The 144,179-nt window shown below is 38.6% G+C and overlaps 3 protein-coding genes across 3 annotated transcripts; all 3 read left to right on the top strand.

The window, feature by feature from the left end:
* The first annotated feature begins 2,599 nt into the window (after positions 1-2,599).
* On the top strand, positions 2,600-18,501 carry LOC106081657 (uncharacterized). The gene is made up of 5 exons (XM_013243786.2): positions 2,600-2,868; positions 8,528-8,822; positions 13,146-13,219; positions 17,471-17,897; positions 17,971-18,501. Exons 1-5 carry the CDS (start codon positions 2,648-2,650, stop codon positions 18,298-18,300), a joined length of 1,347 nt encoding a protein of 448 aa, XP_013099240.2. The 5' UTR covers positions 2,600-2,647; the 3' UTR covers positions 18,301-18,501.
* An 8,577-nt stretch (positions 18,502-27,078) lies between these two features.
* Positions 27,079-32,557, top strand: LOC106081661 (uncharacterized). The gene is made up of 5 exons (XM_013243789.2): positions 27,079-27,309; positions 31,206-31,497; positions 31,556-31,638; positions 31,698-32,118; positions 32,288-32,557. The coding sequence occupies exons 1-5, from the start codon at positions 27,089-27,091 to the stop codon at positions 32,456-32,458; spliced, it is 1,188 nt and encodes a 395-aa protein (XP_013099243.2). The 5' UTR covers positions 27,079-27,088; the 3' UTR covers positions 32,459-32,557.
* Positions 32,558-35,933: 3,376 nt separating this feature from the next.
* LOC106081656 (uncharacterized) lies at positions 35,934-140,066 on the top strand. The gene is made up of 3 exons (XM_059364841.1): positions 35,934-36,221; positions 67,288-67,314; positions 138,763-140,066. The coding sequence occupies exon 3, from the start codon at positions 138,765-138,767 to the stop codon at positions 139,803-139,805; it is 1,041 nt and encodes a 346-aa protein (XP_059220824.1). The 5' UTR covers positions 35,934-36,221; positions 67,288-67,314; positions 138,763-138,764; the 3' UTR covers positions 139,806-140,066.
* The last annotated feature ends 4,113 nt before the right edge of the window (positions 140,067-144,179 follow it).

The raw sequence follows: 144,179 nt of genomic DNA, 5'->3' as shown, positions 1-144,179 counted from the left end.
CCCTGAAGAAATATTCCACTGTAGCATCGGAAGTTTAACATATATCAAACGGTTTATAAAACGTAGATGAATTTCCTAGGGTAGATGAATGATGAATTTAGATGAATTTCCTAGGATAGACCACTGACTCTACAGGAGCGTGATTAGACCAATACTTACTTACGCCTCAGTAGTTTGGTGGACTGCTATGGAGAAAAAGTGCAATATAAGGACCATACAATAGGTTTAGAGAACATGTTGTTATAGCATAGGCGGAGCGATGAGGATCACGCCCACTAGGGCACTGGAGACCATTCTAGATATCCGACCCATTGACATACAGATTAAGTGTGAGGCAGCCACTGTGGCTATGGGAGTTAAGGCGATGGGAGAATGGATTGAGGATGGCAGCAGCTCATACCATCGCGGTATAATCGAGGCGACGATGGGAATCCCGGATGGAAGGGAAGAGGTTTCCGATTGGATACCTGAGATGAACCTTGAAGTGGAGTGCGAAGCACTGCAGCCATCGGCATAGTATTAAATTGTTCCATCTGGAAGATCATGTTACACGAATGGATCAAAGCTAGAGGACAGAGTGGGCCTGGGGGTTCACATTGAGAACACAGGGACTGAGATCTGTTTTAGACTTCCATGACCATAATACGGTCCTGCAGGCGAAGATCCGGGCAATCACAGAATGCGTGAAGTGTTGTGGTTCTAATGCTAGAACGTCGAGTTTGAACATATTTACCGACAATAAATTGCCATAAGGACAATAACAATCAGGACGGTAAGGTCACGAACTGTCTTGCAGTGTAAGAAGGAGATTAACGCCCTCTCGGAGGATGGCAAAATCCGCATTGCTTGGGTGCCGGACCATAACGGAGTAAGGGGAAATGAAAGGGCAGACGATTTGGCGGTGATGGCCAGAGGACTGCCGTCAATAAACTTTGTTAACCCGAAGCCTTTCGGGACGATGCATTCCGAGTTAAGCGTGTGAGCGACAAATGGGCATGCAACATTGTGGAACAGCGAAACAGTCGGTAGGACGTAGAAAATCCTATGGGGGGATCCAGATCGTGAGAAGACGAGGCTATTACTGAAAGGAAGCAAGAAGAAGGTCAGTATAGCAATTGGTATCATAAAGGGCCACATAGGACTACGAGCTCACTTATGTAAAATCCGTGCGACAAGTGATAGCATGTGTAGGGCAAGCGGGGAAGATGATGAGAAGTTGAAGCATTTCCTTTGCCATTGCCCGGCTGTCGTGTCCAACAGTTACCGGCACTTAGGTGGGGACACAATATCAGACATGAACCAACTTAGGGGAGTGGTATTGAAAACAATTAAGGATTTCGTAAGTAGAACGGAATTCCTAACTTAAAGTTTTCTTTTTAGACGCACAACAAGCCGATTACTGGCTTAGGTGTATGTGCATAGTGGCATGGGCCGGATTAATATCTGCACCCTCTTTTCAACGTAACCTACCCAACCTAAGGGCTCAAGAAGTCAAATCGGGCGATCGGTTTAAGTGGGAGCTATATCAGGTTATAGATCTGTTTTAAATTTCAGCGATATTGGATAAAAAATAAAACTTTTATGGGTTTTAGGCCCTAAATCGGCAGATCGGTCTATATGGCAGCTATGTCTGAATAGGGTCCGATTTGGTCCGTTCAAGCAGCGTGCATCAAAAAGACGTATCTGTTCAAATTTCAGCCCAATATCTCAATTTTTGAAGGCTGTAGAATGATTACAACATACAAACGGACATCGTTAAATCGTCTTGGAATCTTACGACGATCCGAAATATTTGTAGGGTCGGAAATTGATATTTTGTTGTATAGCAACGGAATGACCATATAGCAACGGAAAGACCACCACCATAGGATTGGGGCTATGGTGGTGGGTAAAACAAAGGAAAATAATTGCTTTCTGTAAGTACTCGCAAAGTCAACGCTGCATATATCAGATTATGGACCGAATCGGACCTCACTTGGTTCGAACGTTGGCGACCATAGCAAAATCATCGTGTGAAACTTTAGTCAAATCGGATAAGAACTACGCCGTCTAGGGGCTCTAAAAGTAAATTCGCGATATCGGTTAATATGGGGGCAATATAAGGTAATACATGGGGCCTGCGTAGCTCGGAGGTTAACATGTCCGCAATTGACACTATTCGCTGGGGTTCAAATCCCGGCGAGTACATCAGAAAAAATTTTCAGCGATGGTTTTTCCCCCTTTAATACTGGCAAAGCGTGTCAGGTGTTTACCCTAGGTAATCAGCTGTGAGCTCTTAAGTGTATCGGACAACACTCATTGATGTGAAAGAAGTATCTATGCTGTTCCTTAACCGATTTAGACCATACTTAACATGGATTTGCCCAAAAATTGATGCGGATTGTTTTAGTAGCCATTTGAAATTCTCTGTCAAAGTCCATTTTAAATTGGCTTTGATTTAGTTGTAGGGCATTATGAAGTTGAAAAGATCAAATGATTTCTAGTATTGGTGTACACAGAATTTTTCAAGATAGTGTATCTGTTATCAGTGTCAGTGCTTTGTCAGCTATAATTTTTAATTCTGATGCTCCTATTTCTTATAAATATACGAATCGCATCTCATTCAGAATTCAGAAACGTTTCCCCACGCATCTTGCAACTTACCGGAATGGATTTGAAAATAATTTTGTTTATAAGTGCAGTGTATGGTTTTGCCATATCATCAACATCAGCAAAATGCGTAGTCAATTTTCCAATTGATCCAGCTGCAAGGCCGTTTGTGCTGAAAAACATTGGAAGTCACATGGTCAGGATAATGGATGGAACACAGAGTATCGTATTAAAAAATAACGATCAAATAACTGCATATTGTCAAAGAACATTTGAAAAGTGAGTTATAGTGAGCTATATGTGTGTATATAAAGAAAAAACATACGGATTGATGCTAATATTGTGTAAAACAACGCTTATAACTGAGATGATCGAAATGGAGATTGTGTAGTGCAAACATTTTACTAAAATATTCGTTAAGAACCCTGACTACAACCTAATCGAAAAGTGTTTGAAGCGAAAAACGGCAGTGATACAGAGGCACCCTCGTAGTTGCCAAAATCGCATTAAAAGAAATATTCCACTGTAGCATCGGAAGTCTAACATATATCATACGGTTTATAAAAATTAGGAGAAAACGTTTGATATAACCTGCAACATAGGATGAACGTATAGGAATTTCGGCATTTCGTTTGGTCAAAGACCCTATAAAGCATAAATGTATGTTGCAAATGCAAATTTTCCCATTAAGAAACAATCTTCTCTCAAGTTTAAACTCAATGATAAGGGACCTTCTTTTTATAGCCGAGCCCGAACGGCATGCCGCAGTGCGGCACCTCTTCGTGGAGAAATTTTTACATGGCAGCCATGCCAAATGGTACAGTACCTCCCAAATTTCGCCAGTACTAGACATGCTTATCTCTGCTGTCCGATTCAAGTTTAAGCTCTATGATAAATGGCCTCCTTTTTATAGGCGAGACCAAACGGCATGTCTCAGTGCGACACCTGTTTGTGGAAAAATTTTTACATGGCAGCCATGCCAAATGGTACAGTACCTCCCAAATTTCGCCAGTATTAGGATGTTCTCGCCTGGATTCGAACCTAGGCGTTCAGCGTTATAGGCGGACATGATTACCTCTGCACAATGTTGACCTCTAAATGTATATTTGGGTGGGTCAATCGACTTTAATCGATAAAGTGGTTATTAAAATCGGAATCTACGACCAATGCTAAGAAATGGTTGCCACAAAACAATGGTAAAAATTGAAATCGAGCTGACCATAACACGGTCCTGCAGGCGGAGTTTCGGGCGATCACGGAATACGTGAGGTGATGTGGTCTCAACGCGAGGACGTCGAGTGCGAACTTTTTTAGGTGGCGGTCTGCCATCAGACTTACTTTGACGTTATCGTCCATTGCGATACCACAGGAACAGAAGAAGGAAGATGCCTTCTTGTTCCTACCGTAGAACCATCCAGATCGATTTTAAAAGCCCAAATTCTTATGAATGTTCACATTCGTTAAATCATACAAGTTCTCAAAAAATTGAGATGTAACTGTTTTTGACTGTCAGTGAGGGACCCACAGCAGATGTTCTATAGTCTCTTCTTCCTCGGTGTCCTTACAGATTCGGCAAAAATCATTACTAACAACCTTTAGTCTGTCAGCATGTCTTCCGATCAGACAGTGGACTGACATGATGAACAGAAGACAGAGACGTCTGTTCTAGCCAGTGACAGCAAAGCGGTTCAAGTCTAGATTTGATCACATAATTTTGGAATATGCACAATCCCCCTTTGTGACTATCCATATTTCGTTGTCATTCGGGCCGGATCCTGTGCTATATCTAAATCTGAAGCGATTTTTCATAATATATTTCTCTTAGTACTATTTTACTATTGGATTTTGAGTGTTTTTCGTATTTCGAATAAAAAAAAAAAAACAAAAACGCCTTTAAGGAGACTCGTTAAATGTGTTGTGCATAAATGTTTTGACCAAGATACAATGACCGCGATTTCGGCCTCAACAGTGGCCTCATCAGATTGTCATGTAATGTTCGGTCTTGTTAGCCAATCTTATCTTATAGCGCAGTAATAGAAACTTTTAATCGAACAGCTAACATCTCCTCAAAAAGACATAATGAAGCACCATTCTATAGCACTGTGAAAAACTAGTTTAATTAATTCTATCGTGACTGAGTGTTTTTCGTATTTCGAATAAAAAAAAAACCAAAAACGACTTTAAGGAGTCTCGTTAAATGTGGTGTGCATAAATGTTTTGGCCGGGATACAATGACCGCGATTTCGGGCTCAACCGGGGCCTCATCAGATTGTCATGTAATGTTAGTCAATCTTATCTTATAGCGCAGTAATAGAAACTTTTAATCGAACATCTAACATCTCCTCAAAAAGACATAATGAAGCACCATCCTATAGCACTGTGAAAAACTAGTTTAATTAAATCTATCGTGACTGAGTGTTTTTCGCATTTCGAATAAAAAAAACCAAAAAACGACTTTAAGGAATCTCGTTAAATGTGGTGTGCATAAATGTTTTGACCGGTATACAATGTCCGCGATTTCGGGTTCAACAGTGGCCTCATCAGATTTTCATGTTGTGTTCGGTCTTCGATCTTTTCTTATAGCGTAGTAATAGAAACTTTTAATCGAACATCTAACATCTCCTCAAAAAGACATAATGAAGCACCATCCTATAGAACTGTGAAAACTAGTTTAATGAATTCTATTGTGACTAACGCTCGACCATAGACGACATTCTATGAATGTCGTCAAAAAATGGACGTTGTACTAGCATTAATGCCGTGCGGAAACTTGAAATGAAAGATCGTCATGTGACCGTGGATAAAGGCATCGTTTGGAATTTCTTCCACCAGCATGCACTCCATAGGACATGAACATCTGGCCGTAAAAAAGGTTTGTTCTTGTTGGATTCTGCACAATTTGACAATCGCTCAGAAACGCGATTGGTGCAAAGAAATGTTGGTTCTAGTAAAAGCGTGTTATGTTCGGCCGGGCCGAATCTTGGGAACCCAGCATTAAGGATTTTGCTAAAATATGGAAGCTATATCTGGTTATGAACCGACTTGGACCGTACTTGACACAGTTGTTGAGAGTCATAACAGAACAAGAATTCAATTAGGGAGATTGGTTTATGTGGGAGTGGCACAGTTATAAGGAGTCATAACAGAACACTATGTGCAAAATTTCAGCCAAATCGGACAAAAATGGCGACTTCCAGAAGCTGAAGAAGTCAAATCGGTAGATCGGTGTATATCCAAACCTGAACCGATATGGCCCATTTGCAATCCCCAACTACCTACATCAATATTAAGTATCTGTGCCAAATTACGCTTTCAACCGCTATCGTGATTTCGACAGACGGACGGACGGACGTACATGGCTAGTTCGATTCAGAAAGTCGAGACGATAAAGAATATATATATTTTATGGGGTCCTTGATCAATATTTCGAGGTTTTACAAACGAAATGACTTGATTAGTATACCCCCATGCTATGGTGCTGGGTTAAAAAATACTATTGCGTTGCTTCAAAATACGTTTATAAGCTACTCACAGGTGACGAATCATGACTATATATATGCGTATGAGCCCAAAACAACAATCGACGAGCCAAATCCAATGAAAGTTGTTTATGGAATAAGCACTTAGAAGCAAATATTCGTCTGTTCATCGGCAAAACTGGTCATAGGGCGACTATTCCGCTTGAGCAACGTACGACAGTCAATACTTTGATTACCTAAAGTCTTTGGAGAAATTCGATAAACAAACAAGAGAAGACGTATCATCATTCACACTTTTTGATCGGCCAAACCATCGAATCCATGGGTTATCCGCCATACAGCCGGGACTTGCCACCCAATGACTTCTTTTTATTTCTGCACATTAGGAAAACAAGCAAAAAGGCATTAAATTCGGCCGGGCCGAACTTTGGATACCCACCACCACTAAGATATATATGTTAACCCCCCTTCGTCACAATACGGTGAAAATTGTATAATTTATGCACCCAAATTCGGTACGAACATTGAGTGGTCTAATAAATATAAGTCACTGTTCCATTTTGTAGAATAAAACATTGGTCTTTTCGACAGCTATATCCAAATATAAACCGATCTGAACCATATAGGATACGGATGTCAAAAAGCCTTATATAAATCTCTGTGTCAAATTTCAACGAAATCGTATATTAAATGCGTTTTTTATAGGGCCAAGACTTTATATCGAGGGATCGTTCTGTAGGGTACCCTTAACCTTAACCCCCTTAGCATTGATGTAGGTCGTTGGTGATTGTAAATGGTCCATAACGGTTCAGTTTTGGATATAGCTTTCATATAAACCGATCTCCCGATTTGACTTCTTGACCTCTTAGAATCCGCTATTTTTGTCCGACACTTTTTCCACATAGTGTTCTCTAATGATTTCCAACAATTGTACCAAGTATGGTGTAAATCGGTCCTTAACCTGATATAGAACCTATATAAACCGATCTACCGGTTTGACTTCTTGAGCCCTTACCAACCGGAATTGTTGTCCCATTTGCCTGAAATTTAGTTATCTGTTATAACCTGATATATAGATCTTTGATATAGCTCCCATATAAACCGATCTCCCGATTTGAATTATTGAGCCCCTGAAAGTCGCACTTTTTGTCCGATTTGGCTGAAATTTAGTTATCTGTTTTGACTTCCAATAACTGTGCCAAGTACGGTTCAAATCGGTCTATAACCTGAAATAGCTCTCATACAAACCGATCTCCAGATTTGGCTTCTTAAGTCCTTACAAGCCACAATTTTAGTCCGATTTGGCATAAATTTGGCATGCGGTGTTCTATTACGTCTTCCAACAACTGTGCCGAATACTGTCCAAATCAATTTATAACCTGATATAGCTCCCATGTGAACAGGTCTCGCGATCGTCCTTGTTCGGTTTCTAGAAGCTTTAATTTTTGCTAGTTTGACAGAAGTTTGGTATGTAGAATAAAATGATTTTGTATAAATTTTTAGCAGAATCCATGGTGGTGGGTACCCAAGATTCGGCAAGGCCGAACTTAGCACGCTTTAAATAGTTTTAAAATAAATTTGCCTGAGCCCATTAACAAATCTCGTTGTCTCATTCTTGCTTTGGCTTCATATGACACTCATCTGAGTGGTGTTTACATGCAAACAGCAAAAATTTTCGCTCTTTTCTCACTCTTTTGTAAATGTGTGTGTGTTTCTAGCTAACTTTGTTTTTATGTGGCATGCGATACAGACAATTGCTTTGGCTGATATGGCTATTGAGTGCCAAATTTTGTGTCTCATGCAATTCTCTGATGAGTATATTACTTGTAAAGCTCCCATATATTGAAAAAATCATGCAAACAACTTATCACATTCTATCCATGGTGGAGGGTATATAAGATTCGGCATGGCCGAATATAGCACTTGCAAACATCACACGATATCCGTCGACCAAATTGACAATCACATCCACTGAACGGTTACTAAAACTTACGCTCATTTCTCACTCTATTGTGCATGTGCGTGTGTTTCTAGCTACTTTTGTTTTTATGTGGCATGCGATACAGACAATTGCTCTGGCTGAAATGGCTATTGAGTGCCAATTTTTGGGTCTCATGCAGTTCTCTGATGGGTATATAACTTGTTAAGCTCCCATATATTTGAAAAAGTTATGCAAAGAATTTATCACATACGGTCCATGGTGGAGGGTATATAAGATTTGGCATGGTCGAACATAGCACGCTTTTTCTTCTTTTTCTATCATTTGAAAATCGAAACACAAATGAATCATACTAAGCCCAAATTTCTTTCCGTTCCAAAAATTACTTTTTTTTGTTGCCTATACCATAGTAGGTTTGCCACTGCGCTGAATCGCTGAAAAGAAATAGGGTTTGGTGATCTATTCGTAAATTTATTTATGACTATTTATACTATTTAAAACCTTTGTTTTTGTTCTATAGACCTATCGAGGCAGTGGGACTCGGGAAATATACCTACAAATGTTCTGAAAACCAAAACTTTTACAACTACGGTTATCGTTATGAAGAAAAAAACGTGGCAATGGCGTGTGCAACTCCTAAATGGAACCTCTACGAGACAACAAAGCCATTCAAATGGTGTCTCGAACCACTGGTGTCATATGTTGTAGCCGCGCAATCTGGTGATGAGATCTTGGGCGGTATTTGCTATAACTTGGAAGAGATGGCTTTAAATTCTCTATATGTTGCGGCATCACCTAACTTCGTTGATTATTTGGTAAGTTTGACTTAATTTAATTTCAAAATGGGAAAGCCAACTTGACTTCTGTGTTAACAATTATAAGTTTGTTGTTTTAGCAAAACTATCCTTCTGCAATTCCAACAACTAGTTCTGCTGTTTTAACTAAAAAATCTGCTAAAATATTGGCAGCAAATTACTGCTCATACCAAACAAATTGAGCTGCGATTAGAGCTGCTTATAACCAATGACATTTAAATTTAACAAACTCAACGAAAAGTACACTACGCGTTAAGTTAGCTATAGTCTTTTACAAATATGGGCGTTCGAATAAAAAACATTTTCTGCAATTCGTGAGGTTTTGATCAGTATAATTAATTAAATTGTATATCTGCAACAAAGGCCTGCAGAAAACCATACGTTGGTGACCCACATGATGTTGTATTTCAAGGCTACTGAAGAGCGAGACACTGAAGATAGTGTGAAACGAGGAAGTTGTTGTTGAGCATATAAGCAAAAATGAAAGCTTCTAGGAACCGAACAAGGATGATCGAGCTTGGGAGCCATATGAGGCTATAGATTGATTTGGACAGTATTTGACACAGTTGTTGAAAGTCGTAATAGAACACCACTTCAAAATCTAAGCCAAATCGGACTAAAATTACGGTTTGTAAAGACTTAAGAAGTTAAATCGGGAGATCGATTTATATGGGAGCTATATCAAAGCGATTTGAACCGTACTTGGCACAGTTATTGGAAGTCAAAACAGATGACTATATGCAAAATTTCAGCCAAATCAGACAAAAAGTGCTGCCTTCTGGGGCTCAACAATTCAAATCGGGAGATCGGTTTATATGGGAGCTATATCAGATTATTGACTGATTTGGACCGTACTTGGCACATTTTTTGGAAGTAATAAAAGAACACCACATGAAAAACCTCAGCCAAATCAGATAAAAATTGTGGCTTCCAGGGGCTCAAGAATTCAAATCGGGGGATCGGTTTATACGGGAGCTATATCAGGTTATAGACCAATTTGGACCGTACTTAGCACAGTTGTTAGAAGTAATAACAATACACCACATGCTCAATTTCAGCCAAATCGGATAAAAATTACGACTTCCAGGGGCCCAAGAAGTCAATTTGAGAGATCGGTTTATATGGGAGCTATATCAGATTATTGACCGATTCGGACCGTGCTTGGCACATTTCAAGTCATATCAAAACACTATTTGCCCAATTTCAGCCAAATTGGGCAAAAATTGCGGGTTGTAAGGGCTCAAGAAGTCAAATCAGGAGATCGATTTATATGGCTGCTATATCAGCATCTGAACCGATATGGGACATTTGCAATCCCCAACGAGCTGCATCAGTATAAAGTGTCTGAGAAAAAATTTCAAGCGGCTAGCTTTACGCGTTCGACATCTATCGTGATTTCGACAGACGGACGTACGGACATGGCTAAATCGACTCAGGGTCTTAGACGAATATTTCGAGGTGTTACAAACGGAATGACTAGATTAGTATACCCTCATCCTATGGTGGTGGGTATAAAAACTTGTGTGTGTGTGTGTGTGTGTGTTTACTCATGCTTTTGCCAAATCAATCACATTGCTTTCGAACGAAAGCAGACGACAAGAAAAATAATTTATCTGAAGCAAAATGTACCCGAATGCATGCAAGGTACATCGTGCACTCACTGAAATCTAAATCAATCCTTCATTTTGCTGAAGGAAAGGGGCATATTTATTTTGTCATTACATTTGCAACACATCGACATTTCCATTTCCCTGCAAAGTATATATATTCCTGATCGTCGTACATAAGACTATCTAGCCATGTCTGTCTGTTCGTCTGTCTATTGAGATCATGCTACAGTCTTTAAAAATAGAGACATTGATCTGAAACTTTACACAGATTCTTTTTAAAGTTCGGAGATGCGCTATATCGGACTATATCTTGATATAGCTCCCATATAAACCGATTTCAAGTCATAGGCCCATAAAAGCTATATTTATTATCCGGTTTTGCTGAAATTTTAGACAGTGAGGTATGTTGAACCACTCGACATCCTTTTTCAGTTTGACCCAGATCTGTACAGATTTGGATATAGACATATGACATATAGACTGATCGCTCGATTGAAGTTTTTGGGCACATAGAAGGCGCATATATTGACTGATTTCGCTGAAATTTGGAACAGTGCGTTGTGTTAGGCTCTTCGAAGTAGTGAAGTAGTTCTCTTTAGCAGCAGATACTACATATCTACAGAGATACCTGTCTCTTTGGGAGGAGAGAGAGCGCCAAATACCTGGATGTTTTGCTGGACAGGAAATTGAACTTCAAATCCAACATTTTGGAAATGGCGAGGAAGGGAACTCTTGCCCTATACACCTGCAAGAGAGTCATTAGCAAAATTTGGGGGATAAAACCGCGCGTCATGTATTATGTATAGGCCTATAATGCTTTATGGTATTGTGGTCTGTGGGACTGCGCTTCAAAAGTCCACCTACTGTTTAATACTCAACCAGATCCAAGGAATGGCTTGTTTGAAAAAGTCTACCGCTCGTTGTCACCGGCAAGAACAGACGTCTTAGTTATTGTGTCCGTCATGACAGGTCACTGTCTAATCGGAAAACATACAGACAGACTGAAGGCTTTTGATGAAGCTGTGAGGACGTCGAAGAAGAACTCAACTATAGAACACCTTCTGTGTGCGTGTGCGTGGTCCCGCACTGGCAGTCAGAAGGAATTCCACTTAGGGTTCTCATTTCTTTGAGAACCTGTCCGATTTAGCGTATGTGAATATTCGCAAGTTGTTGGGCTTTTTAAAGCGAATCTTGATGGTTAAACGGGAGGAACTAGAAGGGATCTTACTTCTTCTGTTCCTGTGGTACCACAATGGACGAAAACATCTAAGTGAGTATGATGGTAGACTGTCATTTAAACCTTACCTAGGCCCATTGACATCTTTTTCAATTTGGCTCAGATCGGTCCAGATTTGGATATAGGTTCCATATAGTCCGATATCTCGATTTAAGGTCTTGGGACCGACATTCGTGTCCTATGTGCTTCAGATCGGTCTATTTTAATATAGCTGCCAAAAAGACTAATATTGAACCAAAAATTTAACCAAATTTTTTATTCCAAATAGCAAAAATGTTTGCAAAAACAACAGTTTTTGTCTGCTGAGAATGGGAAAGCAGACATTACTGCTATTTCAGCAAACATAAGGCTGCTGTATTAGGAAACATTTCGTAATGCTGTTTCAACAAACAAAATCTTTTTAAATACACAAGTCGGCAGGAAAGAAATTTGTATGCTCCCATTTTCGGTTGCCTGTTACATGTTTTGATTACTTTAGGCATTTTTTAGAATTTTTTTTTTGGAAATTTTGTTGTAAGAGATGATTTAATTTGTGGCATATTACTGTAAAGAAGCTATTTGATCCATCCATTGGTATACATTTCGAAATGTGGCTGTGCTAGCTCGCTTTTTTGTTACTACTCTACTAATGTGTACAAGACTGGCATGACCTTTTGTATGTAAATTTAAAGAAAAAAGGTTATGGAAAGTATACATTTAGTGGTGATTATAAACATCCACAGAGAAACACATTTCCATTTGTATTTTATTTTTCTTCTAACATCTCCTTCAGAATTAAGCAGCAGTCATTTTTGCAAACAACAGACTTGTCAGCAGTTGGCCTGCCGTGAATCGAAGAACTACTGCTGTAATAGCAGAACTACTGCTGTAATAGCAGAAATACTGTTGTAATAGCAGCAAAATTACATACTAATATTCAGCAGATAGTGTTTGCTTTTTTTTGCTAACTTTTTTCTGTGTGTATGGACCACCTTAAGTCCGTGACGAATTTGGTTCAAATCGGACCATATTTGGATATAACTGCTATGAGGAAAGGTGGTTTACATATATACCCAAGCCAAAGTTCGGCACGGTCAAACCTAATGCCATTTTACTTGTCTTGCATTCACTCATCGCATTGTTTTGATGTATTGTTATCTGTTTTACTCAGTTCTCAATTGCCTCATACAATGTTGTATTGCTAAACGAAGAGTTCAGTTCTTGACATACTCTATGATTGTTGAAAGCAGAAATGAATGGTCTTGTGCAGCCCATTGATATGGAATCGAAAATATTTTGCGAAAATTTTTTCATCTGCTTTGCATGAAATTTGCTACATGGTACACTAATAGAAAAAGGTCTGCTGATAATAGCAATTACTGTCTGCTAACAGTAATGTAGTAATTTTTGAACCGATCCTTATAAAATTTGTCATACACCACTATTTTATGTCTGTTGATATTTCTAGTGAATAAATATTTTTCTTATATATTTCAGCATCCATCAGGCTTATTCAACCACACCAAGTCTATCGAAATCGAAGAAATCCACACAAATTTCATCTCTTGGAAGTAAGTATTTCTTACCTATTATATGAGAATGAAATTATTGCGCCTTGTTTGATTATTTGTTAGCTTGTTTGTCTACTCTGTATATACTCAAAAACGGCTAAACTAGTTTTCATGAAATTTCCCCTAGGGTAGAGTTTGAGCCCCCGGTGAAAATAGGGTACTATTTCTTTGATATTCGAAGGAGGGGCGGACCCTCCCCCATAGCACAATTTTCAGAAACAACAGATCTCGGGGATGGGTGCACCAATTTAAGCGAAATTTTGCATGCCACATTTTATAAAATTTTGGTGTCAAATAAACTGGGGGGACGCCCCATCCCAAAACCCACCCACATGTTTATCGATTGCGACAATATGGGTATCAAATGAAAGGTAATTAAGAATATGGTACGAACTTGGTGTACAAATTTCACTCTAAGTGTTCGGGGGGAGGGGGTCCCCCACCCCCAAATGGACACTTTCACCGCTTTGGAGAAACTCATGGAGACACGGGAATCTTGGAATAATGATGTTTATCGAACGCTTATCATAACGGAATTTATGGGCACTTTCACCGCTTTGGAGAAACTCACGGAGACACCGAAATCTTGGAACAATGATGTTTATCGAAAGCTTATCATAAAGGAATTTATGGTTAAAAAAGCCTTGTGGAGCTTCAAACCATTTAAGTCACCCAGACCTGATGGAATATTTCCCGCGTTACTACAAAAGGAGGCAGACTACCTGTCGCCTCATCTTGCCAATATTTTTACTGCTTGCCTAGAACTAGCATATACTTCGAGATCCTGGCAGAAGGGAAGGGTGTTTGTTAATACCTAAGACCGGCAAGGCAAGTTATGCAACACCAAAGGCCTACAGACCCATAAACCTTTCGTCCCATCTACTCAAAATCATGATACAGAGGGTAGGTCATTCAGCGAACTGCTAAAATACAAACAGCATGCCCATGTCAAGAGAAGGTCGGTGGAGACTGTCATGCACGAGGTTGTGCATAAAATAGAAGAATCCTTCAATGCCAAAACGTACACATTGGCGCTCAATAGGTATGCTGACTGAGGAGGGATTTAAAACCGTCTCTTATGCAGACGATGTTATAATACTTTTAAGGGGTAAGGATTTGAACCCGCCATGAAGAAGGGACGAAAGGGTCTTGCATATGGCATTGTCTGGGCTAGACCCAAGGGTCTCAATGTTATCCCAGAGAAGACTGAAATATGCCTGTTCACGAGAACAAGACAAAGGTGGGCCAATTTGAAGCACCAAGTTTTCCCAATACAACGATTTCGATATCTGACAAGGTCAAATACTTAGGAGTGATCATGGATAGGAACCATAATAGGAAGTGTCATATTCAGAAGCGTACTGAGAAGGCTCACAGATGTTGCGCACTATGTAGATGCGTCGTAGGCTCGAAATGGGACCTGAATCCGAGGATAGTCCACTGGCTCTACAGGAGCGTGATTAGACCGATACTTACTTACGCCTCAGTAGTTTGGTGGACTGCTTTGGAGAAAAAATGCAACACAAGAACCATACAACGGGTTCAGAGAACATGTTGTCTTGGCATAGGCGGAGCGATGGGGACCACGCCCACTAAGACACTGGAGACTATTCTAGATATCCCAGACCCATTGACACAAATATTAAGTGTGAGGCAGCCATTGCCGCTATGAGACTTAAGTCGATGGGAGAATGGATTGAGGATGGAAGTAGCTCATACCATCGCGGTTTAATCTGGGCGAAGAAAGGAAACCTGGAAGGAAGGGCAAAGATTTTTGATCGGATACCTGAGACGACAATTGAGGTCGAGTGCGAGGCATTGCTGCCAGCGGCACAGTCTTGGATTGACGGAACCCTACTAGACCATGTTACACAGATGGATCAAAGCCAGGGCACAGAGTGGACCTGGGGGTCTACATTGAGAACCCAGGGACTGATATCTGTGTTAGACTGCCTGACCATAATACGATCCTGCAGGCGGAGATACGGGCGATCACGGTATGCGTGAGGTGGTGTGATACTAACGCGAGGATGTCGAGTGTGAATATCTTTACCGACAGTACCCTGGTTATATGGGCAATAACAACTAGAAAGGTAAGGTCTCGAACAGTCTTGAAGTATAAGAAGGAGATTAACGTCTTCTCTGAGGGAGGCACAATCCGCATCGTTTGGGCGCCTGGCCATAAAGTAGTAAGGGGGAATGAAAGCTCAGGCGATTTGGCAGTGAAGGCCAGAGAACTGGCGTCAATAAACTTGGTTAATCACAAGCCTTTCGGGTTGATGCAGTTCAACTAAAGGGCGTGGGCGACGAACGCTGTGTAACACTGTGGAACAGCGAAATAGTCAGTAGGACGGCCAAAATCCTAGGGGGTGATCCGGATCGTGAGAAGACGAGGCTATTACTGAAAGAAAGTAAGAAGGAGGTCAGTATAGTTTTTGGTGTCATAACGGGACACGTAGGACTACGAGCTCACTTATGCAAAATCGATGATAGCATATGCAGGGCATATGTCGCAGATGATGAGACGTTGGAGCATTTCCTATGTCATTGTCCAGCTTTCGCGGGTAACAGACTCCAAATGCTGCCAAATCTTGATTTATGGTCCGATTTTCATTTTTTATACCCTACACCACTACTGTGGTACAAGGTAAGAAGAGAGATGGGCCCATTGATAAGTATACCGATCGATTCTACTTTCTGAGCTAAATCAGATTGAACACTGATATGGATCGTAATTGCCACGGTTGTTAGAGGTCTAAATTAGTGCTGCAAGTGATAGGATGTGTAGGTCATATGGGGAAGATGATGAGACGTTGGATCATTTCCTATGTCATTGCCCGGCTTTCGCGTGTAACAGATACCGGCACATAGGTGGTGGCACGATACCAGACATCAACCAATATTGAGGAGTGATATGGAAAAAAATTAAGGATTTTGTAAGTAGCACGGAACTTATAAATTAAAATTTCTTTTTATACCCACCACCGAAGAATGGTGATATACTAATTTTGTCATACCGTTTGCAACACATTGAAATATCCATTTTCGACCCTATAAAGTATATATATTCTTGATCAGCGTAAAAATTTAAGACGATCTAGCAATGTCCGTACGTCTGTCGGTTGAAATCACGCTACAGTCTTTAAAAATAGAGATATTGAGCTGAAACTTTGCACAGATTCTTTCTTTGTCCATAAGCAGGTTAAGTTCAAGGATGGGCTATAGCCCCCATATAAACCGATCCTCCGATTTAGGGTCTTAGGCCCATAAAAGCCACATTTATTATCCGATTTTAATGAAATTTGGGACAGTGAGTTGTGTTAGGCCCTTCGATATCCTTCAAGAATTTGACCCAGATCTGTCCAGATTTGGAAATAGCTGCCATATAGACCAATCCTCCGAGTTAGGGTTTTAGACCCATAAAAGCCACATTTATTATCCGATTTGAATGAATTTTGGGACAGTGAGTTGTATTAGGCCCTTCGATATCCTTCAAAAATTTGACTCAGATCGATCCAGATTTGGATATAGCTGCCATATAGACCGATCCGCCGATTTAGGGTCTTAGGCCCATGAAAGCCACATTTATTATCCGATTTTGCTGAAATTTAGGACAGTGAGTTGTGTTAGGCCCTTCGACATCCTTCGTCAATTTGGCCCAGATCGGTCCAGATTTGGATATAACTGCCATATTAACCGATCCTCCGATTTAGGGTTTTAGGCCAATAAAAGCCACATTTATTATCCGATTTTGCTGAAATTTGGGACAGTGAATTGTCTTGGGCCTTTCGATATCTTTCTTTAATTTAGCCCTGATCGGTTCAGATTTGAATATAGCTGCCATATAGACCGATTTCTGGATTTAAGGTTTTGGTCCATAAAAGGCGCATTTATTGTCCGATGTCGCCGAAATTTGGGACAGTGAGTTATGTTAAGCCCCTTGACATACGTTTGCAATATGGCACAGATCGGTTCATATATGGTTCCGATCGGTTTATTTTAAGATTTAGCTACTGTACTTATTAGTATTTGGTCCAAATCAGAACATATTTCGATATAACTGCTATGGGATTTTGATGAAAGGTGGCTTACATATATGCCCGAGGTGGTGGGAATCCAAAGGTCGGCCCGGCCGAACTTAACGCCTCTTTACTTGTTTTAAACCTAAATTTGCCACCAATTTGTATGAGAACTAAACACGATATACAATCAATAAACCACCCATATATATTTAAACTCTTACAATTACAGCATCCAATTAAGTCAATTTGACAATCCACAATTTAAGGAGTGGTTGAAATTTGCCAGCTATGAACACCATTCATTAATACAAAATATTAAAATTGCTCATGAAGCTTTTGACAAATTCAGTCTATTACTAAATATTCCCTGGTGGACTGGATTACGTTTGGGCAATTGGCATCGCTATGAAATGGCCTTGGAAAAACACATTGAAGCTGGACCCCACACGTACGACATATTAACCGGCATTTCGAATACAATATCCATGCCCATTAGCAATTCTTGCAAAGTCGAACAGGAACTACAAATGGTCGAATTAAAAGATCAGAAAAATCACACTGTTCCACTGTATGTTTGGCAGTATTTAAAGTCCACCGGCAATGTTACCGATTTGGATGAGATATTGGTAATTGGAGTGAATACACCATTTCAAGATGTAAGTAAACAATTTGGGTATGGGAATGATTAAGATTTAAATAATATTTCTACTCTCAAATGCTTTCGTTTAGTTCTACGATGAAAAAGAACTTGTTTTCTGCGAGGATATCTGCCACAAAATTGGTTGGTTGCAAACGGCATACAAAACATTTCGCTACAAAACAATGGGAATTGTATTTTGTTGCAACTACGAGGAAGTCAAAAACTCCAAGCATTTAAAAGGATTTCAATCGACTATTACTAATGCAATTGATGTAGATATTCACTTATTGGATGTACAGGAGAGCAACAGTCACAATCGAATTGTTGAAGACGAAATAAAAAAAGAGGAAGCACAAAATTCTACCGAAGACGACGAAAATGTTGATGAAGAAATTATGGATGGGGATATATATGATTAATTTCGACTATGCTCGGAAACATTTTTATCACTCAGAACTCTTAATTAATGTTTCCGTGTATTTCGGTTAGAGATATAAATATTTTAGCAATTAATTTGGCTACGAATAAGCTATTTTTTATTTTTTTTTTTTTAGCTTTTTCCAAAAATTGAAAAATATACAATAAAATTTTTAATAAATATTCTATTTTATAATAAGTTACATCGATGTGGTGTAGTATGACGTATTTAAAAATCTCTGGCTTATATAGCACTAGCCGAACCGGGCCCTCACCGCTCTCTTTTTAGGCTGGGGACACCTTGCCCGGACTGTGGATGACGAATTCGTGCCACTGTAGCCCATGTCCACTAAACGCCTGCGTTCGGATTCTGGCAAGAACATCGGAGAACAATTTAAAGCGGTGGTTATGCCCTCTTAATGCTGGCGAATGGTGAGAGATACCAAGCCATGCATGGTGATGTAAATTCTCCCCAAAGAAGTGTCGCATTGCGACACGCCATTCGGGCTTGCCTATAAAAAAGGTCCCTTATCATTGAGTTTAAAATTGAATCGAAAAGCACTCATTGAGATGTGAAAAGTTTGGACCTGCTCGTTTCATGGGCAAAATTTTACACTACTCCCTAATGCCTTTCGTTTGAGTCCTATATAACCGCTTTGCTAAATATTTTCTGTTTACGGGGTATTACGGGGTGAGATGGCCTTCCAGACACTTGGCCCTTAAAGTAAATATAAACTTCGTACTCCATTTTCAAATACATTTTGTATGAGCCCCTTATTGGCTTGATCGGTATATAAGTTCTGTTTAAGGGTGGAGTGGGCCCCAGGGTCAAATTGCAAATTTTGCCCATAAACATTCCACTAAGGAACAGCGGCAAACTTCTCATCTATCAATGAGTGCAGTCCCATTAAAGTTTAAGCTCAATGATAAGGGGCCTCCTTTTTAATAGTCGAGTCCGAACGGCGTGCCGCAGTGCGACACCTCTTTGGAGAGAAGTTTTACATGGCATAGTACCTCACAAATGTTGCCAGCATTAGGAGGGGAAAACCACCGCTAAAAATTTTTTCTGACGTTCTCGCCAGGTTTCGAACCCAGGCGTTCAGCGTCATAGACGGACATGCTAACCTCTGCGCTGCGGTGGCCCCAGGGTCTTTGTCTTGAAAATTAGTATCGATTTCGTACTCTACTCCCAAAAAGCTTTTATATAAGCTATTTGAGAGCAAAACACATGGCTCTTCAATTGGATATCAAATTCGTTTATTTCTCTCAAGCACCTTTCGTTTGAGTTCTATATTGTCGTGATTGGTCTATATATCCATTTGCGAGGTTTTGGTGGTTTTGGGTGGGCCCCCGAACCCAGCAATTGAACCCATGTTTTGTTTTAGGTGACTGCAAAAGTGCAAAATAAGTAAAACCGTTCTTAGTTCGGAAGGGCCGAATCTTATATACCCTCCACCAGGGATCGAATTTGTCGAGTTTTTTCCCGGCATCTCTTTTTAGGCCAACAAAGGATAAAAGAAAATAATTGCCGTGCTATTGAAGCTATATCAATTAATGGTCCGATCCATATCGGATCGGTAAAAATTTTAGTCAACTCGAATAAGAATTGCGTCCTTTAGGGTCTCAAAAAGTAGGTTAGGGAGATCGGTTTATGTGTGACCTATAGATTGATTCACACCATATTTGATACGTATGTTGAAAGGAGAAGTCGGATGAGTATTGCGCCCTCTAGAGGCTCAAGAAGTCAAGACCCTAGATCGGTTTATATGGCAGCCTATATCAGGTTATGGACCGATGTAAACCCTACTTAGCACAGTTGTTAGAGGTCATAACAAGACACGTCATGGAAATTTTTAGCCAAATGGGATAATAATAGCGCCCTCTAGTGGCTCAAGAAATCAAGACCCCAGATCGGTTTGTATGACAGCTATATCAGGTTATGGACCGATTTAATCCATATTTAGCACAGTTGGGATAATAATTGCGCCCTCTAGTGGCTCAAGCAGTCAAGACCCCAGATCGATTTGTATGACAGCTATATCAGGTTATGAACCGATTTAATCCATATTTGGCACAGTTGTTGCAAGTCATAACGAAACATGTAAGGCAAAATTTTAGCCAAATGGGATAATAATTGCGCCCTCTATTGGCTCAAGAAGTCAAGATTCAAAATCGGTTTATATGACAGCTATATCAGGTTATGGACGGATTTGAACAACACTTAGCACAATAGTTGGAAGTCATAACGAAACACGCCGTGCAAAATGTCAGGAAAATCGGATAAAAATAACACCCCTTAGAGGCTCACGAAGTCAAGACCATAGATCGGTTTATAGGACAACTATATCAGGTTATGGACCCATGCCAGATTTCAGCCAAATCGAATACGAATTGTGCCCTCTAGTGGCTCAAGAAGTCAAGATCCATGATTGGTTTATATGGCAGCTATATCAAAATAGGAACCGATATGGCCTATTTACAATCCCAGCCGGCAAAATTTCAAGCGGCTAGCTTTACTCATTCGAAAGTCTGCGTGATTTCGACAGACAGACGGACGGACATGGTTAGACCGATGAATGTCAAAATGTCATGACAATCGAAAACAAAAACTTTATGGGACGAGTATTTCGAGGAGCTTCAAACAGAATGACGAAATTAGTATACCCCCATCCTATGGTGGAGGGTATATGTGATAGCATGTACAGGGCATGTGGAGAAGATAGTGAGACATTGCAGCATTTCCTGTGTCATTGCCCAGCTTTCGCGTCTAACAGATACCGGCACTTAGGTGGAGACACAATACCAGACAACAATTAAGGATTTTGTAAGTAGCACGGAATTTATACCTTAAAATTTTCTTTTTAGAGGTTACTTTTTAATTTTTAGAGCGCACAACAAGCCGATTACTCGCTAAGGTGTATGCCTGTAGTGGCATAGAGCGGATTAATATGTACACCATCTTTTCAGCCTAACCTTACATCACAAACCAATTTAGAGTGTATCGAAGCGCAACGGGCCAGCAATCTGGCGATTTGTAATAAAGGGGCTGAACCGACTTTTATTACCAGGAACAGGCAGGAAATGTTGGATGAGCACACCTTCTTTGATCATAGTTATACTAGTTTCAGCCTTGGAATAAATACTGCAGAAGTGGTAACTTGGTTAAACAGAAGAAAGGCGAATTGGGATAAATTTCGGAACATATTCTACACATCTATCCCTTCTAGGCCAGAAATGGAAGTGGCAATTGCGGAGGATATAGGTATAGTGGTCAAGCGGATCAGGAATGACTCGCATATCCTTGTGCCAAGCCAAGGGGCAAACAGCGACCGCCATGGTGGACACCAAAGCAGGTTGGTCTAGGGAAGAACTGCAGAAAACTCTTCAACAGAGCGAAAGCTGCAAGAGCACCACTCTGCAGCAGCAGCTCCGTAGGGGATACATCTGAGGCCTCTAGGCAAAAGAAGATTCTCGAGACCTATTACGGTGGGGTATCTAATTAATAAATTACTTACTAAAAGATGCATTACGGCAGGCTTGGCATCTGTGGATCTAAAAAGATGGGTCAGCAGAGGAACATCTCAAGGAGGTCTACTGTCTCCTCTATTTTGGAATATAGCCATTAACAATATATTATTGTCTCTGGAAGAAAAAGGTGTAAAAGTGGTCGCGTATGCTGATGACGTGGCAATTGCGGTTAGGGGAAGGTTTCCCAGCACTTTAAGAGATATTCTTCACGATGCTCTAAGTGCAACATCAAAGTGGGCTACCGAAATTGATCTAGGCATAAAGCCGTGCAAGACAGAATAAGTTCTTTTCAGCAGGATATAAAAGTTATATATAGTGGTGCCTATCTCCTTGGGAGGAGAGAATCTTCCATTTACAGAAGGCGTAAAAAACCTGGGTGTTTTGCTGTACAGGAAATTGAACTTCAAGTCGAACCTTTTGGAAAAGGCAAGAAAGGCAACTCTTGTCATATACATCTGAAAGAGCGGCATTTGCTAAAGTTGTGGTCTTAGACTGCGCGTTTTGTATTGGGTATATACTGCAGTTGTCAGACCTATAATGCTATATGGTATTGTGGTCTGGTGGACGGCGCATCAAAAATCCACCTACTGTTCAATACTCATTTGGACCCAAAGGATGGCTTCTTTGTGCATCACAGCCACGCTGAGGACGACACCATCTGATGCACTGAATTTAATGCTACATCTTATGCCTCTGAATATTGTGGCTAGACAAATTGCTTCGGTCACTGCCGTGAGGCGAAAGGAGCGTTCTCTTTGACCATGTGGCGGCTACGGACACTCTTTGATACAATGTCCTATGTTCCAAGCAGTGTGGATTACATCCTACCTCAGCCGCTTTTTGATAAAAAAATAATATTGCACCACTATTCCTGATAGAATCCATTGGAATTCCATAGACTTCTATACGGATGCTTCCATACTAGACGACCAGGTGGGTTTTGGGGTGTATTTTAAAGATCTAGATCTGATCATATCGAAAAGGTTACTCGACCACTCTAGTGTGCATCAAACGGAGATCCTTGCATTCAAGGAAGTGGTGGAATAGCTAAAATATAATGTCATAACGACGATTGGCATAAATATCTTCTCAGACAGCCAGGTAGCCATTAAATCCCTGGAAAACACAAAAACCGCCCTGGACTATCGCAGCTCTCTCAACGAGATGGCTGAACAGTCCCCACTTCTTCTGTTCTGGGTGCCAGCCCACAGAGATATCCCACGGAATTGTATAGCGGACGAGCTTGCGAGACTAGGGACTATCTTACACATTCCAGGGAAACTGGAATCTGTGGGTATGCTTTTTTTCAAGTTTTCAAGGCCAGGTTCTAAGGACAACGAATGATAGATGGTCATAAAGAGGGGCTATAAGCATTCCAAAACTATGTGACCTAATCTAGATTTGAAGAAGTCTACCGCTTTGCTGTCACTGGCTAGAACAGACGTCTCAGTCATTGTGTCCCTTATGACAGAACACTGTCTAATCGGAAAACATGCTGACAGACTGAAGGCTGCTAGTAACGACTTTTGCAGAAGCTGTAAGGACAACGAAGAAGAAGAGACTATAGAACACCTTCTGTGGGTGTGTTCCGCACTGGCAGCCGGAAAGAGATTCACTTCGGGCCCTCATTTCTTTGAGAACCTATCTAAATTAGCGGATGTGAACATTACAAAAGGTTGTTGGGCTTTTTAATGCAATCTGGATGGTTCAACGGTAGAAGCTAGAAGGCATCTCCCTCTCACAATGGGCAAACACATCTAAGTGAGTCTGATGGCAGACTGCCACTTAAACCTAACCCTAAGAGGTATTTATGCAAAATTTCTCACAACCATTTGCTCTTGCGAGTATTACGGCTTTTTCGATAGACAGACAAGTGAACATTTCTAATTCGTCTTTAAATTTACGACGATCTACGCATACTTTTAGGGTCGATGATGAATAGTTTCATGTGTTGCAAAACGAAAAACCAAACTTTATTCACCCTTTACCTAGGGTATAAAATTTCCTAACTCCATTCATAATTAGCTGTGATCAGTTTAATTTAACATTTGGTATTTTTTATTTGTTATACCCTTTACCATAGGAGGGTGTATACAAAATTCGTCATTATGTTTGTAACACCTCGAAATATGCGTCAAAGGCCCCATCCTATATATAAAAATCAATCAATTTGTTAGTGTGTTTCTTACAGACTGAGAAACGGCTGAACTGATTTTCTTGAAATTTTCACTGATGGTGCGAAATGATCCCGTGAAGAAAATAGCGTACCACATTTTTTTAAATCTGAAGGGGGAGCGGACCCTCCCTCTTTCCCTGATTTTCATACACGCCAGATCTCGGAGATGGTTGGTGCGATTTAAGCCAAATTTTGTGTGCTCACCCACAAAAATTTGGTATTCAAATTTCGGACGGGGATCCTAGGGGCTCCCCTCCCCAAAACCTACAAATATATATATCTAGACCAATCACGACAATATGGGACTCAAATGAAAGATATTTAAGATTACAAAACGCATCTGATATGCAATTGTCGGACCAAGTGTTTGGGGGATCACCCCAACCCCCACAACACCCCTAAATCGGACATATTTACCGACCATGGCTAAATGTGACTCAAATGAATGGTATTTGCGAGTAAATTACGAATCTTATATCCAAATTTGGGACAAAGTTTCTGGGGTCCTCCCCTTCCCCAAAACACCCCCTAAAGGAGACTTATTTACTGACCATGGCAATATGGGGCTTAAATAAAAAGTATTTGACTGTAGAAAACAAATCTGATATCCAGATGTGGGACCAAGTGTTTGAGGGACCGCCCATCCCCGAGAACATACCCCAAAGAAGACAAATTTACGACCATAGAAATATGGAAGGTCTTTGGAAGTAAATCACGAATCTGATATCAATGTTCGGGAAAAAGTGTCTATGGGGCCACCCCACCCTCATAACACCACCCAAATAGGAAGTATTTGCTGATATTGCAATATGAGGCTTAAATAAAAGGTATTCTAGAGTAGAAAACGAATCTGATATATATTTTCAAAGCCAAGTCACTGAGTGGCCGCCCCATCCCCCAAAACACCCGCAGACCTGACATGTTTGCTGACTATGGAAAAATGGAGCTCAAATGAAGGATAATTGGGAGTAGATCATGAATCTGACATCAACATTCGGGACCAACTGTCTGGGGGACGTCCCACTACCATAACAACCCCCAAGTAGGACGTATTTGCTCACCAAGACAATTGGGGTCTTTATGACAGAGGAGCTCGATGTTCACAGTTTTTAGGGACCATACCCCAAACTGGACATATTTGCAGGCCTTTCCAATAAGAGGTGAATGGTATTTGAGATTTGAAAACGGATTTGATATCCAATTTTGAGGCCAATGGCAATATGGGGTCCAAATATATGAGAATAGAGCACGTTGCTGATATCCCCAAAACCGAACATATTTACCGACCATGTCAATGTGGGACTTATATCAAAGGAATTGGTGGGTAGAGCAAAATTTGATACCCACTTCGAGACCAATTTTCCGATTGTTTACAACAACGTTAGTCGAAAACGATCATGGTCCAAGCATGGTGAACCAGCTCAAACCACTTCAAAGGCTGATATCCACCAAAAGAAGGTTATGCTGTCTGTTTTGTGGGATTGGAAGGGTGTGGTATATTTTGAGCTGCTTCTAAGGAACCAAACGATTAATTCGGATGTTTACTGTCAACAATTGGACAAATTGAATACAGCCATCAAGGAGAAGCGACCAGAATTGGTCAATCGTAAAGGTGTCATATTCCACCAGGACAACGCTAGACCGCACACATCTTTGGTCACTCGCCAAAAACTGTGTGAGCTTGGCTGGGAACTTTTGATGCATCCACCATATAGCCCTGACCTTGCACCATCAGACTACCATTTATTTCAATCTTTGAAGAACTCCTTAAATGGTAAAACTTTCGGTAATGATGAGGCTATAAAATCGCACTTGGTTCAGTTTTTTGCAGATAAAGGCCAGAAATTCTATGAGCTTGGAATACTAAATTTGCCAGGAAGATGGCAAAAGGTTATCGAACAAAATGGCAATTATATATTTGATTAGAGTTCATCCTAAGTTTTATTAAAAATGCATTTACTTTCTTTTAAAAAATCCGCAATTACTTTTTGGGCAACCCAATATTTTAAGAATGAAGTACACCCTACATCCGAACTTAAATTTGTAGACCAATAACGATCATATGGGATTCAGATAAAGGCACTTATATTGTTAAACTCTTAGTCAAGTTAGCATGGTATTTCACTAAAAGATCCTCGACAATAAGTATTCCAAGGAAAATTTTGTTCCGATTTGGCTGCAATTTTGCATGAGGCGTTTTGTTATGACTTCCAAAAACTGTGATAAGTATGGCGTAAATCGGTACATCACCTGATATAGCTGTCATATAAACCGAATTGGGATCTTGACTTCTTGTGCCTCTAGAGGGCGCAATTCTCTTCCGATTTGGGGGAAGTTTTTTTAACGGCTTCTCCCATGACCTTTAACATACGTGTCCAATATGGTCTGAATCGATCTATAGCTTGATAAAGCTCCTTCCATATAAACCTATCTCCCGATTATGCTTCTTTTGGGGTTCAAGAAGCATAATCGGGAGATAGGTTTATATGGGAGGAGCTTTATCAAGCTATAGATCGATTCAGACCATATTGGACACGTATGTTAAAGGTCATGGGAGAAGCCGTTAACAAAACTTCCCCCAAGGCGCAATTCTTATCCGAATGGACTGAAATACGATATTACACAATGACTTCTACAATGTTCAGCATTCAATTCACCAGTGGTCCGAATCGGACTATAACTTGATATCGCTCCAAAAGCATAACAGACCTTATTTTTTGTTTGCCTGAAAGGAGATGCCGCGCAAAGAACTCGACAAATGCAATCAATGGTGGAGGGTATATAAGATTCGGTCCAGCCGAACTTAGCATGCTCTTACTGGTTTTTTTCTATTTAATTTGTTTCTCTTTTTCCATTTTTATTTATCCTATGCTGTTAATATGATATACCAAATACTTCTTTAGTTTGTACCTTGAACCGTCGCTGATCACAAACAATTTTCTAGAATTTCAATCGATTGTGTAGAAGGCGATATGATTAGGATATGTGATACAAACTTAGTTTTCCTTTACAAAATTCAAAAGCATTATAAATACTGCTGAACTTATAGCCAGTGTCAACAGTACGAATATTTTTGCCCGTTTATAATGTTGTCAAAAGTGATTCTATTTGTGAGCACAGTTGTGGTTTCATTAACCCGGGAATCGATGAGTGAATGCGTTATTTCTTTCTCTGGTGATGCTATGTTAAGACCAACAGTTGTGAGAAATATTGGAAGTCGAAGTGTGAATATTTTGCCAAAAGAACCGTTTTTCAAATATCATGAAGGCGAAGAAATATCACTTCGTTGCGATAGAGGTTTTGCAGTGTGAGTGATACCATTTTATTTATTTAATTAATAATAATTAAAAATTGCATATACATTAAAAACTTTAAAACTAAAATTGGAAATATTAAAATAGCAATTGTAATGAAATATTCCTTCAACTATTAAATAAAGAGCAAGTGACAGAAGAACGGTTAAAACACTGGGCTACTCTGGGCATAGGTTAGCACGACGATATCGGTTAGTCAAGGTAAATGCAAATGCTAATTTGCCCATTAACGTTCCCTTCAGATGCAAGAGCAAACTTCTCACATATCAATGAGTGCCGTCCGATTCAAGTTTAAGGAACCAATGATAAGGGACCTCCATCTTATAGCGGAGTTCGAATGGCATGCCACAGTGCGACACCCCTTTGTGGAGAAGTTTTTACATGGCTGCTATACCAATTGGTACAATACCTGCCAAATGTCGCCAGCATTAAGAGGGCATAACCACCGTTGAAAATGTTCATGATGTTCTCGCCAGGATTCGATTTCAGGCCATGAGCTTCATAGCCGGTCATGCTACGGTGGCCTCCGGATAGTCAAGATATCTTTGGTATTTCTGAAACTGTGGCACTTTTTGTAAACCGATTGAAAATTTTACAAATGTAGTTGGAAAGGTTACAAAATTATGCGAGTATCTAAAAAAAGTGCAAAGTGTCCCCTGCTGTTCAAATTTATTCGCTTCAGAAGCTAAAATTTCCGAAAAAAATCCACATTTTGAAATTTTAGCAAAACATGTAACATCACTATTTCCTTCCAGTAGGCTAGGTGAGGTTAGGTTGAAAAGACGATGCTGATACTAATCTGCCCCAAGCCACGATAGCCAGTAATCTGCTTGTTATGCGCTCTAAAAACTAACAAGTAAGAGCGTGCTATGTTCGGCCGGGCCGAATCTTAGATACCCTCCACCATGGATCGCATTTGTCGAGTACTATGCGCGGTATCTCTTTTTAGGCAAACGAAGAATATTGAATGAGAACTGTTTTGCTATTGGAGCTTTATCAAGTTATTGTCCGATTCCGACCATAAATGAGTGCTGAACATTGTAAAGGGTAATTTTTTTGAGGTTAGGATTTTCATGCATTAGTATTTGACAAATCACGTGGGATTTCAGACATGGTGTCAAAGAGAAAGATGCTCAGTATGCTTTGACATTTCATCATGAATAGACTTACTAACGAGCAACGCTTGCAAATCATTGAATTTTATTACCAAAATCAGTGTTCGGTTCGAAATGTGTTCAAATTTTGACAAATTTTGTTCAGCGATGAGGCTCATTTCTGGTTGAATGGCTACGTAAATAAGCAAAATTGCCGCATTTGGAGTGAAGAGCAACCAGAAGCCGTTCAAGAACTGCCCATGCATCCCGAAAAATGCACTGTTTGGTGTGGTTTGTACGCTGGTGGAATCATTGGACCGTATTTTTTCAAAGATGCTGTTGGACGCAACGTTACGGTGAATGAACACATTTCGAACCGAACACTGATTTTGGTAATAAAATTCAATGATTTGCAAGCGTTGCTCGTTAGTAAGTCTATTCATGATGAAATGTCAAAGCATACTGAGCATCTTTCTCTTTGACACCATGTCTGAAATCCCACGTGATCTGTCAAATACTAATGCATGAAAATCCTAACCTCAAAAAAATCACCCTTTATAAGCCATTGTGTTATATTTTAGTTCATTCAGATAAGAATTGCGCCTTGTGGGGGCTCAAGAAGCAAAATCGGGAGATAGGTTTATATGGGAGCTGTATCAAGCTATTGATCGATTCAGACCATATTGAACACGTGTACTGAAGGTCATGAGAGAAGCCGTTGTACCAAATTCCTGCCAAATCGGATGAGAATTGCGCGCTCTATTGGCTCAAGAAGTCAAGATCCAAGATCAGTTTATATGTCAGCTATACCAGATTATGAACCGATTTGAATCATACTTTACACAGTTATTGGAAGTGATACCAAAACACTACCTGCAAAATTTCAGACAAATCGGTTGAGAATTGCACCCTCTAGAGGCTCAAGAAGTCAAGACCCCAGATCGGTTTATATGGCAGCTATATCAAAACATGGACCGATTTCAACCATACTTAGTAAGTTGTTGGAAGTGATACCAAAACACTACCTGCACTACCAGACAAATCGGACGAGAATTGCGCGCTCTGATGACTCAAGAATTCGAGACCCAAGATCAGTTTATATGGCAACTATATCAAAATATGGACCGATTTGGCCTATTTATAATCCCAACCGACCTACACTTATAAAAAGTATTTGTAAAAAATTTCAAGCGGCTGGCTTTACTCCTTCGAAAGTTAGCGTGCTTTCGACAGACAGACGGACGGACGGACGGCCAGATGGACGGACATGGCTAGATTGACTTAAAATTACATGACGATCAAGAATATATATACTTTATGGGGTCTCAGATGCTTATTTCGAGATGTTACAAACAGAATGACGAAATTAGTATACCCCCATCCTATGGTGGTGGGTATAAAAAGATACCTCGAAAAAGAAAATCTAAGTTAAAAATTCCGTGCTACTTACAAAATCCTTAATTTTTTCCATACCACTACCCTAAGTTGGTTCATATCTGGTATTGGGTCACCACCTAAGTGCCAGTATCTGTTAGACATGAAAGCCTGGCAATGATAAAGGAAATGCTCCAACGTCTCGTCATCTTCCCCCGCATGCCCTAAACATGCTTTCTCTTGCTGCACCGATTTTACATAAGTGAGCTTGTAGTCCTATGTGTCCCGTTATGATACGAATGGCTATACTGACCTCCTTGTTACTTTCTTTCAGTAATAGCTTCGTCTTCTCACGATCTAGAATGCCCCGCTAGTATTTTCGCCGTCCTACCGACCGTTTCGTTGCTCCACAGTATTGCATGCGCATTTATCGCCTACGCCTTTAACTCGGACTGCGTCGACCCGAAAGGCTTCGGATTAATCAAGTTTATTGACGCCAGTCCGGCCTGACCTTCACCGCCAAATCGCCTACCGTTTCATCCCCCCTTACTCCGTTATGGCCCGGCACCCAAACGATGCGGATTTCCAATCCTCAGAGAAGACGTTAATCTCCTTCTCACACTGCAAGACTGTTGGTGAGCTTACCATACTGGTTGTTATTGCCTTTATGGCCAGTTTACTGTCCGTTAAGATGTTGACACTCGCCGTCCTCGTGTTAGCACCACACCACCTCACGCATTATGTGATAGCCCGGATCTCCGCCCGTAGGACAGTATTATGGTCAGGCAGTCGAAAACAGATCTCAATCCCTGGGTTCTCAATATAGACCCCCAGGCCCACTCTGTCCTCTAGCTTTGATCCATCCGTCTAACATGATCTTCCAGATGGCAATACTAGAGTTTCGTCAATTGCCGCCTTGCACTCGACCTCAAGGTCCCTCTGAGTTATCCGATCGAAAACCATTTTACTTCCTTCCAGGTTTCCTATCATATCATATATGAATTAGATCAGCCTATACAGATATAGCTGTCATATAGACCGATCTTCTAATTTAGGGTCTTAATCTCATAAAAAGTGGTTTCTTGGCTGTTTACAATGAAACTGTTCCTTGTATATGAGTTCTTGGGACCTGAATAAAATATGATCGCGACTAGACCCTATTTAGATATAACTATGGATATAGTAGTGGAGTTATAATAAATTAAGATGATTATTATATCCTTGGTGGTGGCTATCCAAAGTTCGGCACGGCCTAACTTAACACGTTTTTATTTGTTTTTAATTCCATAATAAGTCGAAGGAAAGAATCCCATTTTATGTCGAAGAAAAAAGAGAAAAAATTTAATACTTTTCTATGAATATATTAAAAATTTTATGTTCTTCCTAAAAAAAATCGATTTTTTTTTTTATTTTTCATGTAGACCAAATTCGGTAACGGGCGAAATCATTTTGGAATTAAATTGTCTCAATGGACAAGTAAACGGCGATTACTACTCAAATAAAAATTATGAGTGCAACACAGTGACGTGGAATATTTATGAATCAATAATACCACTTACCTGGTGCAGTAAGCCCTTGCAGTCGTATATTGTAGCTCAGCCCATGTTCTTGCATTCAAAATTAAATATATTAGCAGAAATTTGTTATAGTTTTGAAGATAGATTAATTCAAACGATGCATTATGTGGTGGGAGCAAAATCTTCAAAGTATTTGGTAGGCTTAAAAAAATAGTGAACAGTGAGTGCGTTTAATAATTTTTGTTTTGTTTTAGATTTTTAAAAATCAATCCAGATTTGAAGACTACGAACCCACCACTAAGGTAGAATATTTTGCAGAAACTTTTGTACCAAAGACGTGAGTATAAATGCTATAGAAATGTAAAAATTAATCTTGGATTTTATATGTTTCATTAGCATATCCCTGGACTCCTACGAAAACTCACAAATCCAGCAATGGCTTAAATTTGCTAATTTTGAAATGGGAGCTATTATGCCAAATTTGATGTTTAACCATAATGAAGGCCATATTGAATTGGGTTCAATGATCGACATACCATGGTGGTCTGCTTTGCGCTTAGGCAACTGGCAGTTCTATACCGAAGCCCTTAAAGAACATGTGGAAAAAACATCAAACGAATATGAGATTTTGGCTGGCGTCTCGGGCACAATTTCAGTGCCAATTTACAAAGAGAGTTGTCACGAAAATCGCAACTGGGTGGAAATAGTGGATGATGAGGGTAATAAAATACCCCTGTACATATGGAACTATTTAAAGAATCCGAAAAATGATGTTGAGGATTATGTTATAATCGGTGTCAATTCTCCATTTTTTGAGGTGAGTTAATTCTTCAAATTGCTTGCCAATATATCACAAAAATTGTTTAACCCTACACCACTGGTGTGGTTTAGTTTTGTAATTTGAGACATTGAAAAACATAAATGTCCATTTATTTGTTTACTGGAAGTTTTTTTTTTTTTTTTTTTGTTCATTTGCCTCTTTTCAGTTTTACAATAGAATGGACATCATATTTTGTCGCAACATTTGCCACCAAATCGATTGGCTACAAAAGGCATACTCAACATTCACATACAAAGCCATGGGTGTCATATTTTGCTGTTCAGTTAATGAAGTAATTGAATCAAAACGTTTGACTGGATTAGGCATCGAGCTGTAACACTATAAATGTATTATTTGTATATTTCGATGAATCAGAAACTTTGAATAAAAAAAAATAAATAAAAGTTTATAAAGAGTTAATGTGACATTTTGAAAATCTAGTGTGTATTCTTTTATTGAAACTTCCATAATAAGATGGGGGTGCAATGAATTCAAGGAATTTCATACCCTTTGGTCTGGATTCTGCACCTATATACAATCTATCTATATTGGCTTAGAACATCATAGCGGCTTGTGACTCTGTAATTGCATTCTTTCTTCTGTCAGTTATCAGCTGTTACTTTTAGCTTGCTTTAGAAAAAAAGTGCGCGAAATTTTGTTTACATTTGTTTGTTTGGCGTCAATTTTAATATGGGTACCACATGTATTGAAAGAAATTCATTTAACAAACCGAATCAACGCTTGTGATACGCACCTTAAACACAATGAATTCGATCCGTTTTTAAAACGAATCATAACTGGAGATGAAAAATGGATTGTTTACAACAATGTTAGTCCAAAACGATCATGGTCCAAGCATGGTGAACCAGCTCAAACCACTTCAAAGGCTGATATCCACCAAAAGAAGGTTATGCTCTATGTTTGGTGGGATTGGAAGGGTGTGGTATATTTTGAGCTGCTTCCAAGGAACCAAACGATTAATTCGGATGTTTACTGTCAACAATTGGCCAAATTGAATACAGCCATCAAGGAGAAGCGACCAGAATTGGTCAATCGTAAAGGTGTCATATTCCACCAGAACAACGCTAGACCGCACACATCTTTGGTCACTCGCCAAAAACTGAGTGAGCTTGGCTGGGAACTTTTGATGCATCCACCATATAGCCCTAACCTTGCACCATTAGACTACCATTTATTTCGATCTTTGCAGAACTCCTTAAATGGTAAAACTTTCGGCAATGATGAGGCTATAAAATCGCACTTGGTTCAGTTTTTTGCAGATAAAGGCCAGAAGTTCTATGAGCGTGGAATACTAAATTTGACAGGAAGATGGCAAAAGGTTATCGAAAAAAATGGCAATTATATATTTGATTAAAGTTCATACAAGTTTTATTAAAAATGCATTTACTTTCTTTTAAAAAATCCGCATTTACTTTTTAGGCAACCCAATAAAACAACTGTCCCTCTCTAACGCTAACTGAGATTGGAAGATTTGAATAAAAAAAAGGTAAAATGCGTGTAAAATTTCTTTTTCGTAGAACAAATCTCCTAAACGTTTAGCAAATATTTAACTTGAAATAAAGGGTGATTTTTTTGAGGTTAGGATTTTCATGCATTAGTATTTGACAGATCACGTGGGATTTCAGACATGGTGTCAAAGAGAAAGATGCTCAGTATGCTTTGACATTTCATCATGAATAGACTTACTAACGAGCAACGCTTGCAAATCATTGAATTTTATTACCAAAATCAGTGTTCGGTTCGAAATGTGTTTCGCGCTTAACGTCCGATTAATGGTCTACATAATCGACCAAGTGAGCAAACAATTAATGCGATTGTGACCAAGTTTCGCACTCAGTTTACTTTATTGGACATTAAACCAACCACACGAATGCGTACAGTGCGTACAGAAGAGAATATTGCGTCTGTTTCTGAGAGTGTTGCTGAAGACCGTGAAATGTCGATTCGTCGCCGTTCGCAGCAATTGGGTTTGTGTTATTCGACCACATGGAAGATTTTACGCAAAGATCTTGGTGTAAAACCGTATAAAATACAGCTCGTGCAAGAACTGAAGCCGAACGATCTGCCACAACGTCGAATTTTCAGTGAATGGGCCCTAGAAAAGTTGGCAGAAAATCCGCTTTTTTATCGACAAATTTTGTTCAGCGATGAGGCTCATTTCTGGTTGAATGGCTACGTAAATAAGCAAAATTGCCGCATTTGGAGTGAAGAGCAACCAGAAGTCGTTCAAGAACTGCCCATGCATCCCGAAAAATGCACTGTTTGGTGTGGTTTGTACGCTGGTGGAATCATTGGACCGTATTTTTTCAAAGATGCTGTTGGACGCAACGTTACGGTGAATGGCGATCGCTATCGTTCGATGCTAACAAACTTTTTGTTGCCAAAAATTGAAGAACTGAACTTGGTTGACATGTGGTTTCAACAAGATGGCGCTACATGCCACACAGCTCGCGATTCTTTGGCCATTTTGAGGGAAAACTTCGGAGAACAATTCATCTCAAGAAATGGACCGGTAAGTTGGCCACCAAGATCATGCGATTTGACGCCTTTAGACTATTTTTTGTGGGGCTACGTCAAGTCTAAAGTCTACAGAAATAAGCCAGCAACTATTCCAGCTTTGGAAGACAACATTTCCGAAGAAATTCGGGCTATTCCGGCCGAAATGCTCGAAAAAGTTGCCCAAAATTGGACTTTCCGAATGGACCACCTAAGACGCAGCCGCGGTCAACATTTAAATGAAATTATCTTCAAAAAGTAAATGTCATGGACCAATCTAACGTTTCAAATAAAGAACCGATGAGATTTTGCAAATTTTGCGTTTTTTTAAAAAAAAAAAGTTATCAAGCTCTTAACAAATCACTCTCAGGAAGCTGTACGCAAGTCAAAGACTCGCTGAAATATCTTGGAGTTACTATCGAGTTAAAACTGCTATTTAAAAACATGTCCTATTGATTTGCGAAAAAGCGATAAACAGTGGCTGTAGCCTTTACCCGCTTCTAAATAGGATATCGAAACTTAGCCACCACATCAAATTTATGCTGTAGCAAATATTCATACGCTCAGTAATGACTTAGGATTGCCTTGTTTGGCCCAAAAACTGCAGCATGTCATGTGAAAAAATTTCAATTTTTTGAACAAGAATCTAAAATATTACGGTTTTAAGTGGAAACATCTCACACACCATTCACATGTCCACTTTGCACACATGACCATTCACATGGTTATGCTATTACTTACTCTATCATATGAAGAACCATGCAGACGGTCTAATTCTGATATTATAAGAAATTTAAAATTATGTATGACTTCTTTTAGCTTAAAAGTAGATTTTTAAATTTTTTTCCCTAAACTTCTTTAACACTTTTATGTCTCTCAAAGGTTCGTCGTACCTATTTTTTCCCCTTAATTGTGATGATGTTATCTAATGTTGTTATACATCTGTTGTATGTAAGAAATATGAATAAATGAAAACATTTGAATAATAAGTGAACTCATATGCGGTAACCCCTAGGAAATCTGCTGCAAAACTCAATGCAATGCTCTAGCCACAGCACAATTCACCACACCACCCCCACTTGCATGATCAGCTCAATGCTTAAAAGGTTTGTGGTGAAATTTTCAATGTGAGTCAACCAAGCATGAATGCATGCATACTAGTCCAAAATACACCATTCATTGTAGCACTCATATTTTGTTTGGGCTTATTCTCTTGCAGCTTCGGCCCAACGTTACGAACTTGTTCCGTTCCCAACCGCAACCATACCTCAACACTCATTAACGTTTCGCACTACATTTGCAAAGTAATGCAGCAAAACGGATTCAGTGCATTGCGATACGTCAACGGGTTACGAACGCGTTCTCTAATAGCGGCGGTATTGTGTGAATGGTGACGATTTAAGGCAAAAAAAATAATATTTGGTAGCAAATATACTAAAGAGCCAATCTTTGATATTTAAATGAAATACCAAGCTTAAGAAAAACAAAAATTTAACGAAAATATAAAGATTTTGACACAACACCCACATAAAAATCGAGCTGTTCCAATTGTTTAAAAATATTTAAGAAAAAACAAAATAACGGTAAGTTATGGAGAAAAACGTGAATTTGGATACGGTTATACCCCTCAGTGGCTAAATATACAATAAGCTTGAAAAAGTTAAAAACATATCAAATATTAAATGCATTCCTTGGCTATAAACAAGGGATTAAATTCAAAACAAGTTTCATTAAAAAATCCAAATATTCTAACGAAAAGGTATTAAGCCACCATTAAGCAAGCCGGCCTGTATTTTTGTGAACTGCTAGAAGTTAATACCACATACATGCATCAAAGGCAAGAAAGTTTTGCCATAAATATGAAACAGGATAGAAAAAATAGTTAACATCAAAACGGGGTAGGCAATAATGTTTGGAAAAGAAGAGTCCACGGATATGTTGAGAAGGATTGGTAAGATGAAGAAGGTGCATAATTACCCTATAAATAGTTTTGGTAAAAAAAAAAACAATTGAAATGCATCACATTTCTGTGCCGTCATCAGGACATCAGTGCCCTAAAAAAGAAAGAACGAAAGAGTGGTATCAGAGTTTTCAAGCATTGAAATCCATAAGAAAAAGTCAAAACCTTAATGGCGTTAAGTTAAACCGGATCGAATCTTACATATCGTCTACCGCTGATGGCATTTGACTTTAAACGGTCTTTTCAAATATATAGGTGCTATATCAAGTTATGGACCAATATGGATCGTCCTTGTGATGGCTTGAAAAAGTCTAAGAAGCCATAACAAACTCACTCGTTCAAAATTGCAGCCATATTGGATAATGATTGCGCCCTCTAGAGGCTAAAGTAAAAGTCGCTCAATTATTGTTAACAACTGATTATCCGTTTAATATATTTGCTAACTAATGTTATATCCCTTAAAAATACTTACAAAGTATACTCATCCTTTTCGAATTGTCCCAGAACCCATCCTACAGTGTTAGAATGGTGGCAATTTGTCACCTCGAGCGACAAACCCTTAGAAAAGTGATAGGTTTTTTTCCATGTAAGGGGACGAGAACGGGGACCGGTCCCTATCACCAGAGGACCTATCCCATGTCAGGTTTGGGACCTGTTCCATTTCCAGAAGGTTATGAACCGATCTTAGGTCTTGACATCTTGAGCATAATTCTTATCCGATTCGGTTGAAATTTTCCACGTGGTGTTTTGGTATCACTTCCAACAATTGTGATAAGTATGGTTCACGTCGGTTCATAACCTGATATAGCTGCCATAAAAACCGGTCTCCCGATTAGACTTCTTGAGATTCTAGAGGGCGCAATTCTTATCTAATTTTGCATATGTCGTTTTGGTATGACTTTCAACAACTGTGCCAAGTATGGTCCAAATCGGTTTATAATCTGATACAGCTGCTGATCTCTTCAGCTTTCAGAGGGTGCAATTCTTATCCAATTTGGTTGAAAATGTTCATATGTCGTACAACTTCCAACAACTATGCCATGGTTGATAAGCTAACATAGTTGCCATATAAATCGATCTTCCAATTTGTCAATATGAGCCACTGGAGGGCGCAATTTTTCCTGAAATTTTAGAGGTGGTATTCTTTTATGACTTCTAACAGCCATGGCAAGTACCGTCATATCAAATTTGTTTTCCAATCTCAAACACAATTCATTTAAATCCCTTATTGCAAAAGCCAGCAAATATGTCCGGTTTGGAGTATGGGCCCTAAAAACTATAAATATCGAGCTATACGGTCTTGAAGACCCACATTGTCTAGATGACCAAATGTACCCTATTTGGAAGTCGTCCCACCACAAGGTGGGATGTCCCCTGGACAGTTGTTCCCGAATTTTGATATCAGATTCATGGTCTACTCCAAAAACCGTTCATTTGAGCCCCATTGTCCCATAGTCGGCAAACCTGACCGGTTTGGGGGGTGTTTTGAGGGATGGGGCCACTCAGTGATTTGGCTTTGAAAATATATATCAGATTCATGTTCAACTCTAAAATACCTCTTATTTGAGCCTCATATTGCAATGGTCAGCAAATACTTCCTATTTGTGTGGTGCTATGAGGGTGGGTTGGCCCCAGATTTGTTCTTTACTTGCAAAGATGTACATTTGAGCCCCATATTGCAATGTTCGAAAATTTGTCCTCTTTGGGGGATGTTCTCGGGGATGGGCGGCCCCCAACACTGGATATCAGATTCGTACCTTTTATTTAAGCCCCATATTGTCATGGTCAGTAAATATGTCCTGTTTGGGGGGTGTTTTGAAGAAGGGATGGTTGCCCAGAGACTTTGCCCCACATTTGGATATCAGATTCGTATTTTACACGCAAATACCTTTCATTTGAGTCCCATATTGCCATAGTCGGTAAATATGTCCGATTTAGGCGTGTTTTGGGGGATGGGGTGGTCCCCCAAACATTTGGTTCGATACCAAATTTTTGTTTGTAGGTTACTATAAGAGAGCACACAAAATTTCGCTTAAATCGCACCTGGCGTTTCTGAAAATTTTGGTGAGGGGGAGCGTCCGCCCCCCCTTCAGATATCAAAAAATTTAGTACCCTATTTTGTTTGCCCATGGCATGATTATGCACCATCTGTCGAGTTATTTTCCCGGTATCTATTTTTAGGCAAGCATATGATAAAAGTAAAAATTGCTATGCTACTGAAGATATAATATCAAGTTATGGTCAGATTCGGGCCATAATTGAACTGAATGTTGGAGACCTAGTAGAAGTCGTTGTGTGAAATTTCAGCCCATTCGAATAAACATTGCGCCCTTTAGGGGTTCAAGAATTAAAATAGGGTGTTTATATGAGAGCTGTATCAGGCTATAGACCGATTCAGACCATAATTGACACATATTTTGAAGGTAATGAGCGAAATCGTTGTACAAAATTTCAGCCAAATCGGATAATAATTACGACCTCTAGAGGCTCAAGAAGTCAAGATCCAAGATCGGCTTATATAGCATCTATATCAGGTTATAGACCAATAAAAATCATAATTTGCACAATTGTTGGAAATCATAAGAAAGCACCTTTGCAAAATTTCAGCCAAATTGGATAAGAATTGCGCTCAAGAAGTCAAGATTCAAGACCGGTTTATATGGCAGCTATATAGGGTTACGGACCGATTTGAACCATACTTAGCATAGCTGTTGAAATTCATAACAAAACACCTCGTGCAAAATGTCAGTCTAATCGGATAGGAATTGCGCCCTATAGAGATTGAAGAAGCCAAAACCCCAGAACTCAAGATCCAAGATCGGTTTATATAGCAGCTATATTAAAACATAAACCGATATTGCCCATTTACAATCCCAATAGATCTACACTAATAAAACGTATTCGTGCAAATTTCACAATCAGAGAGTTTAAACCATTTTTTATTCTTATCCGATTGGAATGAAATTTTGCGCGACGTGTGGTATGGTTCAAATCGGTCTATAACCTGATATAAAGGGTGATTTTTTTGAGGTTAGGATTTTCATGCATTAGTATTTGACAGATCACGTGGGATTTCAGACATGGTGTCAAAGAGAAAGATGCTCAGTATGCTTTGACATTTCATCATGAATAGACTTACTAACGAGCAACGCTTGCAAATCATTGAATTTTATTACCAAAATCAGTGTTCGGTTCGAAATTTTTTATCGACAAATTTTGTTCAGCGATGAGGCTCATTTCTGGTTGAATGGCTACGTAAATAAGCAAAATTGCAGCATTTGGAGTAAAGAGCAACCAGAAGCCGTTCAAGAACTGCCCATGCATCCCGAAAAATGCACTGTTTGGTGTGGTTTGTACGCTGGTGGAATCATTGGACCGTATTTTTTCAAAGATGCTGTTGGACGCAACGTTACGGTGAATGGCGATCGCTATCGTTCGATGCTAACAAACTTTTTGTTGCCAAAAATGGAAGAACTGAACTTGGTTGACATGTGGTTTCAACAAGATGGCGCTACATGCCACACAGCTCGCGATTCTATGGCCATTTTTAGGGAAAACTTCGGAGAACAATTCATCTCAAGAAATGGACCGGTAAGTTGGCCACCAAGATCATGCGATTTGACGCCTTTAGACTATTTTTTGTGGGGCTACGTCAAGTCTAAAGTCTACAGAAATAAGCCAGCAACTATTCCAGCTTTGGAAGACAACATTTCCGAAGAAGTTCGGGCTATTCCGGCCGAAATGCTCGAAAAAGTTGCCCAAAATTGGACTATCCGAATGGGCCACCTAAGACGCAGCCGCGGTCAACATTTAAATGAAATTATCTTCAAAAAGTAAATGTCATGGACCAATCTAACGTTTCAAATAAAGAACCGATGAGATTTTGCAAATTTTATGCGTTTTTTTAAAAAAAAAAGTTATCAAGCTCTTAACAAATCACTCTTTAATTGAAATATAAGCCGATCTGTGGACTTGACTTCTTGAGCTTATAGAGGACGCAATTCCTATCCGATTTGGGTGAAATTTTGCACGACGTATTTTATTATGACTTTCAACAACTGTGCCAAATAGGGTTCAAATCGGTTCATAACCTGATATAGCTGCCATTCCAACCGATCTGGGATCTTGACTTCTTGAGCCTCTAAAGGGCGCAATTATTATCCGATTTGTCTGCAATTTCGTACGACGGATCCTCTCATGACCATCAACACACTTCATTATTAGGGTCTGAATCGATCTATAGCCTGATACAGCTCCCAAAAAAATCGATCTCTCTATTTTACTTCTTGAGCCCCCAAAGGGCGCAATTTTTATTCGAATTGGCTGACTTTTTACACAGGTCTCCAATATATATATATTAATTGTGGTCCGAACCGGTCCATATCTTGATATCGCTCTAATAGTAGAGCAAATCTTTTCTTTTATCCTTTTTTGCCTAAGAAGAGATGCCGCGAAAAGAACTCGACAATTGCGATTCATTGTGTAGGGTATATAAGATTCGGCCCGGCCGAACTTAGCACGCTTTTACTTGTTCAGTCTAGAAAGTTTGCTTGTATTGTATGGAGGACCAGATGTTTTGCATAAAGCAATTTTAGGAATTGATTACGAAATAAAGTCATATGTTTGAGAGAAAGATTCTTCGGAAAATATATGGACCAGTTTGCGTTAATGGAGAATATAGGCGATCTGTATGACTGTGATAGCATCAAAATACAAATGCTGCGTTGGCTAGATCATGTTGTTAGAATAAATGAAGAAGGTGCACGCAAATCGGGAAGACCAAGAGTCCGATGGAAAGATCAAGCGGTGTGGGAGACACCTCGAAACATGGTGTCAGAGATTTTAGAATGAACGCAGAAGATGGAGGCGTTTGGAACGCTAATCTACATTCGGCTGGTGGAACAAATGTTCTGTCATAGTGGCCAATTAAAGAAGAAGAAAGGATTACTATGAGAATTAGCATTATGTGGGAGGTGAACAAAATGAGGCCATAAAACTATGGATCAACTTAGCACGGGTGTTAGAAATAGTATCAAAACACTACATTCAGCGAAATAGGACACAACTGTGCCCTCTATAGGCTCATGAAGTTAAGTTTAAGCTTATTGGAACCTATATCAGGTTATTTACCAATTTGGACCATATTTGGCTCGATTGTCCATGGTCATAAGAAACACCACGTACCAAAGTAAGCTAATTCCGGTGGTAATTGCGCCTTCTAGTGGCACAAGAAATAATATCTGAAGAGCGCTTTATATGGCAGCTAAAGCATTAAGAAATAGACCGCTTTGGCCTATTTACACTTCTAACTCGTGTAAAAGTATTTTTAAAAACTTTCTGGAGCCTAGCATTACTTCTTTAAAAGTTAGCATGCTTTTGACAGACGGACAGACGTGGCTAAAATCGATTTTTTGGGGTATTACAAGCGGAAGAACCAAATTAGTATATCCCAATCATATGGAAAAGAGTATAAAATCAAACGTATATAAAATGAACCGTAATACATTGATGCTGGAAAAAAGCCGACCAATTACCTTGAAATCACTAAGAAATAGAATGCGATGTTGACACATGAAAAGATGTTGTACAAAGACTGAAGGGATTAGCTTGTGGTAGCAAAATTAAAGGCTCCATGTTCCAAATTGGGATGTATTGTATTGGGTTGCCCAAAAAGTAATTGCGGATTTTTCATATAGTCGGCGTTGACAAATTTTTTCACAGCTTATGACTCTGTAATTGCATTCTTTCTTCTGTCGGTTATCAGCTGTTACTTTTAGCTTGCTTTAGAAAAAAAGTGTAAAAAAGTGTATTTGATTAAAGTTCATTCTAAGTTTTATTAAAAATGCATTTACTTTCTTTTAAAAAATCCGCAATTACTTTTTGGGCAACCCAATAGATCTAATTTCAAGGCAACAAATTAACATGCTATGAACTGTAGGCCCGACAGACGGGAGGACAGAGAGCAGCACTATTGTACTGATGATTAAACTAGCCACCTAAGAAACCTTTACAATTGGCGTGCATGTGATCAAATCCCATCTGTTGTCTGTCATATTCCTTTCAATTATCAATAAAAATCCTTCTTTTCTTGTGATATTCATTCGCTTGGTCAAATTAGCTTGACTCTTTCCCCCTTAGGGAAAAAAATAATAACCTAAACAAGAAAAGTTTTAATTTGAGTTTTTTATGAGTTACTACTACAGCCGATACGTTTGGTATACCTAGCCAAACTAAATGCGGATTTTCTTGTACTTTTAATTTCATATCATTGTTAATTAAGATGTGCTTAAAATTTTCTATTGCCATATTTTTTGTTTATATACCAGAGCCGTTAAAAGTCATAGCGTGTCTTTCGAGAAAAAAAACATGCATCGACAAAAATTTAGCATTTTCCCACTGCATATTAATAGAGTCATAAAATATGTATTATATGGCAATTTTAGTTTCTGCCACTTATATGACGGAATTGATATTTTTATGTGGTATTGGTTCAATGTTCCAACTGCTCTATTTATAGCTGAACGGGGTTAAACAGAATAGAAAACAAAGCAAATGAAGTTGAATTATGGAAGCTGTATCGTAATTTTGGAATTAAGATTTGAATATCTGTTTGTTGAATATTGGAATAAAGACGGTGGTTGTTAGAGTGTCCGAAAAAAAGGTTTTTTTAAAGCATGACCTTAATTTTTATATGCATTTGATAGCAAAAAGCAAAATATGAAATCAAATGGTAATCGGTTAACGATAGAGGGCGTCCAATGACAATATGTTCGAAAAATCTAATCGATGAGGTTCAGGATTGGAAGGTCTCCATGGAGCACTCCTTCTCTGACCATCGCTACATTAGGTTTAGAACAGCACGGGCAGCGCCGAATCCGATAAGCTTTCGTAATAAATTGAAAACCATCTGGCCTAGAGGGCTGATGTCCTCTTCGAGAAAGGACATGAGCTCAAGAGAAACCCTGGACGCCCGTGGAGATTCGCAATATTGGGAAAGAGGTCCGCAGACTTTATAACCGAGCACGTCGTAAAAAATCGGAAATATACTGGAATGTGTATTACACAGGCTCAAGGCATACAATAAGACTATCAGAGCGACAAAACGTGCCTTCTGGAAGATTTTCTGCCAACAGGTCGATGTTGATCGAAGGCGTATCATTATAGAATTTATGGTAAAGGGAGCCTTGAAGAACTTCAATCCATTAAAGTCACCCGAAGCTGATGGAATATTTCCGGCGTTAAAGCAAAATGAGGCAGACTATCTGGCGCCTTTTCTGGCCACTATTTTCACAGCGTGCCTGGGACTTGCATATACTCGGAAAGCCTGGCAGGAGGAAAGTGTGGTATTTATACCCAAGCCCGGCAAGGCAAGTTATGCGACAACAAAGGCCTACAGACCTATAAGCCTTACGTCCATTCTACGTATTGTGGACACCATGATAAAGAGTAGGACATTGGCGGTATGACACCGAAATCGAGGGGGCTTTTAACAATTTGCGGACCGACACACTGATCCAATCCTTAGAGCAGTAATGGGTGGATCGGCTATTTAGAGACAGGATAAACCATTTGCAAAGAAACAAGTGGATAAATTTTGGGACCCATGAGCAGACGATGTTATAATACCTCTAAAGTGTAAGGATCCGAATAAACTTTGACGAAGGGCCGAAAGGTTCTTGCATATGGCATACGTCTGGGCTAGACCTAGAGGTCTTGATATTTACCCAGAAAAAAAAAAGAAATTTGCTTGTTCACGAAGAAGACAAAGGTGGGCCAATTTGACGCACCAAGTTCCCTCAATACGAACAATTTCGTTATCTGGCAAGGTCAAATGTTGGACGCTATGTTGAACATAGGCTCGAAATGGGGCCTTGTGTCTTCAAAGAAATTTCTTATAAAAATGGTTTTTAGGAAAAATTTCATTAAAATGTTGTTTTGGAAAAAAAAAATTGCTGAAATTTTGTCTTAAGAAAAAATTTCATGGAAACTTTGTCTTTAGAAAAATTTCATTGAAATTTTGTCTTTAGAAAAAATTTCATTGAAATTTTGTCTTTAAAAAAAATTTCATTGAAATTTTGTCTTCAGAAAAAATTTCCTTGAAATTTTGTCTTTAGAAAAAATTTCATTGAAATTTTGTCTTTAGAAAAAATTTCATTGAAATTTTGTCTTTAGAAAAAATTTCATTGAAATTTTGTCTTTAGAAAAAAATTTCATTGAAATTTTGTCTTTAGAAAAAATTTCATTGAAATTTTGTCATTGAAATTTTGTCTTTAGAAAAAATTTCATTGAAATTTTGTCTTTAGAAAAAATTTCATTGAAATTTTGTCTTTAGAAAAAATTTTGTCTTTAGAAAAAATGTCATTGAAATTTTGTCTTTAGAAAAAATTTTTTTGAAATTTTGTCTTTAGAAAAAATTTCATTGAAATTTTGTCTTTAGAAAATATTTCATTGAAATTTTGTCTTCAGAAAAAGTTTCATTGAAATTTTGCCTTTAGAAAAAAATTTCATTGAAATTTTGTCTTTAGAAAAAATTTCATTGAAATTTTGTCTTTGGAAAAAAATTCCTTACAATTTTCTCTTTAGAAAAAATTTCATTAAAATTTTGTCTTTAGATAAAATTTCATTGAAATTTAGTCTTTGAAATTTTGTCATTGAAATTTTGTCTTTAGAAAAAATTTCATTGAAATTTTGTCTTTAGAAAAAATTTCATTGAAATTTTGTCTTTAGAAAAAATTTCATTGAAATTTTGTCTTCAGAAAAAATTTCCTTGAAATTTTGTCTTTAGAAAAAATTTCATTGAAATTTTGTCTTTAGAAAAAATTTCATTGAAATTTTGTCTTTAGAAAAAATTTCATTGAAATTTTGTCTTTAGAAAAAAATTCATTGAAATTTTGTCTTTAGAAAAAATTTCATTGAAATTTTGTCTTTAGAGAAAATTTCATTGAAATTTTGTCTTTAGAAAAAAATTCATTGAAATTTTGTCTTTAGAAAAAATTTCATTGAAATTTTGTCTTTAGAGAAAATTTCATTGAAATTTTGGCTTTAGAAAAAATTTCATTGAAATTTTGTCTTTAGAAAAAATTTCATTGAAATTTTGTCTTTAGAAAAAATTTCATTGAAATTTTGTCTTTAGAAAAAATTTCATTGAAATTTTGTCTTTAGAAAAAATTTCATTGAAATTTTGTCTTTAGAAAAAATTTCATTGAAATTTTGTCTTTAGAAAAAATTTCATTGAAATTTTGTCTTTAGAAAAAATTTCATTAAAATTTTGTCTTTAGAAAAAATTTCATTCAAATTTTGTCTTTAGAAAAAATTTCATTCAAATTTTGTCTTTAGAAAAAATTTCATTCAAATTTTGTCTTTAGAAAAAATTTCATTGAAACTTTATCCTTAGAAAAAATTTTGTTTTTAGAAAAATTTCATTAAAATTTTTCTTTAGAAAAAATTTTGTCTTTAGAAAAAATTTCATTGATGGGTGGATCGGCTATTTAGAGACAGGATAAACCATTTGCAAAGAAACAAGTGGATAAATTTTGGGACCCATGAGCAGACGATGTTATAATACCTCTAAAGTGTAAGGATCCGAATAAACTTTGACGAAGGGCCGAAAGGTTCTTGCATATGGCATACGTCTGGGCTAGACCTAGAGGTCTTGATATTTACCCAGAAAAAAAAAAGAAATTTGCTTGTTCACGAAGAAGACAAAGGTGGGCCAATTTGACGCACCAAGTTCCCTCAATACGAACAATTTCGTTATCTGGCAAGGTCAAATGTTGGACGCTATGTTGAACATAGGCTCGAAATGGGGCCTTGTGTCTTCAAAGAAATTTCTTATAAAAATGGTTTTTAGGAAAAATTTCATTAAAATGTTGTTTTGGAAAAAAAAAATTGCTGAAATTTTGTCTTAAGAAAAAATTTCATGGAAACTTTGTCTTTAGAAAAATTTCATTGAAATTTTGTCTTTAGAAAAAATTTCATTGAAATTTTGTCTTTAAAAAAAATTTCATTGAAATTTTGTCTTCAGAAAAAATTTCCTTGAAATTTTGTCTTTAGAAAAAATTTCATTGAAATTTTGTCTTTAGAAAAAATTTCATTGAAATTTTGTCTTTAGAAAAAATTTCATTGAAATTTTGTCTTTAGAAAAAAATTTCATTGAAATTTTGTCTTTAGAAAAAATTTCATTGAAATTTTGTCATTGAAATTTTGTCTTTAGAAAAAATTTCATTGAAATTTTGTCTTTAGAAAAAATTTCATTGAAATTTTGTCTTTAGAAAAAATTTTGTCTTTAGAAAAAATGTCATTGAAATTTTGTCTTTAGAAAAAATTTTTTTGAAATTTTGTCTTTAGAAAAAATTTCATTGAAATTTTGTCTTTAGAAAATATTTCATTGAAATTTTGTCTTCAGAAAAAGTTTCATTGAAATTTTGCCTTTAGAAAAAAATTTCATTGAAATTTTGTCTTTAGAAAAAATTTCATTGAAATTTTGTCTTTGGAAAAAAATTCCTTACAATTTTCTCTTTAGAAAAAATTTCATTAAAATTTTGTCTTTAGATAAAATTTCATTGAAATTTAGTCTTTGAAATTTTGTCATTGAAATTTTGTCTTTAGAAAAAATTTCATTGAAATTTTGTCTTTAGAAAAAATTTCATTGAAATTTTGTCTTTAGAAAAAATTTCATTGAAATTTTGTCTTCAGAAAAAATTTCCTTGAAATTTTGTCTTTAGAAAAAATTTCATTGAAATTTTGTCTTTAGAAAAAATTTCATTGAAATTTTGTCTTTAGAAAAAATTTCATTGAAATTTTGTCTTTAGAAAAAAATTCATTGAAATTTTGTCTTTAGAAAAAATTTCATTGAAATTTTGTCTTTAGAGAAAATTTCATTGAAATTTTGTCTTTAGAAAAAAATTCATTGAAATTTTGTCTTTAGAAAAAATTTCATTGAAATTTTGTCTTTAGAGAAAATTTCATTGAAATTTTGGCTTTAGAAAAAATTTCATTGAAATTTTGTCTTTAGAAAAAATTTCATTGAAATTTTGTCTTTAGAAAAAATTTCATTGAAATTTTGTCTTTAGAAAAAATTTCATTGAAATTTTGTCTTTAGAAAAAATTTCATTGAAATTTTGTCTTTAGAAAAAATTTCATTGAAATTTTGTCTTTAGAAAAAATTTCATTGAAATTTTGTCTTTAGAAAAAATTTCATTGAAATTTTGTCTTTAGAAAAAATTTCATTTAAATTTTGTCTTTAGAAAAAATTTCATTTAAATTTTGTCTTTAGAAAAAATTTCATGAAATTTTGTCTTTAGAAAAAAATTCATTGAAATTTTGTCTTTAGAAAAAATTTCATTAAAATTTTGTCTTTAGAAAAAATTTCATTGAAATTTTGTCTTTAGAAAAAATTTCATTGAAATTTTGTCTTTAGAAAAAATTTCATTGAAATTTTGTCTTTAGAAAAAATTTCATTGAAATTTTGTCTTTAGAAAAAATTTCATTGAAATTTTGTCTTTAGAAAAAATTTCATTGAAATTTTGTCTTTAGAAAATATTCATTAAAATTTTGTCTTTAGAAAAAATTTCATAGAAATTTTGTCTTTAGAAAAAATTTTATTGAAATTTTGTCTTTAGAAAAAATTTCATTGAAATTTTGTCTTTAGAAAAAATTTCATTGAAATTTTGTCTTTAGAAAAAATTTCATTGAAATTTTGTCTTTAGAAAAAATTTCATTGAAATTTTGTCTTTAGAAAAAATTTCATTGAAATTTTGTCTTTAGAAAAAATTTCATTGAAATTTTGTCTTTAGAAAAAATTTCATTGAAATTTTGTCTTTAGAAAAAATTTCATTGAAATTTTGTCTTTAGAAAAAAATTCATTGAAATTTTGTCTTTAGAAAAAATTTCATTGAAATTTTGTCTTTAGAAAAAATTTCATTGAAATTTTGTCTTTAGAAAAAATTTCATTGAAGTTTTGTCTTTAGAAAAAATTTCATTGAAATTTTGTCTTTAGAAAAAATTTCATTGAAATTTTGTCTTTAGAAAAAATTTCATTGAAATTTTGTCTTTAGAAAAAATTTCATTGAAATTTTGTCTTTAGAAAAAATTTCATTAAAATTTTGTCTTTAGAAAAAATTTCATTCAAATTTTGTCTTTAGAAAAAATTTCATTCAAATTTTGTCTTTAGAAAAAATTTCATTCAAATTTTGTCTTTAGAAAAAATTTCATTGAAACTTTATCCTTAGAAAAAATTTTGTTTTTAGAAAAATTTCATTAAAATTTTTCTTTAGAAAAAATTTTGTCTTTAGAAAAAATTTCATTGAAATTTTGTCTTTAGAAAAAATTTCATTGAAATTTTGTCTTTAGAAAAAAATTCATTGAAATTTTGTCTTTAGAAAAAATTTCATTGAAATTTTGTCTTTAGACAAAAAATTCATTGAAATTTTGTCTTTAGAAAAAATTTCATTGAAATTTTGTCTTTAGAAAAAATTTCATTGAAATTTTGTCTTTAGAAAAAATTTCATTGAAATTTTGTCTTTAGAAAAAATTTCATTGAAATTTTGTCTTTAGAAAAAATTTCATTGAAATTTTGTCTTTAGAAAAAATTTCATTGAAATTTTGTCTTTAGAAAAAATTTCATTTAAATTTTGTCTTTAGAAAAAATTTCATGAAATTTTGTCTTTAGAAAAAAATTCATTGAAATTTTGTCTTTAGAAAAAATTTCATTAAAATTTTGTCTTTAGAAAAAATTTCATTGAAATTTTGTCTTTAGAAAAAATTTCATTGCAATTTTGTCTTTAGAAAAAATTTCATTAAAATTTTGTCTTTAGAAAAAATTTCATAGAAATTTTGTCTTTAGAAAAAATTTTATTGAAATTTTGTCTTTAGAAAAAATTTCATTGAAATTTTGTCTTTAGAAAAAATTTCATTGAAATTTTGTCTTTAGAAAAAATTTCATTGAAATTTTGTCTTTAGAAAAAATTTCATTGAAATTTTGTCTTTAGAAAAAATTTCATTGAAATTTTGTCTTTAGAAAAAATTTCATTGAAATTTTGTCTTTAGAAAAAATTTCATTTAAATTTTGTCTTTAGAAAAAATTTCATTTAAATTTTGTCTTTAGAAAAAATTTCATTGAAATTTTGTCTTTAGAAAAAATTTCATTAAAATTTTGTCTTTAGAAAAAATTTCATAGAAATTTTGTCTTCAGAAAAAATTTTATTGAAATTTTGTCTTTAGAAAAAATTTCATTGAAATTTTGTCTTTAGAAAAAATTTCATTGAAATTTTGTCTTTAGAAAAAATTTCATTGAAATTTTGTCTTTAGAAAAAATTTCATTGAAATTTTGTCTTTAGAAAAAATTTCATTGAAATTTTGTCTTTAGAAAAAATTTCATTTAAATTTTGTCTTTAGAAAAAATTTCATTTAAATTTTGTCTTTAGAAAAAATTTCATTTAAATTTTGTCTTTAGAAAAAATTTCATGAAATTTTGTCTTTAGAAAAAAATTCATTAAAATTTTGTCTTTAGAAAAAATTTCATTGAAATTTTGTCTTTAGAAAAAATTTCATTGAAATTTTGTCTTTAGAAAAAATTTCATTGAAATTTTGTCTTTAGAAAAAATTTCATTGAAATTTTGTCTTTAGAAAAAATTTCATTAAAATTTTGTCTTTAGAAAAAATTTCATTGAAATTTTGTCTTTAGAAAAAATTTCATAGAAATTTTGTCTTTAGAAAAAATTTTATTGAAATTTTGTCTTTAGAAAAAATTTCATTGAAATTTTGTCTTTAGAAAAAATTTCATTGAAATTTTGTCTTTAGAAAAAATTTCATTGAAATTTTGTCTTTAGAAAAAATTTCATTGAAATTTTGTCTTTAGAAAAAAATTCATTGAAATTTTGTCTTTAGAAAAAATTTCATTGAAATTTTGTCTTTAGAAAAAATTTCATTGAAATTTTGTCTTTAGAAAAAATTTCATTGAAATTTTGTCTTTAGAAAAAATTTCATTAAAATTTTGTCTTTAGAAAAAATTTCATTTAAATTTTGTCTTTAGAAAAAATTTCATTGAAATTTTGTCTTTAGAAAAAATTTCATTAAAATTTTGTCTTTAGAAAAAATTTCATAGAAATTTTGTCTTTAGAAAAAATTTTATTGAAATTTTGTCTTTAGAAAAAATTTTATTGAAATTTTGTCTTTAGAAAAAATTTCATTGAAATTTTGTCTTTAGAAAAAATTTCATTGAAATTTTGTCTTTAGAAAAAATTTCATTGAAATTTTGTCTTTAGAAAAAATTTCATTGAAATTTTGTCTTTAGAAAAAATTTCATTGAAATTTTGTCTTTAGAAAAAATTTCATTGAAATTTTGTCTTTAGAAAAAATTTCATTTAAATTTTGTCTTTAGAAAAAATTTCATTTAAATTTTGTCTTTAGAAAAAATTTCATTTAAATTTTGTCTTTAGAAAAAATTTCATGAAATTTTGTCTTTAGAAAAAAATTCATTAAAATTTTGTCTTTAGAAAAAATTTCATTGAAATTTTGTCTTTAGAAAAAATTTCATTGAAATTTTGTCTTTAGAAAAAATTTCATTGAAATTTTGTCTTTAGAAAAAATTTCATTGAAATTTTGTCTTTAGAAAAAATTTCATTAAAATTTTGTCTTTAGAAAAAATTTAATAGAAATTTTGTCTTTAGAAAAAATTTTATTGAAATTTTGTCTTTAGAAAAAATTTCATTGAAATTTTGTCTTTAGAAAAAATTTCATTGAAATTTTGTCTTTAGAAAAAATTTCATTGAAATTTTGTCTTTAGAAAAAATTTCATTGAAATTTTGTCTTTAGAAAAAAATTCATTGAAATTTTGTCTTTAGAAAAAATTTCATTGAAATTTTGTCTTTAGAAAAAATTTCATTGAAATTTTGTCTTTAGAAAAAATTTCATTGAAATTTTGTCTTTAGAAAAAATTTCATTGAAATTTTGTCTTTAGAAAAAATTTCATTGAAATTTTGTCTTTAGAAAAAATTTCATTGAAGTTTTGTCTTTAGAAAAAATTTCATTGAAATTTTGTCTTTAGAAAAAATTTCATTGAAATTTTGTCTTTAGAAAAAATTTCATTGAAATTTTGTCTTTAGAAAAAATTTCATTGAAATTTTGTCTTTAGAAAAAATTTCATTAAAATTTTGTCTTTAGAAAAAATTTCATTGAAATTTTGTCTTTAGAAAAAATTTCATTTAAATTTTGTCTTTAGAAAAAATTTCATTTAAATTTTGTCTTTAGAAAAAATTTCATTAAAATTTTGTCTTTAGAAAAAATTTCATTAAAATTTTGTCTTTAGAAAAAATTTCATTCAAATTTTGTCTTTAGAAAAAATTTCATTGAAATTTTGTCTTTAGAAAAAATTTCATTGAAACTTTATCCTTAGAAAAAATTTTGTTTTTAGAAAAATTTCATTAAAATTTTTCTTTAGAAAAAATTTTAATGAAATTCTGTCTTGAGAAAATGTTTACAATTACCCCAATTTCTGATATTAACAGAAGCCTTAACTTAATAAACGTACCTGTTTTATATCGAACATCAAAATTGTTGATTGATGGCTGTAGGAAGGATTTGTATTGTTTTATATTTCTAGATTTAAAACACTTTTTGCTAGTAAAGCAGAACATTTATTACCGCAAAACACTAAAAATACGTTCCCAATGAAAGGAGGTGTTTTGAGTGTTGTATAAAAGCGTCGAAAACGCCAAAAACTATGGCTGGTATAAGATCTGAGCGTGCCATTCATTCACTTCATATTTTGTGGATTTATTTTTGTGATTACTATTCTTCACTTCACTTCACTTTATATAAACAACAACAAAAAATACAAACAAATCTGAGTACAACAACTCATTTGTGCATTTATTTTTGTGATTGCTATTCTTCACTGCTTTATACAAACAACAACAAAACAAATCTAAGTACAACAACTCATCTACTCTCTCACTTTCTAAGCACAAAAACAATACAACACAGCAATTGGATACACACACGAAAATCGAAAAAAAAAAACAAACGCGAACAGCGCAGCCCGGCATTAAAGTTTTTTGTACATTCTTTTATTTTGGCAAATTGCAATGGATTTGAAAGAATTTTGTAATAAATTAATGAACACTTTGGTGGCACTTCACTTTTCTTTTGATTTTTCACTTTTTTGGATACTTTTCACTGGTTTTAAACACTTTTTAACTTAAACTTTTATCAGGGCTTATTTGTGCGTGCGACCGGTTGAAAAATTTCTGAGAAACTAAGAAGATCGAGCAACAAGTGGTAAATGAAGTGGGAGGGAGAGTGCCAAAGGCAAAACAAATATGTTGTCACCTTGTTGTCAATGCAATTAAGAGAACATTTCACTAATTGTTACGTATGGGCAGCATTTGAAACCAAGAAGAAGAAGAAGCAATTAAGAGATCTATGGTTGGGGGCATATTAAAGAAGTTGTTTTTAATTTATTTCATGCTGTAAAGGGCACACTAACACATTTGCAAATGCATTCCAAGGTTTTTTGTGTGTGCATTGGCCTCTCGCTGATTAAAAAAAGGAAAGACGGAAAAACTGTACTGAAGCACGGAGAGGCGAAGATGGTTAAACTAAATCAGGTAGTGCTGCAGGCTTAAGAATTTCATTCTTTGGAATCCCATAGAAGTACTGCATCCACATCAAGACATCGTGTTGACACGGATTATCAGTTAACGACGTCTTAAGATGCAAATAGGCCATGTCGGTTTACATTTGCCATGTTATGCGACACCAAAAGTCTACAGACCTAAAAGCCTGGAACGTATTGTGGACACCATGATAAAAAGTAGAACATCCACATACAAACAGCATGCCTATATCAAGGGACAGTCGGTGGCAACTGCCCTGCATGAGGTTGTGCATAAATAGAAGAATCATTCGATGACAAAACGTATACCCTGACGCTATGCATTGACATCGAGGGGGCTTTTAACAATGTGCGGCACCGACACACTGATCTAATCCTTAGACCTGTACAGGGAGGACCTGGTCCTTAGTGACTGGATAAACCATATGCTAAGGAACATGTGGATAAGTTGTGTGTCCCATGAGATAAATAAAAGGGAGAAAGTGAAGTAAAGTAAAATTGCTAATTTTGCCCATGAACATTCCACTAAGGAACAGGGGAAAACTTCTCACATATCATTGAGTGCAGTCCGATTCAAGTTTTAAGCTCAATGATAAGGGGCCTCCTTTTTAATAGCCAAGTCCGAACGGCGTGCCGCAGTACGACACCTCTTTAGAGAGAAGTATAACAAGGCATAGTGCCTCACAAATGCACTAGGAGGGGAAAACTACCGCTGAAAATTTTTCTGATGGTCTCGCCAGGATTCGAACCCATGCTTTCGGCGTCGTAGGCGGACATGCTAACCTCTGCGCCACGGTGGCCTCCCATACATGAAAAGGAGTTTAATGCGAATCCGGGAGATAGTGTGGTCAGAAGGCGCGTGATGTGAGGAATGCCCCAAGGAGGAGTGTTCTCGCCGATTCTATGGAGCCTCGTGACTAATGAAATCCTGATGGATCTCGGTGGGAACGGCACGAAGATTTTGCTTATGCGGACGACGTCCGAAGCAGGTTTGTGTCTACGATCAGTGAGATCATCGAAGTGTCACTGAGGACGTTCTCGTGATGGGCTACTAAAAATGGGTGGAGTACCAATCCCGTCACTGGACGGAGTCACCCTGCGGCTGTCGAGGGAGGCGAAGTACCTAGGCATAGTCCTCGGTTCGAAATTGTCCTGGAAGAGAAACACCGAGGAAAGAAGCCGTAAGGCACTGTGCGCTTTTTATTTCTACAGGAGGATGTTCGGTAGGTATACGGCCATCATGGGACCAGTACTGGCAAATGTAGCACTGGTATGGTGGTATGCCTTAGGGAAGAGCACGCGTGCGAGAGAGTTCGAGAAGGCCCAGAGATTGGGCCGGGGTCACGGGGGCACTGAGATCCGCACCGCAGTAAAGCCTGGGGGCGATGCTGGATATGCAGCCCATTGAGGCATATATTCGGAACTGCGACGCCAGGGTCGCGCTTAGGCTGAGGGAGCTCATCATCCTGAGCTCCGGCCAGGATGGCTCCGGCCGCAGTTTGATTTTGTGTGACATGGATGCGGAGGGTAGACTAAGAAGGATCTCCGATTACCTGGCACCAGTGCCGACTGGAGCGATGGCATTAGCAATTCGATATCCTGAGAGGGATGGAAGGCGAATGTTGTACTTGAGGAGGATGAGACCTCGTTCTACACCGATGGGTCCGAGATGGAGTCAGGAACTGGATTAGGGGTCTACTCTAATGCACTCAATATCAGTATGTCTCTGAGACTGCCGGACGCGTGTATGATCTTTCAGGCAGAGGTCTGTGACATTGCAGTGGCCGCAAGAGAAATTCTGGTAAGGAATTTAACGTCCTCGAAACTCAGAATTTACGGAAGAGTGCGCCAGGAAGAGTTTGACTGGGCCGGGCAGACCAGTCATCGCCCTTGCCTACGTACCATTTTTCGCGCTACTGAACACAGTAGAAGGAATGGTCAGAGCGGCGCCGGTGGCAAGGTGGGACTCGTTGGATTGTTGCCGGACTGCAAAGGCGCTATGGCTGGTCATCGACCGAAGGAAGACGGTAAGAGTTGATGGCGTTCGATAAGAGATCGGTGAGTTCCTTGACAGGGGTCATAACCGGACACTGTGCCATAGACCGCATGGCGCCGCGCATGGGAATACCACAATGACTTCTATAGAAGTTGCCTCGATGAGGATCAAGAGGAGACTATTAAGCACGAGCTGTGTTCATGTCCGGGTCTGCAGGGACATAGTCTCTGCTTTCTGGTGAGCCGTTTCTGATCTGGGTGAACTTGCAAACGTATCTCTGGTAGGTCTCCTGAGATTTGTTGAAGGAACAGGATGGTTCCGACGGGGTGTGCCATAAGCTCCGGCGTAGGTACATCCGTGCTTGCGTGGGGATGAGCGTTTCTTCACACCCCCCCGCTCGCTTCACCGTTCCTCCTGTCTTTGTTTCATTCGTGTATAACCTTTCTTCTTTCTCTTCCCTTTTTTCTGGGCTACCGCAATGGGCCGCAGATTGGAATCAGAGTGATGCAGATCGAGCTATGCAGACGATTTTATAATACTTCAAAGTGGAACGAATCCGAACCAGCTATGCAGAAGGGCCGAAGGGTCTTGCGGATGGCACACAACTGGGCTACACATAGGGGTCTCAATGTTAACCTAGAGAAGACTGGAGTATGCCCGTTCACAAGGAAGATGAAGGTGGGCCAATTTGACGCATCAAGCTTCATAAATAGGACGATCTCGATATCTGACAAGTTCAAATACTTAGGAGTGATCTTGGACAAGAAAATTAACTTATACTATCGCGGTTCAATCGAGGAGACGATAGGAAACCTAGAAGGAATGGAAGAGGTTTCCGATCGGATACCTGTGACGACTCTTGAGGTCGAGTGCGAGCTGCTGCTGACAACGGCACAATCTTGGATTGACGTTGGAGCATTTCCTATGTCATTGTCCGGCTTTCGCAGCTAACAGATACCGGCACTTAGGTGGGGTCACAATAGCAGACATGAAACAACTTTGGGGCTTGGCTTGGAAAACAATAAAGGATTTTGTAAATAGGACGGAGTTCCTTTTTTCTTTTTCGAAGTTACTTTTTCGGTATTTAGAGCGTACAACAAGCCGATTACTGGCTTAGGTGTATGTCCATAGTGGCATGGGGCGGATTAATATCCGCACCCTCTTTCCAACCTAACCTAACCTACCCATCTCTCATAAAAATCATCCCACCAATTTAACCGGCCACCGTAGCGCGGAGGTTAGCATGTCCGCCTATGACGCTAACGGCTAGGTTCGAATCCTGGCGAAATCATCAGAAAAAATTTTCAGGGGTGTCACCCTACGGCATGCCGGCACGGCCTTAAAAAGGAGGCCCATTATCATTGATCTAAAACTTGAATCGGACTGGACTCATTGATATGTGAGAAGTTTGCCCCTGATCCTTAGTGGAATGTTCATGGGCAAACTTTGCATTTTGCAACTTAACGTCTTGAGCCACCACAGGTTTTTATTTTTACTTAATGTTGCTGGAATCGGAAAATGATAGATATACCCCTTAACATTTTTCATAAGCACAGTTTGTTCTGACAAACTGTAGCATACTGAAAGTTTTTTTTTTTCAAACTTCATAATTTCTATGAATGGCTTCTGTTTAGATATATTTATTTTGAGTTGAAATTGAAATTGATCAACCTCTTCATTGAATTATATTATCAACGTTTATACTCAATGAATTTATTATTATTTACACTACTATGATTTTAATTTGATCGTGTTAACATTCGTTGTTGCTCACTCTTGCCAAATTCATGTAGACACGAATGGTGGCAAATAAAGGCTAACAATTCTGCAAATCATTTCAGTATGAACTATAGAATGGAATGAGTACGCCTTGCATAATGTCCGCACGAATAGGAAATTGTTAACAACAAGTAAAAGCGTGCTAAGTTAGGCCAGGTCGAATCTTATATACCCTCCACCATGGATCACATTTGTTGAGTCTTTTCCCGGTATCCCTTTTTAGGCAAACAAAGGATAAAAGAATTGCATTGATATTGGAGTTATATGAAGTTATGGTCCGATTCGGACCATAATTGAATTGAATGTTAGAGACCATGAAAAAAGTAATTGTGTAAAATTTCCGTCAAATCAAATAGGAATTTGCTCCCTGTAGGGGCTCAAGGAGTAAAATAGGGGAGATTGGTTTATAGGGGAGATGTTACCGATTTAGCCTATATTTGACATGTATGTTGAAGGTCATGGGAGAAGCCGTTGTACAAAATTTTAGCCAAATCCGAAAAAAATTTAGCCCTCTAGAGGCTGAAGAAGTCAAGATCACAGATTGGTTTATATGGCAACTATGTCAGGTTAAATACCAATTTGAACCATATTTGGCACAGTTGTTGGAAGTCATAACAAAACACGTTTTGCAAAATTTCAGCCAACTTGGATAAGAATTGCGCCCTCTAGCGGCTCAGAAAGTCAAGACCCCAGATCAGTTCACAGGGCAGCTCTATCAGGTTATGCACCGATTTCAACCATATTTAGCACCGTCGTTGGAAGTCAAAACAAGACATGGCAGACAAATCGGATAAGAATTGCGCCCTCTAGAGGCTGAAGAAGTCAAGACCCAAGATCGGTTTATATGGCACCTATGTCAGGTTAAGGACCCATTTGAACCATACTTAGCACCGTCGTTGGAAGTCCTAATGAAATAAAATTTCAGCTAAATCGGATAAGAATTATGCCCTCCAGTGGCTTAAGAATTCAAGATTGGTTTATATGGCAACTATATCAAATTATGGACCGATTTCAACCATAGGTACCATCGTCAATGGAAGTCATAACAATATACGTCATGCAAAATTTCAGACAAATCGGATAAGAATAACGCCCTCCAGTGGCTCAAGAAGTCAAGATTCAAGATCGGTTTAGATTGCAGCTACGTCAGGTTATGGACTAATTCAAACCATACTTAGCACCGTCGTTGGAAGTCATAATGAAACACGTCATGCAAAATGTCAGCTAAATCGGATAAAAATTGCGCCCCCTAGTGGCTCAGAATGTCAAGACCCTAGATCAATTTATAGGGAAGCTCTATCAGGTTATGGACCGATTTCAACCATACTCAGCACCGTCGTTGCGGAGTATGGGTAGGTGTTTCATCATAACGAAACACGTTATGCAAAATTTCAGCTAAATCGAATGGGAATTCGCGCTCTATGGGCTCAAGAAGTCAAGATCCAAGATCGGTTTATATAACAGCTATACTATATTATGAACCAATTTGTATCATACTTAACACAGTTGTTGGAAGTGACACCAAAAGACTACGTGCAAAATTTCAGTCAAATCGGATGAGAATTGCGCCCTCTAGAGGCTCAAGAAGTCAAGACCCAAGATCGGTTTATATGGCAGCTATATCAAAACATGGACCGACGTAAACTATACTTAGCGTAGTTGTTGGAAGTGATACCGAAACACTACGTGCAAAATTTCAAAAAAAAAAAAACGGACGAGAATTGCGCCCTCAAGAGGCTCAAGAAGTCAAGACCCAAGATCGGTTTATATGCCAGCTATATCAAAACATGGACCGACGTCAACCATACTTAGCGTAGTTGTTGGAAGTGATAATAAAACACTACATGGAAAATTTCAATAAAATCGGACGAGAATTGCGCCCTCTAGAGGCTCAAGAAGTCAAGACCCAAGATCGGTTTATATGGCAGCTATATCAAACCATGGACCGATTTGGCCCATTTACAATACCAACCGACCTACACTAATAAAAAGTATTTGTGCAAAATTTCAAGCGGCTAGCTGTACTCCTTCGAAAGTTAGCATGCTTTCGACAGACAGATGGACGGACGGACGGACAGACAGACGGACGGATAGACGGACGGATAGACGGACGGACATGGCTAGATCGACTTAAAATGACATGACGATCAAGAATATGTATACGTTATGGGGTCTTAGACGCATATTTCGAGGTGTTACAAACAGAATGACGAAATTAGTATACCCCCATCCTATGGTGGAGGGTATACAAATTTTCAGCGGTGGTTTTCTCCTCCTAATGCTGGCAACATTTTGAGGTACAATGCTATGTAAGAACTTCTCTCCAAAGAGGTATCGTACTGCGGAACATCGGTCGGACTCGGTTATAAAAAGGAGGCCGCTTATCATTGGGTTCAAGCCTTGAATAGGACTGCACTCATTGATATTTGAAAAGTTTGCCCTTGTTCCTTAGCGGAATGTTTATGGGCAAAATTTGCAATACTACGAAACATCTTAAAGTAACACTGGTTCATCGAGCGAGGCTTTTGGCAAACATTCTGGGTTCTATGACATTACTTCTAATTTTTATAATATTTTTATGTAACGTATGTGAAACTTTGAAATATTTACTTTAAATGTCACTTAAGTAGCTTAGAAATAAATTTTTTATTGTTTTGTTTGAATTATGCGATTTATTTGGATTGAATCCAGTTATGTTGAATAACCAATGATTTTGCTAAAGCAAAGAAAGCATTAAAGACTTTGATTAAGTTTAAATCGAATGATGCTACTTGCCTTGAAAAAAGTAGATTCTATTAAAGAACTAGAAATTGCGGTAAAGACAAGTTGACAATAATATGGGAATCTCCAGAAAGAGGTGGTTTCTAAACTAGTTATAAGACTATGTTATAGAAGAAAAATGGCAAGTGAAAACGTGCTAAGTTCGGCGGGGTCGAATCTTATATACCCTCCAGCAGGGATCGCACTTGTCAAGATTTTTGCATGAAGATAGATAGGCAATAAAAAGGTAAGACTTGCTGTAGTAATAACTCAAAAGTCAAATCGAGAAATAGGTTATAGGTTATGAACCGATGTTGACTATACTTGGCCCGAATGTTTGAGGTCATTGTTGAAGTCAATGTCCAAAAGTTTAAACAAATCAGGCAAGAATGGGGCATTCTTGGGGTTCAAGAAGTACATATGGGAGATCGTTTCCTATTAGAGGTATTGTATATCACGTTACGAACCGACCATACTTATCTCTATTGGTGAAGATCAAAGTACAAGTCATTGTGCGACATTTCAGCCAAATCGAATTAAAATTGCACACTCTATGGACTATAGAAGTCATATCCATGGATCGGTTAATAAGGAGGCTATATGCAAATCTGAACTAATGTTGCCCAGTTGCAATCCCCAACGATGAACCTAAATAGGAAGTATATATGTGTGGAATATTTAAAGTGGATAGTTCACCTAATCGACCGCTATCGCTATCCCACAGACGGACATGAGTAGATCGACTCAGAATGTCGAGACGATTAAGAATATAAATATTTGCTAGGATCCCAGATCACCAAGGCCACCATAGCGCAGAGAATAGCATGTTCGCCTATGATGGTGAATATCTGGACTCGAATCCTGTCGAAAACATCCGAAACAAGTAAAAGCGTGCTAAGTTCGGCTTCGCCGAATCTTATATACCCGCAAACAAAGGATAAAGGAAAACAAGTAAAAGCGTGCTAAGTTCCGGACCGGGACTTAGAACCCACCACCATGGATTCAGCTAAAAATTTGTACAAAATAAATATAGTTGAAGGACATAATTTTATTTTACATACCAAACTTCTGACAAACCAGCAAAAATTAAAGCTTCTAGGAATCGAACAAGGGTGATCGAGAGACAGGTTTATATGAGAGCTATATCAGGTTATAGACTGATTTGGACCGCACTTTTGTTGGAAGAAACACATGCAAAATTTCAGCCAAATCGGGCAAAAACTGAGTCTTGTAAGTGCTAAAGAAGTCAAATCAGGAGATCGGTTAACATGGGAGCTATATCAAGTGCTTGATCGATTTGGACCATACTTTGTACAGTTGTTGGAAGTCATAATGGAACATTATGTGCGAAATTTCAGCCAAATCGGATAAAAATTGCGGCTTGTAAGGGCTCAAGAAGTCAAATCGGACGATCGGTTTACATCTCCCGTACTAAGTACGGTCCAATCGGTTCTTGATCCATTCGGACCGTATTTTGTAAAGTTGTTGGAAGTCATAACGGAACACTATGTGCGAAATTTCAGAAATCGGATAAAAATTGTGGATTGCAGGGGTTCAAGAAATCAAATCCGGAATCTATTATACAAAAATTAAATTGTTGCGCTTTGTTTGTTTATTTGTTTGTTTGTAAGTTAGTTTGTCTGTTCCGTATAAACTCAAAAATTTCATGAAATTTTCACAGATGGAAGAGTTTGAGTCCCCGCTGAAAATAGGGTACTAAATTTTTTGATATCCGAAGGGGGGGCGGACCCTCCCCCTTACCCTAAAAACGCTAGATCTCGAAGATGGGTGCACCGATTTAAGCGAAATTTTGTATGCCACCTTATGGTATCCCAAAACCACGAAATTGGTATAAAATTTTGGGGTCAAATAACCGGGGGGACGCCCCATCCCAAAATCCCCCCGAACGGACATGTTTACCGATTGGGACAATATGGGTATCAAACGATAGGTACTAAAGAGTAGAGTACGAATTAGGTGTAAAAATTTTACCCTAAGTGTTTGGGGGGGGGGTTCCCCAGCCCCCAAAAAACCCCACAACAGGACTTTTTCACCGCTTTGGGCAATATGGGTATCAAATTAAAGGTATTCATAAGTAGAATACCAATCTGAGACAAAAAATTATTTTTTTGTCTGAGGGCCCACCCCACCGCCCAAAACCTCCCCGCAGGACAAATTTACCGATTGGGACAGTATGGGTATCAAACGAAAGATACTTGGAAGCTGAGTACACATTTGTTATACGAATTTTGTCCAAGATGTCTAGGGGGCCTCCCCAATCCAAAAAAGCCCCAAAACGGACATAAATGTCCAACGTCACAAAATGGGTATCGAATGACAAGTCTTTGAGACTTGACTACGAATCTGGGCTGCACAAATAGGACAGAGTGTGGGACCGGCCCACCCACTAAATACCCTTCAATAGTTCAATCGGGATAATATGTAAATTAAAAGAAAGGTATATGACAGTATATTTCGAATCTAATGTTGGTATAAGGATTCAAGTATCTGGGCCATGTCCTACCGTTCCGCAGGACAGTAGATCGCGACAATAAAAGACTCAAATAAATTGTCGTTTGGTTCTTAGCGTCGGGGGAAGCGACCATCTCCTCCGAATAAATGCAACGGCAAACTGTCATGTAGGAAGACCGAGAACATATTGTACTCAAATGAAAGGACGTGTCAGAGGGCAATCCCCCTCCTCTACCCTAACCAAAAAAGAAAGGAATTAAAAATAATATATGAATGATGTGAAATAATATATGAAGGCCGATCAGAATAGAATGGGACAGAAATAAAAGGTTTTTGGTAGTAGAGTACACTTTTTACCCTCACATTGAGATGGACACAGGAGGACCTGCGGATTTTTAAGAATGTGGTATCCCAAGTGGTCGCTTTGAAATATGATTTTGGATGTAGATAATCAATACAAAAAATTAATTAGTGTGAATCTGATGAAGTCCGCCTAGCCCAGAATATCTTGATAGCCTCCATCAAAATGCTTGACATTATGGGGCTCAAACAAAATCGTGCTCTAGCACGATGCTGATATTACTTCAGAATCCGCCTCTATGGCGATAAATAATAGGTATTTGATAGTAGAAAACGAATTTGATATCCAAGTTTGAGGCCAAATGTTTGGGGATCGTGCCAAGCCATAAACTCCCCCCAAACCAATGGCAATTGGGGCTCAAATTAAAGAAATTTGAGAGTAGAGCACGATGCTGATATTTTTTCAGGGCTAAGTACGGGCTAATGCTGGCAACATTTGTGAGATACTATGCCATGTAAAACTTCTCTCCAAAGAGGTGTCGCACTGTGGCACGCCGTTAAGACTCGGCTATAAAAAGGTAGCCCCTTATCATTGAGCTTAAAACTTGAACCCGCTGCACTCATTGATATGTGAGAAGTTTGCACCTTTTCCTTAGTGGAATGTTCGTGGGCGAAATTTGTTGTTTGTTTGTAAGTACGTGGGTGGCCGCCCCACCCTGCGCACCCCTCAAAACTGGACATATTTGTGGATTATGGCAAAAAGGGGCTCAAATCTGTATTTGTTTAATGGCCAAGTATTTCAGGGTCGCATATAGCTCCAATGTGATTTTCGGGAGTGACAAAGAGTTTGGCTTCTCCAATCCACCACCAAATCCAAGAGAATGAAGTAGATCTAACATCGAAACATTAATGGGCGCCGTATAAATAGTGCCCAATAAATGTAAACCATTTTAATAGGCTCCTAGATATGACACTTCCAGTTCAGTTGTCTATCCAAGGTCACTACCAAGTATTTGACCTTAAGGGATGTCAGAATCTTTCCGTTGAGGAAATGTGGACCCTCACCTTTGTCTGATGAGGAAATGTGGATCCTCACCTTCGTCTTCTTCTTAAACATGCAGATTTTAGTCTTCTTCGAATAAACATTCAGGTCTAGGCCAGTCGTATTACACCACCACTGCACTACCACTACCAACTTAGCTATTGGGACAATAGATAAGAACATAGTAATACAACCCCGTGCCCAAGTAATGGTGATGTGAAGTTTATGTTAGACGAACATGTAAGCCTCATAAATATCTTTTGCCAGGAGAAAGGTGTCTACAATATGCGTTAATGACATACTTTAGGTTTTGATTTATGTATGCATATCGAAATTGTCATTTACATTGAAAAACAAAAACAGGTAAAAGCGTGCTAAGTTCGGCCGGGCCGAATTTTATATACCCTCCACCGTGGATCGCATTTGTCGAGTTCTTTTCCCGGCATCTCTTCTTAGGCAAAAAAGGATATAAGAAAAGATTTGCTCTGCTATTAGAGCGATATCAAGATATGGTCCGGATTGGACCACAATTAAATTATATGTTGGAGACCTGTGTAAAATGTCAGCCAATTCGAATAAGAATTGCGCCCTTTTGGGGGCTCAAGAAGTAAAATAGAGAGAGATCGATTTATATGGGAGCTGTATCGGGCTATAGACCGATTCTGACCATAATAAATACGTATGTTGATGGTCATGAGAGAATCGTACAAAATTTCAGGCAAATCCAATAATAATTGCGGCCTCTACAGGCTCAAGAAGTCAAGATCCCAGATCGGTTTATATGGCAGCTATAACAGGTTATGAAGCGATTTGAACCTTATTTGACATAGTTGTTGAAAGTAAGAATAAAATACGGCTTGCAAAATTTCAGCCAAATCGGAAAGGAATTGTGCCCTCTAGATGCTCAAGAAGTCAAGACCCAAGATCGGTTTATATGGCAGCTATATCAGGTTATGGACCGATTTGAACCATACTTGGCACAGTTGTTGGATATCATAACAAAACTCGTCGTGCAAAATTTCATCCCAGTCGGATAAGAATTGCGCACTCTAGAGACTCAAGAAGTCAAGACACAATATCGGTTTATATGGCAGCTATATCAAAACATGGACCGATATGGCCCATTTACAATACCAACCGACCTACACCAATAAGCAGTATTTGTGCAAAATTTCAAGTGGCTAGCTTTACTCCTTCGGAAGTTAGCGTGCTTTCGACAGACAGACGGACGGACGGACATGGCTAGATCGCTAGAAAATTTCGCGACGATCAATAATATATATACTTTATGGGGTCTCAGACGATTATTTCGAATAGTTACAAACAGAATGACGAAATAAGTATACCCCCCATCCTATGGTGGAGGGTATAAAAAAACAAATTTATGTAATTATATCCACCACCGTAGGATTGGGGGTATATTCATTTAGTCATTCCGTTTGCAACACATCGAAACTTCAATTTCCGACCCTACAAAGTATATATATTTCGGATCGTGGTAAAATTCTAAGACGATTTAACGATGTCCGTGTGTCTGTCCGTCCGTCTGTTGTAATCGCTCTAGAGCCTTCAACAATTGAGATATTGAGCTGAAATGTGGCACAGATACGTCTTTTTGATGCACGCTGGTTAAGTTCTTGAACGGACCAAATCGGACCATGTTTGGATATAGCTGCTATATAGACCGATTTTCCGATAAAGGGTCTAATGCCCATAAATGCTTTACTTTTCATCCCATTTTGCTGAAATTTGAAACAGTGAGTAGTTCAAGGCTTCCCGATAACTGACCCAAACATGGTTCAGATCGGTCCATATTTTGATATAGCTACCATATAGACCGATCAACCGATAAGGGGTCTGAAGGCCATAAAAGCTTTAGTTACTACCCGATTTCGCTAAAAATTGCAACAGTGCGTTATTTTAAGCCTCTCGACATCTGACCTAAATATGGATTAGGTCGGTCCATATTTAGATATAGCTGCCATATAGACCGATCTTTCGATAAAGGGTCTTAAGGCCATTAAAGATTTATTTATTTCCCGATTTCGCTGACATTTAAAACAGTGGGTTATTTCAAGCCTCCCAATATCTGACATAAGTATGGGTTAGATCGGTGCATATTTAGATATAGCTGTCATATAGACCGATCAACCGATAAGGGGTCTGAAGGCCATAAAAGCTTTAGTTACTACCCGATTTCGCTAAAATTTGCAACAGTGCGTTATTTTAAGCCTCTCGACATCTGACCTAAATATGGATTAGGTCGGTCCATATTTAGATATAGCTGCCATATAGACCGATCTTCCGATAAAGGGTCTTAAGGCCATTAAAGATTTATTTATTTCCCGATTTCGCTGACATTTAAAACAGTGGGTATTCTTGAGCCTTTCGACATCTGACCTAAATATGGTTCAGATCGGTCTATATTTTGATATAGCTACCATATAGACCGATCTCCCGATAAAGGGTCTGAAGTCCATAAAAGCTTTATTTATTACCCGATTTCGCTGAAATTTGCAACAGTGGGTTATTTTAAGCCTTCCGACATCCAACCCAAATGTGGTTCAGAACGGACTATATTTAAATATAGCTGCCATATAGACCGATCTCCCGATAAGGGGTCTGAAGGCCATAAAAGCTTTATTTTTTATCCGATTTATTTTAAATTTGGAATAGTGTGCAGTTTCAAGCCTCCCAATATTCTATCTAAATATGGTACAGATTGGACTATATATTGATATAGCCACCATATTGACCGATCTCCTGATAAAGGGTCTGAACACGATAAAAGCTTTGTTATTACCCGATTTCGCTGAAATTTGCAACAGTGAGTAGGTTAAGACCTCCCAACATCCGACCTTAATATGGTTCAGATCGGTTTATAATTGGATATATCTGCCAAAAAGACCAATATTTTGTTCTATTGGGTTGCCCAAAAAGTAATTGCGAATTTTTTAAAAGAAAGTAAATGCATTTTTAATAAAACTTAGAATGAACTTTAATCAAATATACTTTTTTTACATTTTTTTTCCTAAAGCAAGCTAAAAGTAACAGCTGATAACTGACAGAAGAAAGAATGCAATTACAGAGTCACAAGCTGTGAAAAAATTTGTCAACGCCGACTATATGACAAATCCGCAATTACTTTTTGGGCAACCCAATATAATATTGAATAGTGGCATATATATTAGACCACTCAATGTCCGTGCCGAATTTGGGACCTCCAGTTATCCAATTTTCACCAGATTGTGACGAAATGGGGTTTACATATATACCCGAGGTGGTGGGTATCCAAAGTTCGGCGCGGCTGAACTTAATGGCTTTTTACTTGTTTTTTTTTTATGGTAGGTGTCTGCTAACTATGGCGTTTTGGCATTTCCAAAAATGTTTATCTTACATCGTTTTTTATAACGCCGTTTGTAACTTATAACAATGACCTGCTTCAAAATTTGTCGTAAATGTAGTGTATCATAGGTTGTTTGACAAGCTACAAGTAACTCCCCCTGACTTTAGGTATGTTTAGTGAATTTTGTCAATAAACCATAAAAACTTACAGATGTTTAACATCATATGCTGTACTGTGTCATGTACAAATATAACATAGCAATCTGTTGTTTCAAAGTTTATCTCAATACATTGAAACAACTCTCTTCAACGCTTAAGTTATAATGACCTTTCTTTATGTGACTATTAGACTAATTTGAAATTTTTATATTGATTTTCAGCCAAATTCTATTACAAAACAGAAGCAGGTAAGCAGATATTATCTAAGCTACAAATTCGATATTTTTAAATGTGTTTTAAATTATTTTGTTTAATGTTTGGCATTGTTAAATGTGCCTTAATTAGCAGCTAAGCAACAGGCGAATTATTAAATGTCTATTAAATTATATATAGACCGTATATCGAAATGTTTGTATACACACACGCACACATATGCATATGGGTATATAATAAGAATACATTCAAACACAAATCTGGTTCCAAAGCATTCCTCTTTCTTTATTATTATATATGCAAGAATTGCCAGAATTTAAAAGTAGCGCTTCGATCTTAATACTGCAGGCAAATCGAAAGACTTAAGCGACAAACCTTGTGTTTATGGAAAAAAAAAGATTCACTTTCATCGAAATGTTAAAAATTCGTGTTTCTCTATTAGAATATATTTAAAGTTGCTGGTTTTTGTTTATGGGTTAACAACTGCTTAATTTAATTTACTAAGCTAACCACAAACTAAGCGACAAAAAAATTCCTAGTCATACATAAATCACTTTCGTCTGTGCGTAATACAGTCATGTTATTCACTCACTCAAGAGGTGTGAATGTTTTTGTTTTATTTTCGTAGTCAAGGCTATAAATTAAAAAAATATGGTCAGCATTTTTTTATCTAAACAAAATTGACAGAGACTTAAAATTCGATTATAGAACCGGTAGAACAGGTTCATTGACCAAAACAGGATTCAATAATGATTTGAAACCATATTGGGTTGAACTTAAACACCTTTTCATATTCACTAGCCCACCCAAGCACGCACTGCGGTTAACAAAAATGTACTTATATTGTAAATGCGCATTTAATGGGGCCAACACTTTAAATGAAAAGATCGGTCTATATGGCAGATATATCCAAATCTGAACCGATCTGAGCCAAATTGCAGAACAATGTCGAAGGGTGCAACACAACTCACTGTCCCAAATTTCGGCGAAATCTGACAATAATTTCGCCTTTTATGGGTCCAAGACCTTAAATCGAGAGATCAGTGTATATGGCAGCTGTATCCAAATCTGAACCGATTTGTGCCATATTGCAGAAGGATATCGAGGGGCATAACCTAACCCACTGTCCCACATTTCGTCAAAATCGGACAACAAATGCGTCTTTTATGGGTCCAAAACTTTATATCGAGATATCAGTCTATATGGCAGCTATATCCAAATCTGAACTGATCTGTGCCATATTGCTGAAGGATGTCGAGGGGCCTAACTTAACTCACTGTCCCAAATTTCGGCGATATCGGACAATAAATGCACTTTTTATGAGCCCAAAACCTTAATTCAAGAGATCGGTCTATATGGTAGCTATATCCAAATCTGAAACGATCTGGGCCAAATTGAAAAAACATATTGTAGGGCCTAACACAACTCACTGTCCCAAATTTCAGCAAAATTGGATAATAAATGTGGCTTTTATGGGTCTAAGACCCTAAATCGGCGGATCGGCCTATATGGGGGCTATATCAAGATATAGTCCGATATAGCCCATCTTCGAACTTAACCTGCTTATGGATGAAAAAAAGAATCTGTGCAAAGTTTCAGCTCAATATCTCTATTTCTAAAGACTGCAGCGTGATTTCAACAGACTGGCGGACAGACGGACATGGCTATTTTTTACGACGATGAAGAATTTATATACTTTATAGGACCGGAAATGGATGTTTCGGTATGTTGCAAACGGAGGGACAAAATGAATATACCCCCATCTTTCGGAGGTGGGTATAATGAAACTTGACAGAACATCCCATTAAGGACAGGGACAAACTTCTCACATATCAATGAGTGCTGTCCGATTCAAGTTTTAAACTCAATGATAAGGGCCTCCTTTTTATAGCCGCGTTCAAACGGCGTGCCGCAGTGCAACACCTCTTTGGGGAGAAGTTTTTTCATGGCATAGTAACTCACAAATGTCGCCAAAATTAGGAGTGGATAACCTCTAAATTTTTTTATGAGCTCGGAAGGATTTTAAACCAGGTGTTCGGCGTTAAAGGCGGACATGCTAACCTCTACGCTACGGTGGTCTCCAGATTCCTTTTTGAATCATAGGAAACTCCGTGTAGATTTTCCATGCTACTTCTCCCATCGGATGCCTCCCCAGGTCATTGAAGTAAAGATCAGCCAGAAGCATTGTAAGAGATCAGCCAGAAGCATTGCAATCCAGCTTCCAGCTAAATACACAGTTTGGTGCGGTTTATGGGCGGGTGGCATCATTGGACCGTACTTCTTCAAAGATGAAGCGAATCGTAACGTAACTGTGAATGCTGAGCGTTACCGTCAGATGATATCTAATTTTTTTTTTTGCCCAAAATGCAATAGCTTCAATGCATGACATGTGGTTTCAACAAGACGGTGCCACATGCCACACAGCACTTTATTGAGAGGCGAGTTCGGTGAACATTTTACATCGGTGAACATTTTACATAAACAGACAAAACCGCTCCAATTAACGCATTGGAAGACAACATTGAAGCATTTATTCGTGAGATACCGGCCAAAATGTTGGAAAGAGGATGCCAATATTGGACTAAGCGGATGGACCATTTGAGGCACAGTCACGGTCAACATTTGCATGAAATAATCTTCAGACTTTAAATTTATGAACCGTACTATTGGTTCAAATAAAGATTTAATACATTTGTCTGAACTTTGTGTTTTTTTATGAAAAACTTTTCTATAGCTCTTAAAAAATCACCCCTAGTATATATGCGCCTAGACTCGAAAGTGTAGGATATTTTATAGTCGGATCCGCCCGACTTTAGCCTTTCCATACTGGTGTTGCTTGTTTTTATTGGTTTCGTCGGTACGAAGAAATAGCTTTACTTTATTTACTCTAATTCGCTATGACAGAATACTTGTTCCACTAGCCGAACATAGAAGCGCCTCGATCTTCTGCGCTCATTCTAAAATCTCTGACACCAAGTTTTGAGGTGTCTCCCACCACCTGATCTTTCCATGGGGCTTTTGGTCTTTCCGATTTGCGTGTACCACCGTGTTTGCCTTCAAAAGACTTCTTTGCTGATGCTTCTTCATCCAGTCTGACAACATGACCTAGCCAACGCAGCCGTGGTATCTTGATGCGTGTAACTATGCTATCGTCGTCATACAGCTCATGCAGCTCGTGGCTTATACGTCGCCCATATTCTACATTAACACAAACTGGTCCATATATTTTACGAAGAATCTTTCTCTCGAATACTCCAAGTACTGTCTCTTCTGCTTTCACAAGTACCCATGCCTCAGAACCATATAACAACACGGGTAGAATTAGTGTCTTGTATGGTGTAATCTGCGTTTGTCGAGAGGTGGCCTTATTTCTAAACTGCTTACATAGTCCAAAGAAGCATCTGTTTGCCAGTATTATTCTTCGCTTAATCTCAAAACTGGTGTCATTCGTTTCGGTTACGGCGGTGTCGAAGTAGATAAAGTTACTGACTATCACAAAGTGTGGTTCCCAACTTTCTCCATTTTCCTTATCTGCTCGGTTGTACAAGGCGTTTTGGGAGTTGAAACCATCCATTTCGTCTTATCTCCATTCACTGCCAGACCCATTCTCACTGACTCTCTTCCGATTCTTCCAAAGGTTGCCGTTACTACGGCTGTTGACCGACCTTTGATGTCGATGTCATCGGCATAGGCGAGTAGCATGTGTTCTCTTGTGATTAGTGTGCCATATCTATTCACATCTGTATCTCGTATAATATTCTCCAACAGGATATTAAAGAGATCCCATGATAGGCTGTCTCCTTGTCTAAAACCTCGTTTGGTATTTAATGGTTCGGAGAGATTCTTTCCTATTCTTACTGAGGAATGCGTATCAGCAAGTATCATCCTGCAGAGTCTTATTAATTTAGCAGGGATACCAAACTCAGACATGGCTTGAAATACCTTTGAACGTAAAGGGCTATCTAAAGCGGCTTTTATAGTCAACAAAGAGATGGTAGGTGTTGTTTTTTCCTTCTCGGGTCTTTTCCAGGATTTGGCGCAGTGTAAATATCTGTTATAGGGTGGATTTATCAGGTCTAAAACCGTAACCGTAATAGGGCCCAATTATGTCAATCTAGATATAGCTAGATTAAATAAATTATCGTCGCTATAACAAGCAAATAAAACTTGAAAATAAACAAGTAAAAGCGTGCTAAGTTCGGCCAGACCGAATCTTGAGAACCCGCCAACATTGATTCTGCTGCAATATGGGAGCTATATCTAGTTATAGACCGAATTAGACCGTACTTGGCGCAGTTGTTGAAATTCATAACAGAAAACTATATGCAAAATGTCAGCCAAATCGGGAAAAAAATTGCGGCTGGTAAGGGCTCAAAAAGCCAAATCAGGAGATCGGTATATATTGGAGCTATATCATGTTCTTGATTGTTTTTAACCGTACTTGACACAGTTCTTGGAAGTCATAACAGAACACTATGTGCAAAATTTTAGCCATATAGAACAAAAATTGTGGCTTCCATGGGCTCAAGAAGTCAAATCGGGAGATCGGTTTACCGATTTGGACCGTACTTTGCGCAGTTGTTGGAAGTCTTAACAGCACACTATGTGCAAAATTTTAACAGAATCGAACAAAAATTGTGGCTACCATGGGCTCAAGAATTTAAATCGGGAGATCGGCTTATATGGGAGCTATATATAAATCTAAACCGATATGGCCCATTTGCAACCCCAACGACCTACATGAATTTAAAGCATCTGTGCAAATTTTCAAGCGGCTAACTCTACGCGTTCGACCGCTATCGTGATTTCGACAGACGGACGGACGGACATGGCTAGTTCGAATCAGATTGTCGAGACGATCAAGAATATATATACTTTATGGGGTTCTAGATCAATATTTCGAGGTGTAGATTAGTATGCCCCCATTCTATGGTGAAGGGTATAAAAATCGGCAGAGCCGGCCGGTATTCGAACATGGGTACACGGCGCAGCAGCGAGAGCCGTTGCCTTGTCTGGCGTTCGAAGCCATCAATATAATTTTTAAAAAATGCACATATGTAAATGTCATGGGTATGACATGGAAGCTAAGTAGTCGTATAGAGAAAAAGTCTATCACTACAAAGAAAATACATGCGGTGGAAAAGGACAGCTAGTGTGACAGGTGTCAGACTTGTGTTAGTGTCGTGCTTACATTGTAGACACGTTTTCGCGGTCTATTCGATATGAGTACGTCTTACCAATGTATGGCCCTTGAAACCTCCACAGCTAATATGGCCCCTGAGTTATTCTCTGGCTTTGCAATCTCTGGCTTTGCAAAAAATCTGCGATCATTGAGCTCGTCTCGAAAGAGAAACAAACTAAAAAAATGTGTTATTAAATGATATTCACAGGGAAAAAAATACTTGAAAATTATATTAAAATTTGTAAAAATATAATTAAATATAAGTAGGAAATAATATTGAACTAATTTGTCTTAGTTGACAAATCTTTCTATGATTTGTTTAAAATTTTTTCTAAACTCTCTTTATTTGCTGTACAATAAATATACAAAACAATTGTCTTTTATAGCTTGAATTCGCAAAGTTTTGGTATGGACGAACATTTCCATTTTAAATTGGAAAATCTTTAAATTTTATTTGATTTGCTTCGTGCTATCAGCAGGGTACGATTAATGAATCGTTTACTATTGATTTCTCACATTGATAAGGCCCATTAAAAATCAAAGCCATTTGCAACTTGTTCCTTACTTACCACCAAATCCCAATTAGAGGTCAGAGTTCATAAGTTCAAGAAATCATCACGTTTAAGCAAAGTTAAAAAAAGTCTACCTTGTGCATAAAACCTTTGTCTTGTGGTAAAATATCTTAAGATTCAAGTGAAGACTATAAGCTTTTTGTGATTGTTATAAATCTACTCAAAGTAGATCTCGCTCACAGGGATAATAAACTGCTAAACAAGAATTTATTATGCATAACCCCTTCAGCTATTAGAAAAACATTTATAAAACTAGACTCTGCATTGCTTTCTAGACATTTATTTCTATGCAACACGCATTGCTGCTTGCATTGGTTTTATTCCCCTGTGTACGAGTTGTGCTGTTACTTTTGTCTTATAATGAAATTAAATGATTTTCTTGAAACATTGTGGTTTTATGATTTAATGCCTTGCCTCGCCGTGCTTGGTAGTGGTGGAGAATGGTCGATGCATTACCCATGGAGATTTTGGCAGCAGTTTTTATAACGTTATGGGCACTAAACTGAATGACGGAATGGTAATAAAAGCACTTCGTGATAGGCCATACCAAACTAAGGTTAGCTGTAAAAATACCCAAAACAACATTGGTAAGACCAATGACTCTTCCTATGTTGGCCGGCATAGACTTCTCTTTCGAACAAGTTGGATGCAACATTTTAGGCACGAAAATAAAATTGAAAAACTAATCCGATGGGCATGTTTTGTATGTTCCATGGTTTCTGGAAGACTCGATGCTGGCGATTAAATATGATTTTGACAGCTAGTTATTATTTTTTTTTTTTTTTGTTAGTTAAAGGCTGCATTTAAATTTCCTCTCAGACCATTTACAAGCCATTCACATGGTCTTATCACAAACTCCATAATTGAATTGTTAATTGCTGTGCTTAAATATTTCCGGCAGATATTAAAGCCTGGGCTAAATAAGACTTCACAAGGTGGCAAGAAATAGGGAAATTGTGAGTTGTCAACATTTGAGAGTACGTGTGTTCTAAGAGTTCATGCCGGATAGAAACGTTGTGTCCAATTCAACGAAACTAGTTTCAATTAGTACTATGCGGAATGATTATATACCGGGTGGAGCCAACTATATGTTACTCACACCACTAACTAACTAGCTTTAAAGAAAATGGATGGAAAGATCAAGTGGTGTGGGAAACACCTCGAAACTTGGTGTCAGAGATTTCAGAATGAGCGCAGAAGATCGAGGCGCTTGGAACGCTATTCTACATTCGGCTAGTGGAACAAATATTCTGTCATAGTAGCCAATTAAAGAAGAAGAAAGGATAACTATTATTGGGTTGCCCAAAAAGTAATTGCGGATTTTTCATATAGTCGGCGTTGACAAATTTTTTCACAGCTTGTGACTCTGTAATTGCATTCTTTCTTCTGTCAGTTATCAGCTGTTACTTTTAGCTTGCTTTAGAAAAAAAGTGTAAAAAAAGTATATTTGATTAAAGTTCATTCTAAGCTCTATTAAAAATGCATTTATTTTCTTTTAAAAAATTCGCAATTACTTTTGGGGCAACCAATATATGGACACTTTATCTGAGTCATATTAGATTTTGATTTTTCCACACTTACTGAGCCATTAACAAGTAAATGTGTTCGGCCGGGCCGAATCTTGGGAACCCACCACCATCGATTCTGCTCACATATGGGAGGCAGGGACGTAGCCAGGGTGGGGGCCCTTTTTAAAGAAAAAACTTTAACCCTTACGCCTGACCCTCGATTGCGATTTTGATGAAATTTTATCTCTATATATAAAAAGGGACGAGTAATTGACTGATTGGCTGACTGACTGATTGAGTGGTCAACGAACACCCCAAAAGGCTAAAGTTAGAGTTAAGAAATTTGGCACGAATGTGGGTCGTAGGCGCGCGATAAGACGGGATTTTGTGATATTCGTACGTTTAGGTACTAATGGCGATATGGTGACTTTTTGGGGGGGGGGGGGGGGTGGGGCTAGAATTGTGACTTTGGGCTCAAATTAAAGAGCGTCTCGAAAAAATAAGATTTGGTGGCAAAAAATTTCCAAAATAGTACCGAATGTGGGAAAAATGGTACGTTTAGTGCCGCAATTGGTACTTTCTGGTACCTTGTTTGTTAATTGAGCTAGAGCTTTGAATTTTGGAATTTAGATACACTATGGCAACCAAAGTTGGGATGCCAAAAGAGTTTTTGGACATTTAGAAACAAAAAGTACCAAAAAAAGGTACGAAACAGGTGAACTTAGCATAGCAAAGGGCGAACGGTTAGAGCTAGAACTTCGAAATATGGCTTAAATGATTGTTGTTGCGAAAAAGGGGGTTTATAGATAAAATACGAAAAATACTATACAGTGAACGGAGAAAGGTAAAATTTAAAAAATTTACTAAAAATGATCGAATTCATGAAATGAAATGAAATGAAATGTTAAAATCGTACCAGCAGTGGAATAAGCTTAAGTATTGTAATCCGTACTATTTAGTATTTTCTTGATCTGAAATGTGGGATACACGGCAGATCTGAATATTCGCCAATTTTGGTGTTATAACGTGTACAAAGTGGTACTTTATTTACAGACTGAGCTACATCTGTGAAATTAAGGATACAGGTACATCTTGCCAGTATGGAACGGATGACTAGAAGATTGTTTTAGAATTTGTATATTTAGGTACTAATACTTACAAAATGGTACTTTATTTACGGATTAAGCTGAAGATCTCAAAATTGAGATACAGTTACAACTTGACAGTATTTATCGGCCGACTAGAGGTTTTTTTATTTTTAATTCGTACTTTTAGGCACTAAAACTTTCAAAATGTTCTCCCTTTACGGATAAGGCTAAAGCTATTAAAACTGCGATACAGTTACACCTTGATATTAAGTGTACCATTGGGGGCAGCGAAGTGACCGGGCATATGCTAGTATATTCATAATTTAGAAAATTTATATTGACGTAGCAATTTTTCAAATATTTTGAATTTTAAAAATTTAAAAAAAAGCCCCCCCCCCCAAAACTAAAATCCCGGCTACGTCCCTGATTGGGAGCTATACCTAGTTATAGAGCGATTTGGACCGTACTTGGCGCAGTTGTTGAGAGTCATAACAGAACACCATATGCAAAATTTCAGCCAAATCGGATAAAAATCGGATAAAAATCGCGGCTTGAAAGGCCTCAAGAAGTCAATATGGGAGCTATATCAGGTTCTTGACGGATTTAGACTGTACCTGGCACAGTTGTTGGTACTGATAAAATGCAAAATTTCTGCCGAATAGGACACAAATTGTGGCTTCCATGGGCTCAAGAAGTCAAATCCGGAGATTGGTTTATATGGGAGATATATCAGGTTCTAGACCGATTTGAACCGTACCACAGTTGTTGGAAGTCATAACAGAACACTGCATGCAAAATTTCAGCCAAATCGCGCAAAAATTGCGGCTTCCAGTGGCTTAAGAAGTCATATGGGGAGATTGATTTATATGGGAGCAATATCTAAATCGGAACTGATATGGTATGCAAAAATTTCATGTGGCTAGCTTTACGCATCCCCGGCCGACACGGGGTAATTAGGAGCTCCACACAGGATGGAACTTTGAGCTCCGACTTGTGTGGTGTCCATCGTTGCCAAGAGATGGACTACCGGGCGCGTAAACAGGTTGCAGATGGTGGAAAGCCCCGTTTTTATGCGGGGTAGCTGCATATGCGGCCGCGGGCATTCAGCGATTTTCGAGAGGAGAGTCTCAGTTAGGAGTCAGGTGGCACTGGCTCTTATTGGCGCCTTCAAATAACCAATGGCCAACATCAACGTCTGTTCCCAGGTTAGGGGCGGCTGAGGGAGAGCGTCGGATCTTGAAGCAAGCGGCTCGCCACAACGAGGGATACATGTGCAATCCCACAAAACCCATGCGGTTGGGGCACTGGACCAGTCACCCGCCCTCGGAAAACTATGAGAAGGTGCAGTATACGCGCTGGCGGATGTATTAGAGAAGTACAAGGCAGATGTTACCGCTTTACAGGAAGTGCGATAGAATGGGAAGGGCGTCACTACAACACAAAAAGGTGACGAACTATACCATAACTGCCATAAAACGAGGCATGAATTTGGCTGTGGATTTGTGGTTAGTCGGAGACTGAAACACCTTGTCTCAAGCTTTACTCCGGTGGATGAGAGTACAGCCAACAATCCGCATAAAAGTCACATTCTTTAACATCAGTCTTATTTATGCTCATGCCCCGACGGAAGACAAAGACGAACAAACCAAGGACATTTTCTACGAGCGTCTAAAAATAAAATATGACCTCTGCCCCGCCCATGATATTAAAATCGTTCTGGGAGATTTTAATGCGAAAATAGGGAAGGACGATATTTTTGGTCCAACAGTCGGAAAGTTTAGCCTCTACGAGATAACGTCCAGTAATGGGTTGAGACTGATAGATTTCGCTGCGGCAAAAAACATGGTATTCACAAAGCCACATGGCTGTCACCCGATCAAAACACGAGAAACCAAATTGATCACGTTGTGAAAGATGGAAGGCATTCATTCAGCGAGTTCGATGTACGATCGATCCGTCTAGCGAATATAGATGCGGATCATTACCTTGTTGCAGCAAAGGTTCGCACCCGTTTGAACATGGCGAGGAAAGCACGATCTGACACTGCACGGAAGTTGGACATTCAAGAGCTGGAAACACGACAGATGGCAACGGCATACTCCACTCGACTGATCGAACTGCTTTATGAAAGCACTCCTTGTTCCGATGATATAATAGTTCAGTGCACACTATTGACCACACCATGGAAAATGTTGCGAAATCCGTACTTGGGTACCGGAAGCCTCCTCCAAGAAACCCATGGAACGACCAAGTGTGTCGAGATGCTACTGAAGCCAAGAATGCGGCATATAGAGCAGCCCTGCAATCAGTAGCAACGCGCCAGATGAAGGAGAGGTATCGGGAGAAAAGGAGAGAGGAGAAACGTCTATTCCGCAGAAAGAAAAAGGAAATGGGAAGACGTGAGTGTGAGCGAATTGAGATGTACAGGAGTCAGAATGGAGTTCGGAAATTCTACCAAAGAATTAAGCACCAAACCGATGGCTTTGGTGCAGGCACATCCTCCTGCAGAGACAAAGAAGGAAATCTGGTAACTGACACAGGTAACATGCTAAGGATATGGAAAGAACATTTTACCCAACTGCTAGTGTCCGACGTTGGCTGCGAAGAGGATACCGCAGAACCAATCCCTGATGATGGTATAGAATGTTTAGCTCCTAGTCAGAATGAGGTCCAGGTAGCAGTGACTCGACTAAAGAACAACAAGGCAGCAGGAACCTACGGGTTACCCGCTGAACTATTTAAGACCGGAGGCGACACGCTGATAAGGCGTATGCGTCAGCTTATCTGTGCAATCTGGCTAGAAGAACGTATACCCGATGATTGGAACCTCAGTATACTATGTCCCGTACACAAGAAAGGAGACAAGACGGAATGTGCCAACTACAGAGGAATTAGTCTCCTCCCCATCGCATACAAGATACTCTCGAGAGTACTGTGTGAAAGATTAAAACCTAAAGTCAATGAGATAATTGGGCCCTGTCACTGCGGCTTTAGACCTGGTAAATCCACCCTGGACCAGATATTCACACTGCGCTAAATCCTGGGAAGGACCCGAGAAGGACAAATCAACACCAGCCATCTCTTTGTTGACTACAAAGCCGCTTTCCATACCCCTGAGTTTGGTATCTCTGCAACATTACTAAGACTCTGCAGGATGACACTTGCTGATACGCATTCCTCAGTAAGAATCGGAAAGAATCTCTCGGAACCATTTAATACCATACGAGGTTTCAGACAAGAAGACAACCTATCGTGTGATCTCTTTAATATCCTGCTGGAGAAGATTATACGAGATGCAGATGTGAATAGATATGGCACACTAATCACAAGAAAATACATGCTACTCGCCTATGCCGACGGCACCGACATCATAGGTCGGTCACCGGAAATAGTAACTGCAGCCTTTGAAAGAATCGAAAGAGTCAGTGAAAATGGGTCTGGCAGTAAATGGAGATAACATGAAATGGATGGTTTCAACTCCCAAAACACCCTGTACAACCGAGCAGATAAGAAAATGGAGAAAGTTGGGAACCACAACTTTGAGACAGTCAGTAACTTTATCTACCTCGGCACCGCCGTAACCGAAACAAATGTCACCGGTTTTGAGATAAAGCGAAGAACATTACTGGCAAACAGATGTTACTTTGGACTAAGTCAGCAGTTTAGAAATAAGGCCACCTCTCGACAGACGAAGATTACACTATACAAGACACTGATACTATCTGTGCTGTTATATGGTTCTGAGGCATGGGTACTTGTGAAAGCAGAAGAGGCAGTACTTGGAGTATTTGAGAGAAGGATTCTTCGTAAAACATATGAATCAGTTTGCGTTAACGGAGAATATAGACGACGTATGCACCACGAGCTGTATGAGCTGTATGACGACGATAGCATAGATACACGCATCAATACAATACAACGGCTGCGTTGGCTAGGTCATGTTGTCAGAATGGATGAAAAAGCTCCAGCAAAGAAGTATTTTGGAGGCAAAGGGATGACCAAAAGCCCGATGGAAAGATCAAGTGGTGTGGGAGACACCTCGAATCTTGGTGTCAGAGATTTTAGAATGAGCGTCGAAAATCGAGGCGCTTGGAACGCTATTCTGCGTTCGGCTAGTGGAGCTAGTGTTCTGTCATAGCCAATCAAAGTAAAGTAAGCTTAGCTCGTTCGACCGCTATCCTTATTTTGACAGAGGGACTGACGGACAAGGCTAGTTCGAATCAGAATTTTGAGACGTTCAAGCATACATCTACTTTATGGGGTCCTAGATCAATATTTTGAGGTGTTGTAAACGGAATGACTATATTAGTATACCCCCATCCTATGGTGGTGGGTATAAAAATGTATACGACAGCTCTCAGTGGGTGGGTTATACTAATTTGCATTTTTTCATTTTGACATTTTCTTTTCAAACAGAACATTATCGGAATAATACAAAAAAAAAATCATCGACTACAACCTATAGACACTTACATCGCAGAGATAAATTTATAAAAAAAAAATTTTTTTTGGGTGATTCTAATTGATGTTTGCTGTCTTTTGCTTGTATTCCCCCACTTCCAAGCTTAGCACCTGATTAGCGAAACATTTAAGTTCATTTACATTTCACGTCATTGAATTGAATTGAATTTTTCGGATATTGCCTTTTAATGTATTTTCCACATTTCTGACATTGTCTCTGAGGTCGTAACAGTTTTTAGATGCAATTTAATTGGTGTCTATACAGTGTGAAGTGAATAAGGTGTGAAGTACTTTATTTGGCTTGACATAGCCAATGCATGTTGTTAGAATCTGCGAGCGATCTACTGCACCTATTGGGATTAACGTCAACTTCTTTTGATGGTGTCTTTTAAAAGTAACGAGACTTAAAAGGTATTTGTAAAAGAAGCCAAAACAAATTTAAAAACATGTTCGGCTTAAACAAGGCAAGTAAATGGGAAGGGAATTTTTTGATAATCTTTCGACAACAGTTAGGAATGTTTTGTTCCTAAATGTATTTGCAAATATACACAAATTACTTAAATGTTGTTTGATAAAATCTGAATTTTTTGAGTTTTTCATTGATGGTCTTCCATTTTTTTATATATATAGAAGACAAATGTGTTTCTTTGTTTGTAAAGTATAGCTTAAAAAACAATTAAAGGGATTTTCGTGGAATTTTTACAGAATTTTCAGCTATTCGGAATCTTATATATGTATATTCCAACATGGATGGCAATTTTTATACCCACCACCGAAGGAGGGGGGAATATTCATTTTGTCACTCCGTTTGCAACACATCGAAATATCCATTTCCGACCCTATAAAGTACATATATTCATGATCAGCGTAAAAATCTAAGACGATCTAGCCATGTCCGTCCGTCTGTTTGTTGAAACCTCGCTACAGTCTTTAAAAATAAAAACAGAAACGTTGCACAGATTCTTTTTTGTCCATCAGCAGTTTAAGTTCGAAGATGGGCTATATCGGACTATATCTTGATATACAATACTTTACTTTAATTGGCTATGACAGAATATTTGTTCCACTAGCCGAACGTAGAATAGCGGTCCAAGCGCTTCGATCTTCTGCGCTCATTCTAAAATCTCTGACACCAAGTTTCGAGGTGATTCCCACAACTTAATCTTTCCATCGGCCTTTTGGGGTTGCTGGGTGCTTGGACCCAAACTTTAATACCATATTCGTTTTCTGCTCTCCTATACATTTCATTTGGTACCTTTATTGTGCCCATCGGACCACTTTCAGATGTGGGTGGCGTTTTTGGGGTAAAGGGGTGGGTCCGCCTCCACCCGATATCTAAATTATATAGCCTATGTTTGCTTCCAGACAAACGTACACAATCTATGGAAATTATAAGAAAATAGGTTCAACCAAGTATCATACAGAGGCATAATGGATACTTCGTTTTGATTTTGTATGCCAAATTCGAAATCTACTCCCGAACACCTTTCATTTGAGCTTCATATTGAAATGAACGTCCCATATGTCTATTTGGGGGTTGGGGCTGCCCTATGGGTACTTAGACTCAAATTTTAATACTATGTTCGTATTCTACTCTACAATACCTTTCCTTTGATACCTATATTGTCCCGATCGGTCCACTTTTGATTTTGGGTTGTGTAAGGGGGAGGGTTAGTCCCCCTTTCGTTATCAATAAATTATAAAGCCTACTCCTACTTCCTGACCATATTGGAAATCTACTTCCGAATACCTTTCATTTGAGCCCCATATTGAAATGAACGTCCAAAATGTCTGTTTGGGGGCTTTTAGGGTTGGGGCAGCCCGATGGGTACTTAGACTCAAATACCTCTCATTTAATACCCATATTGTCCCGATCGGTCCACTTTTGATTTTGGGTTGTGTTTTTGGCATAAGGGGGAGAGTCTGACCCCCTTCCGACCAACCTATGTTTCCTTCCAGACTAACCTACACAAATGCGAAAATTTCCAGAAAATCGGTTCTGCCGTTTTTCAGTCTATACGGAACAAACAAACAGAGACCCATATATCCGTGATTGGCTAATGTGCCCATTTTGGGCGTTTTTGTGGGGGTGGGGTGATCCCCTATACTTCGACATGAATTTGTATGCCAGATTCGTTATCTACTCCCGCATACTTTTCATTTGATACCCATATTGTCCTTAGCAGTCCACTTTTGATTTTGGGGTAACGGTGGAGGTTACGCCCCCTTCCGTTATCTATAAATTATAAAGCCTATTCCTACTTCCTGACCATATTCGTATTCTACTCCCGAATATCTTTCATTTGAGTCCCATATTGTCATGATCGTCAAATAAACCTATTTTAAGGGGTTTTGGGGCTGGGGCTGGGGCGCCCCCGCTGGCACTTGGACCCAACTTTTATTATGAAATTCGTACTCCACTCTTAAATACCTTTCATTTGAAACCCATATTGTCCCGATCGGTACACTTTTATTTTTGGGTAGTACTTTTGAGGTAAGGGGGGAGGGTCCGCCCCCCTCCCGCTATCAAAAATTATATAGCCTATGTTTCCTTCCAGACCAACCCGACAAACAAACAAATATACAAACAAACAAATTCAATTTTATATATAAAATATTTTTATAAATTTTATAAAATTTTTCTTAAATATTACGAACGAAGTAAAAGCGTGCTATGGATCGCATTTGTCGAGTTCTTTTCCCGGCATCTCTTCTTAGGAAAAACATATAAGAAAAGATTTGCTCTGCCGTTAGAGCGATATCAAGATATATTCCGGTTTGGACCACAATTAAATTATATGTTGGAGACCTGTGTAAAATGTCAGCCAATTCGAATAAGAATTACGCCCTTTGGGGGCTCAAGATGTAAAATAGAGAGATCGATTTATATGGGAGCTGTATCGGGCTATAGACCGATTCAGGCCATAATAAACACGCATGCTTATGGTCAGGAGAGGATCCATCGTACAAATTTTTAGGCAAATCGGATAATAATTGCGACCTTTAGAGGCTCAAGAAGTCAAAATCCTAGATCGGTTTATATGGCAGCTATATCGGGTTATGAACCGATTTGAACCTTATTTGACACAGTTGTTGAAAGTAAGAATAAAATACGTCATGCGAAATTTCAGCCAAATCGGATAGGAATTGCGCCCTCTAGAAGCTCAAGAAGTCAAGTCCCTAGATCTGTTTATATGACAGCTTTATCAGGTTATGAACCGATTTGAACCATACTTGGCACAGTCGTTGGATATATCAAAATACTTCGTGCACAAATTCATTCAAATCGGATAAGAATTGCGGCCTCTAGAGGCTCAAGAAGAAAAGACACAAGATCGGTTTATATGACAGCTATATCAGGATATGGACCGATTTGAACCATACTTGGCACAGTTATTAGATATCATAACACAACAAGTCGTGAACAATTTCATTGCAATCAGATAAGACTTGCGCACTCTAGAGGCTCAAGAAGTCAAGACCCAAGATCGGTTTATATGGCAGCTATATCAGGTTATGGACCGATTTGAGTCATACTTTGCACAATTGTTGGATATCATAGCAAAACACGTCGTGCAAAATTTCATTCCAGTCGGATAAGAATTGCGCACTCTAGAGGCTCAAGATTTGAACCATACTTTGCACAATTGTTGGATATCATAACAAAACACTATGTGCAAAATTTCATTCCAATCGGATAAGAATTCCGCACTCTAGAGGCTCAAGAAGTCAAGACCCAAGATCGGTTTATATGACAGCTATATCAAAACATGGACCGATATGGCCCATTTACAATACCAACTGACCTACACTAATAAGAAGTATTTGTGCAAAATTTCAAGCGGCTAGCTTTACTCCTTCGGAAGTTAGCGTGCTTTCGACAGACAGACGGACGGATATGGCTAGATCAACATAAAATGTCGCAACGATCAAGAATATATATACTTTATGGGGTCTCAGATGAATATTTCGAGTAGTCACAAACAGAATGACGAAATTAGTATACCCCCATCCTATGGTGGAGGGTATAAAAATACTCATAAATGTTATGAAAGTTTTTCATAAATGTTATGACAACTTTTCATAAACTATATGTTTGATTTTCATAAATATTATGACATATTTCATTGAATTGAGATTTATGAAACGAGTTTCATACATGTTATGAAAAGATTCATTGGGACATATTTTAACATTTTTTTCATAAATGTTATGACAAATTCATTAATATCATGAACACTTTGCTTTCTGCGTATATTAAAGACGAATTTATTTAATTTCCGCTACAACCTTCTTATCATCCAATAGGGCCTATGGCACCCAATATAGATTAACTGCATATTTACACGTTCACATGTTGCATTAAAAAAAAAAATTAAAATTGTTATCCAATTTACCATAAAAAATAACTTCAAAGTGGGCTCCAATGCCAAAAAAGAAACTCTCGTTCACTCAAAATAAAGCAATTAAATCAAAAGACTCAAGACACATGCGTAAACAAAATCCATTTGGCATCAACATTGTTTCAGGGATAGGCTGCAAAATCTATGTTCAATGCCCAAGTCTCGATACCCAGCAATGGCTGAGCAGGAAAATCAGGCATTTTAAAACGTAAACTACAACTGATTATGATTGAATGTAAACAAATTTTTAAATGAATTCATTTGCTTACAGACATGAGTACGATTTTTTCTTGCTCTCCCTCTCACCAGATGTATGATGCAACACAAATCATTTAAAACTTTTGCAGCCAACACACATACGCAAATAGGATTTAAAATTCATAAAAAATCAATCATTGGAAAACCACTCAAATTTTAACAATTAACGTCAAACAGCAATCATGGTGATTAGATTTTTTTTCAGTATGAGCAAACAAGATGTAATTGAATTGCATGTCTTACTCTTTTTATGAAAAATGGAAAATAGCTTTAATGTGCTTTAAAATGCTGTACAGTTTTGTTTGGTTTTTTCTATGTAAAGTCGGTTCAACAAAATACGCACAATTACTTGAGAGAACAACATTTTGGTGACTGCGTTTTAGGTCTTACTCCGCCCAGGGGCATTTTCCATTTTATCTTTTGTAACAAGAATTCCATGCCACGTTTTGCATGACTAGTTAGACAGATAAGACAAGACAGAATTTCATTGTTACGCGTATATTAGTGGAGCTGTGTGGGACTTACGAGGGAGGTATATGACATTTTTGAAAACAGGGACCTGTGAGACCCATGTAAATGGATCAAGTTATGCGCGCTAGCGCTAAAGCTGGGAAAGTATCTGAAAAGGACTCGACCAGCGCACAGTGTTACGAAACAAAAAAATTTTGGACACAATTCTGGAACTTTTCAACGGATAAGGGTTTAGGCACGAAACTTAACATAGTCAATGTTGACGTGTTTTCCATAAGTATGCAAAATTTGAGGATCCTAGCAGGTTCAGAGGATGAACCATAGAGCTTAGAAGTTGGTCACCTTGAGAATGTTAAATTTTGAATAGCTTATCAAACAGACATTAATGGGCTGATCGGCTTGATTATTATACCCACCACCGAAGGATGGGGGTATATTCAATTTGTCATTCCGTTTGCAACACATCGAAATATCTATTTCCGACCCTATAAGGATATATATTCTTGATCAGCGTAAAAATCTAAGACGATCTAGACATGTCCGTCCGTCTGTCTGTTGAAATCACGCTACAGTCTTTAAAAATAGAGATATTGAGCTGAATTTTTGCACAGATTCTTTTTTTGTCCATAAGCAGGTTAAGTTTAAAGATGGGCTATATCGGACTATATCTTGATATAGCCCCCATATAGACCGATCCTCCGATTTAAGGTCTTAGGCCCATAAAAGCCACATTTATTATCCGATTTTGTTGAAATTTGGGGCAGTGAGTTGTGTTAGGCCCTTCGACATCCTTCGTCAAGATCGGTCCAGATTTGGATATAGCTGCCATATAGACCGATCCTCCGATTTAGGGTCTTAGGCCCATAAAAGCCACATTTATTATGCGATTTCGCTGAAATTTGGGGCAGTGAGTTGTGTTAGGCCCTTCGACATCCTTCGTCAAGATCGGTTCAGATTTGGATATAGCTGCCATATAGACGGATCCTCCGGTTTAGGGTCTTTGGCCCATGAAAGCCACATTTATTATCCGATTTCGCTGAAAATTGGGACAGTGAGTTGTCTTAGGCCCTTCGACTTCCTTCGTTAAATTGGCCCAGATCGGTTCAGATTTGGATATAGCTGCCATATAGACGGATCCTCCGGTTTAGGGTCTTAGGCCCATAAAAGCCACATTTATTATCCGATTTTGATGAAATTCGGGACAGTGAGTTGTGTTAGGCCCTTCGACATCCTTCGTCAATTTGGCTCAGGTCGGTCCGGATTTGGATATAGCTGTCATATAGATCGATCCTCCGATTTATGGTGTAAGGCCCATAAAAGCCACATTCATTATCCGATTTTGCTGAAATTTGGGACAGTGAGTTGTGTTAGGCCCTTTGACATATTTCTTCAATTTGGTCTAGATCGGTTCAGATTTCGATATAGCTGCCATATAGACCGATTTCTTGATTTATGGTTTTGGGCCCATAAAATGCTCATTTATTGTCCGATGTCGCCGAGATTTAGAACAGTGAGTTAAGTTAAGCGCCTTGACATACTTCTGCAATATCCCACAGATCGGTCCAGATTTGGATACAAATTCCATATAGACCGATATCTAGGTTTTAGGTTTTGGGGCCATAAAAGACGCATTTATTGTCCGATGTCGCTGAAATTTGAGACAGTGAGTTTGGTTAGGCTCTTCGACGTCCTTCTTAAATTTTGCCCAGACGGTCCAGATTTGAATATAGCTGCAATATAGACCGATCTCTTGATTTAAGGTTTTGGGCCCATTAAAGAGGCATTTATTGTCCGATTTCGCCGAAATTTGGGACAGTGCTTTGTGTTAGGCTCTTCGACATGTTTATGCAACTTGGCCCAAATCGGTCCAGATTTGGATATAGCTGCCATGTAGAGCGATATCTCGATTTAAAGTCTTGACCCCATAAAAGGCGCGTTTATAATCCGATTTCACTGAAATTTGACACAGTGACTTATGTTCGGCTTTTCGACATCCGTGTCGTATATAGTTCAGATCGGTATGAGGTATATGAGTATAAGGTATGACATTTTCACCGAATTTTGATTAAAGGTGGTTTACATATATACTCGAGGTGGTGGGTATCCAAAGTTCGGCCCGGCCCCCGTCCCCGGAATTCTGCTAAAATATGGGAGCTATATCAGGTTATAGACCGATCCAGACCGTACTTGGCACAGGTGTTGGAATTCATAAAATAACACTATGGGCGAAATTTCAGCCAAATCGATAGAAAATTAAGGCCTCCAGGGGCTAAAGAAGTCAAATCGGGAGATCGGTTTATATGGGAGCTATAACAGTTTATAGACCAATTTGGACCGTACTTGGTACAGCTGTTGGAAGTCATGACAGAACACCGCATGCAATGTTTTAGCCAAATCGGATGAATATTGAGGCTTCCAGGGGCTCAATAAATCAAATCAGAAGATCGGTTTATATAGGAGCTATATCAGGTTATAGATCGATGTAAACCGTACTTTGCACAATTGGTGGAAATCATAACAGAACTCTATGTGCAAAATTTCAGCCAAATCGGACAAAAAATGCGCCTTCTAGGGGCTCAAGTCAAGTCAAATTGGGAGATGGGAGATCTAAACCGATCAGATATGCAATCCCCAACTACCTACATCAATATTTAGTACTGGTGCAATCGTCCGGTTCATCCCTCTGTCTGTCCAGAGCACACTAACTTTCGAAGGAGTAAAGCTAGGTGCTTAAAATTTTGCACAAATACTTCTTTTTAGTGTAGATCGGTTGGAATTGTAAATGGGTCAAATCAGTCCATATAAATCGAGGTGGAGGCCACCGTAGCGCAGAGGTTAGCATGTCCGCCTATGACGCTGAACGCCTGGGTTCGAATCCTGACGAGACCATCAGAAAAAATTTCCAGCGGTGGTTCTCCCCTCCTAATGTTCCTTATTGGAATGTTCATGGGCAAAACTTGCAATTTTGCTATATAAACCGATCTTGGGTCTTGACTTCTTGAGCCTCTAGAGGGCGCAATTCTCGTCCTATTTGGCTGAAATCTTGCAGGTGGTGTTTTCGTATCACTTCCTGTGCTAAATATGGTTCAAATCGGTGCATAACCTGATATAGGTGTCATATAAACCGATCATTGGTCTTGACTTCTTCGGCTTTTAGAGGGCGCGATTCTTATCCGATGTGGCTTTAATTTTGCACGTGGTGTTTTGGTATCACTTCTAACAACCAACTTCTTGAGCCACTAGAGGGCGTAATTCTCGTTCGATTTGACTAAAACGTTGCACTAAGTGTTTTGTTATGACTTCCAAGAACTGTGCTAAGTATGGCTCAAATCGGTACATAACCTTATATAGCTGCCATATAAACCGATCTGGGATCTTGACTTCATGAGCCTCTAAAGGGCGCAATTCCCATCCGATTTTTTGTACAACGGCTTCTCCTATGACCTTCAAGATACGTGTTCAATCTATAGCTTGATACAGCTACCATATAAACCGATCACCCGATTTTGCTTCTTGAGCCCCTACAAGGCGCAATTCTTATCCGAATGGACTGAAATATTGGCTTCTTCAATGTTCAGCATTTAATTCATGTATGATCCGAATCGGATCATATATATAGCTCCAATAGCATAACAGTTGTTATTCATTATTCTTAGTTTGCCTAAAAAGAGATACCGCCCAAAGAACTCGACAAATGCGATCTATGGTGGAGGGTGTATAAGATTCGGCTCGGCGGGCTTAGCACGCTCTTACTTGTTTTGTATTGACAACTTGTTCAAAAAGAAATTGTAGGGCCGAAGTAACCAACAGAAAAAAGTCTGTCATTACACGAAAACACATGCATTGGGAAAGAGAACAGCTAATAGACAGGGTTGTCGAGCGTGGTTAATGTGGTAATTGTATCATAGAGGCGGTTTCGCAATTAATACGAAATACTACATAGCAACGCACGGCCCTTAAAGCCATCATACCTAATATGCTTGAAAAGTCTTCTAACCAAAGACGAAACGCGTCCCATAGAGGTTGGTATGTGTTGCTATCTCTGGCTTTCGTTTTCCATTTGCAAAGAAAATCTACGATCATTGAGTCCGCCTCGAAAGATAAACAAACAAAAATTGTGGAATTTAAAGATTTTTGCCCTAAGAGGCAAATAACTTGAAAATAGCAGATTATTGTTTTATTGGAAAATATGCTGATAGACTAAACGCTGCAATCGGACGCTGTGAGAACTTCGAATAAGACGAACTATAGAACATTTGCTATGCGCGCGTCCCCCATTGGCGAGCAGAAACTCTTTTCAATACAAAACAACCGAAAACCTTTTATTTAATGATGAAGTCAGATGTTTGTCCTATTCGCCTCGATTAGTGGAAACCCCAACAAGCCTCTTCTTTGAAGAATTTGAATATCGTGCATGTTAATGGCTACAATGACATTGGAAACGTCATAAACTGATTATTAATGAACACAGAAAACTGATATCGAAATTTATTTGAAGTCTAAAGAATTAGCACAAAAAGAATTAAATTACTCGTAAAATAATATCAATATCTGGTTTTTTCCCAATAACATTTTATTTTAATAGCCACCGGTTGAGGGCAATTGTGTTTGAACTCCAATACCAGATTTCAAAAGGCCTATATTACATATCGAGAGATATATTCAATGTTTTTTTTTTTCTTTTTTTTTGCACAGCCAGTAGACAGTCTTGTATTTGGAACTCTGAAATCATATTTCACATTTTATTGATTATATTTATTAATTTTGAAGTATTCTGTAATGTAAATTTTCCGTCTAGAAGCAATAACCCAGCAAGAACTCTCATTACCAAATAACCAGAAAGGTACTCAAAAACTAATAACTAATTATTTTTAGGCATCGTTTCTAATTACTTTAACATGGCGATGTCCTAGGGGGAAAGTCCTTCCACGCAAGCTTACCAATAGTGCAAAAATAAGTACTTATGTCTACGCATACAAGTTGCCAAAAAATAATGACATATTATCTTAGTTGAACATTGCTAAAAAATAACTACTTAGACTTAAACAGGTTCACGCCGTTCCCCACCACCACGTTAAACTAAAACTTTACCTTTATCGCAGCCGAGAGTTGAACCAAGAACCTTCCGTATTCAAAGCAGATGCTCTACGCATTCATCCACATTACTACAAAAGCTAACTTTAATTCAATTTCATCAAAGATGACCATGCCTGTTTGACATATTCTAATTATAGACACAATATTCTAACACATGGGAGTGATTTCAGTAGTTTTTGTGACACATAACGTACATCAGAAGATTTACAATAAAAAGGTCCCGAGTTCGAACCTCTGACCAGCAAAATTTTTTAGTTCTTTTAGTTTACGTCCACAGCATGCGGAACAATCAACGGATTTGTGGGGAGGTAGAAAAAGTTAGAAATATTTTTATATCCTCCACCATAGGATGGGAGGTATACTAATTTCGTCATTCCGTTTGTAACACCTCGAAATACGCGTCTAAGGCCCTATAAAGCGTATATATTCTTGATCCTCATGACATTTTGAGCCGGTCTAGCTATGTCCGTCCGTCTGTCGAAAGCACGCGAACTTTCGAAGGAGTAAACCCAGCCACTTGAAATTTTGCACAAACACTTATTACTAGTGTAGGTCGGTTGCGATTGTAAATGGGCCAAATTGGTTCATGTTTTGATATAGCTGCCATATAAACCGATCTTGGGTTTGACTTCTTGAGCCTCTAGAGGGCGCAATTCTTATCCGATTTGGCTACAATTTAGCATGAAGTTGGTTGTTATGACTTCCAACAACTGGGCCAAATATGGATTAAATCGGTCTATAAACTGATATAGCTGCCATATAAACCGATCTCCCAGTTTGACTTTTTGAGCCTCTGGTGGGCGCAATTCTTATCTGAATTGACTGAAATTTGGCATGAAGTTGTTTCTTATGTCTTCCAAGAACTGGGCCAAATATGGACCAAATCGGTCTATAACCGGTTATAGCTTCCATATTAACCGATCTCCCAGTTTGAATTCTTGAGCCTCTAGAGGGCGCAATTCTTATCCGATTTAACTGAAATTTAGCATGAAGTTGTTTGTTATGACTTCCATCAACTGGGTTAAATATGGATCAAATCGATCAAACCGATCTCCCAGTTTGAATTCTTGAGCCTCTAAAGGGCGCAATTTTTATCCGATTTGGCTTAAATTTATAACAACGGCTTCTCCTATGACCTTTATATTACGTGGTTAATATGGTCTTTAACGACTTTTAGCCTGGCACAGCTCCCATATAAACGGATCTCCCGAATATGCTTCTTGAGCCCCTACAAGCCGGAATTGTTATCCGTAAAAATCTAAGACAATCCAGACATGTCCGTCCGTCTGTCTGTTGAAATCACGCTACAGTCTTAAAAAATAGAGATATTGAGTAGAAACTTTGCACAGATTCTTTTTTTGTCCATAAGCACGTTAAGTTCGAAGAAGGGCCATATCGGACTATATCTTGATATAGCCCCCATATAGACCGATCCGCCGATTTAGGGTCTTAGGTCCATAAAAGCCACATTTATTATCCGATTTTGCTGAAATTTGGGACAATAAGTTATGTTAGGCCCTTCGACATCATTCGCCAATTAAGCCCAGATCGGTCCAGATTTGGATATAGCTGCCATATAGACCGTTCCTCCGATTTAGGGTCTTAGGCCCATAAAAGCCACATTTATTATACGATTTTGCTGAAGTTTGGGACAGTGAGTTATGTTAGGCCCTTCGACACCCTTCTTCAATTTGGCCCAGATCGGTCTAGAATTGGATATAGCTGCCATATAGACTAATCCTCTGATTTGGGGTCTTAGGCCCATAAAAGCCACATTTGTTATCCGATTTTGCTGAAATTTGGGACAGTGAGTTATGTTAGGCCCTTCGATATCATTCGCCAAGTTGGCCCAGATCGGTCCAGATTTGGATATAGCTGCCATATAGACCGATCCGCCGATTTGGGGTCTTAGGCCCATAAAAGCCACATTTGTTATCCGATTTTGCTGAAATTTGGGACAGCGAGTTGTGATTGGCCTTTCAACATCCTTCGTCAATTTGGCCCAAATCAGTCCAGTTTTCGATATAGCTGCCATATAGACCGATCCTCCGATTTAGGGTCTTAGACCCATAAACCCCACATTTGTTATCCGATTTTGCTGAAATTTGGGGCAGTGAGTAATGTTAGACCCTTCGACATCATTCGCCAATTTGGCCCAGATCGGTTCAGTTTTCGATATAGCTGCCATATAGACCAATCCTAAGATTTAGGGTCTTAGGCCCATAAAAGCCACATTTATTATACGATTTTGCTGAAATTTGGGACAGTTAGTTGTGTTAGGCCCTTCAACATCCTTAGTCAATTTGGTCCTGATCGGTTCAAATTTGGATATGGTTGCCATATAGACCGATCTCTCGGTTATAGGTTTTGGGGCCATAGAAGGCGCGTTTATTATCCGAAATTGCTGAAATTTGGGACAGTGAGTTGTGTTTGGCTCTTCGACGTCCTTCCTCAATTTGACCCAGATTGGTCCTGATTTGAATATAGCTGCCATATAGACCGATCTCTCGATTTAAGGTTTTGGGCCCATGAAAGGGGCATTTTTTGCCCGATTTCGCCAAAATTTGGGAGAGTGCATTGTGTTAAGCTCTTCAATATTTTCTGCAACTTAACCAAAATCGGTCCAGATTTGGATACAGTTGTCATATATCTCGATTTAAAGTCTTGGCCCCATAGAAGGCGCATTTATAATCCGATTTCACTGAAATTTGACACAGTGACTTATATTAAGCTTTTCGACATCCGTGTCGTATATGGTTCAGATCGGTTTATTTTAAGATTTAGCTACTGTACTTATTAGTATTTGGTCCAAATCGGAACATATTTCGATGTAACTGCTATGGGACATAACGTATGCAATTTTCACCGGATTTTGATGAAAGGTGGTTTACATATATACCCGAGGTGGTGGGTATCCAAAGTTCGGCCCGTCCGAACTTAACACCTTTTTACTTGTTATCAATACCAAAGTTATAATAATGATTATTTTCTATTATTACAAATAATTGCTTATTCTAGAGCTTAACCGAATGTTGTATGTAATGATATTTGTACTACCGGTAACACAGAAGGTATTCTTGTTGATAACTCATTATATTTTAGCAGCTAGTATACCTAAGGATAATGAGTTATCCATTATTTTACATGCCAAAAATAATGGCATGTTCTTACCAAGTTTTTGCTGGGAACTTAAATATCCTATTGAAGAAAAATCAAATATAGATGGTCGTCAAGATCAGCTCTAATTCATACTTCGAAAACTTATTGTTGAAAATGGTAGATCATTAAACCACTGTCTCAGGAAGAAGAAGTATATATAGATCATACTTAAGGAACTTAATGCTTTTTATTATCGCCAATTTAACTCTTTTATAACCTAAAGAAGGCAATACAGGATAGATTTTTGTGCAAAAAGAACCATCTAAGATAAAAATATCATGATTACAAACTAATGTTCTTTGTTATTAATGTCCTTTGCAACGCCCATAAATTTTTACCTATCAGATTATACTAACCCTTCTCCAAAACGAAGAAATCTAAATCTCTGCATACGTTTAAAACAAATCCAGCGTTGTCAATACCACACCTTTTGATATTTGTCATGCATTTGTATAGGCCTTTACAGTGAGTGCATTGTAAAGCAACAGCAGCAGCAACACCAATAACATCACCAGTGTTCCGTAAGAGTAACGTCAAAAATAGTTACCAATTTTTTTAGTAGGCCAATGGTCTATCGAATTGTCGTCGGTAATTAAATGCTGTTTTTTATATGCCGCCGCTCCAATATATGGCCCAAAGGCTACAACCAATATTGCCATTACCATCCAAAACAGAAAGCGCCTTGTAAATGGTGTTAAAAACTACAAACATTACCACCACTCGAAACACGCTTTGCTTACAACATTTGACGTTTGCACAGAAATGCGGCAAATGCGTGCTGCACCAACGTTGACCAGATTTGGCATTTAAGCAACTTGTGATTTTTTGGTATTTTAATCTGTGAGCAAGTAGTGAGATTTATTTTTTTTTTAAATTGAAAGTTAACATGTTGTCATGACGAATGAATATTGATGGATCACAATATAATACCACGATATTGACGAATTGATTTAAGAAATTATAACGAGAAAGATATGTTTATTGCCAATACTCAGTTATTTCCATTTTTAGAGACATTTAAACCATTGATGAACACAGAATGCAAAGAATCTCAATAGATACGAAGTGTATATGACAATCTAAAGTGAAGATATTTCTGCCATATAAGCCGAGCTCGGATCTTTACTTCTAAAATGTCTGAACTTAACGCAGTTTTGCTTGAATGAAACTAAAATCGAAAAAGTAAAAACAATTTTTTCTGTAGGAAAATATCTAGGCTTGAGAAAATTCACGTCAGGGAACGTTTCCATTCATTTATGACTTATCGCTTAACTGGAAATTCAACATATGCGAACTAGCATTTGGAATAAACTCCGTACGGATGTGAAGGACGTTTATTGTTCAAGACGGTAAAAAAGAATATTGGTCTATATGGCAGCTATATTTAAATGTATTTAGTCCGAATTCCATCATATTCGAGAAGAATATGTTAAGGTCTAATACAACTGTGTAAAAATTTCAGCGAATTCGGTTAAAAAATGTTCTTTTTATAGTCACAAGAATTCAAATCAGGATTTCGGTATATGTATACGGCAGCTATATCCATAAATAGAGCGATCTGATCCACTCACTGTGCAAAATTTCAGTAGAATCGTCTTTTAGAGGTCCAAGACCTTAAATCGAGAGGACGATCTTTATGGCAGCTTTATCCAAATATGAAACGATCTTGATCAATATAGGCACGAAAGTTCATATGCCTTACATAGTCCACTGTGCACAATTTCAACGAAATCTCTTTTTAGGGGTCCAAGATCTTAAATTGAGTGATCGGTCTATATGGCAGCTTTATCCAAGAATGTGTCGTATTGAACATGGGTGTCGAAAAGCCTAACATAGCTCACTGTGCCAAATTTTAATGAAATTGGTTAATAATTGCTGCTTTTATAGGCCCAATAACTTTAATCGGCAGATCGGTCTATGTGACAGCTATATCTAAATATAGTTCGATATTGACCATACTCGGTGCGAATTTCAAGGAGCCTAGCACAATTAATTGAGCTAAATTTCAGCGAAATTGGTAAAAAAATTCACTTTTAAAGGGCCAATAACCTTAAATCGGGAAATTGGTATATATGGCAGCTATACCCAAATTTGGACCGATTAGCGGCGTATTAAACAGGGATTATGGAGGGCCTAGCACACCTCACTGTACCAATTTTCGGAAAACTAAAAGCGCCTATTATGACCTTAAATCTAAAGATCGCTATATACTATATGACAGCTTTATCCAAATCTGGACCGATCGGGGTGGTATTGAACAGAGATTTCAATAGGACAATTAATGTGACTTTAATGGGCATAAGTCCTTAACTAGACAGATCGGTCTATATGGGGCCTATATCAATATACAGTCCAATATAGCTCATCTTCGAAGCTGCCTATGGACAAACAGAGAATCTGTGTAAAGTTTCAGCTCAATATCTCTATTTTTTTACTCACCACCATAGGATGGGGGTATACTAATCTAGTCATCCCGTTTGTAACACCTCGAAATATTCGTCTAAGACCCCATGAAGTATATATACTCTTGAACGTCACGACGTTCTGAGTCGATCTAGACATGTCCGTCCGTCCGTCTGTCGAAATCACGATAGCTGTCGAACGCGTAGGGCTAGCCACTTTAAATGTTGCACAGGTACTTAATATTGATGAAGGTCGTTGGGGATAGCATATCTGCAAGATTTCATCCAAATCAGATTAGATTAAGATATATAACTCCCATATAAACCGATCTCCTTATTGGACTTCTTGACCGATGTGCGAAGTACGGTTTACATTGGTCTATAACCTGATATAGCTCCCATATATACCGATCTCCCAACTTGACTTCTTGAGCCCCTGGAAGCCGCAATCTTTGTACGATTTGACTGTTACGACTCTCATTAATTGTGCCAAGTAAGGTTCAAATCGGTCTATATCCAGATATAGCTCCCATATTTTAGTAGAATCCATGGTGGTGGGTTCCGAAAATTCGGCCTGGCCGAAATTAGCACGCTTATACTTGTTTATGTTTCCCCCTTAGGGCCGAAGACCACCCTGATAAAAGCCTCGGAATGCAGGCATTGCCTGGCTCATCCAGAAAATCCCTTTCAGCCATAGGAACAGCAAGAGACTCCTGCAACATCGCCAGGATGATTCCGTCCGGTCCGTTTCAGCCATAGCAGATTAACACCAAGAGACTCCTACAGCATCGCCAGGATGTTTCCGTCCGGTCCGGCCGATTAAAATGGTTGGAATATGTGGATCGCCCCACTATCTTAACTCTGTCGATAATTTCACCGACAGGGTTTTTCATCCTTCAGGATATCTGGAAAGTGTGTCTCCATCAATAGTTGCATTGCCTCCTCCTTGTGCTCGCTGTAAGTTCCGTCGTCCCTCCTCCGAGAGCTTTACGTGATGCCCAGATGCCTTACAAGTGTACTCCAATTTTCCGCTGAACTTCGCCTTGTCACCAGAGCTGCACAATATTCTTCACAGTCCCCCTGCTCAGTCATCTCTTTTCACTTTGTTCAAGAGTCTCCTGCTTTCCCTTCAGAGTACCTATAACGCCAGTATCCACCACAATTGGTTCGTCCCATTCCCGTTCTAGACATTCGTTACGAAATGCCGCTTTTCTGTGCTTCACTGTGTAACAAGACCCATTGCGGACCGCAATACCCTTTCGTCCAATAAAGGCCTCAGTTGGCCAAGCATCCACATATAATTACTTAACCTATTTCAGCTAGTCTTTCTAGTATTTCTTTGTGGCCTCCTCCGTGGTCAGAAGAAAAACCTATCCAAAAGTGATCCTAAAAGCACTGAAACGTCTTTAGCCAGTGCGGCTAAAGACGTTCCAGTTTCGAACTTTGACCGAGTCACTGCTAGTCACGACCGTTACATCCAGTCATGCTAGTCACGAGCGTTATATCTACATCTATTCTCGGATCTGGTTGTTAAATCTTGAGGTATTTCCCTGGTCTGCAACATAACCAAGATCGGGGACAAAATGTAATCAAAAAGTGACTCGCCTTATTCTTTGTATCCGTGCTGCCCCATAGACTGTGTTGTGCTTTAGCGTCGCCTTCTGCAGTGCACCATCTATCCAAAGCCCGCACCAAGCCTGTCAAAGGGCTTGTTTCATCATACGCTAGGTTCATGGGAGCATCTTGTCATTGTTTTCCCTGCAAGAAATTTTACGATATCCGTTACGAAATTTTCAGCCACATTGTTCACGCCAAGGACAGCGAAAGTTTGCCGGTCGATTGCGAACACCAACCATCCCAAAATACACCTCACCCTTATTTGACAAAGTAGAAATAAGGTCCCCGAGTTGGAGGCCACCGTAGAGCAGAGGTTAGCATGTCCGCCTACGACGCTGTACGCCAGGTGAGACCATCAGAAACAATTTTCAGCGATGGTTTTCCCCTCCTTATGCTGGCAACATATGTGAGGTACTATGCCATGTAAAACTTCTCTCCAAAGAGGTGTCGCACTGAGGCACGCCGGACTCAGGTATAAAAAGGAAAACCCTTAACATTGAGCTTAAACTTGAATCGGACTACACTCATTGATATGTGAGAAGTTTGCCCTGTTTCTTAGTGGAATGTTCATGGGCAAAATTTGCAATTTGCAATCTGAGTCGTTTGTCAGCAGCAGACTTTGTGAACTTGCTGACTACATGTATAACTGGCTGTTCAGCGGTAGACTATGAAGTACCATGCCCGTCAAAATAATCGGTGTTAGATATACTCCATCATTAAAAGTCTTTATTTCAGCTCGATATTGTCATGATGTCCGGGGCTGAGCTGATCCCTTAGACTCTTGGCGCATAAAAAAATACCACCATCGTGCTCTTCTCTCAAACACTGCTATTGGTTTAAGGGGAGTTTGTAGGATGAGGCGTCCTCAAACATTTGGCCCCAAAATTTGTACTCATTGGGTGGTGTTTTTTGGGAAAGGGCGGTGCTCCAAATACATGGTCCCCCATTTGGATATCAGATTCGTATTCTCCTCCCAAATACCTTTAGTTGAGCCCCATATTGCGATGGTCATTAAATAATTGTTGTTTGTGGAGTGTTTTAGGGAAGAGGTAGACCCCCGATACCTTTCATTTGAGCCCCACTTTGACGTTGTTGGTAAATATGCCCGATTTGGGGGTGTTTTGGGGAGTGGGGTGGTCCCCCAAACACTTGGCCCTGTAAAATATATCAGCATCGTGCTCTACTCTCAAATATCATTTATTTGAACCCCATATTACCATTAGCCTCAACATTGGATATCAAATTCGTTTTCTAATCTCAAATGCCTTTCATTTAAACCCCTTATTGCAAAAGTAAGCAAATATGTCCGGTTTAGGGTATGGGCCCTAAAAAACTATCAATATCGAGATCCACTCTCTTTAAGACCCAAAATTGTCATGGTGAGCAAATACGTCCTGTTTGGGCGTTGTTATGGGGTGGGACGTCCCCTAGGCAGCTGGTATCAGATTCGTAGTCTACACCCAAATACCTTTCATTTGAGCCCCATATTTCCATAGTCGGCAAACATGACCGGTTTCGAAGGTGTTTTGGGGGATGAGGTGGCCGTTCATTGACTAGGCCCTGAAAATATATCTGATTGGAGTTTTACTCTAATATACTTCTTATTACAGCCCCATATTGGAATGGTCAACAAATACGTCCTATATTGGTGGTGTTATGGGGTTGGGGTGGCCCCACACACACTTTTTCCCGAATATTGATATCAGATTCGTGCTTTTCTCCCAAAGACTTTTCATTTGAGCCCCATATTGCTATTGTAGTAAATTTGTCCTCATTGGGGGTTGTTTTTGGAAGGGGCGGCCCCCCATACATTTGGTCCCATTTTTTGATATCAGATTCGTATTCTACACTTATATACCTTTTATTTGAGCCCCATATTGCTATGATCAGTCAAATAGGTCCTGTTTGGGGGAATTTGTGCGGAGGGGTGCACCCCCAGAAACTTGGTCCCACATTTGGATACCAAATTCGTATTCTACTGGGAAATACCTCTCATTTGCCATGGTCGGTAAATATGTTCGATTTAAGGGTGTTTTGGGGGTTTGGGGTGGCCCCCAAACACTTTTTTCCGACAATTCGATAACATATACGTTTTCTTCTCTTAAATACCTTTCATTTGAATCCCATATTGCCATGATTAGTCTATATATATCCTTGGTAGGTTTTGGGGAGGGGCGGCCCCCCTAGGTACCCCATCCGAAATTTGAATAGCAACTTTTTATTTCTAGGTTACTTAAAGAGGGCACACAAAATTTCGTTTGAATCGCACCACCCATCATCGAGATCTGTCGTTTCTGAAAATTAGGGTAAGGGGGAGGGTCCGCCCCCCCCCCTTCAGAAATCAAAAAAATTAGTACCCTATTTTCACCACGGGATCGTTATGCACCATCTGCGAAAATTTCAAAAAAATCGGTTCAGCCGTTTTTGAGTCTATAAGGAACACACAAACAAACAAACAAACCGACAAACAAACTCAAATTGATTTTTATACTCGCCACCATAGGATGGGGGTATACTAATTTCGTCATTCTGTTTGTAACTACTCGAAATATTCGTCTGAGCCCCATAAAGTATATATATTTTTGATCGTCGTGACATTTTATGTCGATCTAGCCATGTCCGTCCGTCTGTATCTCGAAAACACGCTAACTTCCGAAGGAGTAAAGCTAGCCGCTTGAAATTTTGCACAAATACTTCTTATTAGTGTAGGTCAGTTGGGATTGTAAATGGGCCATATCGGTCCATGTTTTGATATAGCTGCCATATAAACCGATCTTGGGTCTTGACTTCTTGAGCCTCTAGAGGGCGCTATTCTTATCCGATTTGAATGAAATTTTGCACGACGTATTTTATTATGACTTTCAACAACTGTGACAAATAGGGTTCAAATCGGTCCATAACCTGATATAGCTGCCATATAAACCGATCTTGGGTCTTGACTTCTTGAAGCTCTAGAGGGCGCAAATCTCGTCCGATTTGACTGAAATTCTGCAAGAAGTATTTTGTTATGATATCCAACAATTGTGCCAAGCTTGGTTCAAATCGGTCAACAACCTGATATAGCTGCCATATAATCCGATCTTGGATCTTGACTTCTTGAGCCTCTAGAGGGCGCTATTCTTATTCGATTTGGCTAAAATTTTGAATGAGGTGTTTTGTTATCATTTCCAACAACTGTGCTGAGTATGACTGAAATCGGTCCTTAACCTGATATAGCTGTCATATAAACCGATCTGGGGTATTGACTTTTTGAGCCTCTACAGGGCGCAGTTGCTATCCGATTTGGCTGAAATTCGGCACGACGTGTTTTTTTATGACTTCCAACAAATGTGTTAAATATGGTTCAAAACGGTTCATAACCTGATATAGCTGTCATATAAACCGATCACGGATTTTGACTTCTTGAGCCTCTAGAGGGCGCAATTCTCATCCGATTTGCCTGAAATTTTGTACAACGGCTTCTCTTATGACCTTCAACACACGTGTCTAATATGGTCTGCATCGATCAATAGCTTGATACAGCTCCCATATAAACCGATTTTCCGATTTTGCTTCTTGAGCTTCTCGAGAACTGAAATATTTCGCAATGACTTCTACAATGTTCAGCATTCATTTATGGTCCGAATCGGACTTTAACTTGATATAACTCCAATAGCATAACAGTTATTTTTCAATATTCTCTGTATGCCTAAAAAGAGATACCCCTCATAGAATTCGACAAATGCGATCCATGGTGGAGGGTATCTAAGATTCGGCCCGGCCGAACTTAGCACGCTTTTGCTTGTTATATATAAGAAGAAGAAGATAAGGTGGCAAATCAATATATTGAGCTGTTACAAATGCAATGACGAAATAAGGGTATTGGATGTTAAAATACAAATATCTTCTCTCGGGACAACAAATGCAATTGCTATTGAAATACGTTCTATTCGTTGTGGGATATATTTTTCCCTGCTTCTTTGGTCCCATTGTTTTTGGGTGTAAAATTTCACGCCATGTTTTATTTATATATCGCGCCTACCGCATATTTCGTTTCAATTAAAATGTTATCCAAGCTAAGAAATCTCCAATCGCTGAATCTAAAATGCAATTTCCTGCAATTAAAAATTTTGAAAAAGCAAAGAAAAATCTCACTCTTCAAAGAAAAACCAAACGAATACATACGCAAAACCTTTTTGAATGGCAACCAGACAAACTGGACGTGGAAAATTTATCACCACGCCAAGCCATAGGCAGAGAATGACCCATATTTTTGGGTAACAAACACCACAAATTATGGCACGCAGTCAATAAACTTTTCAGTACTCAAAACGTCAGCATTCATATGTAATGCCGGCATATGTCTGGGCACAAAAAAATTGAGTTGAGTTTGTTTCACTTTTTCAATACGCACAATATTTCTTTCTTTTTTTTTTGGTTGGTTTTGATTGCCTTTTACTTCTGCCACATGCAACATGTTGTAACATACCGCACAAAAGCTAATGACAGAACAGGCCCACAAAATAGGCGGCAACAGGTTTTTGTTTTGGACTTAAAAAATTTTTTTCAAATTTACTAAAAAAGGTACATATGGGTGCACAAATGACTTAAAATCATGTCATGCTCCTTATAATAAACTGACTTAGAAATATCATATCTTTTGATCTCGCTCAATAAGGAAAATTAAGAAAAACACTGCGACATATAGCAGCATGAAATTGCGCATTTTGTTTAAATTTCTTTGTGATTAAACAACCTACCTGTATAGAAACTACAAAATACTCCTCTATTGTCATTTCTTGACTGTGTGAACAATTTAATAGTTATACTTCAACAATCTAGTTATACTTATATGGAAATCATACAATAAATTAAATGCAGTTTTATTCGTTTGGATTTATGAATGAATGGAATAAAAAACCATACAAAATGTTGGCAATGACAACTATTATTGCCCGGTAAAGGGGCATTTTCCAGTTTGTGTCTTAAGTCTTTTGTTTTAATTTGTTATGGCTATAACAAATGGCGGAGAGCATCCAAATGTTCAAGGTTATGGCTTAGTGTGCGTCCATACAGCGAATGTGGTATCTACACTCACTTGCTTTGACTTTCTTTAGAAGTAAATAATGGACTTTTATTTTCAACAAGTTTGTCAAAGTTATTTGTGAAGAGTTGAAAAAAAATAATACCTTGATAGCCTGAAATGTTATAAGAGATAGAAAAAAAATCAAAGCATGCAGAAAGTATGCTTCGATTGCCCTGAACTCAATCACCCTGAGCATATAATATCATTTTGCAATGTCTTAAAATCGGTTACTTCATCACATCTTCATTTTCGTATATGACCAAATCATTATTAAGATTAAAGAGGAAACATGTCGACAGAAAATTTTGCCACGAAATAATTAACGAGAATATTTGAGGAGCATAATACCCACATTATGAGATACTTTCATCTTGTAAACTAGAAAATCCCTTTTCCGAGCCAGGAAATCTTAAATTTAAAAAAATTAAAAAAAAAACAACCAGTAAGCATAGGCAAAAGTCGGGCGGTGCCGACTTTATAATACCCTACACCTACCCTATAAACACAAAAGGGGGGCTACATCTAATTCTGAATCAATTTTAATGGACCTCGGCGGATGTATCCAGAGAGATAATTAAAATTCCTGTATAAAATTTCCAGCAAATATGTTCAAAATGTAATAACTACGGTTGACAAATGACAACAAATTATCCAAAATCTGACGAAAAAATACATGGGAGCCATATCTATATCTGAATCGATTTCGACCAAACTTTATGGATATTGTGCAATTAATCGAAAAAAACCTTTTGCAAAATTTTGGCAAGATGGGTCAACAAATGCGCTTGCAGTGGCTCTAGGAGTGAAAATCGGCCGATATATATATGAGAGCTATATCTAAATCTGAACCGATTTCTATGAAAATCACCAGTAATATCGAGAGTCATTAAAACAATCCTTCCTGCCAAATTTCGAGAGAATCGGTTAACAAATGACCATTTCATTGATGTATGACTGCAAATCGGTCGAACATATATATCGTAGCTATATCCAAATCTAAACCGATTTCTATAATATTCACTTTTAAGATTGGGAGGCATAAGAAAATCCTTCCTGCCAAATATCGAGAGAATCGGTTAACAAATGACCATTTCATTGCTGTATTACTCCAAATCGGACGAACATATATATGGGAGATATATCCAAATCTTAGCCGATTTCAATGAAATTCGCCAGTAACATTGTGATTCATAAGAAAATATTTCCTACCAAATTTCAAGAGAATCGATCCACAAATGACCATTTTATTGCTGTATTACTGGAAATCGGACGAACATATATATGGGAGCTATATCCAAATCTGTTCCGATTTCTATGAAAATTACCAGTATTATGGAGAGTCGCAAGAATATCTATCCTGTCAAATTTCAAGAGAATCGGTTTACAAATGACCATTTTATTGCAATATTACTGCAAATCGGACGAACATATATATCGAAGCTATATCCAGATCACAACCGATTTTTTCCAATTTCAAAAGGCTTCGTCTCTAGGCCTAAAAACACGGCCAAACTAAATTTGAAGACGATCGGATGAAAATTACGACCTGTTGTTTGTACACAAATTAACATGGACAGTCGGACAGCCAAACAGCCAGACGGACGGAGAGACAGACGGACATAGCTAAATCGAATCAGAAAGTGATTCTGAGTCGATCGGTATACCTATCAATGGGTCTATCTCTTATTCTTTTGGGTATTACAAACAAATGCTCTAAATTATAATACCCTGTACCACAGTAGTGGTGTAGTGTATAAAAAACAAGTAAAAGCGTGCTAAGTTCGGCCGGGCCGAATTTTGGGAACCTACCACCATGGTTGCTACTAAAATAGGGAAGCTATATCTGGTTATAAACCGATTTGAACCGTACTTGGCAAAATTGTTGAGAGTGATAACAGAATACTATATATAAAATTTCAGCCAAATCAGATGAAAACTAAGACTTCTAGGGCCTCAAGAAGTCAAATCGGGAGATCGGTCTATATGGGAGCTATATCAGGTTATAAACCGATTTGGACCGTATTTCGCACAGTTGTTGGAAGTCATAACAGAACACTATGTGCAAAATTTCAACCAAATCAGACAAAAATTGCTGCTTCCAGGGTGTCAAGAAGTCAAATCGGGAGATCGGTTTATATGGGAGCTATATCAGGTTATAGACCGACTCGGACCGTATTTGACACAGTTGTTGGAAGTCATATCGGAACACTATGTGCAAAATTTCAACCAAATCAGACAAAAATTGCTGCTTCCAGGGGCTTAAGAAGTCAAATCGGGAGATCGGTTTATATGGGAGCTATACCAGGTTATAGACCGACTCGGACCGTACTTGACACGGTTGTTTGAAGTCATAACAGAAAACCACACGCTCAATGTCAGCCAAATCGGACAAAAACCACGACTTGTAAGGACTCAAATTGCTGCTTCCAGGGTTTCAAGAAGTCTAATCGGGAGATCGGTTTATATGGGAGCTATATCAGGTTATAGACCGACTCGGACCGTACTTGACACAGTTGTTTGAAGTCATAATAGAAAACCACACGCTCAATGTCAGCCAAATCGGACAAAAACTGCGACATGTAAGGACTCAAGAAGTCAAATCAGGAGTTCGGTTTATATGGGAGCTGCATCAGGTTATAAACCGATTTGGACCGTACTTCGCACAGTTTCCAACAACTGTCCAACAGTCATAACGGAACACTATGTGCAAAATTTCAGCCAAATCAGACAAAAATTGGTGCTTCCAGGGGTTTAAGAAGTCATATCAGGAGATCGGTTTATATGGGAGCTATAATCAAAACTGAACCTTTAAGGCCCATTTGCAATCCCCAACAACCTACTTCAATATTTAGTATCAGTACACAATTTCAAGCTAAAAGCTTTACGCGTTCGACCGTTGTCGTGATTTCGTCAGACCGACGGACCTACGGATGGACATGGCTAGATCGACTCACGACGTCGAGACAATCAAGAATATATAATACTTTTTGGGGTCTTAGTCGAATATCTCGAGGTATTACAAACGGAATGACTAGATTAGAATACCCCCTTCCTATGATGGTGGGTACAAAAACGCATTAAGTTCGGCCGGACCGTACTTTGGATTACCACCACCTCCGGTATATATGTAACCCACCTTTCGTCAAAATCTGCTGAAAAATTCATTATTTATACACCCACAGCAGCTATATCGAAATATGGTCCGATTTGGACCAAATTCGACAAATCTGGGCCAAATTGAAAAGAGATTCCGAAGTGCCTAACACAACTCACTGTTCCAAATTTCAGCGAAATCGGGCAATAAATTCTGTTGTTATTGGCCCAAAACCTAAAATCGAGAGATCGGTCTATATGGCAGCTATATTTGATACAATTTGAAGAAGGATACCTTGTGGTTTAACACAACTAACTGTCAGCATAACTGGATAATAAATGTGGCTTTTATGGGCCTATGACCTTAAGTCGGCGGATCGGTCTATTTGGGGGCTATATCAAGATGTAGTCCGATATAGCCCATCTTCGAAGTTTTCCGTTCGGATACCTGAGACCACACTTGAGTGCGAGGCACTGCTGCTAGCGGCACAGTCTTGGATTGACGTAACCCTAGTATTGCCATCTGGAAGATCATGTTACAGAGATGGATCAAAGCTATAGGACAAAGTGGGCCTGGGGGTCTACATTAAGGACCCGGGGACTGAAATCTGTTTTAGACTGCCTGACCATAACACGGTCCTGCAGACGGTCCTGTGTAAGTTTGTCTGGAAAGAAGCATAGGCTATGTAATTTTTAGATATCGGATGGGGGCGGTCCCTCCCCCATACCCCAACAACGCCATCCAAAACCAAAAGTGGATCGATAGGCACAATATGGGTAACAAATGAATATTGTATTAAAATTTGGGTCCAAGTACCCAGCGGGCCTCCTCAACCTAAAAACTCCTCTAAACAGATATATTCGACCCTCATGTCAATATGGGTCTCAAATGCGAAGTATTCGACAGTAGGTTACAAATGTGGTATAAAAAATTAGGTCCAAGTAGTGGGAGGTCGCCCCACCCCAAGTACCCCCAAATGAGCATATAAGTCGACCATGTCTATATGGGACTCAAATGAAAGGTATTTGGGAGTAGATAACGAATATGACATTAAAATTTGTGTTCAAGTCTAGGTGGCGCTTTTAGTCTAGGTGGCGCTTTTAGTCTAGGTGGCGCTTTTAGTCTAGGTGGCGCTTTTTCTCCCAAAACTAAGTCAAATAGGTTGATGACCCATTATGACAATATGGGACTCAAATGAAAAGTATTTGAGAGTAGAAAACGAATTTGATATCCAATTTTGTAGGCGGCGTTTTTCCTTCCAATAAGAAGACAAATGGGTTGATTGACCCATTATAACAATATGGAATTCAAATGAAAGGTATTTGAGAGTAGAAAACGAATTTGATGTCCAATAGAAAAACCATGTGTTTTGGGGAACTGTCCCACCCGAAAACAGCTCCCTATTATATAAAAGCTATTGATTGATTGATACTCATTTTCGAGACAAAGTCCCTGGGGTCCACCCCACCCCCAAGCAGTATTTATTTACTTATCACGCCATTATGGGGCTCATACAAAATGTATTTGAAAGTAGAGCACGAAACGTATATTTACATTAAAAGGGCCAAGTGTCTCTCTAAACCGGAAATATTTACCAATACGATAATGAAGGCCTCAAAAGAAAGGTATTTGGGAGTGGAGTATAAATTTACCCAGGAACCATGAAGGGGGACACTTATCACACTTCACAAAGAAAGCTTTCCGATTCAAGTTTAAACTCAATGTTAGGGGACTTCTTTTTCCACCCGAGTCCGAATGGCGTCGGCATCTCTTTGGGGAGAATTTTTTACATGACCATGCATGGCAAATGTCGCCAGCATCAAAAGGGGATCACCACCTCTGGCAATTTTGTCCGATGTTATCGCCAGGATTTGAACGCAGGCGTTCAGCGCTATAGGCGCACATAGGCAAGAATTCGACATACACATTCAGGGCGAAGTGTCCCAACCCTATAAAGAATTAGAGAGTTAAAGAAGACGCAGCGAAGCGGGCCCGGTTAGGCTAGTACAATATAAAAGTCTGACAGGATAAGGAGAATAGTTCTATATATCAAATTAAGTATGTAGACTTGGTGGTGTTGGGTATTATATTGTCGACTCCGCCCACTGGGAATCGGACCGCAAACGATAATTTGGCAGCACGAAAAAACTTTTATAATGCCGTGTATTCCAGCCGGTCAAGAAAAGCCCGGACAGCCACGGGCCTTGAAATAGTGCACATGAACTCGTTAACAACTCAGTTCTGACCCACGGTGCGTTGTCCATCTCCAGTGTTCCCTAAAAAATACGTTTTCTATCCGCGGAGCGGGCCCGGTTCGGCTAGTACAAAATAAAAGTCTGACAGGATAAGGAGATAAGTTCTATATATTAAATTAAGTATGTAGACTAGGTGGTGTTGGGTATTATATAGTCTACTCTGCCCACCTTTTGACTTACTGGTTCAAAAAAAAAATGGAATCGGACTGCAAACGATGATTTGGCAGCACGAAAAAACTTTTGTAATGCCGTGGATACCAGCCTGTCAAGAGGAGCCCAGACCGCCTAGGGCCTTGAAATATTGCACATGAACTCATTCACAACTCAGTTCAGACCCACTGTGCATTGTCCGTCTACAGTGTTCCCTAAAAAATACCTCTCCTATCCAAAATTAGTTTCAATAGACCCCACAAAGCATCGTCTATAGATTCTCTGCTCTTTGAATGGGACTTGTTCTTCAGCCAATTGGCTTATAAGGAATTCCATAGAACTGCAAAATTGAACCTATGTGTCCAATAGTTTTTGTAAGACCAAACTCTAACAATAGGTCGTTATGACATGCGTATGATGACCATATACGCTTCTCTTCTAGTTGGCAGACTGTTCGCTGTTTAGTGCGAGTCTCTTAGGTTTGATTGTGTCAAAGGCATTACTTTGTCACTAGAAAATGTACGAGTGGTTCATATGACAATGGACTAAAGTTGTCTTTGTATGTTAGGTCTGACTGGAGACAGTTACTATAAACTAACCTTTAACCTTGGTGCCAATATTATACGGTTAATTTGCAGTTGACTCACCTTATTTTTAACAAATACCCATAAAAGTGCTCTTTACCGTTGCCTTCTCAACTAACTAAACAAAATTTAAGGGATAATTTTCTTCCGCCGCACCCAAAACTAGCTACTAGCACACAATAGAAGGAGCAAACTATCGAAGATTTGCCCAATTTATGGTTAATTATAGCTGAGCTTCAAATTGCCATCAATAGGCAGACAATACGAGTATTCTGTGCAACTGCAAAAGCATTCTAATGGTCAGTTCGAACTCTCAAAATGCCAGCCGTACATGCTCTCAAAAATTGTGCGTATCAAAGCCAGAGCTATGCGGTGGTCTATACCTATGTCCATGCGTTATTGATATTGGTGTTCGGTTTGTTGCTTAGATTGTTTTTTGTGGATGTTGCAACATATGCAAAAGATTGCTATCTACCTTGGACAACTTATGTTTGAACACTGTCTGGCAATCTAAAGCCCAATCTCAAGTGGACCAGCCAGCGTACAACGCCAGCATTTTTCTAAAAAACGCATTCGCCAAAATCCCCAAAAGATGGAATTTGTGTGCTTGGTTTAAATTACACAGCCAACCAATGGACAGACAAGACGACAGACCATTGAAAAATATACCGAAAATTACTGTTTTTTTTTTTTTGCTCTAACTTGAATACGCAAATTCAATAAAGTCCAGCGAAAAAATGCGTTTAATTTATAGGAGACTTTTTGGCAATTCCGAGACTGGTTTCCACCGATGTTGCACTTAGTTTCTAAATTGACTTATATGGGGCAACTAAAATCAAACGCATAAACGTACTCGATTTTTTTATGGTTTTTATTATTTTTCTTATATTAGGCCTCAAGAGATGATTACATCATGGAGCATAGCAGCTCTTTGCTTAATAGACATTTTGAGTGAATTGAAAAAGTTTTGCAATTGCTGGAAATTAAAAAAAAAACAGAGTGAGTGATACCATATCCTTGTGTACAACAAATATATTTGCTAGTCTATAGTGTGTATGATCTCGTTTGATATGAATTGGAGAGTAATCGCCGCAGCTATTAAGGCCAAAAAGATTAATGTAACAAAACTTTTTGTACATTGATGTGTAGTTAATTAAAATATAGTATTAATTGTCAAAATAATAATCATAACAAACAAAAGCAAAAAGGTTTGAAAGGCAAAAGTCGGGCAGTTCCGACGTTATAATACCCTACACCTACCCTAAAAATACAATGTGGGAGCTTTATCTTATTCTGAACCAATTTTGATGGACCTCGCCGAATGTCTACAGATGGGTTATTAGACAATTCGTATCACATTTCAAGATTGAGGTGGACAAATGACAATATTATTGCAAATTACCCAAAATCAGACGAAAATATATATGTCAGCTACGTCTAAGTCTGAGCCGATTACCAGAAAACTTCCTAAATATTGTGGTAATCGTCGAAGAAAGCTTTAAACAAAATATTGGCAAGATTGGTCAATGAATGCGCTTGCAGTGGCCCTATTAGTGAAAATCGGGCAATATATATATATGAGAGCTATATCTAGATCTAAACCGATTTCTATGAAATTAACCAGTAATGTCCGAAATCAAGAGAAAACCCTTCCTGCCAAATTTCTAGAGAATAGGTTAATAAATTAACAATTTATTGCAATATTGCGCAAAATTGCCCAAACATGTATATAAGAGCTATATCTAAATCTGAACTGATTTCGAGCAAACTTCTTAGATATTGTGGAAGTCGTCGAGGAAAGCGTTGTAAAAAATTTTCTCAAAATAAGTCAAAAAATGCGCTTGCAGTAGCTTTAGGAGTGAAAATCGGGCGATATCTTATATTCTTTCTTATATATAACAAGTAAAAAGGCGTTAAGTTTGGCCGGGCCGAACTTTGGATATCCACCACCTCGGCATATATGCATATATGCCTTATACAACTCATTGTCCAAAATTTCGGAGAAATCGGATTATAAATGCGCCTTTTATGGCCCCAAAACCTTAAATCCAGAGATCGGTCTATATGGCAGCTATGTCCAAATCTGGACCGATCTGTGCCAAAGTGCAGAAGTATATGGAAGGGCCCAACACAACTCACTGTTCCAAATATCGGCGAAATCGGATTATAAATGCGTCTTTTATGGTCCCAAAACCTTAAATCCAGAGATCGGTCTATATGGCAGCTATATCCAAATCTGTACTGATCTGTACCAAATTGCAGAAGTATAACGAAGGGCCCACCACAACTCACTGTCCCAAATTTCGGCGAAATCGAACAATAAATGCGCCTTTTTTGGTCCAAAACCTTAAATCTAGAGATTGGTCTATATGGCAGCTATATTCAAATCTGGACTTATCTGGGCCAAATTGAAGAAAGATGCCAAAGGTTCTAACACAACTCACTGTCCCAAATTTCGGTGACATCGGACAATAAATGGGCTCAAAATCTTAAATCTAGAGATTGGTCAATATGGCAGCTATATCCAAATCTGTACTGATCTGTACCAAATTGCAGAAGTATATCGAAGGGCCCAACACAACTCACTGTCCCAAATTTCGGCGAAATCGAACAATAAATGCGCCTTTTTTGGTCCAAAACCTTAAATCTAGAGATTGGTCTATATGGCAGCTATATTCAAATCTGGACCGATCTGGGCCAAATTGAAGAAAGATGCCAAAGGTCCTAACACAACTCACTGGCCCAAATTTCTGTGACATCGGACAATAAATGGGCTCAAAATCTTAAATCTAAAGATCGATCTATATGGCAGCTAGATTAAAATCTGGACCGATCTAGGCCAAATTGAAGAAGGATGCCAAGGGTCCTAACACAACTCACTGTCCCAAATTTCGGTGACATCGGACAATAAATTCCCCTTTTATGGGCTCAAAACCTTAAATCGAGAGATCGGTCTATATGGAAGCTATATCCAAATCTGAACCGATCTGAGCCAAATTGAAGAAAGATGTCGAGTGGCCTAACTCAACTCACTGTCCGAAGTTTCGGTGACATCGGACAATAAATGCGCCTTTTATGGACTCAAACCCTTAAATCGATAGATCGGTCTATATGGCAGCTATATCTAAATCTGGACCGATCAGAGTCTCACTGTCCCAACTCACTGTCCCAAATTTCAGCAAAATCGGATAATAAATGTGGCTTATGGGCCTAAGACCCTAAATCGGCGGATCGTTCTATATGGCAGCTATATCCAAATCTGAACCGATCTGAGCCAAATTGAGGAAGAATGTCGAAGGGCCTAACACAACTCACCGTCCCGAATTTCATCAAAATCATATAATATATGTGGCTTTTATGTGCCTAAGATCCGAAATCTGGAGATCGGTCTATATGGCAGCTATATCCAAATCTTGACCGATCAGAGCCAAATTGAGGAAGAATGTCGAAGGGCCTAACACAATTCACTATCCCAAATTTCAGCAAAATCGGATAATAAATGTGGCTTTTATGGGCCTAAGACCCTAAATCCGCTGATCGGTCTATATGGGGGCTATATGAAAATATAGTCCGATATAACCCATCATCGAACTTAACCTGCTTTGGACAAAAAAAAAGAATTTCAGCGAAATTTCAGCTCAATATCTCTATTTTTAAAGACTGTAGCGTATTTTTAACAGACAGACGTACAAGCGGACATACATGTCTAGATCGTCTTAGATTTTTACGCTGATCAAGAATATACTTTATAGGGTCGGAAATGCATATTTCGATGTGTTGCAAACGGAATGACAAAATGAATACACCCCCATCCTTCGGTGGTGGGTATAAAAATCAATTTGTGTTTGTTTGCTTCTTCCGTATAGACTCAAAAATGGCTGAACCGATTTCCTTAAAATGTTCGCAGATTGTGTCAGTTGGTCTAGAAGTAAACATAGGCTAGGGGGAGGGATACTCCCCTTACCCCAACAGTACTACCCAATAATAAATGTGGGCCGATAGGGACAATATGGGACTCAAATGAAAGGTCCAAGTAACTGGAGGACCGCCCAACCCCAAAACCTCCTCAAATAGGTTTATTGGACGATCATGACAATATGGGACTCAAATGAAAGACATTTAGGAATAGATTATGAATATGGCCAGGAAGGAGGAATAGGCTTTATAATTTGTTGATATCGGAAGGGGGCGGACCCTCCCCCGTTACCACAAAAACACCACCCAACATCAAAAGTGGGCAGATCCGGACAATATGGGTATCAAATGATAGGTATTGAAGAATAGAATACGAGTATGGTACTAAAAATTATTCCCAAGTGCCCAGGAAGTTGCCCCAACCTCAAAACTGATCCAAACAGACAAATTGAACGTACCTAAGAATATGGACCTCAAATGGAAGGTATTCGGGGGTAGATTACAAATATGGCATAAAAAATGAGGTCCATGTAATGGGTGGTCACCCCACCGCTCAAATAACCCCAAATGAGTGTATCAGCCGACTATGCATACGGCACTCAAATGAAAGGTATTCAGGAGTAGATTACGAAATTGACATTAAAATTTGTGTTCAAGTCTAGGTAGCGCTTATCATCCTAAAACTACGTCGAATGGGTTTATTGACCCACTATCGCAATATGGGACTCAAATGAAAGGTATTTGGGAGTAGAAAACTAATTAGGATATCCAATTTCGGGTCCAAGTGTTTGGGGGTACGTCCTAAAGGATCACCTAATTGAACATCATTTCCGTCTATGGCAATATGGAGCCCAAATCAACGGTATGTCGGAGTAAAGAACGAATTTGATATCTATTTTCTGTGGCGCCTTAGGCCCAAAAAACCCCAAATTGGCATATTAGCCGACCATGCATACGCGACTCAAATGAAAGGTATTCGGGAGTAGATTTCAAAATTGACATTTAAATTTGCGTTCAGTCTAATTGGCGCTTTTCCTCCTAAAAATAAGTCAAAAAGGTTAAATGACCCACTATGTTAATATGGGACTCAAATGAAAGGTATTTGAGAGTAGAAAACGAATTTGATAACCAATTTTGGAGCCAAGTGTTTGGGGGTACACCCTAAAACATCCCCTAAATGAACATCATTTCCGTCTATGGCAATATGGAGCTCAAATCAAAGGTATGTGGGAGTAAAGAACGAATTTGATATCCATTTTCAGGGCAAAGTGCCGGAGGCCGCCCCAGCCCCAAAGCACCCTCCAAACGGTTCATATTTACCGACCATAGCAATATAGTGATCAAATCAAAGGGATTTGGGAGTGGATCAATAATTTGATATCCATATTTGAGTCGAAATGCCTGAGGTGCCATTCCTCCCCTAAAAGGCAATTCTCATTACCCTAATTTTGAAAAACACCTGATCTCGTAGATTGCAATAAGTTCGAAATTTTTTTACACTCTTACCACAAACAAAACAGAGCTTCTATTAATGGGGTCGGGTGCCTGGGGGGCAAATCCAAAATCCGCCAAATGGATATATAGACCAATCACAACAATATACAGCTCAAACGAAAGGTGCTTCAGAGAAAAAAACGAATTTGATTTCCAATAAGAGAACCATGTGTTTGGGATGCCGACTCACCCCAAAATACCTTCCTATTCGGACGTATTTAACGACCATAGTAATATAAGAATTATTTTATATATATTTTTGGAGGTAGAGAACGAAATTGATACTCATTTTCGGTACGAAGACCTTGGGGTCCACCCCACCCTCAAATAGTACTTATTTACCAATCATGCCAATATGGGGCTCATATAAAATGTATTTGAAAGTAGAGAATGAAGCTTATATTTACTTCAAGGGTCTAGGTGGCCACCCCACCCACGATTCGATTCAAGTTTAAACTCAATGATAAGGGACCTTTTTTTATAGCCGAGTCCGAACGGGGTGCCCTAGTAGGACACCTCTTTGGAGAGAACTTTTTCAAATGTCGCCAGCATTAAGAGGGGATTCGAACGCAGGCGTTCAGAGTCGTAAGAGGACAAAGGCTAAAGGGCACAGTGGAGCAGGCCCGTTTTGGTTAGTATATTATATGCAAATTTTGCCCCTGAACATTCCACTAAGGAACAGGGGCCAACTTCTCACAATGAGTGCAGTCCGATTCAAGTTTAGGCTCAATGATAAGGGGTCTCCTTTTATAGCCGAGTCCGAACGGCGTGCCGCAGTGCGACACCTCTTTGGAGAGAACTTTTACATGGCAGAGTACCTCACAAATGTTGCCAGCATTAGAAGGGGAAAACCACGGCTGAACATTTTTTCTGATGGTCTCGCCAGGATTCAAACCCAGGCGTTCAGCGTCATAGGCGGACATGCTAACCTCTGCACTACGGTATATTATATTGGGTTGCCCAAAAAGTAATTGCGGATTTTTCATATAGTTGGCGTTGACAAATTTTTTCGCAGCTTGTGACTCTGTAATTGCATTCTTTCTTCTGTCAGTTATCAGCTGTTACTTTTAGCTTGCTTTAGAAAAAAAGTGTAAAAAAAATATATTTGATTAAAGTTCATTCTAAGTTTTATTAAAAATGCATCTACTTTCTTTTAAGAAATCCGCAATTACTTTTTGGGCAACCCAATATATGAAAGCTATATCTTACTCTGAATACATTTTTATGAAATTCAACAGTAAGTTCCAGAGTCAAGAAAAAACCCTTCCTGCCAAATTCCGACAGAATCGGTTAACAAATTACCACATTATTGCAATATTAGTCCAAATCGGACGAACATATATATATATGGGAGAGATATCCAAATCTGAATCGATTTTTTCCCATTTCAAGAGGCTTCAAGGCGAAAAGTCGATGATCGGACGAAAATTGCTTTGTACACAAACTAACCTGGACAGACAGAGACAGAATGACGGACATAGCTAAATCGAATCAGATAGAGATTCTGAGTCAATCGATATGCTTCTCAATGGGTCAATCTTTCTTCCTTCTAGATGTTGCAAACAGATGCACTAAGTTATAATACCCAGCACCACAGCTATGGTGTAGGGTATAAAAACTATTTTGGCATTGTGATTAGGGATAGACTCTTAAGAGAGATAAGATAAGAATCCAGTCATTTACCGTCAAAGGAGGACATGCAAAGCTGTGATTTACGGTGCATTTCACTTTGATCCTTGTCCACCGTTTTTACCCTTTAAAATCCGTGTGGGAAGCTGTTGACCCTTATAATATCGAATTAGTTCATAAGCGACATGAAAATAGTTTTTTTATATCAATATTTGTCTTTAAACATCTACAATTAGTGGTGACATTTATTCTCCTCCTAACAATAATTGCCAAGGTTTCTTTTAAATGTTGTTCATATTTATTGCTAATTTACACTGGCATTCAAAGTCTGTCATCACGAACAGTATGCATCGGACCAAAAAAACAAGAATTAAAAGAAAACACAAAGTCCCATTACCATAGTCCAAGTATTTGTTGGATGATGACAAGTTTGTGTCTTAAGTCTTTCATTAGTCAGTTGGTTCATTGCCATGAATTTACTTAAGAAGATGCAAAAATGGCACGAATATCAAATAAATCACAATACCACGCACTTACGTTGATTACAACGGACATTAGTATAAAGCAAAAATTGCCACACCTGTCATTCACAGAAATTTTTAGGAAAAAATTTGCCATCAGTTTAAAATGGTTGTGGTAGTTACAAATCGAAATATGTAATTCAAAAATCCCCAAAGTCAATGAAACAGTAGCAAAAATGAAACGATCTTATCAACAATTGCTTAGGAAACAAACAACTCAAAAACAATGATTAAGTAGTGTTAAATTTTTCATACCCTAGGTAATGGTTTTATTGCAATTCTCTGGCTTTGCCAAAAAGGAGCTGCAGCATGTATGCCATGGAATTGAGGCTAAGCGCATGACTACGCCTAGTGTTAAAAGGTATTTTTATGATCGATAAACTTTGGCTTTAAAAGAAACCAAAAGGAGGTTTCCCAAAAACGCCAACGCGTCTGTTCAACGTTTCAATTGGCATTATGTTATGGCTGTAGTATAACTCCAAATTGAGATGTTGGTCTTTAATTACGGAACGTGTTAATGGTGTCATAATAAAATCTAAATGAATCACGAAAGGCAACTTGTGAAGTTTATTTTTTTTTTCTAAATGTTGGATGAAAAAAATCAATGGATCAATGGAATTCCCACAATGTCTTTGAAAAAATATTTATAGTCATAGCACAAGATCTGAAGTCAACAAAAAAGTGTTACTAATAGCAGTAATTCTTTATTCAGAACAGTTTTACCTACTAACTGTCAGCAGACAGTGTCTGTTATTATCAGCAGACAGTGTTTGCTATTATCAGCAGACAGTGTCTGCTATTATCAGTATACAGTGTCTGCTATTATCAGTAGACAGTGTCTGCTATTATCAGTAGACAGTGTCTGCTATGAATTCTGTGGTACTCGCAAAATCTCTAATTATTCTCTATTCCAAGCCCCTTAGTTGCTTCCAATCTGGTATTGTGTCTTCACCTAAGTGCTGGAGTTTGTTAGCCTCGAAAACCGGGAAATTACATCGGAAATGCTCTAATATAATGATACCGAAAGCTTTAAGGCCAGACAGTGTCTGCTATTATCAGCAGACAGTGTTTGCTATTATCAGCAGACAGTGTCTGCTATTATAAGCAGACAGTGTCTGCTATTATCAGCAGACTTTTTCTATGAGTGTAAGTCAGGAATTCTGTGGTACTCGCAAAATCTCTAATTATTCTCTATTCCAAGCCCCTTAGTTGCTTCCAATCTGGTATTGCGTCCTCACCTAAGTGCTGGAGTCTGTTAGCCTAGAAAACCGGGCAATTACATCGAAAATGCTTCAAATAATGATACCGAAAGCTCTAAGGCCTGGTTATACTCTCGTAAACATACCATAAATGTAGGAAAACGTGTCAGCTGTTTAGTTTTGGCTTATGAATGCACATTCAAATCATTACCGAACGCCAGTCGACCGTAAACGAAAAGTCGAATTCAATAAAAATAAAATTTTACGTTCCGTTTTCGTCTCAGCTGACAAAATTTGAAGTTTGAATGAATTTTAAAACCAAGAATGTAATTTAAAAAAAAACTTTTTTCACAATTTATTGTGAATAGTTTAGGTTTAGGTTGGATGGATTGCTCACCATGAAAAGGTGAGTTCACTCGGTGGCCAGCCTAACCTGTGGTGATAAGAAAATGAAAAAAATTTAAATATGTGATAAAATTGCAAGAGAGTAGGGTGTAAGCGCCAATACAGCGCCGTCGTATGCGCTAGTCCATGATAGCACTATGTCCTGAAACTGGAGTATATTCAGGGATTCCACACATTCCGCCAAGAACTTCGAACTCACTGTCGTAGAACCAACGGTCTTGAGGCCTGTAAATCCCTTCCCAAAATGTCCTTTACGGCTATCGTTATGGCACAGAGCTCTGTCCGAAAAAAATACACTCGTCCGGCAGTCTCACCAAAACACAGATATTTTGTGTGTGGGAGTATGGCCCCAATCCAGTCCCTATCTCCATCATAGAACTATTATTCTCTTCAAACACAGGATTTGCGGGAAGCGAATCCCGAGAACACCCCACCCTTGCCGCGTGCTCCTTATCCCTAACCTACTGACTACATTATCTCCGAAGTCCGCGTTGATAGCTCTGTCACGTAGCATACAGTCACACAAGGAGAAACTAAGTTGGACCCAGTGCGGTTCAGGACGGAAACTGTCGACCCATCTCCTGGTTATTAAATGACCTCTCAATATTCAGGAAAACCGCCATCGCGTACTTCTTCAGTAGGAGAGATGTCTAGACTTGTCGCACCACTTCATGGAGGGCCGTTTACTCCGAACTACCCTTGAGGTATGTCTGAAGTTTTCCGACGTCAGAACCTCCCTTACCATCAATTATTATTTGTTAACAAAATTATTTCGTTTTTAATGTCAAATGCTACGTTTTAAAATGAGCATAATTGCCTCTTACGATACATTTATTACCGTTGAGTGGAGCAGATGAATTCATTTCATGTTCGCTCCTCAAATAAAAATATCTCTATCTCGGAATAGGTACTCCCTATTACGCAAACGTTTTAAAGCCTTTCAGGAGTAGGCTTAGAATGGACTTCAAAGACCGAACAGCTGCGGTGATGGCATCAGACCGTAGTATGTTTTCCAATTCTATAGGTGTGCGTACCTCGGCACCTGTAATCGAGGGTAATGCTTCAAGCGCACAACCAGTCGTCAGACTTACGAATAAGGAAGAGACGGATAAGCCAGAGGAATGCGCAATTCGTGCCCAGCCTTTATGCAAAGGTGGTCTTTCTGATTCATTTTCGGACAGCGACAGTGTCAATAAAATAGTCATTGCAACTGAATCGAGAGACGACGACCGCGGGATGACAGCAGTAGTGAGCTAAGCAAAGCCCTCCCTCAATATAGTCTCCCGAAGTAGACTGAGGAGTACGCACCGGCAGCGTAATCAGGCGAAAGTGCAGGACGCTGGTAGGAATAGAACTGATATTCTTAACAATTCTTCAGAAGCTGGAAAGAGAATCCCATCTCCCGAAGAGCATGACATTGCTAAGACGCTGAAGAAGAAAAAGACCTCCCCGCTTTCAATTACTCCGGGAAGATCAAGCTTGCTTTTGCTCAATGGAAACTCCAGACAGTGTCTTGCGGAAGGAGACAAAATCAGAACAAGAACAAAACAAGCGCGCAATACCCCTGATTCGTCATAAAGGACTGTGACTTACAAACAAAGGCCACAGCCGTCACTGAAGGGGAAGATGGTCACTGAAAATGGTAAGGAGGCTCCATCTTAGGCCAGAGTGGCACAATAGAGATGACGTATGCATTTATCCATGTCAACAGTACATCCGGTAGGATTCCAGATCAAGTGGATCAGGTTAACGAGCGGATTTTCGAATATATGTGGCATTCTGAATGGGGGTCCACCCATACAAATTATGAGCTGCGAGTACAGAGTTAACATCTTAAAATTATTGATACCGTCAAAAAGCTCGTTGGAAGTATATCCATTTCCTAGGAGGCAAAGCTCGACCTGGTAAGAAGGATGTATATGCCCCAGCTCACAAAGGCGACGGTCTTCATCAAAGGATGGGGGTAGAAAATTCACGACGGAAGGCATGATTGAAGTAAAAAAAAAGTTTTGACGTGAAGAAATGATCTTTCACAGGGAGAAAAAGGAGGAAGGAACTCTCCTTATGGTGGTCAATGATCACAGCTCCATGACAGCTCCTCTTATTGCGACATCAGGCAGTGGCGGTGGCAGCAGAATCAATACCACCTAACGAATAAGGGGCCAACGACGAGTCTGTCACCGATTTGCTCAATATTAGGCAAAGATTCTGATATTGAAATATCAGGTAGTGCAGTCACAGAAAACTCAATGCAGCCTAACGAATAGGGAACGGACAATGAGACCATTACCACTCCCAAGAAGCCCTTTTACTCAAGATTAGACTGGGATAGGCACAGATCCTAATATTGAAACATCCGACATTGCAGTGACAGGAAACTCAATTTAGCCTAATGAACAAGGAACCGACGATGATGAAACCACCCACACCCAAAAAAACCCATTTAATCAAAACCTGGAAGACTACAGTAGGCAAATGTCCTAATATTGAAGCATTAGGGACCAGAAGATGAGATCATCACCCACTCTCAAGATGCCCATCTACTGGAGGACTAATGATGAAGGTAATCCAGATAAACCTCCACCAGAGCGAGACTGCTACACACGCTTTGTTGGAGAAAATCAGCAAGGGCAAGGTACTAAAAGGTGCGATGCGAACTCTCGCCACTCTTTGTGGCTTCGTACAACATTAATAAGCGGGGACAACTCTGGAAAAATTCAGGAACACTAACGACGAGGATTAGGGAGGAGTTTTTTGATATGACAATATGTTCGAAAATCTAATCATTGCGGTGCAGGATTGGAGCATCTCTTTGGAGTACTCATTCTCCGACAATCGCTACATTAGGTTTAGAATGGCACGGCCTGCGCCGAATCCCATAAGCTTCCGTAATAATTAGAAGACCAACTGAAGAACATTCGGAAGACTACTCAGTGGAAGACTTGAGCAATATAATTTAGATAGTCTAAGCATAGAACACATTGATGGCAATGTCAACAGGACTACGAATGCCATTGTGGGGTTTTTCAAAGATAGTTGTCCCCTTCGAGGAAGGAAATCAGCCCAAGAAAAACCCTGGATGACCGGGGAGATTCCCACCATTGGGAAAAAATCCACCTATTTTATAACAGAGCACGTCGTAGAAAAGCTGACGTTTTTTGGGATGTGTATTACACACGACTCAAGGAATACAATAAGATAATCAGTGCGGCAAAACGTGCCTTTTGCAAGATTTTCAGCGAACAGCTCGATATCGTTAATGACGCCGCCAAGATGAAAAACTTCCGCTCAAAAACCCATGTCCAAACTGAAACGTTAGTAGACGACATGGGAGTGAGAGCAGAAACAACGGAGGACATGTTGAGGCTTTTGATGAAAACCCATTTTCCACAGGATACGACTGGACTCATGGAAACACCGGATGCTTGGAATAATGAGATTGATCGAAGACTTGTCATAACGGAACTTATGGTCAAGGAAGCCTTGAGGAGCTTCAATTCATTTAAGTCTTCCGGACCTGGTGTAATATTTCCGGCTTTACAACAAAAGAGGCAGATTATCTGGCACCTCTTCTGGCCACTATCTTCACATCGTGCCTAGGACTTGCATATACTCCGCAAGCCTGGCAGGAAGGAAGGATGTCATTTATACCCAAGCCCGGCAAGGTAAGGTTCTACTCAAAACCATGGATCGCATTGTGGATACCATAATAAAGTGTAGGACCTCCAGGAAACCGCTCAATAAAAAAAGCATGCCTATATCAAGGGAAGGTCGGTGGAGACTGCCCTGCACGAGGTTGTGCATAAAATAGAAGAATCCTTCGATGCACAGACGTACACATTGGCGGTTTGCATTGACATCGAGAGGGCGTTTAGAAATGTGCGGACCGACACATAGATCGAATACTTAGACCAGTGCCGGGTGCACAGTACAGGTGGATAAATTGCGAGTCCTATGACATAAATATAAGGGAGAATGTGGCACAAAGCACGCCATAGGGGGGCATTTTATCGGCATTCCTTTGGGTGACCACCATAAATGACCTATTACGGATGCTGACTAAGGAGCGATTTTAACCCGTCTGTTATGCAGACGATCTTATAATACTTGGTCTTGTCTTGCATATGGCATATGATTGGGCTACACCCAGGGGTCTCAATGTTAACCGAGAGAAGACTGTTCACGAGGAGGACAAAGGTGGGCCAATTTGACACACCACTTTTCCTCAAGGAAACAATTTCTATATCTGACAAGGACAAATACTTAGGTCTAATACTTAGTCATCTTGAATAGGAAGCTTAATTGGAAGTGTCACATTCAAGAGCGCACTGAGAAGTCTCACATATATTGAGCACTATGTAGACTCGAAATAGGGCCTGAATCCGAGGACAGTCCGCTGACACTATAGGAACATGATTAGACTAATACTTACTTACTCCTCAGTAGTTTGGTGGACTGCTATGGAAGAAAAGTGCAGCATAAGGACCATACAACAGGTTCAGAGAACATGTTGTCTTGGCTTAGGCGGAATGATGACGACCACGCCCACTAGGGCACTGGAAATTATTCTAAATATCCAACCCATTGACAAGCTCACTAGGGCACTGGAAACTATTCTAGATATCCAACCCATTAACATGCAAGTGTGAGGCAGCCCCTGCGGCAATGAGACTTAAGGCGATGGTAGAATGGATTGAGGATGGGAGCAGTTCATACCATCGCCGTTTAATGGAGGCAACAATATGCAACAATATGTCAAGTAGCCGATAGGGTATCCGTTCGCATACTTGAGACGACACTTGAGATCGAGTGCGAGGCACAGTTTTGGTTTTACGGAACCCTAGTATTGCCATCTGGAAGATCATGTTACACGGATGGATCAAAGCTAGAGGACAGAGTGGGCCTGGGAGTCTACATTGAGAACCCAGGTACTGCGATCTGTTTTAGAACGCCTGACCATAATAAGGTCCTGCAGGCGGAGATCCGGGCGATCACAGAATGCGTGTGGTGCTAACGTGAGGACGTCGAGTGTGAACATCTTTAGGGACAGTAAAATTACCATAAGAGCAATAACAACCAGGACTGTAAGGTCACAAACAGTTTTGCAGTGTAAGAAGGAGATTAAAGCCTTCTCTGAAGATGGCAAAGTCCACATTGTTTGGGTGCCGGGCCATAACCGAGTAAGGGCAAATGAAAACGCAGACGCGTTGGTAGTGAATACCAGAGGACTGCCGTCATTAAACTTGGTTAAGCCGAGGCCTGTTGGGTCGACGCAGTCCGAGTTAAGGGCGTGGGCGATGTATGCTCAGGCAATACTTTGGAACAGCGAAACGGTCGGCGGCGGACGGCGAAAATCCTATGAGGGGATTCAGATCGTGAGAAAACGAGGCTGTTACTCAAAGGAATCAAGAAGGAGGTCAGTATAGCTATTGGTATCATAACGGGACACATAGAACTACGAATACACTTATGTAAAATCGGTGTGGCAAGTAATAGCATGTGTAGGGCATGCGGGGAAGATGATGAGACGTTGGAGCATTTCCTTTGTCATTGCCCGGCTTTCGCGTCTAGCAGATACCGGCACTTAGGTGGGGACATGAAGCATCTTAGGGGAGTGGAATGGGAAACAATAAAGGATTTTGTAACTAGCATAACTAGTTGGGATTTTCGGACTTCACTCTGATTCCTAAACATCTCGATTAGCTCATACTCACATCTTCCCCTCAACTGCAAGATTGTTATGTATGCCGCACTATTGGCTTCAGTAGAATTTCAACGCTCTTGGTCGTAGCTAAAGAAGGATTTCTATGTTTCGATATAGCTCTTATATAGGCCGATCTTCTAACTGACCTCTTAAGCTCCTAGGGCATGTGTTCCTTCATCTCTGCTTTGGCTGATATTTTGCTTGCTAAGTTCTAAAGTTTTTAAAAAAATCCATAGGGACTTCATGTTACGAACTTATGGTGCTCTCACTTCGTTTTGTTTTAGTGTGTGAATTCAATTTTGTCTCATTTTTTTAAATGAATTTCAAAGTAATTGCAATAATTTTTCATTTGCCTTCATTTGCATATTGGCGGTAATAAAATAGATAACACATGGCTTTTGCGTAAAAAACGTAGTTAATTGAAAAGTACATCGTTGAGTTTAATGCACACAATCTTTGTATAGGGCAGGCACATCCGCTGATTGAAATCCAACCATTGAAGCCACTGCTGCACTCTGATATTTTCCTTTCTAAACAACTGCAATTATCGTCATCATTGTCAACTGGATAATTTCAACAAATTGACTGACATTGCACAGTTATTGTTAACATTTGTCGCAACGGCAAATAAAGGCTACCAGTTTTGGTTTTGGTTGCCTCTCACAAATAATTATCACAAAAATGTTTTAATAGTGCCTGATAATTTGCCAAACCTTTTTTCTTCATTTTTTGTGGCTAATTCGACCTAATTTTCTAACTCGAAATGCAGTAAACAATTGGCATTTTTTTTTCTTTGAAATACATTGACAGTTTGAAATCAAATTGCAATTTTGGCAGCGGCAAACTAAAGTCCCTGGTGGGTATGAAAAGTTAATTAACAGGTAACAAAGGATTGTTTTTACTAAATTTAAGCTTTCCGAGAACGTGGAAGGTCAATAAATTAGCTGAGGCTGTCTGTCAAGAACAAAAATTTTTTTATACCCTCCACCATAGAATGGGGGTATACTTTCTTTGTAACACCTTGAAATATTCCTCTGAGACCCCATAAAGTATAGATGTTCTTGACCGTCATGACATTTTAAGTCGATCCAGCCATGTCCGTCCGTCTGACTGTCGAAAGCACGCTAACTTTCGAAGGAGTGAAGTTAGGCGCGTGAAATTTTGTACATCTTATTAGTGTAGGTCAGTTGGGATTGTAAATGGGCCATATCAGTCCATGTTTTCAGATGTTAGAGAGCGCAATTTTGCTTAAATTTTGCATGAAGCGCTCTGTTATAACTTCCTGTGCTAAGTATGATCCAAATCGATCCCATATACACCAATCTCGGATGTTGACTTCTTGAGCAGCTAGGTAGGTCGCAGCCTAACCAAATATGGCCTAAAATGGTTCATAACTTGATATTGCTCTCATATGAACCGATCTAGAATCTAGACTGCTTGAGACGCAATTATTAACCGACTGAGCTGAAATTTTGCATGAAGAGTATTGGTTTGACCATCAACAACTGTGCCAGGTATGGTTTAAATAGCTTCATACCCTTTATCGGCAGATCGGCCTATATGGCAGCTATATCTAAATATAGTCCGATCTGAACTATATTTGGGTCAGATGTTAATAGGCCTAAAACTACTCAATGTTTTAATTTTCAGCGAAATCGGTTAAAAAATAAAGGCTTCAGACTCTTTATCGGCAGATCGGTCTATATGGCAGTTATATCTAAATAGAGTCCGATCTAAACCACACTAAGGTCAGATGGCGGATGGCTTAAAACTACTCACTGTTTTAAATTTCAGTGAAATTGGATAAAAAATAAAGCTTTTATGGGCTTCAGACCCTTTATCGGCAGATCGGTCTATATGGCAGATATATCTAAATAGAGTCCGATATAAACCATACTTAAGTCAGATGGCGGATGGCTTCAAACTACTCACTATTTTAAATTTCAGTGAAATTGGATAAAAAATAAAGCTTTTATGGGCTTCAGACCCTTTATAGGTAGATCGGTCTATATGGCAGCTATATCTAAATAGAGTCCGATATAAACCATACTTAGGTCAGATGTCGGGAGGCCTAAAATAACCCACTGTTGCAAATTTCAGCGAGACCGGTTAAAAAATAAAGCTTTTATGGGCTTCAGACACTTTATCGGCAGATCGATCTATATGGCAGCTATATCTACATATAGTCCGAACAGAACCATATTTGGGTCAGATGTCGGGAGGCCTAAAACTACTCATTGTTTAAAATTTCGGATGAAAAATTAAGTTGTTATGGGCATTAGACCCTTTATCGGAAAATCGGTCTATATAGCAGCTATATCCAAATATGGCCCGATTTGGCCCGTTCAAGAACTTAACCAGCGTGCATCAAAAAGACGTATCTGTGCCAAATTTCAGCTCAATATCTCAGTAGACGGACGGACAGATGCACAGACACACGGACATCGTTAAATCGTCTTAGAATTTTACGACGATCCGAAATATGTTGTATATACTTTGTAGGGTCGGAAATTGATATTTCGATGTGTTGCAAATGGAATGACTAAATAAATATACCCCCATCCTACGGTGGTGGGTATAATAAAAAAACAAGTAAAAGCGTGCTAAGTTCGGCCGGGCCGAATCTTATATACCCTCCACCATGGATAGCATTTGTCGAGTTCTTTTCCCGGCATCTCTTCTTAGGCAAAACAGGATATAAGAAAAGATTTGCTCTGCCGTTAAAGCGATATCAAGATATGGTCCGGTTTGGACCACAATTAAATTATATGTTGGAGACCTGTGTAAAATGTCAGCCAATTCGAATAAGAATTGCGCCCTTTGGGGGCTCAAGAAGTAAAATAGAGAGATCGATTTATATGGGAGCTGTATCGGGCTATAGACCGATTCTGACCATAATAAATACGTATGTTGATGGTCATGAGAGAATCCGTCGTACAAAATTTCAGGCAAATCTGATAATAATTGCGACCTCTACGGTCTCAAGAAGTCAAGATCCCAGATCGGTTTATATGACAGCTATATCAGGTTACGAACCGATTTGAACCATACTTGGCATAGTTGTTGGATATCATAACAAAACACGTTGTGCAAAATTTCATTCCAATCGGATAAGAATTGGGCACTCTAGAGGCTCAAGAAGTCAAGACCAAAGATCGGTTCATATGGCAGCTATATCAGGTTATGGACCGATTTGAACCATACTTGGTACAGTTGTTGGAAATCATAACAAAACACGTCGTGCAAATTTTCATTCCAATCGGATAAGAATTGCGACCTCTACAGGCTCAAGAAGTCAAGATCCCAGATCGGTTATATGACAGCTATATCAGGTTATAAACCGATTAGAACCATACTTAGCACAATAATTGGATATCATAATAAAACACGTCGTGCCAAATTTCATTTCAATCGGATACGAATTGCGCACTCTAGAGGCTCAAGAAGTCAAGACCCAAGATCGGTTTATATGGCAGCTATATCAAAATATAGACCGGTTTGAACCATACTTGGTACAGTTGTTGGAAATCATAACAAAACACGTCTTGCAAACTTTCATTCCAATCGGATAAGAATTGCGACCTCTACAAGCTCAAGAAGTCAAGATCCCAGATCGATTTATATAACAGCTATATCAGGTTATGAACCGATTTGAACAATACTTGGCACAGTTGTTGGATATCATAACAAAACACGTCGTGCAAAATTTCATTCCGATCGGATAAGAATTCCGCACTCTAGAGGCTCAAGATGTCAAGACCCAAGATCGGTTCATATGGCTGCTATATCAAAACATGGACCGATATGGCCCATTTACAATACCAACCGACCTACACTAATAAGAAGTATTTTTGCAAAATTTCAAGCGGCTAGCTTTACTCCTTCAGAAGTTAGCGTGCTTTCGACAGACAGACGGATGGATGGACGGACAGACAGACGGACGGACAGACGGACAGACGGACGGACAGACGGACGGACAGACGGACGGACAGACGGACGGACAGACGGACGGACAGACGGACGGACAGACGGACGGACAGACGGACGGACAGACGGACGGACAGACGGACGGACAGACGGACGGACAGACGGACGGACAGACGGACGGACAGACGGAGGGACGGACGGACAGACGGAGGGACAGACGGACAGACGGACGGACAGACGGAGGGACAGACGGACGGACGGACGGACAGACGGACGGACGGACGGACAGACGGACGGACATGGCTAGATCGACATAAAATGTCACGACGATCAAGAATATATATACTTTATGGGGTCTTAGACGAATATTTCGAGTAGTTACAAACAGAATGACGAAATTAGTATACCCCCCATCCTATGGTGGAGGGTATAATAAATACATTATTGACAATAGCTCTTTATGCAACGCAGTTAATAAAAGAATATCTTATTCTAGCAAGAATATCTTAATCTTGTACATCAAAAGGTGCGAATTTAATGAATTGCTTTCCCAAATTTTGTTCTATCCATTCTAGCGAGTAGTTTACAATACCCCCCACTTGTCAATAAAACAAAATGTTAAAATCAATGGACCAATATTGACAACGCTTTTGTCATTCGAAACTTTGTTTGATCATTCCATAGATTTTTTTTTTTCAAACCATAAATTTCGTACCCAATGAACTTGACTTGAATAGTTTAAGTTTATAAAGTCGAAAGCATTGGGTACTGCATGACGTTGTGGCAATTTTAAACATTTTGCCATAAACTACACTTGGTAGGCGTTTCTCTATCATAGTTGCCATTTTTTATAATTTTTTCCTTTTATGTACATTTATTTTTTTTATTTTTTGCTTTAGCGTTTGCTTAGCCTATTTGTCATATTTTTGCTTGTGGTATAATTTATAGTGGGCCCAACTTGCGGCATGACAGTTGGGGGAAAAATTACACGAATAAAGACCACCCCATTCCATTGGCTTTCGATATTTGCCAATTGTTTGTTTAGCTAGGATTCAAAGTGACTCTTGTGACTGGAAATTATATGTACAGCGGTCAAAAAAAGTATTCATCATTAGCAAAATTGATAATAAATTCACTTATTTTAGGTAATTGAAGAAAATTTAAAGTAAACAAATAATGCAGTTTTATGCAATAGTTTATTTTTCGTAATATGTTTTAAAATAAATTCAAAAAATAAATTTAATTAGCGCAAAAAATGCAATTTTATATAATAACACCAAAAACAGAACAAAAAAAGTATTCATCATTGATGTGCTATCATCAAAGTCAAATTCAAATATTATTTGGGAATCCCCCTTTTCTGTTTTATTTAGTAAAGGAGGTTTTGCCCTTGACAGCAAATATTTAATTTCATTGAAAATATAGTTTTTGTCAAAATGGGTCGTAAACAAAACGAGGTTTCTGATGAGGTAAAAGTTTTGATAATAAAACACCACAGGAATGGTTTAACTCAAAAAACTATCAGTGAAATATTAAATAGACCACGATCTACTATACAATCCATCATCAGAAAGTGGACAGAAACGAAAACTGTTGACAATAAACCAAGATCTGGTCGACCAAAAGCACTTTCAGTTGGAGATGTGCGTTGGCTAGTGCGGCAAGTTCAGAAAACTCCGAAGACAAATGCGACCATTCTTCGTAAAAACACTATGGAATATTTAGGGAAGGAAGTTACTACACAAACAATTCGAAATACACTCAAAAGGCATAGTTACAGAGGAAGAACTGCACGTAAGAAGCCCTTTATAAATAAAATAAACCGAGTGAAAAGGCTAAACTTCGCAAAAATGTATGTAAAACAGCCCGAATCATTTTGGAAAACAGTCATTTTTGCAGACGAGAGCAAGTTTAATCTTTTTGGGTGCGATGGAAAGGTCATAGTGTACAGAAAACCAAATACAGAGCTTGAAGAACGAAACACAGTTGCGACTGTAAAACATGGTGGAGGTGGTTTAATGGTTTGGGGGTGTATGGCGGCTTCAGGAGCGGGAAATCTTGAAATTATTAATGGAGTAATGGATCATAAGTATTACATTGACATTTTAAAGAGGAATTTAAAAGATAGTGCTGTAAAACTTTGGCTTGGTAATAACTTTCAATATTATCAAGATAATGACCCCAAACATTCTGCTTTAAATACCAAGATGTGGATGCTGTATAACTGCCCCAAAGTCATTAAAACTCCTCCTCAAAGTCCCGACTTGAACCCAATTGAACATCTTTGGGAACATCTCGAACGCAAATTGAGAACGCGCAATTTTTCGAGCAAGAGTCAAATGCAACAGGTGATAATGGAGGAATGGACTAATATAGACCAAAATATAACCGCTAAATTAGTCCAATCGATGTCAAACCGTTTAAAAGAAGTTATAAGACGCGGTGGTCGAATAACAAAGTATTAATTTTTTTAAATTATGTTATTTATTTTTTTGTTTTTTTGCAATGATGAATACTTTTTTTGTTTAATTTTTTGTGTTCAGCTGTAAAATGGCCCTTTTTGTTCCAATAAATACTATTTTTTTCTTTAAAAACAATGAAATTGTGTACATATATATCACACAAGCACTACTGCATCATTAGTTTAATATGTTTTTATTCCAATTGTCTTTTGTAGACTTATTAAAAAAAAAAACATTGAATGATGAATACTTTTTTTGACCGCTGTAGTTATTATTGATGTGTTTTGCCTTGATTGTCAATAGTTTTTGTTTTAGACCAACATTTTTTTGCCGTTATTTTTCATGTCTTTCGGTAGCCCGCAGTTATTTAATTTCAACATATTTATTTAGCAGCGGTCAAAGTTTAGCATCTCTGCATGGATTTTGCGAAGAAAACAATGCCTTAAAGCCAAAGATTTAAGACACAAATTTTATTAGCAATGCTCTTCCAATTTAAATGAAAAACAATTTTTCAGAAATGAATGTGCAATTTTGATAAAACCTAAAATATTGGGTTGCCCAAAAAGTAATTGCGGATTTTTTAAAAGAAAGTAAATGCATTTTTAATAAATCTTAGAATGAACTTTAATCAAATATACTTTTTTTTACACTTTTTTTCTAAAGCATGCTAAAAGTAACAGCTGATAACTGACAGAAGAAAGAATGCAATTACAGAGTCACAAGCTGTGAAAAAATTTGTCAACGCCGACTATATGAAAAATCCGTAATTACTTTTTGGGCAACCCAATATATCAAAAATTTTTAAGTGGTAAAATGACGTAAAGTAGATGATATTGCATATCAAGTAACAGTAGAATTGTAAAAACATGGTCGTCGGGCTAGTTAATGAACAAAATACGAAAAACGAGAACAAACTTAAATGATCCTTCCTAAGGTAGGCCACCGTGTCATAGAGGTTTGAATGTCCACCTATGAAGCTAAGTGTCTTTTTTTGAATCAAGGCGAGAATATCAGAAAGATGTTTAGCGGTGATTATAACCTCCTAATACAGGCAACATTTATCAGGTATTAAGCCATAGAATAACGTCGGTTGTCATCATCCTAATCTAATCTACCAATCTTCCAGTCTGTGGTTGAAAGATTCCGATTACATTCCCTTAGTCTCCTATGCATGGAGTTAGGATATGAGGGAATCCTTTTCGATGCCATTGATCGAAAAGAATATATTCCTTCTTGACTAAATCCAGTGCTATGTCTGGTTGCCGAAAGCAATTATAGGTTGCCCAAAAAGTAATTGCGGATTTTTCATATAGTCGGTGTTGACAAATTTTTTCACAGCTTGTGACTCTGTAATTGCATTCTTTCTTCTGTCAGTTATCAGCTGTTACTTTTAGCTTGCTTTAGAAAAAAAGTGTAAACAAAGTATATTTGATTAAAGTTCATTCTAAGTTTTATTAAAAATGCATTTACTTTCTTTTAAAAAATCCGCAATTACTTTTTGGGCAACCCAATAGTTTATGTCGACCCCGATACCAACTTGCATCGTCGCAGACTAGAGGAGGCCCAGGTTATTCTGTAAGGCCATCGGAGTATACATATGACAGTGCATTGACTATCCAACTGCAATTGATTCTAGGTATCCAGAACAGTTCTTCTCACTTTTTGACAACTACTATCCCCAAGCTGTCCTTGACGACATTAGCAAAGGTTCTTGGACCCATATTACGTTTGAAGCCCTTACACCTAAAGATTTCTGATGATGAGCCCCTTCTTACCAAGGGGGTCGAAACGTGTCAAATCATGGTTGGTGTGGTGTATCTCCTGTGGCTTTAATTATTTCATTATATAAAATTTTTGATCATTAAGCCTTAAGCATGGGTTGCCCTCCAAGTAACCGCAGCCTTTTTGCTGACTGCGATGCCGTTTCCGTACCTAGACGAATAGCCTTTGGGGTAGTCTGCACAGCGAATCTCCGAGCCCAGTTAAGGAGGCCTCTCTCCTTATGGGTGAGAGTTTTAGGATAATTCGCACCGAGCCTATCAATAAACCGGAGAGCGTTGCGGCATTTATTGTTCCAACCTATTAAAAAGCGTATTGATTTGCCAGAGATGACCGGCAATTTATAGGCATGCGAAGAAGAATAGGTTCGGCCTTGTCTTTAAGACTCGAACCGGGTGTGTTCGTCAAAAGCCCCTGCTAACCACTCGTCTAAGTCTCAGTACCAGACAACATGCTACGGCCTAATATCACCACCGCAGCCGTTAGATTCTTGGAATCCCTTGTAAGCCCACTCTCGGTCTCTAAATGTGCCGCTCCCCTGGAACCAAATGCAGATCATCAACCCCCTAACATTATCGTAGCTATCTTTGAATGACTTATTATTACCTATTACGAGTTACAGAATATTCTTGCGGACTGTGGAATTTTGATTTGTCGGAGACTAACCGGAGGCTATCCACAATCCGCATAAAGGCCAAATTCTTCAACATCGGCAGTATTTGCGCCCAGGCCCCAATGGATGATAAGTACGAACAGACCAAGGATATTTTCTAAGAATATGACCGTTGTCCCGCCCATGATATTAAAATCATTCTGGGAGATTTTAATGCGATAATAGGGAAGGACGAAGGAAAGCTGCAAACACAACAGGTGGCAACTGCATACTCCACTCGGCTGACCCAATTGTTTGAAGAAAGCACTCCCTGTCCTGATAGTATAGCAGCGCAATGGTAAACCATTGGCCACTGCATGGAGAGAGCCGCTACATCCGTACTTGTGTACAACCAGGAGTGCCAAAAAGCTACTGAAGCCAAGAATGCGGCATACACGGCTACTTAACACTCAGTAGTAACGCGAGAGGCGAAGCAGTTGGGAGTCGGGAGAAAATAATACTGGAAAAACTTGTCTTCTACAAGAACAAGAAGGAAATGGAAAAAGTGTGAGCGAATCGAGGTGTACAAGGAGGCAGACTAAAGTCCTGAAATTCTACTAAAGAATTTAACGTCAAGTCGATGGCATTGGTTCAGGCACATCTTTCTGCAGAGACAAAAAGGAAATCTGGTAATTGATACAGATAGTGTGCTGAGGATATGGAAATAACACTTTTGAGTAGAACCAATCTCTGATGAAGGTGTAGAATGTGTACGTTTTAGTTAAAACGAGGTCCAGTAAGGTCACCAGTAACCAAGAAGAACAACAAGGCACCAGGAACCGACGGTTTGCCCGCTGAACTATTTAAGAAAGGAGACGAAACGCTGATAAGGCGTAAGCATCAGCTTTTCTGCGCAATCAGGCTAGAAGAACGCATACCTGATTTATGGATTCTCAGTATACTATGTCCCGTACACAAGAAAGCAGACAAGACGGAATGTGCCAACTACAGAGGAATAAGTCTCCTAACCATCGCATACAAGATGCTCTCCAGCGTACTGTGTGAAAGATTAAAACCTAAAATCAACCAAATAATTGGGCTCTAACATTGTGGCTTTAGACCTGGTAAATTCATGCATTCTGACAAAATGACCTAGCCAACGCATACGTTGTACTTTGATGCGTTTAACTATGATATCGTCATCATACAACCCGTGGTTCATACAGCTTGACGCCTATATTCTTCATTAAGGTAACCTGGTTCACTTATTTCACGATGGATTTTTCTCTCAAACACTCCATCTGCTTTCGCAAGTACCCATGCTTCGGAACCATATAACAGCACGGATAATATCAATGTCTTGTATAGCATAATTTTTGTCTGCCGAGAGGTGGTTTGGCATCCCATCTGCTTTCTCAGTTCAAAATAACACGTTTCTCTCAAACACTCCAAGTACTGTCTCGTCTGCTTTCGCAAGTACCCATGCTTCGGAGCCCTATAACATAACCATACGGGTAATATCAGTGTCGAGTGTAGCATAATTTTTGTCTGTCGAGAGTTTCAAAACTATGTGGCCTAATCTATTAGACTTGAAGAGGTCTACCGCTTTGCTGTCATTGGCTAGAACTGACATCTCAGCCATTGTGTTCGTCATGACAGGTCACTGTCTAATCGGAAAACATGCTGACAGACTGATGGCTGCTAGCAACGACTTTTAAAGAAGCTGTGAGGACATCGAAGAAGAAGAAGAAGAGACTATAGAACACCTTCTGTGTGTGTGTCCCTCACTAGCAGTCAGAAGGAGTTCCATTTTAGGTTCTCATTTCTTTGAGAACCTGTCTGACTTATCGAATGTGAATATTCGCAAGTTGTTGGGCTTTTTAAAGCGATCAGGATGGTTTAACAGTAGGAACTAAAAGGCATCTTCCTTCGTCTGTTCCAGTGGTATCACAATGGACGAAAACGTCTAAGTGAGTCTGCTGGCAGACTACCACATAAACCTAACCTAACCATGCGTTGATGGGGAATATCGGTGTCATGTCAAGCAGTCGCTGTATGATGATATTGAAAAAGTTAAGTGCAACAAAATTCAACGATTATGATGGCTAGGTTATCTTGTCAGATGAATACAATTTTGTGAGCTAAAATGTCATTAGAATATAAAACTACTGGTTCATGCAAAAGAAGAAAACCAAAAATCCGTTGGTAAGACCAAATGGAGAAAGGTATCTCGGAACTAGGTGTCATTGATTGAAAAAATAAGGCAAAAGTTTGAGGATCATTTACATCCTTTCTAAGTTTGGCTAGGGAAATCAACGGTCTTCAGTGGTCAATTAAGTAACTAATGAGTCAAAACAATTATCAAACAATCAATACACCAAGTTCCCGAGCAACATTTATCAAGTTTATTTTTTTTTCTAACAATGTTTCTAAGGCATTTATTTACCTAGCCTTTAAACCGAAGCATTTAACCATAAAAATAGCATACATATATCATCCTAAAACCATACCCATGAATGAATGATGCATTGTCATTTGGTTTAAATCTTCCTTCATTAATCAGTTTTTAACTTTAACACTTGTCGTCGGTATTTTATGAAGGTGCTGTCGGCGCTTTGTGCAGTTCATATGAATTAAACAAAATTGAAAGGGGCAATTATTCTTCACGAGTGGTCCACTAATATCCATAGTTGAAATAAAACACATTGGAATGATAAAAAACTGAAAACAAGAAGTATGATCAATATCAATATCAAACTAAAGAAAAACGTTAATCTATAAATTTTTAAAATGATTTGTTCTTTGTTGCGATATATACGTCGTTGTAACATAATAACGATGATCCATAACATACAAGGTGTTAAGACTTTACTTAAACTAATGGGGATATATTTTTCAGATACATTTAAGTGTTTTTCCTCTAAGTATCATTCCAAAACAACAAACACTTTTCAGATTTATTTATATTTTTAATTACCCTTGCGGCAGTTAATGTGTTAATTTGTCAAAATGAGTGCTTAGTGGGTTTTTTTTTTTTTGTATTCATCAAAAGGCGACTGACTGAACAAATATTTGCCGAACAACACCCAAATATTGAACAAACATTCGAGTTTTAATGGTCACACAAAATACTCGTAGATCGATCACAAACATGCCTGATAAGCTTTACTTGATTGCTATCGTGGTTAAATTCTTGACTCTCTTATGTCAAAAAAAGACTAAATTGTTACCTTCTAATGACAAAAATGTATCTATTTTGTCGTATGTAGATAATAGATAGTTTTCATTTTATAGATTCCATCTAAAAATAAAAACCAGAAAAGTTATTTTTTTGTGGTTTTTTTCCACCATGCATTTATTCAGAAGACATATGCACATTTAAGCTATGTTTATTTACGATTATTAACCACATTTTGAATATTTTAAAAGATATTTTGCATTTCTTATTGCACATTGATTGCGATTAATCTTCCAAAACGGAAGAAGTTCAGTTTTTAAGTCATGGGCAACTCGAACAATGTTGAAAACAAAAAAGCTATCAAGAGTTAGCTATTAGAATAGGCACTTAAATCCAACTCACATCAAGACATATAAAATTTTAAAAATTTAATAAAGCCAACACAACTCCTTTTAATTTCTCATATTTTTGTTGAAATGAGCTAGATCCAAAAAGCCATATGACTAGAGTGTAGATTTGTATGCAAATTCAAAATTTTACAACCTTTTCTTTGGCAAATACTTACTTACTTTACTTTAATTGGCTATGACAGAATATTTCTTCCGCTAGCCGAACGTAGAATAGCGTGTCAAGCGCCTCGATCTTCTGCGCTCATTCTAAAATCTCTGACACCAAGTTTCGATGTGTCTCCCACAACTTGATCTTTCCATCGGGCTTTTGATCTTCCCGGTTTGCGTGTTCCACCGTGTTTACCTTCAAACGACTTCTTTGCTGGAGCTTCTTCATCCATTCTGACAACATGATCTAGCCAACGCAGCCGTTGTATTTTGATGCGTGTAACTATGCCATTGTCGTCATACAGATCATACAGCTCGTGGTTCATACGTCGCCTATATTCTCCATTAACGCAAACTGATTCATATGTTTTACGAAGAATCTTTCTCTCAAGTACTCCAAGTACTGCCTCTTCTGCTTTCACAAGTACCCATGCTTCAGAACCATATAACAGCACGGGTAGTATCAGTGTCTTGTATAGTGTAATCTTCGTCTGTCGAGAGGTGGCCTTGTTTCTAAACTGCTTACTTAGTCCAAAGTAGCATCTGTTTGCCAGTAATGTTCTTCGCTTTATCTCAAAACTGGTGTCATTCGTTTCGGTTACGGCAATGCCGAGGTAGATAAAGTTACTGACTATCTCAAAGTTGTGGTTCCCAACTTTCTCCATGTTCTTTATCTGCTCGGTTGTGCAAGGCTTTTTGGGAGCTGAAACAATCCATTTCGTCTTAACTCCATTTACTGCCAGACCCATTTTCACTGACTCTCTTTCGATTCTTTCAAAGGCTGCAAAGGTTAATACTTCCGGTGACCGACCTATGATATCGATATCGTCGGCATAGGCGAGTAGCATGTGCTCTCTTGTGATTAGTGTGCCATATCTATTCACTTCTGCATCTCGTATAATCTTCTCCAGCAGGATATTAAAGAAATCACACGATAGGCTGTCTCCTTGTCTAAAACCTCGTTTGGTATTAAATGCTTCGGAGAGATTCTTTCCTATTCTTACTGAGGAACGCGTATCAGCAAGTGTCATCCTGCAGAGTTTTATTAATTTTGCAGGGATACCAAACTCAGACATGGCTTGAAATACCTTTGAACGTAAAGGAGTATCGAAGGCGGCTTTGAAGTCAACAAAGAAGTGGTAGGTGTTGATTTGTCCTTCTCGGGTCTTTTCCTGTTTTTAGGCAAACAAGGGATAATTGAAAAGAATTGCTACGCAATTGGACCATAATCGAATTGAATTTTGGAGATCATAGTAAATGTCATTGTAAAATTTCAGCCAAATCGGATAAGAATTGCGCCCTCTAGAGGCTCAAGAAGTCAAGGGCCGATTTGAACCATACTAAGCACAGTTGTTGGTTCTCATAACAAAACACCTCATACGAATTTTGAGCCAAATGGGATAAGAATTGCGCCGTCTCGACGCTTTTTGTTATGATATCCAACAACTGTGCCAAGTATGGTTCAAATCGGTCCAAAACCTGATATAGCTGCCATATAAACCGATCTTGGGTCTTGACTTCTTGAGCCTCTAGAGTGCGCAATTCTTATCCGATTGGAATAAAATTTTGCACGACGTGTTTTGTTATGCTATCCAACAACTGTGCCAAGTATGGTTTAAATCGGTCCATAACCTGATATAGCTGCCATATAAACCGAACTTGGGTCTTGACTTCTTCAGCCTCTAGAGTGCGCAATTCTTATCCGATTGGAATAAAATTTGTACGACGTGTTTTGTTATGATATCCAATAACTGCGCCAAGTATGGTTCAAATCGGTCCATAACCTGATATAGCTGCCATATTAACCGATCTTGGGTCTTGTCTTCTTGAGCTTCTAGAGTGCGCAATTCTTATCCGATTTGCCTGAAATTTTGTACGACGAATTCTCTCATGACCATCAACATACGTGTTTTTTTATTGTCTGAATCGTCTATGGCCCGATACAGCTCCTATATAAATCGACTTCTCTATTTTACATCTTGAGCCCCCAAAGGGCGCAATTCTTGTACGAATTGGCTGACATTTTACACCGGTCTCCAAGATATAATTTAATTGTGCTCCAAACCGGACCATATACATCCTTATAGGGATGTATATAAGATTCGGCCCGGCCGAACTTAGCACGCTTTTACTTGTTTGTTTTGCTTTTGAATAATATTGTTGTTGTTTTTGTTATTTGTTGGCTTGCGAGTGTCTTTCAACAACATATTTAAACTTGGGTCGTTGAGATTTAAAATAAATTGTTGCAGGAAAAATAACAAATTTCGTCGTAGATTTTGCAACAAAAGTTGTTGTTTTTTTTTAAATTATTTTTATCTGTGTAGAGAGCAAGGTATTTAACGTTTAAGTGACATTTTCGTCTATTGTGAAACTACAGGAACAGGAAAATGAATATGCCTTCTAGTTCCTACCGTTCCAGATCCATACAGGACACTTTAAAAAACCCTACAATTTGTGAATGTTTACATCCGCTAAACCAGACAAGTTCTCAAAGAAATGAGAACCTTAGATGGAACTCCTTCTGACTGCCAGTGCGGGGGGCACACAAATAGCATATGTTCTATAATCTCTGCTTCGTCGATGTCACAGCTTCTGCAGAAGTCGTTGCGTGTAACTTTCAGGCTGTCAGAATGTCAGTATTATTTGGTTGTAAACGAAGGCCTAGACTCTGCCAATGCTAAATTTTTATTTATATCTTTTAAAACGAAATACAACCTCCATAACTAAGATTTATTTTTACTTTTTATATTTCCAGATATGTTTCGATTGAATGCATTAGTCTTTGTGGCGCTGGGTGCATCTTTCGCCTTGGTCAGTTGCCAATACACCTATGAAAGACCGGCGCGGCCCATAAATGAAGGCCATTCATATCAACAGCCCACATCTTCTGGATCATCTGGTGGTCATTATTTTCCTCCATTACCCACAATTAAGCCGCTGCCAGCAGTACCCAATCTACCGGCTCTGCCAACTGGCCGGCCTAAGGTAACGGTCAATCAACAGGCATTATTCCAGACTCATCCCACGGCAGCAGTAACACATCCTGGTCCAACATATATTCCCCCCAGTGGTCCTGCATTTGGTGTGGGTAAAATTGCCCAGCAATATAGACCATCATCTCAAGGTATTTACAACCAACCACCTCCACCAACGGGACCCTCATCATATGGAATTTCTGGATCAGGTGGTACCTTTAGCACCCATGCTCCGCGAACAGGTGAAAGTGGACTGTTACTGGGAACTTTTACACCCCCAACCGCTAGTGGAATTGCAGGACATACCACACAACCTTTGCGAGTACCTTTCGGTGGAACTGCCGTCATTCACCCTCTGCCCGTGGAACAGAATCCCTTTGATGGTCGCCCTCTTAAGCAATATGCGGTTATTGAAATCATTGATAATGATCTTAAACAAAATACAGAACCCTATTTGGCTCCTGCTGTGCGCGATGATTTCCGGGCGCAATTTGGAGCAACAGGCACAGGTGCTACTGCTCCTGCTTATCCAGGTGTACAAATCGATTCTAGAGCCAATATCAATATTCTGGCACAACAAAGCCTATCGGCCAGCAAAGACAATCAAATCTCTTTGGGCTCCGGAGGTCTGGGTTTGGTACGTCTAGCCGACGGAAAGATACATTTGGGTTCGGGTTCCTTGGGCTACATTAGCAATGAAATGATACGTGCGAATGCTAATGAAGCGCGTACCCGCTCTGAGATGGCCAGAGCGAGTGCTTTGCATTTTGGCCATGGTTCCCCATTACAATCGCCCATTAGCGGTGGATTGCGTAGATTTTAGTTAAGCATTTGTTGCAGGCAAACAGTGAAGCAAGTTCAAATAAATCCAACTAAAACAACAACAACAACAACGATTGCTACTAACTCTCTGACAATACCAATATTTGACTTAATTTTCTTGCCTAAAGACTTCAGTGTTAGTTTTGCTTGTAAATAAAAATCATCGTCGATGTGTTCTGATTTTATTTCCCTGTTTTGTTTGTAATTTTTTTTAAGTTAAAACCTTATATGTCTCCTGTATTTTATATTTTGTTTCGAATTATGTTGCTGTATATTTTTGTACATATTTATCTGTATGTTTGCATATGCCAAGCGTACGCATTGTTCAAGTGTCTATTAAAAATAAATACAAAAAAAAAACAAAGCAATGTGGTTATTTCATTTAATGATCTATCTGTCTAACTTGGGAAAGCGGCTCTAACCTCACTCTTTACTCTGAAGAACTTGGACTGATCATATTGAGAAGGTTACCCAACCACTGCAGTGTATATCAATCGGTGATCCTTGCACATTAAGAAGTGGTGGAATGGCTGTAATGTCACAACGACGATTGGCATAAATATCTTCTCAGACAACCAGCCAGCTATCAAATCCCCGAAGAATGTATTTCTGAATTCAAACAGGTAAAATCGTGCAAAGTTCGGCCGAGGATAGTCCACTGGCTCTACAGGAGCGTGATTAGACCGATACTTACTTAAGCCTCAGTAGTGGACTGCTATGGAGAAAACGTGCAACATAAGGATCATACAACAGGTTCAGGGATTATGTTGTCTTGGCATAGACGGAGCGATGAGAACCACGCCCACTAGGGCACTGGAGACTATTCTAGATATCCGACCCATTGACATACAGATTGAACGGCTATGACACTTAAGGTGATGGGAGAATGGTTTAGGATGGGAGCAGCTCATACCATCGCGGTATAATCGAGGCGGCGACGATAGGAAACCTGAAAGGAAGGGAAGAAGTTTCCGATGGGATACCTGAGACGAACTTTGAGGTCAACTGCTGCCATCAGCACAGTCTTGGATTGACGGAACCTTAGTATTGCCATCTGGAAGATCATGTTACATGGATGGATCGATAATTGATCATAATCCTAATGGATCATACCATCACGATATAATCGAGGCAACGATAGGAAACCTGGAAGGAAGGGAAAAGGTTTCCGATCGAATACCTGAGATCAACCTTGAAGTCGAGTGCAAGGAACTGCTGCCTTCTGCACAGTCTTGGATAGACGAAACCCTAGTATTGCCATCTGGAAGATCATGTTACACGGATGGATCGATAATTGATCATGATCAGAATGGATCATACCATCGCGGTATAATCGAGGCAACGATAGAAAACCTGGAAGGAAAGGAAAAAGTTTCCGATCGGATACCTGAGATGAACCTTAAGGTCGAGTGCGAGGAACTGCTGCCAGCGGCACAATCTTGGATAAACGAAATCCTAGTAATGCCATCTGGAAGATCATGTTACACAGATGGATCAAAGCTAGAGGACAGAGTGGGGCTGGGGTTCTATGGGTTGCCCAAAAAGTAATTGCGGATTTTTCATATAGTCGGCGTTGACAAATTTTTTCAACGGCTTGTGACTCGGTAATTGCATTCTTTCTTCTGTCAGTTATCAGCTGTTACTTTTAGCTTGCTTTAGAAAAAAAAAGTGTAAAAAAAGTATATTTGATTAAAGTTCATTCTAAGTTTTATTAAAAATGCATTTTATTTCTTTTAAAAAATCCGCAATTACTTTTTGGGCAACCCATACATTGAGAACCCAGGGACTGAGATCTGTTTTAGACTGCCTGACCATAATACAGTTCTGCAGGCGGAGATCCGGGCGATCACGGAATGTGTGAAAAGGTGTGGTGCTAATGCGAGGATGTCGAGTGTGAACATCTTTACCGACAGTAAAATTGCCATAAGGGCAATAGAAAACCATGGCGGTAAGGTCACGAACAGTCTTGCAGTGTAAGAAAGAGATTAACGCCACCTCTGAGGATGGCTTAATCCGCATTATTTGGGTGCCGGACCATAACGGAGTAAGGGGGAGTGAAATGGCAGATGATTTGGCGGTGAATGCTAGAGGACTGCCGTCATTAAACTTGGTTAACCTGAAGCCTTTAGGGTCGACGCAGTCCGAGTTAAGGGAGTGAACGGCGAATGCGCATGCAACATTGTATTGGGTTGCCCAAAAAGTAATTGCGTATTTTTTAAAAGAAAGTATATGCATTTTTTACATATACTTTTATACTTTTTTTTACACTTTTTTTCTAAAGCAAGCTAAAAGTAACAGCTGATAACTGACAGAAGAAAGAATGCGATTACAGAGTCACAAGCTGTGAAAAAATTTGTCAACGCCGACTATATGAAAAATCCGCAATTACTTTTTGGGCAACCCAATAGAACAGTGAAACGGTCGGTAGGATGGCGAAAATCCTATGGGGGACCCAGATCGAGGGAAACGAGGACGAGGCTATAACAGAAAGGAAGTAATTAGGAGGACAGTATAGCTATTGGTATCATCACGGGGTACATTATGTAAATCGGTGCTGCAAGTGATAGCATGTGTAGGACATGCGGGGAAGATGATGAAACATTGAAGCATTTCCTTTGTCACTGTCCGGCTTTCGCGTCTAACAGATACCGACACTTAAGTGGGGAGACTAAACCACACATGAACCAACTTCTGGGAGTGGCATGGAAAACAATTAAGAATTTTGTAAGTAGCACGAAATTCCTAACTTAGATTTTCCTTTTCGAGGTAACTGGCTTCGGTATATGTCCATAGTGGCATGGGGCGGATTAATATCTGCACACTCTTTTCAATCAAACCTTACCTACCCTAAATTCGGCCGGGCCGAATCTTGGAAACCCACCACCATGGATTCTGCTAAAAATTTATGCAAATGCAAAATTTGCCCATGAACACTTTACTAAGGAACAGGGGCAAACTGATAAGGAGCCTCCTTTTTATAGCCGAGTCCGAACGGCGTGCCACAGTGCGACACCTCTGTGGAGAGAAGTTTTACATGGCATAGTACCTTACAAATGTTGCCAGCATTAGGAGGGGAAAACCACCGCTGAACATTTTTTCCAATGGTCTCGCCAGGATTCGAACCAAGCGTTCAGCGTCATAGGTGGACATGCTAACCTTTGCGCTACTGTGGCCTCCTCCATAGTGGCATGGGGCGGATGAATATCTGCACCCACTTTTCAATCAAACCTTACCTACCCTAAATTTGGCAGGGCCGAATCTTGGAAACCCACCACCATGGATTCTGCTAAAAATTTATGCAAATGCAAAATTAGCCCATGAACATTCCACTAAGGAATAGGGGCAAACTTCTCACATATCAATGAGTGCAGTCCGATTCAAGTTTTAAGCTCAATGATAAGGGGCCTCCAGTGCGACACCTCTGCGGAGAGAAGTTTTACATGGCATAGTAACTCACAAATGTTGTCCATAAGGAGGGGAAATCCTCCACCGATGAAATTTTTTTCTGATGGTCTCGCCAGGAGTTGAACATAGGCGTTCAGCGGCATAGGCGGACAAGCTAACCTCTGCGCTAAGGTGGCCTCCTCCATAGTGGCACGGAGTGAATTAATATATGCAACCTCTTTTTAATCAAATCTTACTTAAACTACTGAAGAACTTGGACTGATCATATTGAGAAGGTTACCCAACCACTGCAGTGTATATCAATCGGTGATCCTTGCACATTAAGAAGTGGTGGAATGGCTGTAATGTCACAACGACGATTGGCATAAATATCTTCTCAGACAACCAGCCAGCTATCAAATCCCCGAAGAATGTATTTCTGAATTCAAACAGGTAAAATCGTGCAAAGTTCGGCCGAGGATAGTCCACTGGCTCTACAGGAGCGTGATTAGACCGATACTTACTTAAGCCTCAGTAGTGGACTGCTATGGAGAAAACGTGCAACATAAGGATCATACAACAGGTTCAGGGATTATGTTGTCTTGGCATAGACGGAGCGATGAGAACCACGCCCACTAGGGCACTGGAGACTATTCTAGATATCCGACCCATTGACATACAGATTGAACGGCTATGACACTTAAGGTGATGGGAGAATGGTTTAGGATGGGAGCAGCTCATACCATCGCGGTATAATCGAGGCGGCGACGATAGGAAACCTGAAAGGAAGGGAAGAAGTTTCCGATGGGATACCTGAGACGAACTTTGAGGTCAACTGCTGCCATCAGCACAGTCTTGGATTGACGGAACCTTAGTATTGCCATCTGGAAGATCATGTTACATGGATGGATCGATAATTGATCATAATCCTAATGGATCATACCATCACGATATAATCGAGGCAACGATAGGAAACCTGGAAGGAAGGGAA

The sequence above is a fragment of the Stomoxys calcitrans genome, chromosome 3 (assembly GCF_963082655.1).
Source record: "Stomoxys calcitrans chromosome 3, idStoCalc2.1, whole genome shotgun sequence".
In the NCBI taxonomy this organism is placed as follows: Eukaryota; Metazoa; Arthropoda; class Insecta; order Diptera; family Muscidae; genus Stomoxys; species Stomoxys calcitrans.
Note: the sequence above shows the minus strand (reverse complement) of the source record. Positions and strands in the feature narration are given on the sequence as shown.

Coding starts and splice junctions, on each gene's coding strand:
- LOC106081657 (XM_013243786.2), top strand. CDS start 2,648: ATGGATTTGAAAATAATTTTGTTTATAAGTGCAGTGTATGGTTTTGCC. Junction 8,823..13,145: donor CTAACTTCGTTGATTATTTG/GTAAGTTTGACT, acceptor TATATATTTCAG/CATCCATCAGGCTTATTCAA. Junction 13,220..17,470: donor ACAAATTTCATCTCTTGGAA/GTAAGTATTTCT, acceptor TTACAATTACAG/CATCCAATTAAGTCAATTTG.
- LOC106081661 (XM_013243789.2), top strand. CDS start 27,089: ATGTTGTCAAAAGTGATTCTATTTGTGAGCACAGTTGTGGTTTCATTA. Junction 31,639..31,697: donor GAAACTTTTGTACCAAAGAC/GTGAGTATAAAT, acceptor ATGTTTCATTAG/CATATCCCTGGACTCCTACG. Junction 32,119..32,287: donor TCAATTCTCCATTTTTTGAG/GTGAGTTAATTC, acceptor GCCTCTTTTCAG/TTTTACAATAGAATGGACAT.
- LOC106081656 (XM_059364841.1), top strand. CDS start 138,765: ATGTTTCGATTGAATGCATTAGTCTTTGTGGCGCTGGGTGCATCTTTC.